At 38.9% G+C, this 136,672-nt stretch overlaps 2 protein-coding genes and 2 long non-coding RNA genes across 6 annotated transcripts; 2 read left to right on the top strand and 2 right to left on the bottom strand.

Annotated features, from left to right (window-relative positions):
* Window positions 1–9: 9 nt before the first annotated feature.
* LOC129349851 (uncharacterized) lies at window positions 10–22,603 on the bottom strand. 2 transcript variants are annotated; one of them, XR_008603008.1, is made up of 4 exons: window positions 16,205–22,602; window positions 15,596–15,757; window positions 4,299–4,462; window positions 10–2,552 (listed from the first exon to the last, which is right to left on the bottom strand). It is a non-coding gene; the product is annotated as an uncharacterized LOC129349851 (long non-coding RNA). The 2 variants fall into 2 exon arrangements; XR_008603007.1 differs by having other exon boundaries at window positions 15,596–22,603.
* A 5,939-nt stretch (window positions 22,604–28,542) lies between these two features.
* On the bottom strand, window positions 28,543–38,963 carry LOC111563889 (uncharacterized). Of its 2 annotated transcripts, XR_008603003.1 has the most exons (4): window positions 38,742–38,963; window positions 38,481–38,658; window positions 38,014–38,169; window positions 28,543–28,610 (listed from the first exon to the last, which is right to left on the bottom strand). It is a non-coding gene; the product is annotated as an uncharacterized LOC111563889 (long non-coding RNA). The 2 variants fall into 2 exon arrangements; XR_004846767.2 differs by lacking the exon at window positions 28,543–28,610 and having other exon boundaries at window positions 37,905–38,169.
* A 19,004-nt stretch (window positions 38,964–57,967) lies between these two features.
* lactb2 (lactamase, beta 2) lies at window positions 57,968–65,094 on the top strand. The gene is made up of 7 exons (XM_023263172.3): window positions 57,968–58,165; window positions 60,060–60,220; window positions 60,450–60,570; window positions 62,061–62,239; window positions 62,794–62,942; window positions 63,343–63,430; window positions 63,592–65,094. Exons 1-7 carry the CDS (start codon window positions 58,044–58,046, stop codon window positions 63,633–63,635), a joined length of 864 nt encoding a protein of 287 aa, XP_023118940.1. The 5' UTR covers window positions 57,968–58,043; the 3' UTR covers window positions 63,636–65,094.
* Window positions 65,095–66,868: 1,774 nt separating this feature from the next.
* On the top strand, window positions 66,869–135,545 carry LOC111563871 (nuclear receptor coactivator 2-like). The gene is given in 22 exon segments (XM_055014485.1): window positions 66,869–67,028; window positions 78,258–78,323; window positions 91,930–92,040; window positions 93,278–93,450; window positions 104,543–104,646; window positions 105,995–106,256; window positions 106,676–106,864; window positions 108,159–108,260; window positions 108,531–108,671; window positions 108,972–109,119; window positions 111,952–113,203; window positions 120,027–120,267; window positions 120,438–120,668; window positions 121,524–121,866; window positions 121,951–122,116; window positions 122,959–123,279; window positions 126,103–126,180; window positions 126,282–126,711; window positions 127,802–128,030; window positions 128,117–128,273; window positions 128,380–128,454; window positions 130,460–135,545. Coding segments are annotated over 20 exon segments (4,746 nt in total). The 5' UTR covers window positions 66,869–67,028; window positions 78,258–78,323; window positions 91,930–91,948; the 3' UTR covers window positions 130,472–135,545.
* Window positions 135,546–136,672: the final 1,127 nt, after the last annotated feature.

The raw sequence follows: 136,672 nt of genomic DNA, 5'->3' as shown, positions 1-136,672 counted from the left end.
AGTTGGTTTGGAAGAATATACCATCCTAAACATCCTTAAATGTAGACTAAGAGACGGTTTGGAAGAAAATTCCACCTAAAATCCTCCAATGTGGACTTAAAGGTGAGTTTAATGGTATATTCCACCTAAAATTCACTACTGTAGACCTTGGAGGTTGGTCTGATGGTATATTCCACCCAACATCCTTGAACATAAACTTAAAAAGTTCGTTCAAAGGAATATTCCACCTAAAATCCTTCAATGTAGACCAAAAAATCTTGGTGTAAAGGAGTATTCCATCTTAAATGTAGACCTAAAGGATGGTTTGGAGTAATATTCTACTCTAAAATCTTCCAATGTAGACCTAAAAGGTTGATCTGATGGTATATTCTACCCAACATCCTGGAACATTTACCTGAAAGGTTGGTTTAATGGTATATTCCCAGAAGAACCCTTGAACATTGAGCTTAATGGTATATTCCACCCAAAATACCAAGAAGTCAGTGTAAAGGAAATGTAGACCTAAAAGTATTGTTTAAAGGAATATTTAAACGATTACTTTCATTATTTAATAATCTGTTATCAGTCAGAACCCTGGCAAACTTATTTTCATCAGTTTTTTTTAGTGGAAGTCACAAATAAAGGAGCTCTTGGTTTTTCCCGGTGTTACTGAGTCCAAAGCTGCTGTTTCAACACAGAACGTTCACATGCATCCACAAACCTCTCAGCACTCAAACATCCACAGACAGGAGGCCGGCTGGACCGAGGCTCGGCGGCATCCTCAGACCCACGAGTAGGGGAGTCGCTGAACTTGTTGGTCCGGTTTGAAGGCCTCCATGTGGTCCAGTAGAAGTCCATGTAGTCGGTGTTGGCTTTGAACCACAGCGACTGGCCGCCATCAAGTGGACCGGCTCGTCCTCGTAGGACTCCTCCTGTAGCCTTGAGGGGACCACAGGAACATTCAGTAGCTGTTGGAGTTCTTCCTGTCAGGCTCGTGGTAGAACGGCTCTGAAGAATCTTGTACTTGTCTTATCTGGAACAATCTAACAGCCTAAACTGTTAACAGCGGTGTAAAGAAGCAAACACACAAGCATTGATTGGGACACAAACTAGATTTATTTTAGAAAACAAATCAGCTTAGAGGCATTTGTTCACACATGTGGCTGAATAGGAGGCCGTCCAATCAGATTGGAGGTCTTCACTCTGTAGTAGTGATGGTGAGATGAAGCCTCATGAGGCATTGAACCACTTGAGCCAATTGGTTCGAGAAACGGTTCATTTCTTGAAGCTTAATGAGCACACAAAGCCACCTGCTGGCCAGGTGTATAATCACAGGCAGCTGTATCTGAACCACATAATGTCTGATGCACTGAATTTTTATCGGTTATGGCTGTTGGGAATGACTATGAAATACAAGAAAATGTATGACCAAATAATTTCTGTAGATAAATTCTCACGTGTAGAATAAAATCTATTTTCATGTATTGTGTGTGTGCGTAAATTTTCCCCAAAATGGTAGTATCATATAATGTGGCAGGTTGTGTAATGTTTTTCTGTCACTTTAAGAAAATGCCATGGCCTTAAGCAGGCAGAGGACAGTGAAAGTGTGGAACTAGGTAGATCGTACTGAATATGCTGTGTAACTTGGACAACGATGCACAGGAAGGGGGACATTTTATTCCTTTCATTCAAAAATAAGTTTCTCAACAGTATTTGGTTTTAAACGATTCCTTTTTTGACACACACAATAAACACCTCACCTTTGAATAAAATAACAGTGAAAAATACAGTTCTTGATAACCAAAGCTAATGCATCTGTAATGTTAGATTCAGCTTACCTGATTAGGAATTATCAAATCAAAATGTTCCCACATAGGGGAAATCCTCCTCTTCCTAGCTGACCCCTTCCTAAAACCCATCCTTCTCTCCTCATTCTCCTAAATCTACAAACTATCTTTCTACTCTCTAAAACTACTCTCTACTCTCCAAACTCTAGTATTCAAGCTATTCAAACTCTCAACTGACCGCAACTCTATCAAAAACCCACATTCTGAACGGAGCCTGAGGGGTTTATGTTGCTGTCAAACCTCACGGCAAAATCTGAACCACTTTCCGAAGCAGTCACGTGGTTCAGGCAGGCAGCGAGGCTTCGGACGTCATCATTTTGGCTCCTCCTCTAAATGAAGCAAGCCTGGATACGCGCTTCATGGAAACGCCACCTCCATTACTCGGCACATGCTTCGAAGCATCGGCACGTCTCCTAACATCAATACTCTGGAGGTTGGTTGTTGGGTGAGACTCTTGGACCTCCATCAGCTGACGTGGATGTTTGATGGTCTTCCTCTCTAGTGCCAGATGATTCATCCATGAATTCAGCAGCTACAGACTGAAATGAAGCTCATGCTGCCGTTATTGAATTCCTGTTCCAGATCAAATGTTCAGAGCTCACCTTGAATGCAGCCGTCTGCTGTCTGATAGTTTTTCTCATTGTAGTCTTCAATAAAGTCTTTTTCCTCATGTCAGGATGTGGTGAGACTCTTTCTCAGTCTCTGCAGACGTCCCTCATTGTGCATCTCCAGAGAAGAAACAGAAAAACTGGTCACTGCTTCAGCATCACAAACGTTCTCCAGCATTGAGAGTGTTTTAGGAATTAATTCATTGTGTTGTGAACTTTGAAGGAGCAGAAACTTTACAGCTGCCAAAGATATGAGCTCCAATTCTGGATGTTTTAGGAAATTAAGTTCATCAAATGAACACTTGATTTTTGCTGACAACTCATTAAATTACTGAAGAAATCTAACATAAAAACCTGTAGACTCTCAGGCAGCTTTTTTTAAAGTTTATCTATAATTCTATCATCATGTTCTGGAACCAGGACTCTGCAGAAGTTCCTTCAATCAGATACTTGTATGTTACTATTTCATATATACTCTCAAACGTTCAACCTCACAGCCTCAAAATATCTGTTTAGGAAGTGTTGTGTTTCTAAATTGTGTTGAAAGCATTGACAGACATTCTCTTACAAGGTTGTGTAAAAAGCAGCCTGTCCTCTGAGCTACTGAGAAATCCTCCTGAACAAAGTTTCTACGTGTAAATCAGCTCAACAAAAACTAAAGCCTCAGTCAGAGATAACAGGTATCGCAAATTATAAACAACTTTCTTTGTTAACTCAGACTTTCTGCTTCAACCTCACATAAAAAGGGGAGTTTAACTCATCAGGTGACTGAAAATGAACAGCTTGTGCAGTTCTAGATCCAAAAGTAGGATGTTTCCTCTCATGTTTTACTACAAATACATGCAATAATAAATAAATACAATGGCTGGTTGTTAGTTTATTCACTATTAATGTCATTTTATATACTGGATTGAACTTGAGCAGTGGAAGAGAGAAGGAATTTAATGAAATTATGGAGATTCAGAGAGGTAATGTTGCACAATGTTAAGCGTGGTTTAATTCAAACCAGCTGAATGTTAAACTTCAGTGCAGCTGAACGGGTTTCAGTTAACCTTAAAGTAAAATAACTTTTTTAAAAGCTAAAATACACAGCAGAGAAATACAGGTTGAGAAGGTCATTCTAATAATGAGGACAGCTGCAGCAGCAACTAACACAGGTGTTCAGCGGTAAGTTAGCCACCTGTGTTAATTAGCCTGCTAGCTAACTTAGCCGCTTAGCTAGCTAACGCGTCCAGACCAACTGCTCAAACACGACAAAACACAACTCTTCACAAGTCGTTGACTTAACGTACAACAAAACAACGCTGCTGGTTAGAAGTATTTATCTTCTTACCGTGTTTTACTCCAAAAACAAGGTCAACAGCAGCCAGAGATGCTACCAGAGGTTCCGACCATAGATATACATAGACTAGATACGCTAGCGCTGTCTTCTATATTATCTATGGTCTGACCAATCACTGCTCTCTGGCTCCGCCCTCTGAGAATCTTGTCGTTTGGCTCCACACTTGCTGATGGCCACTTCCGGTCTCAGAAAATGAAAAAAAAACGGACCTTTTTTCGTTTCTGTCTCTTACTGATTTTATTTTTTTGTTATTCTAAATATAAAATGAAAATCAAAGCATTTTTAAAATTCCGTATATCCTTTTTTGATGATGAAAAGGAAAAACGCCTTGTATTTCAATTTTAATTTTTGCATTTTAAAACGAAAATCAAATAACCACTCGTTTTTTGTTTTTCAATACCCGTTTCAGAACGGAAAATCCAATTACCAGATAAATACACGGACCATTAACATTGACATTTGATATTTAATTCAGCCACCCGTCTTTAACAGAACTCATAATAGAAAAAGTATTGTACGTACCAACAACACAGAGCTAATTAGGATTTCTGTAGTCCATCTGCAGTGCCGTTGACCATCCAGAGGTGAAACCACATTTGTGAATTTAAGACGACATCCAAATCCTTGACCGAAAGCCTAGGCAGGTAGATGATGGGATGGTGGGCCTGGGAACCCAACTCAAGTTCCTAAAAACATCGTAGAAAGTAGTTAAGCCAGAAGGTCAGGTGTAACAGGTCAGGTTAACCCCCTCAGCCAAAGAATACCTGGGTAGTTTAAACCCCAGGGGGCTGGAATAGCCAATAGCCCAGAATATACCTCTCCAGGCCAAAACATACCACATGGAAAAACAAGATTACATCACATATTTGGGCAAAAATACAAAGACATAACATACTGACATAAGGACTGATTAAAAGACCACAGATCAAGTCAATCTTAATTTAAGCACAAATCAAAGACAATACGAAGAGATATTCTACTGAAATCTGTTATACAGAAACGACTGAAAGTAACACCAGCCAACATGGATATTCTTTGATAATCCAAAGTTTCGAAGGTTCCTTGTAATCAAGGAACCTTCTTAAAGTCCAGTTGGATTGATTTAAACAACTTTGGATAACCATGACCTGGATGAATGAGAAACTACACAGACATTCTTTGATAATGTTTTACTTACAGCATACATTTTTCTTGGTTTTCAATTCAGTTTTTCCTTTGATATGAACTTTTTCAGTTGTAATTAGCTCAAGGACATTCTAGTTATGTTCTTTCATAGTGATTTGTTTGCTGAACATACGTCTTTGTTAAAAAAAAAAACAACAAAAAAAAAAAAGAAGAAAAAAAAAAAACAAAAAAAAAACAACATCATTTAATAATTAAGAGTTTAACATGAGGGCTGCACAGTGGCGTAGTGGTTAGCACTTTCGCCTTGCAGCAAGAAGGTCCCTGGTTCACGTCCCGGCTTTGCCGGGATCTTTCTGCATGGAGTTTGCATGTTCTCCCTGTGCATGCGTGGGTTTTCTCCAGGTACTCCGGCTTCCTCCCACAGTCCAAAAATATGCTGAGGTTAATTGATTATTCTAAATTGCCCGTAGGTGTGAATGTGTGAGTGATTGTTTGTCTATATATGTAGCCCTGCGACAGACTGGCGACCTGTCTAGGGTGTCCCCTGCCTTCGCCCGAGTCAGCTGGGATAGACTCCAGCACCCCCCGCGACCCTAGTGAGGATTAAGCGGTGTATAGCTAATGGATGGATGGATGGAGTTTAACATGCTTAACCCTTTGATGCATAGACCACACCAGGAGACACCCATTTTCCATTGGATTTGGGTCACTTTTGACCCAGGTTATGCATCAAAGGGTTAATCTTTATGTGTCAACAGGTATAAAGTGGCCTAGGCCAAAGTACAGTCCGGGTGATTACATCTATGATTACTTGTAAATAATGACATTACTGTAATTCTATATTGTATTTTTACATTTTATAATCAAAATTATGTGACATTTTGATTTTGAGACCAGTGGAAGACAGACAGACTTCAACTTTTCTTAAGGATTTGGAGAGATCTCTAGCAGAAGTAAAGAATGGGAAGCCCATACGTCAGGAGGCAGATGAAGATCAACAGAATGACTTCAAAGAGATTCATGGACAAAAAAAAACAACAATAAGTAACCAGAACAGGGCTCAAGAAAAAAGGATCTGCCCAGCAAGTCTTGGATGAACAAACGGAAGCAGATATTGCGTTATATGTGGGATAAAATTTTCAATTTTACTTCAACATTTGATGGCACAATTTACCTCGACATATTTTCTCCAAAGGCTCAGTTTATCCCTTGCTGGTGGAAAGTTGAGACAAGAAAACACTTCTTTTTTTTTTTTTGAAAAGCCGTATTTTAAAAACAGTTTATTTTAAATCCAAACCAATTACCCCCAGGGATGCCCCACATCCTGAAGTATACGTACGTGTTTTATTTCTAGACATTACTGTATCGACACCTCAAGTAAAAACTGCCTCATCTTACCCCACTCTCATATAAATAGACTTTGGGATTTGACTTTTTTCACATCACCTTTTTTTCATAATTTGAACATCAATGGAGACACAACAAGCTTAACTTTTCTTTGTCACCCATCTACACCTGCTTTTATTACGCTACTCAACCCTTCAACACACAACCTGACAGTCGTTTCCGTGGCATTTTTGATTTCCATCACATTGCTACTCGAATCCAAGCATTTTCTTCTCACCAAATCTGGACCAAACCTTCAAACAAACTCACCAAAAACTCAGGTAAGTTTGAAAACTAGTCATGCTTTGAGTCTACTTCCTGTTTAATTGAGCTATTCTCAAAAATGATGGCTTCATTTTTTGTGGCGTACACAGAAACCCTGAGCAGTCTGAGGTAATTTTATTAAAATGAAAGCTTTAAAAAAACACATCCACAGAAGAGTTTCACACCGTAACTGTAATTAATTAATGCTTTTTTTCAAGTCCAAACATCTGCTGAATTTTGGTCCTTGATGCACAAAAAGTTCCTCCAAAGAATACAAGGTTTAAAGTGCTCATTATTTCTTATTACCGTCTTGTCATTTGCCAGTGCTGCAAAAAGTAAATAAATAAATTCAGTTTTCAGGAACGAGGAAATGAGTGTTTATTTTCCTTTGGACACGTAGGCACATTTAAAACTGTACAATAGGGATTTTAACAGGTTTTTAAGGGCTTGAGAGGTCATGGAACTCATTCGGCAAATAAATTACTGTGGGAACTTTCAAATGAGAGAAACAGGAGAAGAAAAAATATATAATTGCTTCGACTTTTCTTTCCCACTCCGATGGCAGCATTATTCTCAGAGTAGTCGACTTTATTTTACATCTAAACAAGACACCCCAGCAGGCTGGTGGAAAATCACATCTGCCCTGCTGCACGTCAAACATCGTCATTTCTTCCACCGGTGGTAAATAAAGTTCCCTGAAAGGCAGCCGTCATGTTTGTTTTGAAATCATTCGTGAAAGCAGAGAGCAGCTGTAGGAGTTTTGTTCGTGTGCAGCTTCATGGGATTCGAATATCGTGTCTGCTGTGTGGAGGAGTCGCTCAGTCACGATGTTGCGATCGCACCAATTCCCGCAAATTCAACCAATCTCCATGAATTCTGTGCAACCTTGCAATTTTGTCAAATCGCCACAATTTTTCCGCAATTTTGGCCCGCCTCCCATGAGTTCCACCAATCATAGCAGTCCCCAGCCCAAACATAATGCACGTACATCACCGAATTCACTTCCTTGTTTATGGTTTGAACATCCAGACATGTTGTCATGGTTACAGTGATGCTGTGTCGCTATCTGGCAATGATATAGAAATCTTTAACAAATCCGTGGATCCAGACTAAAGCTGCATCACTGCCAAAAACTAATCAGGTGGTCCTTGTGTCATTTCTGACCTTCCCTGAAAATTTCATCGAAATCCATCCTTTTTTGAGTAATGTTGCACACAGAAAGCCAAAGTACGCTGATTGTCACATAACTCCACCGCATTCCTTGGTTGAGTAATAATTACAAAAAACATCAGAAATGAAATAAATTCAATGGATGGATTAATCAGGTAAAAACGCTCCTGAAACTAGTTCATCTCGCAACATTTTACATAAATTATTTTAAACATTTTATTCTAAATGCTATAATATATGTATTTTAATATAGGGAATACTTAATATTTAAACAACTCATCATGAAAGCACAAGATTTTTCCAGTGTTTATGTGCTCTAATGTTAGCGGCTAACATTAGCATGTACTGCTAACTAGCTCACTGCCAAATGTACTCCAGATTTCCAGCATCACTTAGTGGATTGGACCCTCGAACAAACCATCACAGTTCAAAAACTGTGAGTCATAGTTTAAAAATTCTGTCACTGTGAGAAGCAGAATCTAGTTGTGAACATTCTGATGTAATTTTGTGTCTGTTCTGTGTTTTCTACAGATTTGGTGGCAGGTTAGAGACACCGTTTCTGGTTTTAGAGCTCACATATAATGGGAGTCAGTGAGAGTTTTGGTCAACACACTCTGAGCTCTGAGGAGATTTATGAAAAAACCATAAATCCTACAGCAGTGAGACTCACACTGGGTGGAAGAGGACAGAAGTACCTCCATTTCTATGTTTTAATTGTTCATGTAGAGCAGAAACTGTGAGAAAGACACAAGGTTAGCTGCACTTTATTTAAAAAAAAAATGAAATAGTTCTAGTCAGCCACCCACTCTAGTTGGAGGAAAATTCCAAATTCTCATCCTCTCTGAGGATGAAGCTCGCAGAGTCCCGGAACAAACTGATGGAGGACAACAACCGTCTCAGAGTTCAGCAGAAAATACATCAAGACCTGAAACTCCAAGTGAACCAGTACCGGACCAAGCAGCAGTCCATGACCCGCCAGATCAACATCTGGATGTCTGAGGTGGACCACCTGGAAGACATGCTGCAGAAGGAACAAGAACCAGGAGCTGACAGCCAAACTGCAGGAGGAACAAGAAAAGAACCAGGAGCTGACGGCCAAACTGCAGGAGGAACAAGAAAAGAACCAGGAGCTGACGGCCAAACTGCAGGAGGAACAAGAAAAGAACCAGGAGCTGACGGCCAAACTGCAGGAGGAACAAGAAAAGAACCAGGAGCTGATGGCCAAACTGCAGGAGGCCCAGAAACAGCTGCAGCAAGCTTCCAGGGAGGCTTCAGCCCAAAGCTTAGAAGGTCCAGACATTGTGGAGTCTTCATATGATTCAGACGAAACTGATGATTCTGAAAAAGAGTTTGAGGACAATAAAGTGGACGTCTCCCAGACCGGCCAGGTAACGGAGACGGAAACCAGATGTTCCTCAACTGGAGAAACCACAGCAGACGAGGCTCCTGCTGAAAACAAAGAAGAAGAAAAAGAAGAGGAGCTTCCAGAGCTGAAAAGACAGACAGGGAGAAGGAAAAGAAGAAGTCCGAGTGGAAGAGGTTTGTGAGGATCTTTCTATGCTGTGCAAGAGTAGAATATGATGATACTGATGATGATGATAATGATCTTCAGCAGCCAGAGCAGATCTGTGGTCTCCCTCTGATCTCCAGATACATGATGGTCATATCTCTCAGAGTTTATACAGCCATCATCTGGGCTCAGAAATACTTCATCAGAGCTGCTGTTATTAAAAAAAAAAAAAAAAAAACCTAACAAAAAAAGCACTAAAGCACCGATGAAGGGCTGATTTATTTATATTTTTATAAATACAAAGTAAAAATAAAAAACCTAACAAACATCAAACTTGTTGATTCTGAACTCTGTTTAACAAGCTGCCTTCTTTTAAATCACTTCTGAACCACTTCCATAGAATTGTTTTGTTTTCATGTGGAGTTTACTTCAGCTTGAATTAGTTGCCGTCTTCTATTCCGCATTCTCTATTCTATTCAATTTCAGTTTTTAATAAACATATTTAATTTAGCACAAATTCATATTATGTGATTGAAATTAAAATTTTAAAACAGAATTCTTTAAGTGGAGCAATACAACTTCAATTCATGATTTAAATTATTTTAAAAATACATGATTATTCAAGTTAAACTGCAAAACAAATGATTCAGATTCCATTTTTTATTGAATTAATAATAATTATTATTGAAGTTTAACCATATGAATTCAAATTAGATTTTTTAAAATAAATTATTTAAGTTAATGCAAACTCAAATTTTGCATGTCAAATTTTACTTCAGAAAATGTAATTATCTAAATTAGGCAATGCAAAATTAAATTGTGATTTAAATTCTATTTTATTGCATTAATTATTCAAGTTAAACTGTGCTGATTTAAATTATGATTCCAGATCTATTTTTAATAAAAGTAGTCAAAGTTAAACAGTGCAAAATAGGAATTATTTGATGAGGAAACTAAAAGAGAAAATGTGTAAAATAGCAGTTGATCATTTTCAGTTCTGTCCAATTTTTTTAGGGTTAATATGTGAACTGATGTGTTTTTTAAATGTGATTTTTCTTGATATTTTCTGGATTTTAGTAAAACAGGGAAAATCTGTCAAATAAGAGTAATTTGTACAAAAAATTACACCTAAAAACTTAAAAAACGTAAAATGAATGTTTTTATTTCAAACATTCAGTACAATCGAAAAAAATATGCTTTGGCTCAACAAGAAACAGTTTTTAGTTTACAACAACGTCTGGTGAAATTATCTTCAACCAAATAATTTCCACATTATTTAGAAAGGAGTTTTATGCGTTATGTAAAAAATTACCACAATTATGAACAGAAGTCTTCAGGTTTTGGCAACGAAACATTGGACACATAATGTAGAAAATCTACTTTAATGATTTCAATAAACTTTTTAAGGTTACAAACATCTCACCAACAAAAATTACTGCTAAAGACAGTGCAAAACAATTCCCTGATGTTCCTCACAAAAGCGGAGGTAAACTGTTTTACACCTGTGCAACATTGTGGTGGAATTCAAAAAAATGTTTTTAAATCATTGATTGATAAACACTTCTCTGCCATGAAATATATTAGGAGAATGGTTGAAACGAGCGGACCACAGACCAGACAAATGACCGTGATGGAAACTGTTGCATCCAGATCTGTTGGAGCTCTGAAAGAATGAAGGCGAGTTAGATCAATCAGTTACGTGACGATCGGCGTACGTGAATCCTTCCTCTGTTAGCTTCATTACTCAAAAACAGACAAATGGATTTGGATGAAATTTTCAGGGAAGATCAGAAATGACACAAGGACCAAGTGATTAGATTTTGGCAGTGATGCAGCTTTAAGTCTGGATCCACGGATTTGATAAAGATTTCCCATTAAGATAGCAGCACAGCGTCTGATAGTGGCACGGTAACCATGACAACAAATAAACACTACCGCAGCTGCCTGCTGATGATCACATCATTACGATCCTACTGCAAATCCACCGCTGTGGACTTATTGGAAATGATACAAGGAAGAATTGTGGGGTGTTTCTGAGTCCCATCAATTCCCGCCGCCCGCTACATATTTAGGTCACGTGATTTGGTATCTGTACATAACGTACACATGAATAACACACACCTGTGCTCAGCAAGGTCAGGAAATGAATAGTCTTGGTGGAGAACTGCCCTCTATGAGTGCTTCTCGTTAACTGACGTGACAAGCTGTGAGCGTATGTGTGTGAATACATGTGTACCAGGATGTGAAATTAACTTTTTAAGCCACTGACAGATATGTCCAAATGTGATTCAGTCAATAGTAAATGATCATTTAGTGCCTTAAATCTACCAACCCCTTCATGTTAAACCAGTATCTGGCTGCTGCAAATTTCTGTTGTATTGGAACTTTTGTGTAAATGGGTTGGAGTGTGTTAAAGAATTAGTTTAGCAATAAATATTGTAAATTAAAATGTTGAAACATGCTCTAAAAGCTGAATAAAATGCAACTTTTGAGCAGTCGTCACTGTCTCTCGCATTTTCATCGCACCAAACACGCTTGAAACATCGCAACTTAGATCGCAATTTTTTAGGAAAGCTGCTGCGAATTCAGGCATTTCAGGCCACAACAATCTGGAAAAACGCCCACAAAATCCTGGAGGAATTGACATATATATAAAGGTTGAAAAGTAGCCAATAAATGTTTAAACTCTTATTTTTCAGATTTTTGTTCCCTGTTTTCAGATAATATCTTGAAAAATCACTTTTAAAAAGCATTAATTTACATTTTGATTTTCAAAACAGTGGTAAAAACTGTAAATAATGTTTGTGTCAAAATCTGCAGATTTACAAATAGTATTTTGTTCTTTCACTGTGCATTACTGTAAAATTAGACACATTTAAAAAGGTGAAAATAACCACTAATACCTGTAAAATAATTATTCTTTTTTTTCCTGTTGATTTAAATACAGTTGAAAAGTCTCATTTTGTGGTCACACATTGTAACACAAGGAATTTGTTATCTGTGAAAATACAAACTGGTGATGTAACTTTGTTTTGTTCTCTGACTGTACAAGTCAACATAAAAATTTCTACTCTTTTCTGCATTTTTTTATATCTTTTATCTGTAACAAGGACAATCTGTAAAACAAAAGTTAAAAATCATTTAGCATTTTTTAAATTCCTAATATACATAATATTTCATGCAAACAATTTAAAATATCTGGAAAATAATTTAGATCTTTTGAATATAATTTACCATTTTGTAAAAATACGTTATACAGATTTTTCAACTGGACCTTTTAAAAAAATATTTAAATGCATTTTTTACAGTTAATATGTAAATTAATGCTGTTTTCTGTGGTTGTACTAGCTTTTTTCTGCAAGTTAGAAGCTGTCGATGGTGGGCTGGTGTGCTCAAGCCAAGGACACAACAGTGTAGATTCTATCTAAACCATTAGTGCATGACGAGATCATTTTAATGGAAAGAAAAACTTCTAAATGTGTAACTTTAATACACAGAGATGAGTTTTTAGGAGTTAAATCAACAACCGGAGAGGGGTTTAATGTAACAGGTGTGAATCATAAATGAACTTCTGATCAAAGAATTCAACATTTAATAGTTTTGCTTCACTAAAACCAGAATATTTTCAGAACAACTCGTCTCCAGTCGTCCTAATTCCTGCTGCATCACAGTTTCCAAAGCTACAGATCCAACAGCTTTCCTCTCCGTCATTCAGCCTCCAGCAGAAAGAATCACTTCAGTCTCCATGAATCCAACAGTTTTCACTCGTCTGCAGTCTGAGTGTGTTTACTTTGTTTGTGCTGCTGAGGAAAAGCTGCAACCAAAGGATTTGAACGGCATATTTTAGCGCACAATCCACACATAAACTCTGTGTGACTCCTTGGATTAAAACTGCACAAAGAAGTTGGAGTGGAAGCAACAGACTTAGTCTAGTCTTCTTTCTTTTTTTGCACTGATTTTGTTCCTAGTTTGTCGCCGGAATTCGAGTGCGGATGCCAAACAGGAAGTGGTTCTCCTGGTGTGTAATGTTGAGAATGAAGGTGAATGAGGGCGGGTCAAAGGGTCAAACGAGCCCAGTTTCAGTGACATTTACAAGCCAGTAAGGATCAGGTATATTTACTGCACAGGATTTTACTGATTACCGCGTCACCTGATGGGGAAAAAAAAAAAAAGAAACTTCTGTAATTCGAATCCCTCCTCTGATCTCTTTCATTACGGCCTCCTCCAATTGGATTACTAATGGCCACGGCTGTTCTCCCTGTTCCATCTCCTCTGCCCAGTTCAGCCGTCGCGAGGACACTTCTGGCATTTAGTTGATCATTTTCATCGGTGTCGCACGTTCGGTGACCCCAATATCGGCCGCCGTCACTCATCGTTAGCACGTTTATGAGCGCGCCTCCAACGGCGGCCCTCGCAGGGAATTTAACCATTTGCATAGAAAAATTGCTTTCCTCCGCGCGACGAGAATGGACTGTTTTGCATAATTAAAAATGATGTGCGGCTGCAGGACCAAAACTGACGTGCACGTGGGAGAATTAGGAGGAGAATGGGACTGTGATGGATCTGATGGCTGCTGGTGGACGTGAAGGATTTGCACAAAGTCTTCTGTTCGTTTCGAGGTGGAGACTCCTGCAGTGCTTTAGTTCATGCAGGTGCATTTTAAAAAGTGTTTTGCACAGATGAGGATTGTTCAATCCTTGTTTGTTGTTGCAAATGTAGAGAGTGTTATTCTTTGATTTGATTTAACTCCATACAGTGTAGCAGTGGTAAGTCAGACATAAATCAATCACACAGAGTGGCTATAATCTATATTTTGATTGGAATTTAAACCAAGAATTTGAAAACTGACTTGCACCAGTCTCATGAAATAGATGTGCAAAAAGTTCCCCATTTTATTCAGTTTTTTTAATTTTTTCCTGAGATGATATCGATTCGTTAAGCCTACTTTTTACTCAAGATGTGCTTTAATTACTGATATTATATAATTTTATGCAACTATTTTTACAGTAGTGAGTATTTCTGCTTGCTTATGATCAGAAAAACATCCAAGTAAAAGCTGTTTAAAGGCTCACGTGAGAAACCAGTTGCCTTTTCACAGTTGTAAAGGTTTACATACATTTGTAAAGACCATGTGCATCATATCAGTCTTGAGTTTCCAGTGACTCCTAAAAAAAAAACACCCAAAAACAATCATGCATGTTGGTTCTTTCATAGATTTTTTTTGCCTCCACAGAATAAAAATGGCTTTGTTGAAAGAAGAAGAGTTGAACTGGTACTTCTCAGTAGACATGAAGGATGGATATGTTGAATAATAGGGTTAGGGTTAGTAGGGTCAGGGTTAGGGAAGTGATTTTTTGGGGCTAGCATGAATTTTAGCCATCACCAGTTCTTTAGTTTATGCTCATACATTTGGTCATCCAGAACGGGGTTTGTCCATGACACTGCCCATTTCTGTAAACTTTTTCACCTCCTTCGCCACTGTGGAAAAGCAAAAGTGGAATCCTCCTTGGATGACGTGCATTAAATCCATCTGCTATCTTTCCATATGTCCATCCTGCGCTCCCGGTGTTGTGCACTGTCATTTACAGGCCACCTAATTACAGCAAATACTTCATTAGTGACTTTTCGCATTTTCTAGCTGAATTTGTACCAGTGTATGACCACATTCTCATTACTGGGGACTTTAATATCCATGTGTGTTGTCCTGAAAAGCCACTGGCGAACGACTTTTTAAATTTGATGGAATGTTTTAATCTTGCACAGTGCTGTTGGCCCCACACATGAACATGGCCACATTCTCGATCTTGTTCTTACTCATGGTCTTACCGTTTCTAACCTTGAGATTTGTGATCGCTGATCATCTGCCTGTGTAGCACTTCCTTTGTACGCTGTAGGAAGCGCCACGATCACTTAACCTAGGTACTTTTCAAGGAGGGGTAGAGGAAAATATTTGAACGCTTGTTTGAACATATAGCCGGCCTTTATTTAACAATAACACTTAACCTTATGCAGTTTCATACCTTTTGTGAAATTTTATGATAACTACACTTCAAGTGAATTGAAAACCTTCCTTAGTCCAGTAGGATTCAGTTCGTTAGGATTCAGAGTTAAATTGTCCTTTCCCTTATATTGTTCTTTAAGTTGGGAAACTCAGCTGTTCCCTTTATATCGTCCTGTAAGTTGGGAAACTCGGATTTTCCCTGACCTCTCAATATGTTCAGTTTGTAGAGAAAATTAAACAAGAAACAAAATAAAATCAGAGCTCTGACAAAATAACAAACTAAATAAATTGAAACCAAAGTCCATCTACCCAGGTAGTGTGTTTTTTCCTTTGGCTGTGGTGTGATGATTGTTCAGTGCTTACCTGTACGATGAATTGAAGAACATGAAGTCATCCTCCTAATCGGCGACGCGACCCTCAGCACACCTGCGATGTACTCTCTGTTTGTCTGTGGCACGTCCTTTGTCCGTCTGTATGTCCATCGGCGGGTTGCACAATAAACTCAGCTTCTTTCTCCCTTTCTCCCTGTCAGTTTCTCAGGGTAAATAAAAAAAAAAAAAAAACAACCTGTATAAGTAGGGTAACATTAATTATAATCTCATAATCTCATACATCACTAGATCTGGAATTTATACTGTTCAATGTTCTAAAATAATACATTTATGGTAGGTACAAAGTTGCAATACATTCCATTTAACTTGCTGTAAACATGTAGATCATGCAGAGCAACAAGACTAGCATTTTTTCTTCATCCCATTGATTCGTACTTTAGTTTGCAAAACACAAGTCATTCTCCGATTGGTTTTTAATAAGTCCTCTCAGCAACTTTCAAACTATATTCATCAACAACAGAAAATAGCAAGCAAATACCATTTATCCATGCCAATCCCATATTACTCCTTGTAATACAGTAGCTACGTCAGCTAAGCTACATTAGCTAGCACGGCATGTAATGTTCTTAACAATACTCACCGGAGAATAGGAAAACAAAACCTCTAAATCCTTGACAGAACTTCGACCAGTTACTCCTTGTAACTCTTTGTAAAATACCGTTTGTTCAGAAGAGTCCTTAAGTTCACTCGTTTCTCTCGCTAATACACTCCGTGTGGTCTGGTTTGCTCCGTTTCTTTCTCTGCTTCTCCTACAGCTGTCGTTGACTCTTTCTCTAGCTGCGGCGCTACCCTCTGCCATCTGCTGGCTCAAAGTGGCTATTACATCTAAAAACTGAAAACAAGTTCATCCAGATTTAGGCTATTTTGAGTGGGTTACACCTGTTTTATTTGAAATTCCCCTGTCCTGTGCCATATCCAAACTGTGCGCGCTTGTGCGTCGTGGCTGTATGGTTAACCCTTCCACCGCTGCGCACTTTTGTTGTGTTCTGAACATAAATGACTCTCTCTGTTTAAACAGATCCATTGATGATCTTTGCGCTGGTTTCAATTCCGCTTGCAGAGCTGCATTAGACATTGTTGCTCCTGTGAAATTCAGGCTGTCTAAATCAAAGTCTGAACCCTGGTTGAATGACGTTACGCACGCTGCCAGACGTGAATGCAGAAAGGCAGACAGAAAATGGAAGAAGGATAAGCTACATGTGTCTTTTCAGAATCTGAGAGATATTTGGCATTCCTATCAAAAAAACGTTAAAGATGCAAAAACCAGACACTTTTCTGACATCATTGTTTCCAACGGTAACAACCCACGTGTTCTTTTTGACACTATTGAAACAGTTCTCAGTGCTCCAGAACCCCACTGTCCCGAGGACCCATCGAAAGTGTGTGAGGATTTTTTGCAGTTCTTCATTCACAAAGTGGAGAGCGCTAGAGCCCTTATAAGTTGTCTTGCATATGACCCCGCCACATCAGTAACTTATTCTGCTGTTTTAATCAGTTTGAACCTGTTAGCCTGCATCTTTTAGAACAAGTTTTCAGTGAAATGAGAATTACAGGCTCCCCCATTGATGTGATTCCTCCTCGTCTTTTTAAAGAGGTCTTTCCGACATTGGCACCTTTTGTCCTGGATATTGTTAATGGCAGCTTGGCCAATGGTGTTGTCCCTTTGTGTTTCAAACATGCAGTCGTCCAGCCTCTGTTAAAGAAATCAAACCTTGATCGACAGGAACTCTCCAATTATCGGCCGATTTCCAAACTTCCTTTGGTGTCCAAAACTTTGGAAAAAATTGTGCACATTCAGCTGAGCTCATTTTTAAATGAAAATGGAATTTCTGAGGTCTTCCAATCAGGATTTAAAACTGGACACAGTACTGAGACGGCTTTGTTGAGGGTTTTTGATGATGTTCTTCGGGCTTCTGATTCAGGTCATACTGTTGCTCTTCTCCTGCTGGACTTAACAGCAGCCTTTGACACGGTGGACCACCAGATTTTATTGTCACGGTTGGAGAAGTGGGTGGGAATAACAGGTCTAGCTTTAGCCTGGTTGAAATCGTATTTGTCCAACAGAAGCTTTTCCATCCAAGTTGGGGATTCTGATTCCACTGTGGCCCCTCTGACGTGTGGCGTACCACAGGGGTCAGTTCTTGGGCCCTTACTTTTTTCATTGTACTTTTTGCCTCTTGGGTCAGTTCCGCATAAACATGATGTGTTGTTTCATTTTTACGCAGATGACTGCCAAATTTATTTGCCTTTAAAACAGTCCAAGTCCCTTCTTGAATGCTTTGAAAAAGTAAAATTGTAAATGGCTTACAATTTTTTGCATTTCAATGAGCAAAAAACTGAGGTTTTTCTGTTTGTTCCCATTGACTCTACTCGGGTGGTCAAAGCTGAGCTCGGCTCTTTAACCCAAGCTGTAAGCCCTGTTGAATCTGGGTGTAAAGATGGACTCAGTTCTTAAATTAGATGCCCAGATCAGTGCTGTTGTGAAGTCAAGCTTTTATCATTTGAGGCAACTTGCCAAAGTGAAGCCTTTTTTATCTCATCACAACTTTGAAATTTTGATCCACGCTTTTATCACCACTCGCTTACATTATTGCAATTATCATTACTCAGAACTCAGCAAAACCTCACTGTCAAGACTACAGCTGGTTCAGAACGCTGCCGCTCGCCTTTTAACAGGATCGCAAAAATGTGATCATGTAACTCCCATCCTCCAATCCCTCCACTGGCTCCCCGTGCACCTCCATATTGATTTTAAACTTCTTTTGTTTTTAAATGCCTTCATGGTTTGAACTGCTTGTTACCTACAACCCTTCTCGCTCACTGAGGTTGGCAGATCAAGCTCTACTGGTGGTGCCTAAGGCCAAGAAGAAACTGAGAGGCGATCGTGCTTTTTCTGTGGCTGCTTCTAAACTTTGGAACAAGCTCCCACTAAATATCAGACTGGCTGATTCACTCCCTACTTTTAAATCGCTTCTAAAAACATATTTTTTCAACTTGGCGTATGGCTCAGCTTAGAGCTGACTTTTACTGTATAACCTGTGTCTTATTTTTGTACTCGCACTATTTGTATTCTTTCACTGTGTACAGCACTTTGGTCAACAGTGTTGTTTTTAAAGTGCTTTATAAATAAAGTTGGATTGGATTGGATTGGATTGGATTGGATTGGATTGGATTGGATTGGATCCTCCAAGTACCAGTTTAACTCTTCTTCTTTCAGCAAAGCCATATTTAATCTGCGGTGGCAAAAAGATTATAATAAATGAGATTTTGTCCAGACTTTAGGGACACCCTGTTTACTAACTACTGTGTCCACTACAGTGAAATCTAACCACAAGTTGTAATATGCTGCTTCAACAAATGTGGTGGTTTATTGCGGGATGGTAGATCTGTTTTTTTCTTTGGTCACGCGGCTATAATTAATGTAGACGTGCTATCATCTATTAGCCTTGTTAGCTTGAGTGACCTCCTCAATTCACGGACCAGCTCTAATCTACCGTCGTATTCTGTGTTTGCTGAAGGTCTGAGCGTCAGAGTTTCACCACCCGGAGCAGAACTTTTCCGTCGATGCCATTTTTCGACCAACTTCCTCCTCAATCTGTCTCGCTCCAGCGGCGTCGGCGGTGGAGAGGAAGAGCTTGGAAGTGATAACGGAGGCAGAGATAAAACGGACGGAAAGGGAAAAAAAACACACATACACAACACGCTACGAGCAGCAGCGTGTTCAGACGGACGTGTTGGAGAGCTATTAGAGTTCGTCACACTCGGCTCATCGCAGATCTCACACAATACTAATTCTCACAACTGTACAAGTCGACACACTCGTCTCTGTAGCCGCTTCTCAAACACACTCAGACCTGCCTTCTCTGGGTATGAAAGGCGGCAGCGGCAGGTATTTTCAACCTGCAGACTCCAGCAGTTTTCAAAGATAAGAGCTGTGACTGAGTGACTCCGCTGCCATCTGGGTAGTCGGTCTGTTCACGGGAAGACAGAGAGACCAAACGCATCCATCGCTGCAAATGTCATCCAGCGTCGGTGAGGAGGGAGGACACCTGTGGCCAGGTGTGCTTGGTGAAGTATGCTGCACAGCTTCACACCAGGAAGCCTTTATCTCCGCTGCAGGTGTGTGCTGAGTTTGAAGGAGTGTAATTTGGTGACGCAAAAAGATATAAGAAGAAACTGTCATTACTGCAAACCTCTGCTGCTTAATTAGAATAATATATCTGAGACTAATTAAGATAACAATTTGCCTCCTGTGCATTTTCAGCTCTCCACCCTTGTCCTTTAAGAAATATTGCTAATGTCATTTCTTGAGGTAATATCAAGTCATTTGGCAGCTAAATGTTTTTAAAAGCTGTTGGCGTATTTCCACGTGTACTTCAAGTCACGAAGCTGATTCATCACTCCGAGTATCACGACCAGATGATATTCAGATACCAGAATCCAATTTACTGCTCTTTTGTTTACACATAAATACACAAAAACCTCATTTCTGTGTCACAACACCTGCAGTTTAGCACAGGAGACGTGACTATTTAATGGTGCTGTTGATCTTGAACAGAGTGAAGACGACGTGTGATGAGAATATTCAGCTGGAATATTTGGTTTCTCATGTTAATTTAACAAAAACAACACAAATTAAACAAGTTTAACAGCAGTATCTGACACATTTGATATAAGTGCACTGAAATGAAAGTGTTTTGGTGTAACGACGTCCAAATGCTGCCCCGTGGTTGATAAATCTAAAGGTTTTAACACTGATTCTCTGCAGCTGCAGCTGAACGGTTTGGTATCATTCCAATAAATAGCCGCTATCAGCGCACATCATTTCCATCCAAGTAGATGGATTGGGACAGGATATTTATAGGTGATGGAGCCGTGATTTACAGAAATTAAAAGCCTAAATTGGGAGTTTTGTGATAGTGGAGCCAAAACTCAGGAAACTTTCAACCAGGAGACTTGAGTTTGAGTTCTGAAGTTTATATCTGTGGCCAAAAACTATACTATATAGTGTGTTTGTAATTTTATAATGCTCTTACTCTCTATATCGTGGACTCAAAGTATCCCACAATGCACCTTGAATGGTCACCATCATCCAGAATGCATTGCATTGAAGAAAAATGTCAAACGGCTGAGTGAGCCATTTCAGAATTAGTGGCACTTGCACATATTTCTGGTGCTATTTTATAGTGTTAAGATGTATTTTCTACACATTATATCTTTTTTTATGTGTAGCTTGTCAAAATGACAACCGACACGAGACAAATCCATGAGTTACGGGGCAAAAATAGTCATATTAAATGTTTTAATGGAAGCAGAGGGACGTATCACAACAGAAACAAAAAAATAACAATTTTTATTTAATAATTTTGTAAAATATGCTTAGAAGATAAGGATTTATCACAGAAATGACACCTGATATGTTTTAATGGTGCGACAGCAGTGATGCATTTAAAGGTCCTAAGTGGACCAAGCTACCATTTTTAAAGAACAGGATATGATTAAAATCCAATGTTGAGTTGTCCAGCATAAACAGGAAACTAAAGACAAATTTAGGGATTTTAAGCTTCCACATCAAAATCACAAACAATTCATTTCATCTCCTAAATGGCAAAATTTTGTTTGAAGAGGAATCTAGTTGAAACTGATTGATTTACTGATCTATGGTGCCAAGACTTGAGTAGTTTCTGGAATGTTATTTTTGCCAAGAAGCTCCCTATTGACTAGACAGTAGTTTCTAAAAGTCTGATTTTGACTTTTGATTTTATGTTTGGTTATGTTTTAATCACCGAAACCACTTGGTCAGGTTTAGAAAAGTTTACCACATGCTGCCAAACTCCAATATGTCCAATCAATCAGTTCATACGACTGTAAGAAGTCGCTGATGGATGAAACTGCGGCAACTGAAACTACTAGAAGCTGGAGAAAGTCACCGATGGTCCACATGAATGGGAACGATGTGCTCTGATAAGATCTTTTTCAAACTCAAGTACAAGACTGTGTTCCAGAAATTTGGTTCTTTTAACAAGAAATAACTTCTAGCTGTCCGTTTACTGTCCTCAGCTGTGGCTCGGTGTTTGTTGAGTTCCAGAAACTACATCTGACATAAATCTGCTTTATTCCAGAATCTGAGCATCTATTAAAGCCTGAGAGTGGAGGAGGTGTGGGAGCAGACAGACTTTGATGCACTCAGTGATGAGTCTTTAGAGAAGCGAGGGGAGATTGTCTGCTGCACCTCTGTGCACCGACAGCTCCGAGGTAATGAAGCTCATTTTCTTCTCCACATCCGAAGCTGCAGTGATGGAAGTAAGATCCTGAAAAGCGTTCGTCACAAAGGTCACAGTTTTCTGTTTGACAGACACGAAGATGATATTTAACTTTCCTGACGGACACAGTTTGAGGAGAAATTCAAGCTCAGTTTATTCATCTAAACCAGATTTTTATGAAATAAGAACATCAAGTTTATCAGACTTGATTTGGTTTCGCTTGTGTTCGGCTGCTACTTTTTCTTTTTACGATTAGCATTGGAATAAGTTTTTCTGTTGTTTTATTTTTTCTTTCTTTTCATTTTTCTTTCTAATATTGTGAAATATCTGTGAAATAATAATATTTTTGTTAATTTACCATGTAGTTTTACAGCCATATGTTGTAAAAGAGTGAATTTCAATTTGCAAAAATAAAGACTTCTGTTCTGGATATTATTTACAGTTTTACTTTGTTAAAAAAATTTTTGAAAAGTTTTTTTTCTTTTATTATATGAGATTCAAAAAACTCTTTGCTAATTTAGGTCCTTAATATACCTAATTTTTCTTTCAAAATTGTGAACTATCTGTGAAATAATTCTATTTTTGCTTAGATAAATGCAGCAAAAATCATGTAATTTTACAGCCAATGCTATAAAAGAGATAATTACAGTTTGCAAAAATATAGATTTTTTTCTGAACATTATTTAAAGCTTTGTTTTATTTTGTTTTCCTTTTTACAGTCAACATGTAAATTAATGCTTTTCCTGTTATTATACAGATATATTATTTACAAATTTCTATCCTTAATATATATTTTTTTTCTTTGAAATACTGTGAAATGTCTGTGAAATTATTACATTTTTGCTCATTTAAATGTTGCAAAAATATAATAATTATTATTTTTTATTATATATTTTATTTTATTATTTTTTACAATCTGCATGTAAATTAATGCTTTTAATGCTCTTATTAGATGAAAACATATTTCCTATTTTTCTATCCTTTAATATACATATTTTTTTTCTTTTAGAAAATGGCAAACATCAATAAAAAACAATATTTTTACTTTTTTAATGCAGTAAAGCTGTGTAATTTTAATGGCAAATGTTGTAAGTACAGATTACAATTTCTGTAAAGTACAAGTGTTATTTGTTCACTTTTTTTACAATCAGTGTGAAAATGAATTATTTTTTCTGTAATTTTAACAGATAAAAATGTCTTTACTATTTCCAATCCTTAAATTACAGAATTTAGCTTTTAAATAACACAATGAAATAATGTAATATAATTTCACAATCAAATTTTGTAAAAGAATGAATTAGTATTTGGAAAAATACAGATTTCTGATTTAGATTTTTCAGATTTCTGATCTGAAGGATGTTATTTACAGCTTCACTGCTTGTTTTTTTTTTTTTTTTTTTTACAATCACCGTGTAAATTAATATAGAATTTTTATATTTATTGTGTTTTTTGCAACGAAAACAAACCTTTTCTATTTTTCTATTCTTTAATATGCAAATTTTTTCTTGTAAAAGAATTACTATTTGTAAAAATACAGATTTTTGATATGAATGCTTGGTTTGGTTTTTTTATATAGTTATAGTTAACATCTGAATTAATATTATTTTCTGTGGTTTTCGCTATATAAAAATATTCTCTATTTTTCTGTAATAAAATAAATATGCAGACTTTGCTTTCAAAACATGGCAAACATCTGTAAAACAACAATATTTTTACTGATTAAAAACAACACATCAATACAACGGTGTGATTTTCAGTAAAATATTGTAAAAGAGTGAATTACCATTTGCAAAAATACAGAGTTTTTGCAGTTTTGGCTTAATTTTCATAGTTAACATGAACAATAATGCTTGTTTCCCAAGACTGATTTCTCTCTTTAATATTTGTAACTGTCTAAAACAAGGAACATCTGTATAATAACAGGAAGTTGTCCTAAAATTTGGGTAAAAACTGCTATTTTTTTGTCAGTGCAGGATGCTTCTCTGGGCTGACTTTAGCGACTGATGGGGAATTTTCCTTCAACCCAGAGAAATAAATTTTTTCCTTACTAGTTGAGTCAAAAGTACAGCTTCAGTTACAGACTTTCTCACACATTTGTTGGTCAAATCAAGAAGTCATCTGACCAAAACAACAGGATGTGTTGTTTGTGGCTGTGGGGCAGAGCTGTGGTTGTAAAGTGGCTCTGAGTTCAGTTAGTTTCCTTCTCTGTGAGCAGCAGCAGGGTCAAAAACGTCAGTCAGTCTGAATGTCAGACTGGCAGAAACATCCAGGAGTCTGAAGCAGAAACATCAGAACCAGGAGGAGGAATCTCAGTGGTGTTTCCATGACCAGAGAGTTTAGAAACACCAGGACTGTCTCTCTAATGAGCTGATGGATCCTCCACATCAGGAGTCCACAGGAAGCTGCTTCACTGTTCGATATCTGTGAATATAGAGCCAGCTCCTGCTATCTGACAGCGTTTAAAATGCCATCTGACGCTGCAGACATTCTCAGCTCCATGCGAACGTTGGAGAGTTTCATTCTCAGCGTTGGAGCAGATTTGAATTTGTGGCAAAATGACAGAAGAGAGAAAACGATGGGAGGCAGTGATGGAGGCTGAGGAAACCAGCCATCCATAATGCATCACGTGTCGCCTAGCAACAGCTGGGAGCCTAGCAACTGGATCTTAGCAACAGCAACAAACTGCTGCCTCCCCCGTCTGCCGGCCAATCGGGGAGCGGCGCTCCTGAAGGGCGGCGGCCAATCGGAGGCAGGAGGCCAGCGAGAGAGGGGAAGTGGGCGTGTTCGGTAGCACCGCTGATTGGGCACACACACACACACACACACACACACACTCTTACCTACTGACTGTACTAGTTCAGGATGCACATTCACATTTGTTGGTCTTCTACTAACATTTCTGACATTTTTCCGCCCAGTTTTCACTTCATTTTCCTTCTATGTAAGAAATGTGTTGATTAAATGCAAAAGAATGAAAACCAGAAGTCAGGGTGAGCTTGGAGATGAGCAAATTGCAAACTTCTGGGTAGTTCCCTCTCAAATCATTAACTTTTTTTGAACAAATTCCACTCAACCATCTCTGATTTGCCCCATATTTTTATACTATAAAATCTAGTTATTTTTAAAGATATTTGTGAAATTTTAGCCTGATTCATTAAATATTTTCTGAGATTAAACCTTTTGAAAACTACTTTCAGCGGGTCTTTTATTTTCCAAAATGAAGTCTGAGGCAGTTTTTGAAAGACATCTCAGGAACTATTGAAGATAAAAACCTTGAATTTTACTGTTATTTCTCATCATGACATTGATTCAGAATCTACAGCATTGGATAAGTCGATCAAATACTGCCTGGTTGTGTGTGAGCTGATATCTTTAATGGAAAGTTGCATCTTTGAGCACAAATGAACAAGAAATTACACAATGGAGACGTCAACTATAATAATAATTATTTATTTATAAAGCGCTTTCAAAGTGCTGTACACAGAGATAGAAACAATGAAAACTGGAAAAAAAACTATAAAAACGAAACAACAAAAAAAGACATCAGTAAAATAAATAATTTAACCCTCATGTTGTCCTGCAGGTCAAAAGTGACCTGTTTTAAAGTTTGAAAATGTGGAAAAAATATATATATTTACATAGTGAAACTTCTGATGTCCAGATTTGCAACATTTTTGGGAAATTTTTAAACATTTTTTGGTGGAAAAAAGAAATGTTAAAAATGTTTCTTAAGAACATTCACAAAAAACCAACCAAAATCCAGCGAATTTCACTTGATTTTGGTTGTTTTTTGTGAATGTTCTTAAGGAAAATATTAGAAGTTTTACTGATATATATGTAATCACTTTAGATATTTTTAGGATTTTTTGGAAGATTTGTACTGGGTTTTTTTGAAAATATTTACAAGAATTTTCTTGCCCAATTTGGGGGATTTTTTATTTATTTTTTTGATAAAATTTTAAGGGAAACTTTTAAGGAATCATTTGAAATTTCTTTCTAAAGGTTTTGCAAATTTTCAGAATTTTTAGGAATTTGTTTTCTGAATTTTTGGATTTTTTTCAGACAAGGAAACAATATTTTTTGGTGCCCATAAATGAAGACAACAGGAGGGTTAAATACATCGTTGGAAGATGTCTGCCTGATTTCAGCAGGTAGACTGTTCCACAATGTTGGTGCACGGAAAGAAAAAGCCCGTTACACTGCTGTCTTTTTACGGACCTTTGGGACCCTCAGAAGCCCAGGCCCCTGGGAACGCAGAACAAGAGTGGGGACATACGGGTTCACCTGATTGGACAGGTATGATGGGGCAATTCCTTTTACAATTGTGTATGTTAGCAGCAGCACCTTAAAGTCCGCTCCAGCCAGAACAGGTAGCCAGTGCAGAGAGGCCAGCCGTGGAGTGATATGTTCGTATCTACTGGTTCTGGTCAGAACATGAGCTGCTGCCTTCTGGACCATCTGCAGACCATGAAGGCTCTTCTTTGGCAGACTTGATAAAAGGACATCAACTTTGTGATTTTTTTGTGAATGTTCTTAAGAAACATTTTTAACATTTCCTTTTGTCCACAAAAAATGTTCAAAGACTTCCCAAAAATGTTGAAAATGTGGACATCAGAAGTTTCACTGTGATTTTTTTTCTCCACATTTTCAAACTTTAAAACGGGTCAACCGCAGGACAACACGGGGATTAAATAAGAAATACTTGGTCACATAAAAGCAATCTGAGTTAGTTCTTGACAGATTTAGCACATTTGACAAAAATTCTGGAGTTTCAAAGTGCTTCTAAAAGATGGTTTTTAATATGGGATTTTCTTTTCAGAACCCATTTTATTGGAATAAATGTTGGTTTGGAGGAGACTTGTCAAGTAGTTTTGTGTAATTAGGTGGTTGACATAATGTACAAAACTATGAACAAATTTTCATGCCTTGACATTTATTTAATGGTGATCTGATGTATTTATGTGAATTTATTCTCATTATCATGTGGAAACTGTTAAATGGGATCAAAATTGAGAATCTTGCTTTGTAAATAAACTTGGTCTTCAAAGCCAAAGACACAAACTGGACTGTAGAAAGTTAATGTGCACGTACATTTAAATTTCTATTAACTTCTTAAGAGGTAAACTTCAAGAATACATTCACAAATTCAACAATAAGTCACAGTTGGGGTCTGAAAATGAGAAATACACTCATATCACTAAAAACAAAGATTTTATTAGTTATATTTTGAGAATATTTTTGAATCTGCTTTACTTGAATTAGAATTTTTCCCCAGTAATTTACTTTATCTGGTACAACTTGTCAAATCTGCTCAATCAGTCGTAGAATTTCTGATGGAACTTTGATGTTTGTGACCAAATATTTCATATTAAAAAAATTCTTGATGTTTTATTTTGTATTAATGTGACCTGCAGCTACATGTAGTTCAGAAAATATCACTAGTTGACTTCTGCATTATTCATTTTTTTTGTTAATTTGTGCTTAAAGATGGGACTTTTTGTGCTAATTTTTTTTCATATTTCAACTCATCCATGATCAGAGACTAATCGATCCAGTATTCATTTATTTGTCTAATGTAGATACTAAATCAATGCCATTCTGAGAAATAATTGTGAAAATTTCAGGCTTTAATAGTTCCTGAGATATTGTCAGTTAAACAGCCTCAAATTTTAATGTAAAAGCTGCTAAAAGTGTCTCAAAAATACTTGCAAAATATTTAATATATGAATCTAAAATTTCACAGCTAACATTCTAAATATCCATCAATTAGAATCTGAATATAATTGCTTTTTTTAATCTTTATTTTAGAATAGAATAGCCACTTTATTGTCAACCAGAACATATACTAGTTGGTGCACATTATGACTGAAATTTCGATGCAAAAAGCTCGCCATCAGAATGATGAAAAAAAGATTATTCTGAATAAAAACAATTTCACTATATACATGTGAAAAACAATATAAATATGTATATATATATATAAATATGTATATATAAATACATATACACACACCTAAATATATATATATATATATATATATATATATATATATATATATATATATATATATATATATATATATATATATAAATGGCTGAAGCCATTCGTCTCAACCTTGTAGTGGAGAGAGAGAAGACAGACGTGTCAGAGAAATGCATGTGGATGATGGAGGTGAAATAGATGCTCCTCTGTAATCTGAGTGAGCGAACGCTTCAGCGGTCCTGGTTGACTCGTGGAGATGGATGACATCAAGCTGCATCATTCTGCACAGATTATCCATCCATCCATTATCTATACACCACTTATTCCTCACTAGGGTCATGGGGGGGCTGGAGTCTATCCCAGCTGACTCAGGTGAAGGCAGGGGACACCCTAGACAGGTCACCAGTCTGTCACAGGGCTACATACAGAGACAAACAATCACTCTCACATTCACACCTACGGGCAATTTAGAATGATCAATTAACCTCAGCATATTTTTGGACTGTGGGAGGAAGCCGGAGTACCCGGAGAAAACCCACGCATGCACAGGGAGAACATGCAAACTCCATGCAGAAAGATCCCGGGAAAGCCGGGACGCGAACCAGGGATCTTCTAGCTGCAAGGCAAAAGTGCTAACCACTACACCACTGTGCAGCCCCTGCACAGATTATTCATCATTTATTGTTGGTTTGGCAGATTTTATAACGGCAACGACGAGATTCTGTCACGTCCTGCTCGTCCTGTAAGACAAGCAGAAGACATTGCAGTGACATTCAGATGGTCAGAATTTGGCGTAAACAACATGAAAGCATGGATCCATCCTGCCTTGTATCAACTTTTCAGACTGCTGGTGGTATAATGGCATGAGGGATATTTTCTTGGCACACTTTGGGCCTCTTAGTACCAACTGAGCATCGTTTAAACTCCATAGACTACCTGAGTATTGTTGCTAAACATGTCCATCCCTTTATTACCACAGTGGACCATCTTCTGATGCTACTTCCAGCAGGATAATGTTCCACATCACAAAGCTGAGATCATCTGAAACTGGTTTCTTGAACATGATAATGAGTTCACTGGACTCCACAGTCACCAGATCTCAATCCAATAGAACCTTTGGGATGTGGTGGAACGGGAGATTGGCATCACGGATGTCACTGTGTGATGCTATCATGTAAATCTCTGAGGACTGTTTCCAACACCTTGAAAGTATGACATCAAGAATTAAGGCAGTTCTGAAAGCAAAAGGGTCCAAATTTTACTAGGAAAGTGTACCTAATAAAGTGGCCATTGAGTGTATAACTTGGTTTGAACTGACAGGAAGCCAACATGTTCAGATGCCATCAAATTGCTAGAAAGAAGTTCATGAATGGAAGAGGCTTTGGAGAAATATTTCAATGATAATATAATACTGAGACAGTTTTTGCAGTATTTTACGTTGTGCAGGTGATACTTTTCAGGCTACAAACATGCTTTAAAAGGTTTCCCTCGCATCTGGTGGCTAAAGCTAATATGCCTCCACTCTGAGGAGAGTCCAAACACCTCCAGGTTAAAAAAAAAAAAAAAAAAGAAGATTTAACTTTAAATGAGCTGCGATGGCGTCCGTAGCTCTGTTCCCATTCCAGCGTGGCCTCGCATCCCGAAGACACACGAGGACTTTTCAATTCCCAGGGCCAAAGGTGTGAGTGTTATCTGGAGATTCATTCGCTGGCGCTAAATGGAAGAATGAAAAGCAAGGCTTAACTCACCTGCTTTTTTTTTCCTTTTCATGAGCTTGACACAGCTCATTCTTCATTCAATACCAGGCAATCTTCAGACCAGGAGGAGGAGGAGGAGGAAGGACGCTTTTAGATCAAGATGGCTTCCCCATTTGATGGAATAAGGCTGTTTGTGGTTTACCAACTGGATGTTTTTCAGGAATGAAAATGAAAGAAATCGTTCCTGGATTGTTACACCGACTTAGAATTCACCTCAGCAATGATTTCTGTGAGATTTTAAAAGAATCCTTCACTGAAAATCAATCTTTCTGGCATCAAATATCCCCTGCAAGATGGCTTCTGTCTGGAGGACAGTAGCTAAAATCTGCTTAGAAGTCAAAGAAATTGTTATAAAGTGTCGCTTTTCAACAGTTTATTAATGAACCAGCTGTCATTTGGTCTCTAAAAGCTTAAATACGTTAATTACAGTGGAGATTTGTAGCTATGAGGGGGCAGTAGTGAGTATTTAGATTCACCATGGAGAGACAAAAAGTTCATATCGAACAGATGTAAGAGAGTAAACAGAAGAAATTGTTTGAAACGTTTCTGTCACACGTTGATTCTTGTTGTTGGATTAACAGAGTTTTTTTGGAATCCGAACAGACTCCACAAAGCAGCAAGATACCAACTTTTAAGAGACTCATTTGAAGCCTTCAGAGGGAATCTTGTGTTCCAAAGAGAGATCTTTAGCAGCGTATTCATGGAGCACAAGTAAAAACACAGCTCTATGGATGAGCAGCTTCCCCAACTACAATATTTCTATTCTATTCTATGAAAACCAGTTTGTTTGTTTTTTGAACAGTGACTAGACAATATAGTTTATTGCGACTACTAATAACAGCTATAGGACCTGGAGGCTGCAAACATTTAGAACAAAACTCTTTTTCTAAACCTCCAAACTAATACAACAGAGCGGAATTTAACATGTAGCATGGATGCATTACAGGCAGTGAAGTGACTTTCTACACTGAGTCGAGCTTTTAGTCACATTTTTGCACAAAGATGTGTCCAGAAGAGAACAAACACTTCCTTTTTTTAGTGCCTCTGCAGCCTCACAAATCAACTTTCATATGTTTTTGCTTCTTTTACTTCTCCCTGCTGTCACACTACCGCTATTATAGCAAGCGCTGCATGTCATTAGTGCTCAGTTTTTGTCTAAAAAGAGGGGTTCAGGTCAGTTTTGAGCTGTAAAAGCTAGTGGTGGGACGCAATAAAAAAATTTAATCTGATTAATTACAGGCTTTGTAATTAATTTGTCACAATTAATTGCAGTTTTGTCAAATAGCAATATTTGACACAATAAATGAAGTTTTTCAATTCAAATAAAATTTTGGTTGACAGTTGAATCAATGAATAGACATATATGTGTTTAGAATTTAAAATTTATTTTTTAAAAAAAGGAAAATGGGACATATAGAAAAAGTGATTTTGATGACTTAAAGCCTGAATTTAGTTGTTTTTTCCACTGTATGGCAAATAAAATCAGCATAAGTAGTTCAAGGAGCTTCAGAAAGTTGAAAATCCAGAGATTCATTCTGTTTTCATATTTTCTGGGTCTGATAAATGGTCTAATTTTGATGGTTCTTTTTATAGGAATATCAGTTTTTATTTATGTAATTTTTTTTATAAACGAAAAGTTTATAATTAAGTTATTAAAAGAGATATTTTTGTTGTTTAGGTTATTCCTCCTCCAAGGAGGCAGAGCCTCGACGGAGTAAAAACTTAAACCACAAAAATGTTTCATTTCTATTCATCTGCATTTTTCATCTGTCTGCTACATTCACAGATTACTGCAAATCCAAGTGCAATTATAGCGATTTTATTCAACATTTTAAGACTTTCTGTAAACTCAAGCACTGTCTAGAAAAGTGGTCTGTTATGGGATGGCTACACCGTTAGCCGTTAGCATGACTCGTAGCTAACGTTAGCTCTGGTGCTAACAGCAACATGTTTTACATTGAGGTGATACCGTCGGCCTGAAGTGACGCAGTGATCAGAAAACTCTTTGTTGTACGATTTGCACACAACCAGGCGTTTATCCAAGCTGCCATCAGGAAGATTTTTAAAAGGAAAATTTCTGTCCAACAAGCTCAATCTCGTCTTCCTTCACTGTTCACCAGTGCCTGACTTCACTCAGTGCTTCCTGTGCTTCTTCTTTATGGCTACAAACAGACTTTAGGTTCATTACCGCCACCTACTGGGCTGGAGTGTTCATCAGAGTTACTGGTGTGCCAGAAATGAGGGAGCTGAGGAGGGTGCAATTAATTGCGTTATCCTTTTTAACGCATTATTTTTGCTGTAATTAATTAATCGAAATTAACGCGTTAAAGTCCCAGCCCTAGTAAAAACACATTTTGACTGAAGTTTACAGGCATAAAGCAGCAAGTAAATTTAGAGCCAATATGAAGTTGCTGCAAACACACACTGTAAAAGAAGCAAAAATACAAGAGTTGATTTGTGAGGCTGCAGAGGCACTAAAGACAAAAAACCTGAAGCTTTTGAACTCTTCTAGGCCAGTCTTTGTGCAAAAATATGACTAAAAGCTCCACTCAGTGTAGAAAGTAACTTCACTGCCTGTAATACCTCCATGCTACATGTTAAACTCCACTCTGCTGCATTAGTTTGGAGGTTCAGAAAAAGAGCTTTGTTCTAAATTTTTGCAGCCTCCAGGTCCTATAGCTCTTGTTAGTAGTAGCAATAGACTATATTGTCTATTCACTGTTAAAAAATGTTTTTCTGAGGATGAACCAAGCATCAAATCCTCAGCATGCTCGTACATATGTGTATAAAATAGAACTGAATTGAAATTCTGTTTTTACAGTAAAAAGAGTACAGTTCCTACTGCCATTAATGCTGCTAAATAAGCAAAAATATGCAGAAAGGGAAAGTAAACAATAAGAAAAATATGCACAGTTTGCAGTTACCACGTGTTCACATCTGTGTGTGTTGGCAGACTAATAAATATGTGACAGGTAGAAAAAGCTCTCATATAGCTCAAGATCAGAAAGAAGCGTGAGAGAGTCGCCCACGGTTTCCTAAATAAGTAATTAAAAGGAATTCGCCGCTGACACGACAAACAGTAAGCCAGGACCGCGTTTGGACTTTTGTATATTTAATATTTAAACCTTTCCTCTCACCAAGGTGATCGGAATCTGAATTGCAAATCTGCCGCCGAGCTGCTTCAGAGGGATCCTGTGTCGTCTGGATGTGATTTTCGGAGGGCGGAGAGGTGAAACAAATGACAGCGTAATGAAAGCCTGTCTGGGCCAGATGATGACCGCTGAAGGAAGAACACATTCCTGGAAGAGCAGAGATGGAGAATTTCTCCCTGCTGTTTCAATGTTTTATATGGGAAAAGGTTGTTTGTTTCTGCAGCGGCCAAATAGGAGTGGAAGTCACGATCTGCAGATGCTTTAAAGCACCAGGTCCATTTTGTTTTCATATTTAAATTAGGGCTGGGACTTTAACGCGTTAATTTTGAGTAATTAATTACAGAAAAAATAACGCATTTCTTCACACCCTTCTCAGTTCCCTGGTTTCTGGCACACCAGTAACGCTGATGAACACTCCAGCCCAGTAGGTGGCGGTAATGAACCTAAAGTCTGTTTGCAACCATAAAGAAGAAGCACAGGAGTGACGTCAGCGCACAAGAAAGTTTGGTGAACAGTGAAGAAAGATGAGACCGCATTGAGCTTGTTGGCAGAAAAGTTTTCTTTTAAAAATCTTCCCGACGTCAGCTTGGATAAAAGTTGTGTGTAATTGTGTAACAAAGAGTTTTCTGATCACTGCAGCACTTCAAGCCGATGGCATCACTAAAATGTAAAACATGTTGCTGTTAGCACCAGAGCTAACGTTAGCTACGACAGTCCTGGTACCAGCAAACAGTGTAGCCATCCCATAATAGACCACTTTAGAAAAAAGTGAAAGTGCTCAACTTTAGAAAAAGTCTTAAATGTTGAATATAATCACTACAATTGCACTTTGAGTTTGCAGTAATCTGAGAATGTAATAAAAAGATGACAAATGCAGATAAATATAAATGAAACAAACATTTTTGTGGTTTAAGTTATTACTCCGCCAAGGAGAAATAACTTCAACAAAAAAATTCTGTCTTTTTATAACTTAATGATAAACGTTTGGTGTATGAAAAAAATATTTTTGTTTAAAAATAAAAAATTATATTCCTAAAAAAAGAACCATCAAAATTACACCATTCATCAGACCCAGAACCTATGAAAAGAGAATGAATCTCTGGATTTTCACTTTTTGAAGGTCCTTGGGAAAGCCTAACTAAATCAAGGCTTTAAATCATCAAAATCGCTTTTTTCTATATGTCCCATTTTAAAATTGTATTAAATTTAAACATTTTAAATTATAAACACATATATATCTATTCATTGATTCAACTGTCACCCAAAATGTATGTGAATTGAAAAATTTGAATTATGTCAAATATTGCTATTTGACAAGATATGATTAATCGCGATTAATTAATTACAACGCCTGTAATTGATAAGATTAATTTTTAAAATCACGTCTCACCACTAATTTAAACAATAATTTTTAAAAAGTCTGGCTGAAGTATTTAAATCTGCCCTTCAAGAAAAAGGAAAATAGAAAAGAAAAACTTTTGCAGACTTTTTGCATTTTAGTCAGCTGAGGTTAAAGTTAAAAGACACAAAACTAAACTCAGTTTTACTGTGAATAATTTACATGTAGATCCATAAGTGGTTCACATATGTCCCGGTGAGGTCGTTTTCTTGCAATCTTTGTAATAAAAAGATTTTATCACTTCATATTCCAGCTATTCCTCAAAAAACATGTTTTTCACATTCCATTGACATTTTAAAGTTACTTTTAATACTTTTATAGAAATTGTAATGTGTGTATTACTACCCCAAGCTCTTTATCACTGATAATATCATACAAGAGTTGATGCACAAACTTGGAGGGACGGAGAGCAGCAACAGAGGAAAGAGTGGAAAAATGTCAACAAAATGGAGGTTGACATTCTTCTGTTAGGGTTAGGCTTGTCTGTGTAATATTCTTCTTTTTCAATCATCAAAATGTTCAAAATGTGTTTTGAAGTGAAAAATAAACATATTTCAAACATGAAATCATTCTTGTGGGCTTCAGAAGGTTAATATCATAAACATATACAGAGACAGACCAGTTAAATTAACTTTAAGGCTTTTATTCTGAACAGAAACTCTGCAGTGACTTCCTTCCTTCGAGGCCGGAGGTCTCACCGGACGTAAACACATCTACTTCAGTCCACTGACGGGTCAGATAATGGCGGCCGCATTCTAAACAGTGGTAACTGAAGAGAGAGAAACTATTACCGAGCTGCTTTATGTTAAACACCACAGAGCGAACTGAGGAGGAGAGTTGATTAAGTTCAACCTGCAGAAAGTCAAACAGAGACGATGAGCACCGCCTGTCTGCAGATACCTTCAGAGATGAGGTGAAGGGTCTGGACAGAAAGCTATCGAGGTGAGGAATTGATTCAATCATTTGATGTAGACGCCCTGAGGAGGAGAGCTGGATGAAGAGGTCGTGTTTATACGTACTACCTGCCCCGAGGACGCCAAAGAACCACCCTGAAGCTGGTGGACGTCACACAAGCGACCTCATTGTGACCTTAATAACTGTCGGTAATGGAATGGATGGATGACACTCAATTTGCAACCGAACCTGATTTTCTAAACGGCCTGTCACTCGTTCTGTTTTCCACCCAAATCCGGTCAGTGTGGGCGTCAGGAGTGCAAATCAATTTCTTCTTTTTTAAAGGATGTGTGTTGACAAAGTAAGTGTTGCTTGACGACTGGATGTTTGCCGAAGTAAAGAGTCGACCTGTTGGATGCCAAGCTTCCTCTCACACCTTCTTCTTCTTCCACTGTCCTCGTTCCATCCCAACACTCCGTTTCTTTATTTTTTTCCTTCTCTCCAATCTGTTAAATTCCTGCCTCCACTCCTCTTCTCTCAGCTCAGTTTTTATCCAGTTTGCTTCATGGGCAGGAACGCTGGATGAGCAGCTCCATCGAATCGGCTGCGTAAATGTCTACAACATGACAATAAAAGCCGCCGCCTGCCTCTCTTTCCGTTGTGTCACACCTCGTCATGTTTTGCCGGCGTTGTCTCTCCAACTCATTCTGCCTCTTGGCTCTCTCAGGAGTTTTTTCTCCATCGCTGCTCAGATTAATCAGCAGCTTCCTGCCAGCGTCTGACAGCTTTCCCCCAGTTGGCCCGACTCCAAATCAGACAGTGTTAGACAACCAGCTCACTGTCTGTCTGTCTGGCTGGCTGTCTGTCGGCTATTTCCCAACCGGACAAATCACACCACTGCAGTAATCCTTAGAGTCTCTGCTATCCAATATGACCAACATATACTTTAAATCTTTTCAATATGTTGCCACAGTGACAAGACTTTTTCTTTTGGCTGTTAAAAGCGGTTTGGGTTCCGTTATCGTTTGTGACTAGTTTGAGCTTTTGCAGGAAATTTCGTCCAAGAAAAACATTTTGTTGTTGGATTCTTCATTCTCAACTCTTCACATGCTGCAGCTTTGTGAAGGTGCCTTATGGTTCGTGTTGACAGTGATGTTTTTCCTCACATGGAAGCCCCATCAGAATATCTCCCGCTTGGTGGGCGTGTCATTTTTGGTCCACTAGGTGGTCACATGACAGACCTTCAAACCTTCAGTCCAGTAGAGGCATCAAACCAACATGGCGGCTCGGTCGCAAACTTTCTCTTTTATTGCGAAAACAGTTAAGCGGAAAGTATTTGTGAAAACATCTGAGGTGAGAAATAAGCTGCTGAATCTGTTCTCATTTCAGTTCAACAATGGCTAGTTTAGAATGTAAACAAAAGTTCAGTGAAGCGTCCGACGTGTGCTCCCTGCACAAAATTTGCATAAAGTATAAATCAAACTAATTCATGCAAAAGAGCTCCGGGGCAACGTGCTGCAGCTCAACCAGCGTGCAACGTGGTGCATTTCACATGGACAAATAATGGGATGTGAGAAAGTGATGGGTCCTGTGGACACGTAACTTCAGTCTGGTAGAAGCGTCAAACCAGCATGACGGCTTGGTCGCAAACTTTCTCTTTTATTCTGAAAACAATTCCGCAAAAAGTATTTCTGAAAACATTTGAGGTGAGAAATAAGCTGCTGAATCTGTCCTCATTTTAGTTCAAGGTTGGCTGGTTTAAAAGGTTTATGAAAGTTCTGTGTAACGTCAGCCCTCCACTCCCTGCACTGAATTTGCACAAAGTAGAAGTCGTGTTTACTTTGACAGGTGTCCACAGGATCTGTCTATTTCTCGTATGAAAACAGCTACATTCAGAAGCAGTATAGTGAATGATCATGACTTTGAACTAGTCACCAGGTACGGCTGCACCAAGCTTTAACGTTTTCTGCAACACGTTAGTTGAAAAGCTAAAAGCATTTTTACCACCTGCAGTGTGGGACTTCTAGTGTTAGCCAACTGCTTGAGGGACTTGAACAGTTATTTTGAGATGAATGGAACAAGGAAGTGATGTATAGTGACTGTCTCACCTGACTGCTAGAGGTGGCCAGCCAACTTTTTCATACAATAAGCAGTGATGAGTGGAACAGTTGTCACAGGTAACGAATCTGAGGGCTGAGTGATAAACTGAATCGAAAGCTTTCAGAGTGAAGGTAGAGGCGTTTCTTTAGATTATATCTGCATAATCTTGGACAGATAAGACGGCTTCAGTTATTTGCTGTCTGCAAAGTATAGCAAAAAGTGGCTGTGTCTGTAAAAATATCCAATGTTCTGCTGTAGCTTGCAGATTAATGTTTCAATGTGACAGATAGATGCCCAGATGTTTATATTCTGAGACTCTCTCGATGTTCTGCCCAGTCATAGTTGTTGTTGATGTTTAAACTGCCTTCACAGAACTCTCTTGCTCTTGAGAAAAGCATGCATTGAATTTTTATTTTTTTTTGCTTATTGACCAAGTTTTAATTGGGTCAGTACATTCTGCAATGGCTCAAAAGCTTGTTGTAGAGATTGAACATAGAATTTTATTGAAATTTATTTACTGAGTCGTATTTGTGATTGTGGCGAGTGTAGTAGCAGCAAGCTAGAAGGGCTGCAGAATATAGGGAGAGCTTAGAGCCAGGGCCAAGTTGCCCAGTAGCTCTTAAGCTACACTCGACAACACCACCTCCGGGGAGACGCCCCCAAGGACAGTTCTGCCTCTTAATAATTCGTCTGAGGCACACAAGTCTGTATACCACCAGGCAAGAGACGTGGTTGCTCAAATAAGTAATCCAATTTTATTTAACAATCAAGTTAAAATCAATTAAAACAACTAGCTAAAACAAGGGGAGGGAGGTGCAAAGGGGCAGAGGCTGTTGCTTACCATGTGGCAGGATGTGTCACCGGAGGGGAGGAACAGGGTCCAGGGAGAGGTCACCAGGTGAATAAAATCATATACCCAGCGTTCACACATCACACGGGGAGGGGTACCACCAACAACAACACCACCACCACGTTCCCTACCACAGGTGCTCAGCCTCTGAAACAGAACAAAAAGGGGATTAGTAGGAACACAATATGAAAAATAAACTAAACAAGGAATTAAACTATAACCAAGAACAAAAATCCTATAAACTCAACATCACAAAAGAAACATTTAAACCCAGAATACAAAATACCAAAAAATACCAAGAACCAAGGATATTAAAGTTGAAAACTACATGACGAAAAGAAACTAAACCCAAATAATAATCCATCCATAAAGCTGTGTCCCCATGTGGACACAAATAAAAGCACAAAGAGTACGAATGTTTAAAAACAAGAAGATAAATAATCTAAAAGAAACCCAACTTCCAAGCTGCCTGGTCTAACCCGGCTGACGCCGAGGGGAAGCAGACCAGGCTGATGAGGCAGAGAAATAGTGGAGGCTAGCTGCAGTTAGCCGTATAGCTAGCCCGTCACAGGTACATGGCCAAAGTGAAGCAAAGCAGCAGCAAGGTAAAACAGCAGCGGGTCCTTGGCGCTGCCACTAAACAGCATGGGGACACAACAGAAAGGCTGTTAGAAGAATGTAGCAATTCATTATGTTCAACATCAAGAAAACGAGCATACCTCTGAGCAGCTGCGTGGCACACACACACACATACACACAAGGGAGGGAGCCGCTCCAGCCGCTGTAGCTTCCTACAATTGCAGTGAACATTTTACCAAACAGGCAGGCTGCTGGCTGGAATAAACCAGACGAGAAAGGTAACACAACTACCCGACACCAATCATGACAACACGCCGAACGTTTGAAACACCGGTAAGAGACGAGGGCGAGCAACCGGAAGGGGCGTGGCTTCAGCCTCAGCGCGAGTGGTGGGCGTGTCCCGATTGGCTTCCAGCCCCGTGCAGTCTAGAAGAACACAGACAGACCTTGGGCAGGACTATCCTGCTACATTATGATGTTTATTCATATCTAGACATGTACTGTACTACTGTTCAAAAGTTTGGTGTCACCCAAACAATTTCATGTTTTCTAAGAAAACTCACACTTTTATCCCTGTGCTAACATAACTGCACAAGGGTTTTTTAATCATCAATTAGCCTTTCAACACCATTAGCTAACACAATGTAGCATTAGAACACAGCAGTGATGGTTGCTGGAAATGTTCCTCTGTACCTCTATGGAGATATTCAATTAAAAATCAGCTGTTTCCAGCTAGAATAGTCATTTACCACATTAACAATGTATAGACTGGATTTATGATTCATTTAAATATTATCTTCACTGGAAAAAAAATGCTTTTCTTCCAAAAATAGGGGCATTTCTGAGTGACCCCAAACTTTTGAACGGTAGTGTATGTATATGTTTGTAATAATTGTATACATATGTGCGCATGTGTGTAGTCATGTAGACTTCCATGTTGTAATGTGTCACGTAAAAGTAACTGCAACCAGAGCATCAGTTTGATTTTCAAGGCCTTTTTAATTATTTAACATATAAACAGAAGAACTTTGAACTAACAGCTGATCGCACAAACATGACTCAAACTAGAGAAAAGAATGTTTCCTCGTTGCATCCTATTGGAATGAACTACAACAAAACTAAGCTTGACAGCATAATCTCTGGTCTTAATTCACTTCCCGACTCTCATAAACTGCCACTCTGGTCTCTTACTGCTTTCTTCTTTTACCCTCATGTCTTCTAAATTGATATTTCCCTGCTTCTCTATCTCCCTCATCTCCCTCTCCCTCCCCCTCTACTTATTTAATTTGGTATCACATTAAGGCTCCAGAGGAGAAAGTTAATTACGCAGCATTTTGAATTATGAATTGTGATACAGTTTAGTAACATATTGCCTCATTTCTCACTGCAGACCGAAGCCACGGTGAGATTTTTCAGTTACTTTGCAGGTATCAAAGGTGCCATGTTCAGTGGGATCTTTTATATTAGGTGAATTTTATATAAACTTGATATCATCTTTTGTTAAAGCCCACATGACAGATGAAGGGCTCTGTTCCAAAATGATATATTATATGAATTAAATATGGAAGGGGAAAACTGCTATGTGAAATTCAACTTAACAGTAATAATAAGGCTGTCAGAAATGGGAGTCGTACACTCTAAGAAATTTCCCTGTAAATTTATAGTAAAGAGCTAGCAGCTAAAGTTGCCAGCAGCGCACTGTTATTTTACAGTAATCGTACCGTATTCTACAACAGTTTATTACTGTAAAAAATATTACGGTATTATGCTGTTTAGAGAGCTATTTCCTAGGGCTTTCAAAATGAAAGCCCCAGGAAATAGTATAGCATAGAAATGGCTCAGACAAGAGATGACTTTTCAACATTAAGCTTTTATTAAAGCCAACTCTGTATCAAACATAGTTCAAAAACTGACTTATTTAACCCATTCAATTTTAGTAACATACAATCATTTGCTCATGCTGAACAGGTTCTCATTGTGCATGTTCTAGTTCAGGTACACTGAGTTTGATTGAACACATTCAGCAGCTAACAAATGTCAACTAATTCAAGTCTTGTAAAATAAAATCTATAAAAACAATTAATGATATTTAACAGGTTGTCAACAATCTGTTTAAAAATTGCATATCATATTTCAGGAACCCTGCCTTTAGAATCAGTCTTTCGTAACTCTTGATCATGTTCAATAAACACCTAGTCATGGAACAAACCTGGAACTGAAGTATTTTATACTGAACCCAACACAATACTGAGACTTGTTACCTTAGAATGACAACATGAACATCTGGTTGCAGACTGGGCTTTTGCTTTGTGAAAGTGAGGTCCTGTGTGTAGTGATGGCTGATCGAGGCTTTGTTGAAGCTTCGACACTTCATTCAAAACATGGTTCATTACTCGAGGCCTCAATGACACACTGTGCTCGAGTAGGACATCTAGTGGTCAATAATATGAAGTGCAATCAAGACGTGGTCGTTGGTTCATGGATTGTTTTGGATTTGATTCGCCATGCACACATTCCTGTTTGACTACACTAGATGATTGTATTGGTTGTAGTGGACACAAAAATAATATTACGAGTAATAATAATGACAATAACTATTGAAGAGCACGTTTCTTATTTCCCATGTTTGTCTGTATCCCTATATACTCTTTGCTTAAATTCTGTGTTATGAAACATTTAAACGGTGCTGCTACATTCATGAGATGCTCTACAAATACAGACTGATGTCATTTTCACATGGGGCTGGTGCAAATAAAGATTTTATGGATTATTATGGATTATGGCAAAGTATGTCTTGGGGTTTATTGGTAAAGAGGTCAGTAAAGAGGGTGTGCTTTTGTAACTGGTTATGAGGTTTTATTGAGAAATAATTTATCAACAGTTTTGGGATCACTGTTCCCTCTAAGCTGCGCGCAGATACTTTTTTTTTTTTTTTTGCGCATTTATCATCTTTTTTTTTCTTTTGCCATTTTTGAGTTTTTTTAACTTGAGTCTCGACTCGACCGTTTTTCTCAGGAGGTTGGACTTTAGCCTTTGTGCTGGAGGGTTGAACCCTCAGTTCCAAGACTTTCAAAGCCTCCAGACCTCCCGAGTCCTCAGGACCTGAGCTTTCACACAGTCTGAGGGCTGAAATTTTCTAAGTCCCACAGTAGTTCTCTGTTAGATTGAACTTCCAGACAGTCCAAGGACTGATATCTTCTAAGTTCCTGAGTAGTTCTCTGTTAGTTTGAACCTTCACACAGTCTGAGGACTGAAATCTTAAAAGTTCTTGAGTAGTTCTCTGTTAGTTTGAACCTTCAGACAGTCTGTTAATGTTTCAATTAAATCTTTAAGGTTTTTCTTTTTAAATGTTTTACCACCTTTTAATGTTTAATTTTCTTTTTAAATCCTTCATTGTATTTTCAGTGTAATTCCTATTTGAACTTCTATTGTCTTTAAGATATAATTTTCTAATTAAACATTTAATTTTTTAATTAAATGTTTTGTCTTTTTTGGCCTTTTATTGGATAGGTGTAGTGAGAGACAGAGAGGAAACAGGGGAGAAGAGCCGGGGAAAGACTTGCAGCAAAGTGCCACTAGCGGGACTCGAACCCAGGACGCTGCGTCGAGGACCAGCCCCTGTACATGAGTCACCCGCTTAACCCGTTGAGCTATACAGGCACCCATGTTCTGTCTTTTTAAGGGTTTAATGATCTGATTAAATGTTTTGCATTTTTAAAAATGTTTAACATTCTGCTTGTTTAATTGTATTTTTTAAATGTTTAATGATGGAAAATACTTGATCTGTAATTTCTAATATTTGTATTTTAATAATTTTGTTTAATTTCATAATGACATGTAGTGTATCATGTTGAATGATCTCATTCCATATTTTGTCTGTTTAATAGAGTTAAACATTAAATTACATTACATTCTATTAAACAGACAAAATATGGAATGAGATCATTCAACATGATACACTACATGTCATTATGAAATTAAACAAAATTATTAAAATACAAATATTAGAAATTACAGATCAAGTATTTTCCATCATTAAACATTTAAAAAATACAATTAAACAAGCAGAATGTTAAACATTTTTAAAAATGCAAAACATTTAATCAGATCATTAAACCCTTAAAAAGAGAAAACATTTAATTAAAAAAGTAAATGTTTAATTAGAAAATTACATCATAAAGACAATAAAACTTCAAATAGGAATTAAACAGAAAATACAATGAAGCATTTAAAAAGAAAACTAAACATTAAAAGGTGGTATATGTACATATAATTTAATTAAATAATTAAATAATAATTATAAATAATTTAATTAAGACAAAACATTTAATTAAAAAAGTAAATGTTTAATTAGAAAATTACATCATAAAGACAATAAAACTTCAAATAGGAATTAAACAGAAAATACAATGAAGCATTTAAAAAGAAAACTAAACATTAAAAGGTGGTATATGTACATATAATTTAATTAAATAATTAAATAATAATTATAAATAATAATTTAATTAAGACAAAACATTTAATTAAAACATTAAATGTTTAATTAGAAAATTACATCTTAAACTTCTTAAATCTTTTTAACAATAAAACTTTTTAAAAGTTTTATTGTATTAATTTTTTTTGTTTGATTTAATTGCTTTTTGTTATGTAGTTTATTTCTTTAATCTTCTTTTTCTGTCAAGATTTTAACCCCAACCTTAAAAATGAAATAAACCCTTAAATCACAATGAAAATACTTCTGTTGTCACAATCATGAGTTAGTCAATTGTTCAGTTTATCAATTCAACTTTATTTGTTTAGCACCTTTTACACAGATGACAAAACTAAACAAGCAAAGAGAAAAAAAAACTATGATTAAAACTCAAAAACATAAAAAAAAAAAAAAAAAAAAGATTTAACATGGTAATAAAATGTGTTGTGTTCAGGGGATGGAGGGAGTTTATTGAAGTCTTCTTGGGCTCACATGGGAAATCATTTAAAATATAAACTTGATATCCAGTCTAAGGAAACTGGAAACTGCAGAGCGACAGAAGAACCAACAATATCTCCTGTTTTCTCCTTTAATGAGTCGACTCTTCTTGTGCTTTCAGACCAAAGAACTACAGACTCTTCACAACCTGCTCAAACTCTTGGTACAGGACCTCACCACACGGGTCAAGAAGGTTTCTGTCTCATTTCTACTCTGAAGCTCACCTTCTCCTGCTCAAACTGCTGACAAATGTTTCTGCTGCTCTAAAGTCTGGTCTCCAGAACTTCCTAAAAACTCTCAAAGTCTCTTCTGCTGCAGGTTGCTTTGTAGAACTGTTCCAGAAAACCTCACTAAACCACATGGAGGGGCCTCAAGATAGTCGTCCAAATGAAACCATACAAAAACCAAACTAGCACAACCCAAACGCTAAAGTCTCCTGCAGCCTACCAGAGAACCTCTGAGAACAGAGAATCAGGACAGGAACTCTTACCTTCTGGACAACCAACGCTGGTTCTCAAACAAGAATACAGAATGTGTCTGACCAAAAACCTCTAAAGACTCACTACAGCCAAGATAAAGACACAACTCAGCTGCACCAAATCCACTAATCACTGCACACATTAGCACCATGTGCTAACTGTGGCTAAAGAACCACATTTACCAAGACAACTATCCAGTACAAAGCCCTAAAACACACCAAGAAACACATTAAAGCCTATTTTACTGCTGGAAGCTGCAAGTCAACGCCTAAAGAACAAACTAAAGCAATGGAGCCAAACCAGGTTCACTGGTGAAGAGAAGCAGAGGAAATGTTTGTCTGCAGCTAAATAAAGCAGGAAGACACTGAGCTGCTCAGGTGTTCCTGATAACACCAAGCTGCTCAGGTGTTCCTGATAACACCAAGCTGCCACCTGGACAGCCAATAGGAACACAGCTTCCTGGAAGTCCAGAGGGCTGGGTTAGTGAAGGAAATTTAGTTTAAAGTTGAAGCAGAAAGTCAACAAAGAAAGTTGAAAACCACCTTCTGATACCTGAAATCTCTGAGTTTTCACACAAAGAACACCTGAACATGTCAAACTGGTTCCATAGTAGAACCCTCATTGTAAAAATGTCATAGTATGGTGTGTTGCTCAAAAAACATTAGGACCCGGCTGTCAGGGGACAAACATGTAAGAAACATGAGAACAGAGAGAACCCAACCAGTAGGTCACAGTTTATCATCCCCCAGTCATCTCCTGAAGTCCATATGGTGAGAGACATCAGTATCTGGTTGTTAATTTACCAGAGGATGCTTATAATCATGCTGATGTGGTCTGTACTCTACAGTATTTTAGTGACTCAATAAATGCCTAAGTTGTTTTTTTTTTAATGCTTTTTAGTTTTTAATAAACATCTAATAGCCTATATGTAATCAATAAATGGCCTTTGCCTATCTTAAGAAAAACTCACTCAGAACTCTGATATGTTAACAGTATTAAATAAATCAATAAATACATGCATACACACAAAAATAAGTTAATACATTAACTGTGTTAAGATAAGATTTAGATTTTTTTTTAAAAAGTTGTTTATGTTTTTGCAGAATCCAGTATTGCTCACTGGTTGGTCATTACATTTTATTAGTTTGATTTCACTGTTTAAAATGACGCCACCTCTTTTCAGACAGAACCTGTGATAATAAAACAATACAAAATTTTTAGTTCTGTGTTAATAAAGCACTTAAAGCTTTAAGTATGGCTAAATGCTTTTTTCAAAATTAAATATATCACTCCTTAGGTGGTAGTGGCCCCAAGTTCAGTAAAGTTGGAAAGATATTCACAGATTGGGACTTCCAGCATCAATAACTCATTAGATATAGGTTGTCAAAACATAAACGGTGCCTCTTTCCCATTGTTGCAAGGCAGACAATGTGCTACAAGCCCAGTTTTATCAAAAGTAGCTGTCTTTCAAGCTACAGGAATAACATTGGTGTCTATGGAGTGAACAGGGTCCGTCTGCAATTTGCAAAACCGCTGCAACAGTAAAGAGAGACAAATATTCAATAACTTCACTCTTATACATTGTAGTGTCACTAAAATCACTGCAGCCTTCAACTGGCTCCTGTTGACAAAGTGTTTTAACAGAAATGTAAATGCTGTAATTTGATTCTTTTAATGAACCATGTAACTTGAATGGATGTGATGCTGGTGTGACCACAGTGCACACGTCTGATGTTGCTCACAGTGGTCCAAGGAACTACTCAGGGAGTTTGTGTGTTTGCTCAGACTCATGAAAAATTACAGGGAACATTGTTTGGGACTCAAGCAGTTCCTTCTTTTACTCACTATCTCCCCAGCCTTAGAAAAAAAAAACCTGTTCACACGGCACAGATGAGGCTGAGGTACACAGGAAATGTTTGGCTCCATTGTACAAGTTTGGCTAAACAGTTTTGTGGGTGGCCCAGTAAGCCAGTGGGTCTGCCTTCTTTCTACAATTGCATTCGCTGTGGCGCTTTGCATTTGCCAGGCTCTACTTGCGTCTTCGTCTAATAGGCTCCACAGTTGAACTGAAAAATATTGAAGATCATCATCATCATCACCAGAAATGTCAGTCATTCCCTATTCAGAAGAGAAAAAGAATAACTGTGGAAGATGCTGCTGGTGGTGGAGGACGAGGCTGTGGTGGTGCTTGTGACGTAGATGACTGCTGCTTGGTATCCTTTGTGTTAATTGTTGTGCATTCTGTTATTAAACGTTCTTTCACACTGGCTGCCACTCTGATTGGTGAATCCAAAAGTTTTGAACTGCAGAGCCACAAGTGTAGCAACAGTCAGTGAACTGTTCTTTTCTTTGGTTTGTAGTCTGTCAGCTAAGCACCTGACAAGGTTCTGTGCCAGGTGTTGTGGCATGGGGGTGGTGAGTTGGGAATATATATATATATATATATATATATATATATATATATATATATATATATATATATATATATATATATATATATATATACATACATATATATATATATATATATATATATATATATATATATATATATATATATATATATATATAAATAAATAATCTATCTATCTATCTATCTATCTATCTACCTATCTATCTACCTATCTATATAAATAAATAATCTATCTATCTATCTATCTATCTATCTACCTATCTATCTACCTATCTATCTATCTATCTACCTATCTATCTACCTATCTATCTATCTATCTATCTATCTATCTATCTATCTATCTATCTATCTATCTATCTATCTATCTATCTATCTATCTATCTATCTATCTATCTATTCTCTACAAAATACGAAATCTGACATACTACTAACTCTCAAAGCAAAAACAACAGCAAAAAAAACAATCTATTCTGCGAAAAACAATTCAAATGAACAACACTAAATAGGGATCTCCTGTCCCGGAACACTCGATCCCGCTGAGTGATTCACATAACAAACCGAACCAATCAGGTGATTCGAAGCAGTTGAGTGCTTCAAACGTCACTGAAGTGATTCAAACGTCACGAGTCACGTGACCAAACCACGCCTCGGCACAGTGGCTCGATACGTTTGCTTCATGAGCTACAGCGCATGTGTCGAAGCCTCGGGTATCAGAGGACCATCACTACCTGTGTGGACAGGAGCTGTGGGTTTACATGAAGTCCCACTCAGAGTCCATCAGTGTTTTTTTTATAAAGGAGGCTACATGTGGATTTAAAGTAGATGTCTTTTTCTGGAGCAGCTTCCTGACCTCTTGGACATCATCTTCTCCTGGCTGGCCTTTGTTCCCCTCTCAGGGTTGATACCAAGAAAGAGCCTACAACGGAATGACAAAGAAAGAATATATTAGGTGTGTAGGCAAAGATCCCTTAAACTTAATGTGGAACTCTGTCACATTAATCAAAAAAACAAACAAACAAACAAACAGGAAACTCAAATTATTAAGCAAAACAGAGGCTTCCACTTAAAACAGCTAGTTCAATACACATTTAAATCTAATTTTTGCAGCCGTTTGCATAACAAGCAAATTTATCTTTCCTAAGTGGAGAGAAAAGCAACATGACACATCCTACAATCCTTTTTAAAACTTGAAATTACCTAAATGCTCAAAAGCAAACAAGTACATGTGGAGATGTGATACAGGGATGAGAATGACAAATGGAAAAAAACTCGGGGGGTCAATGTTAACAGTAGTTTGTTGTTGTTTTTTTAAAGAAGAAAGTGTTGCTGATTACAGTGACAACACGACAAAACTAAAGACTATCACTGGAAAGTTTAGCAACAGTATTAAACCTCATATTCCACTGTGGAGTACGGTAATCAATTATACGGTAATTATCTGTGTAAATAAAACAGAATAGTAACACTGTAAATACATTGCAAAGCATTGGTGACCTCAATTTTCAGTCATTTTACTGTAAAAATACTGCACCTTTTTAATCTAAAAGATGAGTAAAAACTACGAAATCTGGTTTATTTTTTTTAGCCAAAACAAAAATAAAAAGTTGATTAAAAGCACAAACATACCAGTTTTAGAATACCAGACCAATGACTATGTCTTGTGCATTGTTTTCACTGTAGGAGTGCAGTAAGCAGATTTTTTCCAACCTTTTAGTCTTTTTTTAAGTAAAAAATGGGATGTATGCTCAACAACATGGTTTTGTCCACATCTGATGCAACAGACACACTTCTATTTGAATCAGTCCAGCTGTTTACGACTCACTTATACAACCAGAAATATGTTTTAATTGAAATACGTTTTAATTATTTCCCTCTGTTTCATGAGCATAACTATAGTTTTTTTTTCTTTTTTTGTTTGTTTTTTTTAGCACTGACACTGTTTGCACTACAAGTAGGTCGCTCATGAAGGAAACTTTAACAAGACCTAAAATGCAAATTTCCGGCTCTATATTTTTAATCTGGGACACCATGAGGGGAAGTTTGTATTGTAAATCAATTCCAAAAAAATCCCAATTTATCTTAAGTAGCACCTCAGTTCACCATCTGTTTAACACAGTTTTTTTAGCAGCTGTCTCTTCAACCCATTTAATCCCAAGTTTTTCCCTGCAAAATAAGAACATGTATTTTACTCCTTAGACCTCTCTAACACATAATATGTATACATTTTTTCATTTCATGTTGGTTTTGTTTGTGAAAATGTAGGTTTTATATTCGGCGACAATTGTTGCTGGTGGGAAACCGCATAGTCTAAATTTACACAAATTCTTCAGTTTCACCTATTTACACATTTTTTAAAAAAGTAAGAATAACAATAATAAGTGTAATATATTATAACTAGGCATGATGATAAGTGTGTTCACAACTTTATAAGATACATAAAGACACCATGGCAGTGCATACTGAAGAGAACTACAACATTGCAATCACTGCATTTCACAGTCTCATAAAACAGTTAAATAACCATCGAGCTAAGAGTGTTTGATCTTACAAAGTAAGAATTGACCATAGTTTACTAAAATAAAATAAATCCACATTGTGGCAGTAGCTTAGATTGACTATTTACTGACCACTAACATCATGACAGAAGATGAGTGTACATAATGCTTTCATGCAGCTGATAGCTGTTTTGTGTATGACATCATCTTGTGAGCAGAGTTAGAGGATACATCAGCAGGAACAAATCCACAGCGTCTGCTTTAGTTTGTTTCATGCAGTCTGCTGTAGTTCCTCCATAGGTCACAAAATCTGGATTATTGGATGGACTATGTATTGACTATGTATGTATGTATTGGGCTTATGTTTACTATTCTTATGATCAAAAGATGCATGCAGGCATGAAATTCTCATTATATATCAGTAGTAGACCCTTTTAAAAATGTATGTACAAAATATCTCAGTTATATCTGTTAATTAAAGTATTTAAATAAATTCTTCTTGTACAAGTTTGAGGCAGACATCTCCTTCCATCAGTACAAACAGGAAGTAAAGAGGCCTAGTCATGTGACCAATTTAGAGGAGACAACCTATTCTTTGATTTTAAAACTTGCATTAGCTGTCCAAAGCCAAAACAACACTTTTAGAGAGTAGAAATTCAAAGAAAAATGAGCAGCAACAATTGTTGCCAGTGGGATTAAATGGGTTAAGTCAACCTAGACTCTATAAAATCATGTTACTATACAATTTCCTACTAAAAAAAGAATCATTTAATGATGAATAAGTGCAGATTTATGTTGAAATCAGACTCCCACATTCATACTTGTTGACAATATTTAAAACTTTGGCTTTCATGATATTCCTTATATGACAGAATACTTTTTTTATTTTATTCACAGAGCATAATATTGACAGCTTTAAACCTTTTTTTCCTCAATCAAACTTACTTTAATAGAGACTTTCTTTCCCATTTACTTCCACTGTATTTGGTATTCAGCAGAGGTGGAAATCTCAGAGACAAAATCTCAAAAAAGAATCCTGTCCAGTTTTGCTCCAAATGATTATGTAATGCAGCAGTTTTAGGACCCAGCAACAGGCTGCCGTCCTCACAGTCCACATGTGGTTTGTGCATATTATTATAAATACTCGTAAATATAAGTGCGTATTTGTGGTGAGATCAGACTCCCACATTTACACTCTATACTGATCCTGACCCCCTCTCCCACCCTCTCTCTCTCCCCCCAGTCATTTACATTTATATTGAATTAGAAGCCATGGTGGAGAGCGAGTGGAGGCAGCCGAGACTGATTATAATGGGAGATTACGGGCCAACTGCACCACCATTATGTCGTGTAATTACAAAGAGAGAGGGAGGCTGAGGATGGGGCCCTCGGATTCCCAGACGCCAGGATCTATTTCATTCGGGGGAAATAACGTCTCTCTGCTTCAGCCCCTACCTGTAAATATCCCACACAGAGCTGCATCCTCCAGTGTTTCACACCTGTTTCTTTACTGGTTACGATTAAACATCAAACACGGCATTATCGGGATTTATCGGTGCATCTCGATTCACTTTCATGGCTTCGTTTGACTGCATCGATCTGCTGTTGTAATGCATGCAGGATTACCGGCCGGGCACTCAGGAAAACATCTAATGGGTTCAACGTAATGTAAAGCCTGTTGGAAAAGATCATGCTCTGTGTTTGCCTTATGAGATACAGTATCTGACAGCTCTTGGCAGTAATTCCTGTATTACAGGATCAGTAATATCCAGGGGTGGACTGGTGAGTCAAGAGGAAATTACAGGGAACACAAATCAAATATATATAAACGTGTATGTTTCAGTTTAAAACCCAAACAGTTCAACTTAATGCAAATCCCCACAATGCAGAGTCGATGCTGAAACTAGCTGGTTTGTTTGTGTTGTCAGTGCGCCCATGAGGATGTTTTTGTCCCTTTAAATTGTCTCCATATTGGTCTGTAATCTCAAGCTGACCCCTCTCCAACCACAATATATATACGAAGATCAGACACAATCCTCAGAAGTGATGCTGGTATTGCTTGCATGTACTGCTGCTCTGTCGGTGTTACTTTGGGATTTTTAGATCTTTTTGGCTGTGGTTATGTTTGTGTGGCTTAGATTTTGGTAAAGGTGTGCGTTTTAGAGGAGGAATTTTGAAATTCTTACCACAGCCTCCATCAATAATACACTGTGTACGCAAAACTCTCACACTCAGGATCTTAAAGACAAAAATACTCCCATTGAAACCCATTAAAACTACCATTTTGGATGCATCTATGCTGTTTTGAGACTTTCAATCTTAAGCTTTGTCTTCAGAATTGTAATTTTTTTACTGTTTTCCATTACATTATGCCATTTTTTTCATATTTGGTCCATGGAGCAAATAGAGATTGCATCTCTTTTGTCGCTTACTGCCAAACTCTATATAAGAAATGCAGTCAATGGGGGAAAAAGTTTATAACTAAAATGTACACACACAAACAAACACAGACACACTTTTTTTCAATACACACCGTAGTGCTTTCATTCATAACTGTCATTTGTACTGTTTTGGGTTTTTTTTTTTTCATATTTGGTCCATTGAGCAAATAATATGTGTGTGTGTGTGTTTTATATTTTGTTTTATTTTGCTTCCTTTTATATTATAAGAACTGCAGAAAAATGGGAAAAAAATGTTGGGCTGTTGGTAGGGGTTTCACAGTATGGTGTGTATTGAAAACTCTGTGTGTATACATTTTAGTTGTAAACTTTTTTTCCTGTTGGCTGCAGTTCTTGTAACATAGCAGGAAGCGACAAAAAAAGACACAATCTAGAGGAAATACGTTTTTTTTTTTTTTTTAAATCAAAGAGTGAAGCCAAATCACACAGAATGGATGATTTCATGACGTAATGGCAGAAGGATCAAAAATGGGTTTTAGTGGGGATATTTTTCTCTTAAAGGTCCTGAGTGTAACTTCTTTTTTTAAATGTTACACTGCATAAAAAAAAATAATAATGCATCAGAATGAGTGTCAGTGTTGATCATTGACAAATCCCAGCCTGTAATAATCAAGAAAAGAGTTTTCCCTTTTGCATTTATTTTATAGAAAATAAATCATTTTTTATTTATTTTTTTCATAAAAAAACAACAATGGCATAAAGTTTGGTAAAAGTGTGCATTTTATGGGAGGAATCCTGAAATTTTAACCTCAACCTCCATAAAACATCAATAATACACTTTTTACGCCAAAGTGGTCAAAACTGTTACATGGCAGGAGGATCAAAAATGGGTTTTAATGGTTACATTTTTGTCTTAAAGGTCCTGAGTGTAACTTTTTATTTTAATTTTAATTTTAATGGTGCACTACATAAAAAATAATAATGCATCAGAATCAGTGTCAGTGTTGATCATTGACACATCCCAGCCTGTAATAAACAAGATCAATTTTCCTTTATTTTATAGAAAACAATTCATTAAAAGATAATTACGTTTAAAAAAATGACATAATGTAAACAATGTGGCATTGAAAGGCTTAAAAACCTTAAAACTGATGAATATTTGGTAATTATGATCAGGGCTGATGTAGATCAAAGGAGATAAGTCATTGAAAGTGAAAAATGTTATAAATATACGTTGTTTTTCTGGCTTCGTTTTTGATGTGGACGTTTTTTTCCTTAAAAAACTTTTTCAAATTGACACCTGAGGGTTAACCTCAAGGATTTTTCTCATTCTTTGCATATAATTTCACCAAAAAAAAGACAAAAATAAAGCATCCACTGCCCTTTCGACCCAACAGCCAACAGGGATGCATCATTTTAGGGGTAAAACTGGGACAAATGTGGCTAAAAGTGGTGTCATCTTTAAGTCGTGTGTCTGAACGGAGCTGCAATTTACATTTATTTACATCAAAAACACAAACATCTCAGCTATAATTGGTTACCATGGTGACCGTCTAGGCCTTTACAGGTTCCAGTTAACTGTTCGGAAAGTTCCACCCACGTGTTTGTCTCACAACTTTGTGATCCCGTCTCAGTCCATGTAAAAGAGCTCATTATGTGAAAGGAAGGGAGGCTGTTAGCACGATATAATCTGACTTTAAGGACGCGGAAAGCATTTTAAATCAGTTTTAGCTAAGAATTTAAAGTGACAAAAATGCAATCCATTTGTTCATCTTTAAGAAAAGGCAGTTTGGTGTTTTGCTCAAACTCCTCAAATAAACTGGCTGTTCAAAAAAAAAACAAACAAACAAAAAAAACAGTCGGCACTTGGATTTAACTAAGCAAATAGGTAAGAGCCTTCCTTTGGATAATTACTGCAGTGATGAAGATGTTTCAGCTGCAAAAACTTATTTAACTCGAGCTGATGCAGTGAGGAGCTTCTCATTTCTTAAACAACCATGTTGGAAGACATATCCTGTGGTCATGGAAAGATATTAATCTGTTTCAGAAGGATCAACTTATTGGCCTGCATCAAGCAAAGAAAACAACTAAGGAGATTTGTGAAACTACTAAAGAACTGTCAGGTTAAGAACTGTCCAACACATTATTAAAACCTGAAGGATCGTGGTGAATCATCATCTTGGAGGAACAAATGTGGTCAGAACAAACTCTTAGATTATTGAAGGAAATCAACAGTAGAAGTCACGGCTATGATTAATAGTGAAAGTAAAAGCATTTCTACATGCACAATGCAAAAGGAACTCAAAGGATTGGGACTAAACAGCTGTGTAGCTCTAAGAAAACCACTGATCAGTGAGGATGATCAGGAAAGAAAAGGCTTCAGTTTGCTTGGTAGCATAAAGATTGGACTCTGGAGCAATGGAAGAAGGTCATGTGGTCTGATGAGTCCAGATTTACCCTGTTCCAGAGTGATGGGGGCATCAGGGTAAGAAGAGAGGCAGATGAAGTGATGCACTCATCATGGCTAGTTCCTACCAGTCTGTGGGGGTTAGAGTTATGATCTGGGGTTGGTCAGGTTCAGCAACGTTATGTTCCCAAAGAATGAGGTCAGCTGACTACCTGAAGATACTGAATGACCAGGTCTTTCCATCAATGGAGCTTTTCTTCCCTGATGTTCATGAACACGTTCCAAGATGACAATGGATTCATGGGGCTCACATTGTGAATGAGTTAATCAGGGAGCATAAGACGTCATTTTCACACATGGATTGTCCTCCACAGAGTCCACACCTCAGCCCCACTGAGAATCTTTTGGACGTTCTGGAGAAGATTTTATGCAGCGGTCCGAGTCTCCCATTATTAATATAAGATCTTGGTCGAAAATGAATCCAACTCTGGACAGAAATAAATGCTGTGACTTTGCAGAAGCTTATTGCAACGATGCCACAGCGAGCAAGTGTCGTTCTCAGAGCTTAAGCTGGTCCAACGAAATATTACAAGGTGCAACTTTTTTTTTGACGGGCAGTGTATGTTGTTAAGAACCAGCAGAAGACACATCTTCATTCCTCTTAATCCTTCAGTCTCATCTTTTCCATCATGAACAACAATTTTTCAAACTTGGCAAAACATTACATTAATGGACGCTGCTTAGAAAGGACGCACTGCCTAATTTAGGTAAGCACTGGTTAAACGCACACTTTCAGCCCAGCACTGACCAAAACTTCAATGTGGATTCCTCAAAAAAACACCATAATCAGTGATTAAATAAGTCTCCTGACGCCACATATCACTGTTTTCTTAAAGTCACATGTGAACTTTTTTTCCTTTTTGACCCACACAGGGCCTTAAATAAAGTGGATGTGCAGTTAAGTAGCTTCCTGGACTTCTACTTTGATTGGCCGTCAGTGTTTACAAATCAAATATACTGAGGGACAGTTGATGTTTAATGAGAAAATGAAATGAAAAGTAGAGCAATATCTCATTTAATTACATTTTGTGCACATTTTGGCATTGATTGCTGCAGAGTGGGAATAGCAGCTAACTTGATTTAAGGCCCAAAGGCTGACAAAGGATGATTGGTTTCATTTACACATTTCCTCCTGCATAACTTCTGATAGCAGCTGCAATCAAAGTTTCTTTTTTGAACTTTTTGAAGACTTAAAAGTGGGAAACACAGGGGACTAAGATGACAGGAGCAAAGTAAGGACTTCAGCTAAAATGTCACCTTTCCTGAAGGGTATAAAATCCAAAGAGGTTCATCAATAATAGTTTGGTTTTGATTGATGGTCATTAATACATCAGAGGACTATTCACTGCTTGTTGTACTCTTATAAATAACTAAACACGCTGATACGAGGTGTATATGCACTAATGCAAATAACCTGCTGCCCCATAAAATGTCTATTTGACATAAAATTAACAGAAGAATGGATATTCAATAAAGGGGAAAACAAGACAACACAGAATATTTGGGTATAAAATTAAATTAAAATCTAGTGAAATAAGTATATGAAATATAATATAGAAAAAATCTACAAAATATACAGTATTTTTATTTAATTTTATTTTCAAATGAACGCTTTAGTTGAAAATGATTTACAATTCTTCTCATCTATCTTCGCTCTTTGCTGACAGAAGTTTAGTGGATTCTATCAACTTCAAATTTCACTTCAATCCTTTAAATCCTGATTTTGGAGAAAGTGCAAAAAAGTTTATTTTTATTATTATTGTTGTTATGTACATGTTAGGAATGCAGAGTAATGAAAAGGATGGAAGTCTAGTGACAAAACAGTGTTTTACACTTGGGTAAAGCAAATACTTAAGTTGGAAAACAGGAAATTTTAATCTGACTTTCATTATAATTCAGCTGCAAAATGTTAATTTGGGAGCAATTCATTGATTTAAGTAGATCTGAACCAAACCAGTGGCATTAACATGACATGAATATAGTGTACACAGGAGTGGAAAAACTCCCTTAAAAGAACCATAAAACCATCCTTACAGTGTTTCCTAAATGGATGTATCCCTACCGTTGTGTGAAACTTCACTGAGCGCCCTACAGGGAGGTCAGAGGTCACCATCAGATACAGAGCAACAACCCTTCACTCGCTGGGTTTATGTGGTTAAACGGATTTTTAATGATTTTGGTTTCCTCATTTCGAGATGTAATAAAAACACCCATTCGGACGTTGGGGATTAATGAGGGCAATAACAACAGTCATTAAGGCCAGACAGCTCTGATATTTGAGGTTAAACTGTGAGGAGTTGGCAAGCATCATTATCATTACCTCGTAATAAAACGCTCGTTCTGGGAAACACCGACAATCCAGGACCTTTTTCTTTTTTCTTTATTTTTTAAACCAGGTGCCAGAATGCTGCTGATGAGGTGAGAGGTGACTGTGACTGGACGATGGCGCCACCTAGTGTTTGGTTTGTAATACTGTAAAGTCTGTGAACAGTGCGGTGGGAGCTGTTTGCTTTAGTGAGGGTAACCCTTACAAGATTGTTTGTAAAATTATGTTCTATCTATCTATCTATCTGTCTGTCTGTCTGTCTGTCTGTCTGTCTGTCTGTCTGTCTGTCTGTCTGTCTGTCTGTCTGTCTGTCTATCTATCTATCTATCTATCTATCTATCTATCTATCTATCTATCTATCTATCTATCTATCTATCTATCTATCTATCTATCTATCTGTCTATCTCATGAATTGCTGATTCACGAAGTCTCCTCTGAACAGTCGATGTTGAGATTTATCTGCTACTTGAAATCTGTGAAGAATTTTATGTGGCCTCTAAACTGCAGTGTTTTTAATTTTTGGTTTCTTTGGCTGGTAACTCTAATGAACTTTAACTCTTGGTCTTCCTTTCCTGGGGCAGTTCTCATGTGAACCAGTTTCATCATAGTGTTTGGTGGTTTTTGAGACTGCAGTTGAGGATACATTCGGAGATCTTGAAATTGACCTTCAGTTCTTAAAGTAATGATGGACTGTTTGTTTCTCTTTACTTAGCTGATAGGTTCTTGCCATGCTATGGAATCCAACAGCAGTTAAATAGGGCTGTATACCAACATGACTTCTGCACAACACAACTGATGGTCTCAAACACATTAAGAAGGCAACTAACTCTACAAATTCACTCTTGACAAAGCACACCTGTTAATTGAAAACCGTTCCAGGAGAATGCCATGACCATGGAAAGCTGTTATCAAAGCAAAAGGAGGCTATTTTAAAAAATCTAAAATATAAAACACATTCAGGTTTAACATTTTTTGTTTACTGTATTTCATATAATTTCATATGTGTTCATTCATAGTTTTGATGTCTCCAGTATTCATCTGCAATGTAGAAAATAATTAAAATAAATAAAAACCATTGAATGAGAAGGTGTGTCCAAACTTTTGACTGGTAATATATATATTCAAAAGTTTGGGGTCACTTAGAAATGTCCTTATTTTTGAAAGAAAAGCATTTTTTTCAATGAAGGTAACATTAAATAAAAAATATTGAATGAGAAGATTTGTGTCCAAACTTTTGTAATCACATTGAAATTGTGTGTTTCAGGTATCCTGTTGGCGAAAGAGGTACTGTTAAATAAAATCCTAAAAAAATGGCTACTCCTCAAAAGAAGGCATGATGTGTATCATGGTTTATTGAGACAAAATCGGATGTACAGTCTCAGCAAAACTACAGAATTAAGTATGGAAGAGATCCACCATCACGTCCTTCAATTCATGCATGGCACAAGAAATTTATGGAGGGAGGGACAGTGTTGGATAAAGGGAGGAGTGGGCGACCAAGAACATCTGAGGAAAACATTGAGTTTCACTTAACAGTACCTCTTTCATCAACAGGATACCTGAAACACACAATTTCAATAAAAATTTAATAAACATTGATTACAATAAAACAGATCTGGTTAAGCTATCTTATCAAAATTGTAAAGAGATTTTATGGGCCCAATTCAATATTTTTTATTATCTTAATTATTTTCTATGTATGCCTATTTTAAAGATGCTACTCAATGACGTGTAAAGACTTTTATTTTGAAAATCCGACACTTTTACTTTGAAGGCCGCTTTGGTATTGACATGCGGGTTCTGTTGTAGTTCCGGTCTGGCGAGGTTCTCTTTAACTTTGACCCCCGTCTCTTCGGTTTGTTGTTCTCCTGCTAACTTCACTTCTCCTCCGGCAATGAGCGCGATTCTTCCCCGGATCGAGCAGCTGTCGGCCCGGGTGATTCGGGTTCTGGGCTGCAACCCGGGACCGATGACCCTGCAGGGAACCAACACGTACCTGGTCGGCACCGGGGAAAGGTGACGGTAACCGAGCTAACGTTAGCTTCAGTTAGATTCACTACAGGAATGTTCGCTGGCTGTTAGCTAACGTCGCACCGAACTCCATTTAAAATGTCACGAGTTTAACTTTTCCTCGCTTGTATTTAATAAATCACATCGATTACAAAAAATCTGTAAGTGTACAATTAATTGCCATTAATCGCTCTTTATATCGGCATGTACTTAATATCAGCAATACTATTAATATTATATGATTTTAGCAGGATTATAAAGGGAGGAAGCCCTTTTCCAGTGAGCTCTGGGCTCATAGATCAAACTGCAGACAGAAAATCGTAGTTAAAATATTTCTTAAGTAGGAAGTAGTTCAACATAAAACTGTGCACATTGTGTTCTTCAGCTAAATTTTGTAAATTTAGTTATTTTATAATGTTGTACCACATAACCAAATGTCATTCACCTTCATTGTGTTGGCAGATGTCACAAAATCAATTCAACTACCTGAATCACCTTAGAAACCAGAGGATTTAGTTTTTTTTTGTTTGTTTTTTGTAATCTGGAATAAACAACAGGTTAAATATAATTATATACAGCACCCCTGATATACAGAGCTTTACGTTGTAGCAGGCCGTGTTTTAATTATTATCTTATATTTAACTGCTGGTTCAGGAAACACTCACATTCCTGCCGTACAAATAAATAAATAAATACGACATGCGTATCTTTGCATGGACTAAACTACACAATCTACACCAACTTGGAGACTGAGTGTAATAAATTGTCTTACAATAAAGATTATTTCTGATGATTACACTTGATACAGAGGATGTTCACAAGAGTAACACAAAAAACAACGATCGATCTGTGGAAACATTCAGCAAAACTTAATAAAACATGATTGTAACTCCGGTCTGATATAATGAAGGCAACGCATCATGCAGATGTATCTGACATTTATTTTTCTCCTCAGTCAACAGTTTTTTCATAACATATGCACAACCTAGTTGCAAAATATATTCAGTACTGGGGATCAGCTGATTGATTTAGTAATTAATTTACCTTTTTTAAAATTTTGAATACATTTTATATAGATTTTTTTAAAAATATTTTATGTATTTATGTTTTATTTATATATTTTTAAAAATTATACATATTTTGTATTTATTTATATTTTAATTTGTTATAATTTATGTTAGTTTATGTTGTTAAAGACCGATGCAGACACCAATAATTGATCAATATTTGAACCTAGCAGACATTAAATGTAATGTTTTAACAGCATGTTAAAGCAGGAGCCTGTCATTAGTAACTGGACTCAACTGGATTCATTGATAAGGTTGACTATAACTGAATATGTTAAATAGAAATAGGAGTCATTAAATTATATCCTCTGATCAGTTTGTCTCCTGCTGTTCTTCTGTTTTCCTTATTTGTCACTGTTTGATCACTTTTATTGCCCACTAAGGTTCATAGCTTAAAGATTTTTTTTAATGTTTGATATCCAGATTCTGTTTCAGGTTCATCTGCCTTCTAACTTAGCTGTTAGCCATTAGCATAGCCTTAACCACTGTGAGAGAAGCTAATTTTCTGGTTTGTGGCGTTTCTTGTTCAGTTTCTGCTGTTTCAGAGACCACAGAGGGACGACAGACAGAGAGAGGAGGCTACGTCACACCTGAAGTATTTAATTTATCAATAATTGGTCAATAAAACAACCAATAATTGGAAAAAATGGCAAATATCGGCCCCAATAATTAGTATAATACCCCTATTCAGTACACACTGAAGACACTGATTACACTAGTACAGTGGTTTATGCACATGCAGAGCCACAAATAAAACAAAGCAAGCAACAAACACATCCAAACAGATATAAAAGCAGTTGACTGTGAATCTGTCATATGTGACTGTGTTGCAGACGGGTGCTGATAGACACCGGGGAACCTGCTGTACCTGAATACATCAGCAGCCTGAAGCAGGCGCTGAAGCAGTTCAACACCAGCATCCAGGAGATCATCGTCACACACTGGCATCTGGACCACACAGGCGGAGTGGAGGATGTCTGCAGGGACGTGGCTGGTGAGGCCTGTTTCTGTGGGTTTAATCACCTCTAATGATGCGTCCAGCTCATCACTGCTCTTACATAGAATACTACTGAGACTGAAAACCAGTCCAGAAAATACAGTTATGGAAACTTTAAAAGGTCTGTTTGCTTCCAGATCAGTGTGATCTAGTTTTTACTTTCTATGTAGATGCAAGAAAAGGAATGAGAAATCGTGATATTTCTTACTTGTTTTCCCTCCTGCAGGTTCGGAGGTCCGAGTCTGCAAACTTCCTCGCTCCAGTCGAGTCCACGAAACAGCCGGAAACAGAAGCTACACGTACCTGAAAGATGGAGATGTTGTCCAGACAGAAGGAGCCACGCTCAGGTCAGTTTAGTTTACATGCAGTTTCACTACACACAGAGAAAGTTTTTAAACGGGAAATAAGATGAAACTTTATTAATCCTGAAGGACATTCTTCTGCCAGATATTGCTCAGAAAAGGCTAAATGACATAAAATTACTTTTTATGTCATTGCTAATCTGCTTTTCTACTGTTTAAGCACTAAATTGTGCTTATACAGTAGAAAAGCAGAAAAGTACAATACATTATTGAAGCAAAAAAACAAGTTGAAATAAGAATAGAACAGTATAAGTAATGCAGGCAATGATACTGAGGTAATAAGTAATATCACACATAATGATGAAATATAGAACCTGAAAAATTGGACACAAATTAAATTGGATGAAAATGAAATGTTATGCAATACGTTAACAATGTTGTAATTGCACTTATAATAAAAATATTGCACATGAAAATGAAATATTGCACATTCAAATTAAATATTGCACCTGAAATGTTCGAAAAAAATTGCACATTACACTGACAATGTGATGTATTAAAGTAAAATATTGCTCATAAAATCAAAATGTTGTACACAAAAATGAAATGTAACACATTTAAATGAAATATTGCACCGGAAAAGTTGGATAAAAATGAAATGTTGTACATCACACTGACAGTGTGGTGTATTAAAGTAAAAATATTGCACATAAAGTCAAAGTGTTGCACATGAAAATTAAATACTACAGCTGAAAAATGATATAAAATGAAATATTGTACATTACACTGACCTTGTGTTGTACTACAATAAATTAAAATGAAATATTACACCTTACCTACACATTGTTGTACATGAAAGTGAAATATTGCACATGTAATCAAAAATCTTGGTCATGAAAATGACATATTGCACATTTAAATTCAATATTAATCTGAAAAGACAGCTAAAAATGAAATATTGCACTTCACCCTGATAATATTACACCTGAATATGAAATATTGCACATTTAAAATAAATATTGCACCTGAAACATTAGGAAAAGAAAATTACACATTACACTGACAATGTGGTGTATTAAAGTAAAAAATATTGCATGTAAAATCAAAATGTTGCACATTTAAATTAAATATTGCACCTGAAAAATGAGATGGAAATGAAATGTCGCACATGTAATCAACATGTCGCTCACGAAAAATGAAGTGTTACACATGAAACTGAACCTGATGTTGCACAAACTGTAGAGAAAACTGGTATTGCAGATGATACTGATACTATTATATAGCTGTCATTTCTACAGAAAGTGGAGAACTTCTACACTTTAATGATCACTGCTAGAACAGACATCCTGTGGCATAAAAACCGAAAGCATCCTGTAAATAATATGCACCAAAAAAAGAAAACTCAACACCCTTTGATGCAAAATAGTACAGTGATACTTTAAAAATATGCCACATTAGCAGTAAATACTGAGTGTGTTCAGAGGTTGACGAGTGTCGTCCTGCACGCTGTCATGGCCGACGTCTTCTTTTCCCAGAGTGCTTTTCACCCCGGGCCACACCGACGACCACATGGCTCTGCTGCTGGAGGAGGAGCAGGCGCTTTTCTCCGGAGACTGCATCCTGGGCGAGGGAACAGCCGTGTTCGAGGATCTCTACGACTACATGAAGTCTCTGAACGTCCTGCTGGACTCTCAGGCCGACCTCATCTACCCCGGTGAGACCGGCGTTTATAAGAGGTCTCCCACCCAGATTTGTCCTGTGGATGCAGGGTAGAACCACAAATGTTCAGTTTAGCATGTAAATATTAGCAGGTAGCCAACAGGAACTTCATCTGTAGAAATTATAGAAGCAAATAGAAAGTCAGTGTGAGGGTTTGTTGCACACATCTGCAGGAAACTTTTGTCCTAATAGTTCATCACTCCAGCTTTTTGGAGTTTGTTACTAATCAAGCGGTCCAATTTAATGTTAATTTTCACAGTTTTTTCTCTTCATGCCTTCAACATGAAGATTCGATCACTTAATGCTGCAATTAGGATAATTTTTGTAACATTAATCAGCCTTTTTCAAATTCATTAAGTGTTGAAAATAGAGAAATATATCCGAAACACTCTTCCAGATCCAAAAAGGAAATTTTTACAAACTTGTAAATCCTTAGTTTGGAGAGATGGAACCAGTAAAGATTCACATTTTTTTTGCATTTAAATTTTCTGTTGATGGTGGGTTTTGCTCGTTTAAAAACTGTCCCTGCTGCTGGTGGTCTATGTTCAGGTCACGGCCCAGTGGTTCAGGACGCTGCCTCTAAGATCAGACACTACATCAGCCACCGGGACCAACGAGAACAACAGATCCTGGCAGCCGTTCAGGACGGAGCAGGAAAACCTTTCTCCTCCATGGAGCTCGTCAAGATCGTCTATAAGGTCAGGAGGAAAAAAACTGGGGCTGCAGCTATCGATTATTTAAGTGATTTATTGCAGTAGTTAAGACATATGTCAATACATATTATTAAAACTTGGGATATAAGGATTATATTGATGTAAAGCAAATAAAAATACTCCAAAAAATTGCACTACAGTATGTAAAAATGTAAGAAATGTCCTGGTGGACTTGCACAATGGTGGGTTTTAAAGGGTTAAAGCAGCCTGTAGGACAGACTAGCTGTAAAATATAGTCAGTCAGTCCAGTCAGCTTGTCGAATGGGAACCACCTAACTTTGTCTTCTAGTTCCTCAAAATAGGTAAATATACTCACTAATTAATTATGCTCACTGTAGTCTGTGAAAGTGATGTGGAAATACACGTTTTCCTGCGTTTCTTCCAGGACACTCCTGAATACCTGCACCAAGCCGCTAACGTGAACCTGGTTCATCACTTAAAGAAGCTGGAGAAAGAAGGCAAGATCACTATGGGTACGTAGTGTCTTAATACGACCAGAATAATCAATACTTCCGCCAAAATACACGAATCTGGCTGTGCAGGTTCTTACTTTACATGAAGGTCTATTATCAATGTGTTGTTGGTGATTTAGAAAATTAGTTTTTTGTGCTCTGGCTTTTGTTTTTCATCCCAGTGAAGGAATCGTTGCAGAGCAGCAAATGGAAGAGCAACCTGTGATCGACGCGGAGACGAAATGGACTCAAACTGATCTTTAATCGCCAATGATCGCCTTTCAGAATGATGTTTTTGATTGATGAGAGTGTGCTGCTGGAAAATCGAGACCTGTTGCCTCATAAAAGCTCAAATTTAGTCTCAAGGCTGAATACAGAAGTAGCACCACAAGTTACCACTTCAGCTGACTTCTAAAAGTCACCGTGGAGCATTTTGATGACTTAAAAAGACCGTTTTATTAGCAGAGTTTGCTACACAAGGGTATTTTTTCCTATTTTCTGTCTGTCTTTGAGCAGATTTCGTATTTGCCACTATTGCAAGACATTGTCAACTAATATAAAAGCTCCTTTAACTTCATAAAAACCTCACTTTTAGCGGTAGTAACTGCTCACATGGAGTCTATCAAGCTTAGCACTTTAGCTGACTTCTAAAACTCACCATGGAACATTTTGATGACTTAAAATGACCATTTTATTAGCGGACTTTGCCACACAAGGTTGATTTTTCCTTGTGTTCTCCTTTTTTTTGAAGTAATTTTTTTGCTATTACTGGATAGGTGCAGTGGAGACAGACAGTAAAGGAGGGAGAAGAGTGGGGGGAAGACATGCAACAAAGGGCTGTGAGCAGGAATCAAACCCAGGCTGCTGCATCGGGGACCAGCCCTGTACATCAGTCACCCGCTTAACCCATTCAGCTATCTGGACACTTTGTGTTCTGTCTCTTTTGACCAGATTTCATATTTACAACTATTCCAAGACATTGTCAGCTCATATAAAAGCTCCTTTAACTTCATAAAACCTCATTTTTAGAGGTGGTTTCTGCCCACATGGAGTCTACAAAGCTTAGCACTTTAGCTAACTTCAAATGCGCCTCCAAAACTCACCGTGGAGCATTTTGATGACTTAAAATGACCGTTTTATTAGTGGAATCTGGTACACAAGGCTGATTTTTTTCTTGCTTTCTGTCTCTTTTTGACCAGATTTCATATTTACAGCTATCGCAAGACATTGTCAGCTCATATAAAAGCTCCTTTTACTTCATAAAATCCTATTTTGTAGAGGTGGTTTCTGCTCACATGGAGTCTATCAAGTTTAATTTACAGACAGGAATTAATACCCAGGATATCTAGTGATGCTTATTAGTTTATACAACGTATTCTGTCCTGCAAATCACTGTTATTTATGAAGCCATAAAGGTCCAAAAACACCGATTGACCTGATCTGATCTTTTTTTTGTGTTGATAATTAAACACTCTGCTGCACCCGGTTAGTCACTAGGTGGCAGCATCTGCTAATTCATTTAATTGCAAGCCAACTTGAATTGTCAGTTATATTTTGCATTTATTATACTGCAAAAAAAATGTGAGAAATGTTCTATTTTTTTCTAAAACTTGTGACAAATAATGAATGTAAATGTGTGTCTGAAAAGATTCTTTCTAATATTAAATGAGAAGATGCTACTGTGAGTTTCAGTTGTTGCTTTTTTGCTAGTCATAAATAAGAATTATTGTGTATTTGTGTTGGTTTTAACAGCTGAATTTAACCAGGACTGAATCATTAACCAACACCCTGTGAGCGATAATGGGATATTGCATGAACTCTTGAACTGTGGCCCCCAGTGAGGCTCATCTGTTTTTGTATTGACTCACGGCTCTGATGCTGTCAGACTGTGGGGACTGTCATTGTTTGTGTCTTTTTTTAAGATCATTTTGAGACCGATTGGGGACTTTACTGACAGTAAAGTCGACTTCCAGTAAAGAGCTTGACTCATGCAGGACACTGGAAGTCAGTAATTTAAGTGCAACACTACAAGAGTGAGTTTAATTAGTGGAACACACTGTAAATGTTACAGCTATGTGCTAATATCATAGCAGCGGCAGGAACCAAACAATACAGTGAACTTACTGTTTATTTACTTTCTTGTGTGGCTTTTAATATAGATGTAAAATGTGGTAACTGGCAAAAAAAAATTTAACTATAAAACATCCAATAGACATACTAGGTATATTTTGAGAGAAAAGGGTACATATATAGACAATAACGATGCCTGATACAGTTTTGATATCAATATAGGGATATTGCAACGACATAGCAATATCTTGATGTAAACACACCAAAAAAGTCCCTTTAAAATCACTGATTAGGTCTTAGAGCTCACATTGAGATCCCTGTAGATTACACAGAAAATGAGATGCATTCTATTAGTCACTATATAAATGTTATGTGGAAGGCTGTACGAGTTAAAACACAATAAACCACATTTAAGCTGTAATTTTACTTTTTTAAAGTCAATAAAGTTTATCTTGTCGCAATCAAAGTCCAAATTATACAATAATGTGACCTAAAAATGATTCAGTTTGCCTTAATCAAAGACACTGGGTTTTATTTACTTTTACCACTTTACATTGTTTATTAATGCTTTTTAATCTGGGGGTCATTTTTATCCAAAGGGCAATTCAGATGTTTTACTTCCTAATGTTCTTGTTTAAATTCATTTATATGTCTTATATGTTGGTAAGTGATGGTTCCTGGAAATGTTCCTCTGTACCCCTATGTAGATATTCCGTTAAAAATCAACCGTTTCCAGCTGGAATAGTGATTTATCACATTAGCAATGTCTAGACTGTGTTTCTGACTAAGTTAATGTTATGTTCACAGAAACACACACACACACACACACACACACACACTAAAACACACACACACACACACACACATATATATATATATATTCACATAATTATATATTAGAGGATTTGTAGTTGTTCATTTGAACAGAATTCATTCAAAATGAGAATTAAAGTCCATGTATAGAGTTTAGTATATATATATATATATATATATAATATAGATGTATATTCCTCATGTCCTACTTGTACATGTTAAAGGTGCAGTTTTTAGAATATCTGTATTTTCAGCCTTATTGTATGTATTTCTTGTCTTTATTTGTATCTAGCTGCTGTAATATGTGAATTTCCCCAGTCAATAAAGTTCATCTCATCTCATCAAACCTGATTGTGACTCTAAATAAAGGCTGAATTAATAACTTAAAGGATTTTTATTTGATTCCAGACTTGTTTGCTCCAAGCTGTTATGAATAAATAAAGACACATGAATTAAGTTTTTATTCAGGTGTGTGTGCGCGGAGACCAGCGGCTCTGCGGTACCCGGAGAGGAGAGCAGAGCGGAGGCGGAGGTGGAGGTGCAGCGGGAGGAGGAGGGGGCTTCACGGGGAAACATAAACAGCCGAGGAGCCTCTGAGCCACACGAACATGGCGGCTCCGGCCCTGGATGCCGCTGCCGCCGCCGCTGCCGCCGCCGCTGCTGCCGCCGCTCCGTCCCGCTGACCGCCACCTCCTCACCGACCACATCCCGCACAGCATGGCCGCTCAACTCCCAGGTAAGTTTAGTGTTTCTCCTCACCGACAGCCCTCCTCTAATCCCACCTCCATGTTTAAAAAAAAACAAAAACCTTCCACCGCAAACTTTATACCGAGCTAGTTTATTTTCTCTTCATGGCGCCGCGACGTTACCGTTATGACATTAGCGATTGAAAAAAAAAAAAGAAACACCGCGGCGGTTTAATTAGTAACGAAATAACGCTGGTATTTACCGTGCAGGTGATTTACGAGGTGTTTTCAGCTAATTTTACCGACTGTTACCGAGTGTACACACGGATTTTCTGCCGGTTGAAGCGGCTGACTGACAGCTATCACTACCGGACCGGAGGCGGGGGGGTTTAACGCCAAACTGTAGCTAGCTAAACGGTTAAAAAAATGCTACTTTCCGTCGCTTAAACGCCCAAAACCCGACATCGGTGCTCGGTAAACGGTGGGAAAAGTGGTTGTGTTTCTTTAACGCGTTTAAACACCTTGTGACAGTTGCAGAAAACGGGACCTTTTCGGTTCAACTTTAGCCGTTAAAGGGCTTCCTGATCGGGAGAAGCGACGGTTGTCAGCGGACCGTGAGCCTCCGCTACAACCGGCTGTTGCTCGCTCGTTATCGGACAGTTGGGTTTAACCGCCACCGTATTTAAACGCCTGTGGCTGTTCATAATTTGATTTTAACAGGGGTTTGTGTGAACATGTCGTTGTTTCTCGGTTATTCCCACACCGGCTCGGACTTCCTCAACCAACTCAAGCGTCAAGGTAAACAAGCGAAGACGCTCAAATCCGGTGTTGTGCCATAGAGTGACTGTAGGAGTCGGTGACCCTCCTGTTTGAGATGTTCACCTCCTCTGTGCCTTACATTATTACTAATAAAGTTGTTTTTACCTTTAAATTCCATTAAAGGACCATCTCAGCTCATAGAATGCAGTTTTGTACCTGCCAAAAAGAGACTTAAGCCTCTTTTAAGTTGTGACTGAAATGTTATTAATCCCTCAAAATGACTTATGTCATTCAAAACGGTTATATTTGCAGTCTATATAGACTTCTAAAACATACAGAAACAATATTATAATATTACCTATGTGCAGCTAGTTGCGCTTAGTGGTTAATATAGTTTTAAAGTACCACTTTAACTCATAATGTAGTTTTCTATTTGCCAAAAAGTGACTGAAATGTTATTGAGGCTTTAAAATGACTGATTTCATTCTTGACAGTTGTATTTGCAGTCTATACAGACATGTAATACATACAGAAACAATACTATAAAATTGCCTATATACCTCTGTTTTTTCTGGTTCAAATAGCATTAAAAGACCACTTCAACTCATATAATGCAGTTTTCTACTTGTCAAAAAGTGACTTAAGCCCTTTTAAGTCATGACTGAAACATTATTAAGGCCTCAAAATGTCTAATTTCATTAATGGGTATTAAATTCATGGTTTATATATAAATACAATAGATATGGGAACAATACTATCATTTGCATGTGTACATCTAGTGTAGTTATCAGTTAAAATAGCATTAAATGACCACTTTAACTCCTATAATGCAGTTTTCTACCTGCCAAAAAGTGACTTAAGCCCCTTTATGTCACAACTGAAAGCTTATTAATCCCTCAAAATTACATATTTCATTCATGACCGTTATATATGCAGTCTATACAGGCATATAAAACATACAGAACAATACTGTAATATTTTCTACATGCATGTAGTTGTTTTTACCATAAAAGTACTATTTATTAGACAAAATCAATTCATATAATGTAGTGTTCTACCTGCCAGAAAGGGAATTCAGCCCCTTTAAGTTGTTTCCAAAATGATATTAAAGCCTTAAAATGGCTGAGGGTTATATTTATAGTCTATACAGACTTATAAAACATACAGAAACAACACTGTAATTTTACCTGTATGAATTTAGTTGTTTTTACTGGCTAAAATAGCATTAACGGACCACTTCAACTCATATAATGCAGTTTTCCACTTGCTAGAAAGTGACTGCAGTCCCGTTAAGTTGTGACTGAAATGTTATCGAGGCCTCAAAATGACTTATTTCATTAATGAGGGTTATACTTTAAAGATTATAGCCCATAGTAGACATGGAAAAGAGATGATTTCATTATTTTATATCTGTAAGTCATGGCAATTAGTCTGTTTTTCCAAAGGTTTCTTAAAAGTTACTGCAAGGCTTTGCATGTTTGTGGCGTTTCTGTAGCGTCGATTGTATTTGCTGCTTTTATTTTGAAGAGTAAATAGACAGTATTCTGTGTAGTTCCTAAATTTTGCTAACTTGACACAGCCAAGTTTTTCAGTCAGCTCTGGGCAGTAATGTGAAGAGATTCTTGTCTCTCCACAAGGTTAAAATGTCTCAGGAAGTTGCAAACAAGTGGTAATAAAAACGATCTAGTAAAAAATGGCATTTGTGTAAAATAAAGTGTTATTTTTGGAGCGAAATCCCACTCGATGAACTGCAAGTGATCCCAGTGGGAATTAAAGCAGTGTAGTGGAGAAGAAATCACTTACAGACAGGTGGTCGAACAACAACTCAAATAAAATTTGTTTTTGTTCAATAAATTCAATTAAATCTTTCTTTAAAGGTGCCTATAATCTCTTAAAGGAGTCAGGCGTCTTGTGCATAGAGCGCTGCTGGTTTGTGTTGCTAAGGCCAGATATTGTGAAAAACCAGAATTTACATCAAAAATTCTGACTTTTTTTTATAATATACAAGCCTAATTATCGCTTGCATTCTATGTGGCAGTCAGTTAAAAGCTTAATTTGCGTCCTCTTAGCAACCAAAACGTGGATCATTAGTGCTGCTAAGTGTCCATTGTGCTCTACATTTCTCCAATTTAAAGTATCACATTCTTGCATTTAGTGAATCCATTAGAATGTCACTTTCTGGGTCATTCTGGCCATTGATGCTTTGCGTGCATGTGTGTTGTCAACATGGCACGGGATGAGCTGCAGGGTTGCGACTTAACATGCTGTACAGGTTTACGCTGAATAGAAACATAGTGCAGCTCCAGCCTCATTGTCTAACAGTCAGGCGAGCCATTGTCAGTGCAGCTATAAGAATTTGTCTTTATTTGCTGTTGTGCTGGTTTGTCTGTTTGCTGTTGTGCTGGTATGTTACTGTAGGAAACCTGTCAGTTTGCCTACGTGACAGGTGCCATCTGACTCTTTGGATATGTTATCTTTGAGGGCTGGACTCATGAATTTTTTGGCTCTTATTGGCTTATTTGCACTTCCCAACTCCCCAAAGCGACCTTTGAGAAGGATTGCAACATGTGCACCAAGTTTCCAGGTTCTATGTTGAACCTTCCAATCTGGGAGCCTGATTCTTCTGCTGCTTTGTTCTCTTCAAAAGACTACTTTTTCTGTGCATCTTGACAGTTCACATCAAATCATCTTTATTTTATGTAGCACATTTAAAACAACAGAAGTCGAACCAAAGTGCTATGAATTATAGTCAGTTAAATTTTATCACAACATAATTCATCTTAGGTTCAGTAACATCAAACATTTACCATGCTTGTTTTCTTACATTCCAGGATCAGCCTGGATTTCTTTTTAATTCAGTTTTAAACGGCTTTATTGTCACTAAATTCTCCTATAATGCTCCAGTGTAGTGATTCATCAGATTAAATATCGGTGTGCTTCAATCCTATTCTTTTCGATGCCAAAACTACCATGTTGTGCTGCAGCAAGAGTGCAGGAATGTACTTGAGACCAAGATCTTAACATGAGATTGGCAGCTAGCCCAGTGAGGGATCCTTAGTGGCTTGAATTCACTAAACCACGTGAGGGCTCAAATAATGTCCTGACCAATGACAGCAGCAGCAGCAACAGCAGGAGGAGGAGAAGGAGGAGGAGGAAGGGCAGAGGCTCCACTGTGCACTTCTTCATAGTAGGTTTTCTACAAGGTCTTATCATTAGCAAGCAAATCCATGCAAAAACAACACTTGCTCATTTTTAAAGCATCAGCCTGTCACCTATATGTTTCCTGTGCTGGATTTAAAACTTTGGACTGAATTTCAAGGCTTTTTTATGAGTGATTTTAATCGAATTCATGATAAGGAGATACATCTGACAAAATATAGAATCTGCATGAAAGCATGTCCAAAATTTAACACTAGAAGTTCTGTTGATCTGTTGTTGAATGTAGTTTCCCTTGGGCTGCTGGTATGCAGTCAAACAAGTACAAGCCAGCCAGGTAAAATTGTCATTGTCAACAATTCAGGTGTGACCAAACAAAATTAATGAGCGTTACTCATTAAGAACAAACCAGAGCTAGAACTGGCACCCAGGGCTTGGGGAAATAAGTATTTGACACAAACCAGATGATAATTCTTTTAATTTAATTATGTTTCCCAGGTGCACAGTGTTAGTGTTTACCTGTACACTTAACAACGGTGTAGGTGTGTGCCTGCTCGTCTGCTAATCTGCGTTTGTTGATACCTGACTCCTCTGGCTGCCACCAACTTACCAGACACACACTGCCTCTGGCTTTCTGTCACGCAGCAGAGACAGTCGTCTTCCAGGTCTGATCCTCCTGAGACCAAGTGCTCTAATTAACCACCACACACACACACACACACACACACACACACACACACACACACACACACACACACCCACACACACACACACACACACACACACACACACACACACACACACTCAGCCATGTCATGACTCCTCTGTGAAGCCTCCTGTGGTGCCTGAACACCATAATCACTGTAATAGTCGCTCAGCAGAGTTTATCTCCAGGATGTTCTTACAGCATATACGATGGGAAAAAAAATATCTGAAGTCACAGATTTTTATAATATTTTTCTACTTCATGGGACAATATGTGGAGTGATGTTTTTCTAGAGTTTGTGGATAGGAGCATGCTATCTGAATCATTTGAGGCCAATACCAGGAGAGGTAGCAGTATTGCTTTTGACTAGAGTAAAAAGAAGCATGCCGCAACAATAAAGCAACAACTTAATATTGTGTAGGTGACCCCTGTGCTGCGCTAAACTGCTCGGACTTGTTTTTGGCATCGACACAGAACATCTGGGGGTGTCCTGTGGTGTCTGGTGCTGCCAGTTTTTCCAGTGTGCTGCATTGTCCTGCTGGGGAAGAAGTGCCGTTGCCATGTGGTGGTGTGCTGTTTTATGGAACAGTGTTTAGATGGGTGGTACGTGCCAAAGTAACATCCGCATCAGTGCCAAGACCCAAGGTTTCCCAGCAGAACATTGCACTGGAAGGAGATGAGAAATATTATTTACTTCACCTGTCAGTTATGATAGTAACTGAAAGCTGTTTGGTTCATCAGGTTTAGATCTAATTCTGTGAAAAAGACACTGGATGATACACAATAATAACAGAGGAAACAAAAAGAGAAAGCGCCCAGATAGCTCAACTGGTTGAGCAAGCGACCCATGAATGCAGCAGCCTGGGTTCAGTTCCAGCTCACAGCCCTTTACTGCATGTCTTCCCTACTTTACTGTCTACCTATCAAATAAAGACAAAAGAATACTATAATAAAGAATGATTTTTTTCAGATTGGCTTCAGATAAACTTTGGAATCCCTTCTGTTGAGAGCACAGTATGAGAGAAGCTTTGAGCTGCCAGGACGAAGAGGAGGACTGATTACAAAAAAGAAAAGAAAAAGTATGACTTAAGTACTTGACTGTTGTTTTAGGACCCTTTCCTTTAGGGCTCAGTTACACTTGCTGTAATTGATCTCCATTCTAAGTGAGGGTCAGTGACTCCTATTTCCAACTAAAGGCAGCACTGTTTCTGTTGGCTGATCATCTGGAATTAACAGTCATTTTTCAACAGATATGAACATTATGTGGCACCTGTAGCTGTCATAGTAGAACTTCCAACCTCACTTGGTCTCAGTTTCCAGGATTCCTTGTTGTAGAAAGTTTGAACTGACTACATTTGTAACACATTTCTGTTGGATACCAGACCTAAACTTTGAAATATTTAAATAAAAACCTAAACAAATATATGTGCCTACATCTGTACAGGCCCTTCCTATGTGCAGAGCATAATGAAGGCTGTGCAGGGTTGAAGCACCAGACCTGGGAGCCAAGTGCAGCAGGTTGCATAACAAGTGCTAATTTGGTTAGCTGGAGCTGACAACGACTGTAATTCTCCAGCACTATGACACCAGAGCTGAGTTAGTGAGAGAGACTCCATAGGCCTGCACTGGGATAATACAAGCTAATAGCATAACAAGCTTTTGCAGAACAAACATGGGCCGTGGCCAGAGCTTATTGAAGTGTTCATCACTACCTTCTGCTGGCAGATCGTTGTAGCTAAGGTGACAGAGAAGAGGTTGTGCAGCGTTGTTGTAACAATTCATTTCAATACTTAATCACATCCATGTGTCACACTCACTTACCAGTTATTTTGATCCACTAAAGCTTTATAGACAAACTGTGATCATATCAGGTTATTAGGAAATGCTCGTAAACGTCAGTCAGCAGACAGCGTTTCTTTTCCCAAGATGCAATCAAAGACCCTTTGAGGCCAACACAGCTTGGCTTGTGTTCTGATTCAGCATCACACATCTGTGGGGTCCACGCTGTGAGGCATCTGAGGATAAAGGATGGTTGTCCAAATAGAAGCTGTTCTTTGGCAGGAGACAGATGAATCTTTGAAAAACTCTTCCACACATGCACGTCTTTCTGTTAACCTGAAGGCAACTGAAATGATCATGTCTACATGAACAAGCTGCTCACTTTTCTGCAAAAGTTGCAAGGACAGTCTTACTACGTGGAACCTCCTAACATTTCTGGATCTGATCTGCATACAGTCACATTAACGCATGGGCTCGCACACTTAACAGTACTATGAAATGTAATTACAATAAGACTATTCTGATATTACAGCACCAATATTAGTCCAGTAACATCACAGAAAGAGAAAAAAAAGAAAAAAAGGCAAAATAGTTTGTGTGCCAAAATCACAACACACCTGTCACACTTGGATACAAAGACATTTTCTTAATAATAAAAGTTGATGCTAGCAGGAGTGGAGACTCAGTTGTTTGCTTCCTGCTGTTTAATAGTATTTCCTCAACGTTATTAAACACTTACAGCATCAGACAGCAGCAGGATCCATGTGAGCGTCTCCTAAGCAAGAGAGTTGCATTTGTGCATGTGGAAAAACAGCGCCAGTAATTTAATTAAGCGCCTATAATTATAAATCATCAACCGTTTGGAGACAGGATCCGTCTGGGTCAGGATCTAATGGTAAATGACATGACAGTGTGTACTTTTCTTCACTGCAGAGTAAAGTTCAATCACAGTCGAGTGTTGAGGTAGTTTTTTTTATTTTGCCGTTGGTAAAGTAGTAGTTATATTATCTAGATCAGATGTGTCAAATGTACGGCCCATGGTCCAAAACTGGCCCGCCAAAGGGTCCAATCCGGCCTGTGGGATGACTTTGCAAAGAATTTTGTCTACCGCACTGCCACAACTTTTATGTGTTTTTTAATGTATACATTTTTTTAAGTTTACAAGGAAGGGGGATAACTTCCTTCTTCCTTAATAGTTCTTATATATTTTGTATGGTGTGTCAGCTCAGGTGGTCAGGATTACTACATAGATGTGGAAATGAATGTAAATTTAAAATCATTTCTTGGTCTTGACAAGTTGTTTTGATCATAAATTAAAACACTATAGCCTTCAGTTCCAGATACCTGTGACTAAATGTTTCGTGCCTTTGTAGACATTCTGTGATCTCTAAGTTGTAATGTGTAGATGATAAACTGAGGCATAATATTGTTGAAATCACACTTACTTTTCTTAAGAAATTTCAGTTTGTTCATAATGTTTTACAAAAAGATATTTCATTAAATGTGAACATTATCAGAATGCCATTTTTTTCACTTAAACGAAGGGAAACATTTGGAGTTGTAATTATTATTATTATTGTCATTATTATTATTATTATTTTCTTATGATTATGCTTTGATTTTGCTGGTCCGGCCCACTTGAGATCGAACTGGGCAACATGTGGCCCCTAAAATGAGTTTGACACCCCGATCTAGATTGTCAAAAATTATAATAAACTAGGCTTTTAGTTTTTTGCCCATTTGATTAGTTTGCTGTTGGTTTAATTTTGCTTATAACTGCAGTTACGTATCACTTGATGGACTGTCCAAAGCTGCATGAATGACAGATATTGTGTGGCTCTCTCCTTCAGTGTGGTGGGTTAATGAATGAAGGAAAAGTGACCTATGTCTGGATGACAGAATGCTTTCTCTTTATCGGACTGATGAAGCAGAAATGTTCCCCATCCCATATCTGAAAAGGGCTTTATTGTCACCATTAAGGAGTCAGAATCCTGTCTGAAGGAAAGGGCGTGTTGCAGATCAGATCTGAAGACGACTTTAGTATGAACTTGAGGCGGACAGTTGATTGCAGCAGAAAGCGTCAGTAATTTCTTGACATGATGGATGCCTTCTTTTATATTCATTTATATTTGACTGATGCCACATTTTCATTAAAAATGACATCAATCATTATCAACTTTTCATGTGTACAGCTAAATACCTTGTGATTCTGCCCCAGCATTATGAATGTGGTCAACTTGTGTTATGTGGTTCGTACTGTAAACCGGCTCCGATCTCGGCGTAGCTGTGGATGTCTGTGTTACCATAGAGCTGCTTAGTAACAGAAATTAATCACAGTCAGGAAGTAGGCCGTCTCTCTGTGTGGCTCTCATTGACTTTCTGTGGCCTGCTCTCACTCTTCCCTCTGTGTGTGTGTGTGTGTGTGTGTGTGTGTGTGTGTGTGTGTGTGTGTGTGTGTGTGTGTGTGTGTGTGTGTGTGTGTGTGTGTGTGTGTGTGTGTGTGATTGCTTACCGCAATGTCTAGTATGCAAATAATTAACAGTGAAGCTCTTCTTTTGCTAACTACAAAATTAGTTCTCAGCCACGGTTGCTGTGGTCAGTGTGTTCAAAGTTGTTCCTTTGTGTTTTTTCAAGCCACACTATACCTACGGGCTCATTATTTATTATTTCCAAACAGCCTCCAGCAGTTTATTTGCATGTCCTATGCTTTATTTACTTTGTGAAAACGCTGTTCCCAAAAGACTTGTCTTATGATGCGAACAAATTAATAGTCCAGTTAGTGCAATCTGCATGCAGTGCCAACAGTGCTGCATCCAGTCAGTAGAATCATTTAGTGTCCTAGTATGCTGAAGAATGTTTCGACTCCTGACAAAATAGAGATCCAAAGAAAAAAAGACCGTCTGATGACCCTCTTCCATGTTTGTGCCCCACATAAGTTTCAAGTTGGATCACTGCCACGGAGTCTTACTGTCATCGTGAACAACATTTGCGCTTGCATGTGTGCTTGTGCAATTCACAAAGCAGTTGGGTAGAGATCAGCTGTCCGTCCCTCCCACACACACACACACGCACACACACACACAATGACACACGGTGACACACACTGACACACTCTGATGCACAGGCAAACTGACAAACGCACACATATGCAGCCATCTCAGCAGTGGCAGGTGCATGTTCAAGTGTTGTGTGGTTTGAGTGTGCCGTGTCCAACTGACTGAGAAGGCGGCTGCCGCACACATGCACGTAATCGCACACCAACACACACACACACACACACACACACACACACACACACACACACACACACACACACACACACACAGTAACTGCACACACCAAGGAGAAGAGGCAGCAGATGTTTTGGATTTGACTGCTGACCAAAAAAAGTAACTTCTTCTTTTTACTACTTTTCATTTGGTGTTTTTGATTACAGTAACCCTTCCTACCCAAACACACACATACACACACACTGTCCTATTACATTAGCTTTTCAACTGTTATGATTTGGCAACATTTTTTTTTTTTGCAGTAATTGATAAAGAATCAATACTTGAACCTAAATTGTTATTAAACTAAGCATTTCCCACCTGTTTTTTATTCTGTGCAGTGTTTTAGTGATTTCACTGTGGTGATTTCCTGCACGACACTGACTCTGGTTAAACGTAATTGACAGTAACAGTCTAAAAATAACCTTGGCACCCTTTTCTGGTTCATTACACTGCATGGTGGTCCTGATTAACCAGATTTTAATTAACTTAAAAATGTCATTTACAATCAGTCTTGTGTATTTTATCACTCATTTTTGTATGATGAGAAGAAAAAAGAGGTGGGAGAGAGGATGTGATTCACTGGAAAGAACAAGTGACGTGTAACATTTCCTGAAATCTTTTTTTTTTGACCAGATTACAAAAGATAAGGTGGGACTGGACAGAGTTACCGACATCAGTAAGCAGGTAGACTCCTCCAGTGTCTTTGGTCCGGGGCGCAGCAGCAGGACACGTGATCCGATGTTTGGATGTTTCAGTGGCAGCAGCTCTCTAAAATGCATCCGTTAGAGAGAGAGAGAGATTTAAGTAGGTTTCAGCTGTTCAAATACAAAAAATAGGATGTTTGTAAATGTGAACCGGAGCCAGTGGGAACTCGCTGAACCTGGATAAGCACCATACTGGTCCAGGTCAGGCTCACGGCGCGAAAAAGGCCTCGGAGCGCTCCGGACCGTCCTCCCAGGAAGGGTCATTGTCTGGGAAAAGCTGCAGGTTTTCTTGTTATTGTGGGCAAGAGTGAGATTTCAAGCCTGACTGGCGTTTGTGTGTGGGTGGAGGGGTGTTTAAGGCAAAATTCAGCTAAATAATTTTACGCTGTGAAAACAAAGTGCACACACTTTCATACATTTGATCCTGGGTGTGGCCCCCCCGGTCGGACCTGATGACGGAGCGACTCCTGTGGTGCAGCGAGGTGATGCGTTTCACTCGTGTGCAGCCCAGGACTTTAATCATTCACTTAATTTAGCACTTGAATATGATCTCTAAATGCTGAAATGCATCCAGCGTTAATGGGAAAGTCCGGGAATTCTTCACATCAAAGTTCTCTCATGAGTTTTGGGAAGTCACCTGAATTATCTCAGCTCGGGTGTTTGAGTTTTTAGCAAAGAATGGATTTTGCATTACCTGACAGACTTCTATTAAATTGCATCGCAGTGACTTAAGATCCAGTATTTTTTGAGCTCGACACATTGGAATGAAAAGTTTGGACATCTTGTCATCTCCTGTGTTGTTTGACCTTTTTTTTTTTTTTTTACAAGTTCCCCAGTGTTTCAAAGGTGTAAAACCAAATCACTCTTTATCATTTTATTCATTATTTGTTTTATGTCTTACAGAGCGGACTGAATGATGTTGCAAGATAACTCTTTGTGGATGTTTATCGAGGAAGTTTCGCATATGAGGTGAGTAAATCTTTAAATTATGAGTTAATGTGTTTTCGGCAATTTTGATGTATTGTTTTTTTACATTTGTGTGTCTCTAAAAACACAGTCTCTCTAAACTTTCATTTTTTTTTTTGTACCGTAAAATAAGTAAATGAATTAATGTTTGATACAGATTCAGATACATTTGAATCATTTTGGAGACGTTTCAGTTCATTTCAGCCAGGTTCTGAACAGTTTTGGACAAAATTTTAAGCAATTTCTTTAATTTTATTTTGGACTAATTTTGTCATTTGGGGAACATTTTGAGAAATTTTAGAAACATTTTTTAGTCATTTTTGGTAATTTATGAGTAATTGTGAAAAAAAGTCATTTTGCAGAAATTCCAAATAGTTCTTAATAAATTTTTGTCATTTTGAGTTATCTTATACAATAATTGAGTCATTCTGGACAAGTTTCAATTAACTTTGTCCAGGTTCTGAATAGTTTTGGACAAAATTTTGACATTTTAAGCAATTTCTTGAACAATTTTGGACTAATTTTGTCATTCTGGGTACATTTTGAGTAAATTTATACAGAATTTTTGTCGTTTTGGGCAATTTCTGAGTAATTTTGAAAAAATGTTAAGTCACTTTGCAGAAGTTCCAAATAGTTCTTAACAAATTTTTGTAAATATTTGTCATTTTGAGTTATCTTGTACAATAATTGAGTTATTTTGGAAAGATTTCAATTAGCTTTGTCCAGGTTCTGAATAGTTTTGGACAAAATTTTGACAATTTAAGCAATTTTTGTGAATAATTTTGAACTACTGTTGTCATTCTGTAAACATTTTGAATAATTTTAGACAAAAAAAGTTGTTCACAGGCCCCCTCTAAAGTCACTGTGAAAGATTTATTCTGCATTTGTGATGGAAAAATCATGTCAACAGGTTTGAAATGTGTCATTCATGTCTGTAGAATCTGTTTAGAGTTCATATGTCTGTTTTTGAACAATAATATGACATTAAACATTCAGATTTACACGACAACTTCCATAGTGGCATGAAATACGAAGGCTTTTACTTCACACCACCACAGGACTCATCAGCCTGTTAGGGCTTGGAGTTAGAGTTATATTAGAGTCCAAAAGAAAAGATAATAATCAGGAAAACAAAGAAGACATGGGGTTATGAGAACTTTAGAACCAAAAAGGCAACACTGTTGGATCAAAGGTTGAGAAACGCTGCCTCAGTTTATACAACAGAGCACTGAAACTGGTTCCCTGAAACTGCAACAAGCTGATAAAGCAAACAGGGACATTGTGTTAGCTAATGGTGTTGAAAGGCTCATTGATGATTAGAAAACCCTTGTGCAGTTATGTTAGCACATGGATAAAAGTGTGAGTTTTCATGGAAAACATGAAATTGTCTAGGTGACCCCAAACTTTTGAACAGTAGCGTAAGTACAATACGTTACTGAAAATACAATAAGTTACTAAAATAAGACTAGAATAGAAAAATAAAACGTGATGCTGGCGATATTAGGGTAGCACAGTCACATTGTACATTATGATGAAATATTGCACATGAGATTGAAATGTTGCACCTGGAAATTGAAATATTACACATTCCAATAACAGGTTGTGCATATAATTAAAATATTGCACATGAAAACGTCATTTTAAACAGGACATTATCAAAATTTTACCACTGTGTGTGATTTTCACAACTTGCACGAATGAAGCTGGAATTAAATCTGTGCATTTCCATGAGATTTTTAGTTCTTTTATCTCCAATATTTAGTTTATAGATAAATATCTGTATAAAAAATGACATGAAACGATCCTCATTGAGCACCTAGAGAGGCTGAGTGGGTTTTTTTCTACACATGGGCTAATAGGAGGGAGGAGTGTGTGTGTGTGTGTGTGTGTGTTGTGGGAGGAGACAGGGAGGAGTGTGTGTCTACGTGATGGGGGGAGGGGAAAGAGAGGGAGGATTTGTGGCATGTAGTTTGTCAGCTGTCATTAAACACAGAGGACACACACACACACACACACACACACAGGAGTAATCTCACAGAGAGGAGAGGGGAAATACAAAACCAGTGTTTGTGTTGAGTGTGTGTGTGTGTGTATGTGTGTGTGTGTGTGTGTGCGTGTTGGCAGCGCGTGTGGTGTGAAAACCAGCGCGTCCGCCCGGCCGGCCGGCATGGGATGTTTGGCCGGCTCTGGACTGGTTATGGACTGGTTTAACCAAAGCAAAGGTAAGTGACTGACTGCTCTGTTCCACCCTGACAGCAGATTTAAAGGCACCGCTGCTTTTAAATTAACTGTAAAATGAGTTTGTAGCACAATAATCCTTTATTTTTTTAACTTACATTTAAACTGCCAGAATTATGAAATACAGAAGTGATGTAAACAAACCTTTAACTGCCATACTGGACATTAATAACTAATAGTTTCTGTGTTGAAGTACTTGTCAGTCATTCTGGGAGTCATAAAGAGTGTTTTTACTGGAGATAGTCGAGCTACTGTTTTGTTTAATTATTAATTTCTATGAAAAATATGTTCACTTTATTTGGCTCTTATCAGTTTTGTAGATTGTTTGATAGTACTACAACCACAAGATGTCTAATAATTCTAATAATCTGCTGAATAATGTGTGTTGATTACCAAACAGTGATGAGTTTGATGCTCATACTAGGTGCAACTGTCTTAGTCAGACTTTGAGCTGTCATGTATTGTTGTTGTGGTTTTGACAGTGTGTGTGTGCGTGCGTGTGTGTGTGTGTGTTGCGATGGGAGTGGTTATGTATGACTGGTCACATACACTCGGAGTGCACCGTCAGCAGGCCCGAAGCTGCTCTGTCACCTGAGGTCTAACCAGCCAACTGTTTACTCAGTTCGCTGTGCTTCAATAACAACTGTTGTTAAAAGTCATCCAGAGAGCAGCAGGTTCGCTGTTGGTACGGCGAGCAAGTCGACGGAAATATTCACAGGTTTATGAAGTCAGCCGGTGAAAGCAGAGTTTCATAATGACGAATTTTGAAAAAGGTGGAGAACTTCTGATAGTCAGTGAGTTAGCTGTTAATAGCTGTTTGCTTAGACTTTTAGCAAAACACAAAAGTTTTGTTCCACATGTAAAAGACCAAATTATAACTTATTTACAGACTAAATCCTCTCTGTGTTCCAGATAATAAGCAACATATGTTTATCTAAACTTAGCATAAGGAGAGTCTTTAATATCCACACTGGAAGTCAATATTTTATGAAGGTACTGAGTTGCGACTGTATGTTAATTTTCACAAATCTACTGCAGATAAGTCAATCAGTGATCAGAAGGTGGACTCTGGCCTCCAGGCCAGTAGAACAATAGAACACTTCTGAAGTGTTTCCAAGTATTTTTGGTTTCGTTTTGTGCTGCCTTCATGGACTCACCGGTTAATTCCTCTCCTCATATCAGATATTATTACTTGGAGGTTATTCAACTTATCTGTTTATTACAGAACATGATTTAATTCATCATTGCAAAAGGAATTTCACTTTACAACATCAGTGCACAGAGCGTTTGCTTGCGAATTTGGTTTTCTGGGTATACGCTACTGTTCAAAAGTTTGGGGTCAACCAGACAATTTAATGTTTTCCATGAAAACTCACACTTTTATTCATGTGTTACCATAATTGCTTAAGGGTTTTCTAATCATCAATTATCCTTTCAACACCATTAGCTAACACAATGTAGCATTAGAACACAGGAGTGATGGTTGCTGGAAATGTTCCTCTGTACCTCTATGGAGATATTCCATTAAAAATCAGCTGTTTCCAGCTACAATAGTCATTTACCACATTAACAATGTCTACACTGGATTTATGATTCATTTAATGTCATCTTCATTGGAAAAAAAACTTCTTTCAAAAACAAGGACATTTCTAAGGGACCCCAAACTTTTGAACAGTAGTGTAGGTCATATATCACAGTATCAAAAAGAACATTGAACCATCTTTGTTTATTTTCACTTGTATTGGAACACACACACACATTTACAGAAATACAGTGAGTAATAAAAGTTTGGCCCTGTGGTGTGAAATAACTGTGAAACTTGAGCTGAGAGGACCTAGAAATGGTGCTCATGATTTTCAGATTTGGCCGCTGTTGCTTGTTTGTGTGTGGAGCGCAGCGCTTCGGTTGCTTCACCATGACGAGAGAGCAAGTGTCACTGACAATAAACAAAGCCTCCCTCGCCCTCTTTCCATCTCTACAGGCTTCACTCTGAGATCCTGTGTATGTGTTTTCTTGCATGCATGATGGATAATTCTGCACAGTCAAAGGTCTGATTTGATACACTAATGTTGTACTCTGCTGCACCGTCGTGTAAATGGTGGTTCAGCTGATTTAGGCATTTGTTATTCTGATGAATCTGACTTTTATCTTGTGACAGTGATCAGTAGGCCTCCATGTGCAAATTTTGCATACAAAATAGCATCTAGTGTGTGTGTGTGTGTGTGTTTATTTTTAAATTTGCCATTGTGTGTCTATACAGAAGAGTATTGGCTTTGTGTGTGTCTCAGTGTGCCTGCGCATTAGTGCGTGTGTGCACTCACAATTGAGTTAGCATCCGGGCAGGCATGTTCAATGGTATTGATTCCGGTCTATAATCGATCAGGCTCTCACATTACATGAAGCTGCACATGCAGAGTAATGAGCGGCTGCTGGTTGAGTTATTGCGAGTCAATCTTTTGATTGGGCCTCCATGTTTTTGATGCTGTGGTCCTTCACTCACAGACATGGGCTGAAGTGGGTATAGAAGATGGATGGATGATGGACGGATCCTCCCTCCTCTAGTGTTTCTGCACTGCTCTTGCCTCAGATCACATTTCAATCAAACAGCAGATTTTCTTGGATTTTTTCTTGGTACATTTGAATATTTTGGATGTGCTGCTCTCCCTTTGTTGTCTTCGCAAGCTCCATCGGAATTATATAGACAGTGGTTGACAGATGATTTAGGCCTTGTCCACATTAATACAGATATTTTGCAAAACAAACATTTACCTCGACGTTTCTAATAGGATCTACCAGGATTTTTTTTTTGCAAACGCCTTTGAAAGTGAAGCTCCATAATCATGGATATATGTCTGTTCCTCTACATTTGGTTTGCACTAGTTTACAGCTTAACTAAGCATCACAGCAGCAGCATGCAAAAGCCTCTACATCTGCTGTGTCCAGTATTACAAAGTTTGCAGCATTCACAGGTTAAAACCCACAAAACCAATGCAATGAAATGATAGTCTTCTTTTATATTTGATGTAGTGTTGATGTGGTATTGTTGTGTGTTAGAGCAGTTTGTGTTGTTTTTGTAAAACGCTGGTCGTGTGGACAGAATTCTTATACTTTTTTAAACCGAAAGGAAAGACATCCATCTAGATATCTGTATTAACATGGACAAGGCCTTATTATTGGACTTTATAAAGCAAAATTCTAATTTGAACTGTCATTTCTAATGATTAGTGACCGTAATATGCGTCTCGTTTTTTATGATGATGATGTTGCCACTGAAAATGAAAAGGTAAGAGAAAGTAGACATTTCTATTTGAATACTAAGGTGACACTAAATCAGTCAATTAGCCTGATCTGTTCAGACATACAAGGTTGTGGTGGGGGTTGCTGCAACCACAGCAATCGTTGAAGTGGGTCAATTTGTACAGCTTGCATTTTATGGGGGTTCACTTCTCAGCACACAGAAAGGCGTTTGCTTTCCATTCCAGCACACCAGTGTCAGGTGTCTTTGGAAACTTTGACAATTCAATAAAAAAAGAAGGTTTGGGCTGCCAGGTGGCGAGGCAGGGCGACTGTTTTGTTCTCCAAATGAACAAATTTTAGATGAGCAAAAGTGGTTGACTGCCTCAGAAAATTCACTGACCTTTAATAAGGACTGTCAGGATGGGCTTGTACTGTGGTCACGTTTGCATACTCTGTGAGAGCGACGGTTTTGCATGAAATTTGGAAAGACCAAACTGTAAAAGCTGGAATGGGAATCAGAATCGAGATGTGCAGCGACAACACTTTTGAGCAAAAGAAGCTAAACGGGTTCAGGAAGTTTCAGTGTGATTTATTACTCTAGGAAGTTTCGTGGGCGTTCTAGGACTCAGGCTGAACAAGATGAGAATTTGCAACAATAAAACAGGAAAGTTTCAGAAGGATTCAGTACTTGGAACTCTCGTTTATAAGAGGAAATTTAGTTTCACGGATCTAACCAGTGTTCATATTCACTGAGTTGATTTGAACACAACTTGGAATTGTGAATACCTGAATGGTCACTGTTTGAAGTCCTATACTGAAAACTGTTGCCTGAAGTACTTTAGCCTTCAAACTGGGAGTTCATTGGTGTATGTGATGGTATTGTGACTTAAGTAGTTTGAGTAACTCTTTGGCTATATCCATGCTTGTTTTAATGTTAGTCATACTGGAAGATCCAATTAAACTCTACCTAAAGACTTGATATAAGCATGTAATGAAGTAGCTAATTGGAAATAATCTTTTTTTGAAGGCTGAGTAAAATATGTCTGTAAAGACCAGAAATGTGCACTACATAATTCATGATGAGCTGGAATAAAGGGAATAAAGTGGGGTAGTGGAAGGAAATTTGAGATTACAGCAGTGACACTTTCTGTTCATTTTGTGACCAAACTAGTGCAAAGGTATAATTTCCTGGCTTCTGAAAAGCTGACGTTTTGGATTTTGTGTTTTTTTGTTTTTGTCCCATCGTTGTATACAGAAATTTTGCACTTATTTCTCATAGCATGCTTTATTACATTTTGAAGGCATTTATGTGTGTTACGCTTTTGCTGGGAAAACCTCAAAATTCCCACCTGGCTTGACATTAGTTAGTTCACAGTGAAGAGTTTTACACTCGCTAAGCTGTTTGCATTCATATTCTTCAGCACGACTAGTATAACCTGAGGTCTGTACTAGGAAGTGAGATTAGCATGTTAGCAGCCTAAAGTCAGAGTTTTCAGTGTCAGACAGGTGGCTCTCTTTAACCTGTTAGAACACTTCAGTAACTGAGGCTGCACAGCTAACATGCTTGAAAAGAAATTCTGTTCAGAGTTTAGGATTTAAATCAGATATGATATTCTCTATAAGCGATATAGAATCTCAGCTGAGGGGAAACGTTAGATCTGCAAACCTGTTAAGCTGTGTGTTAGTGATTATGCTGAATGGAGTCATGCAGCTACATTAGCACAAACTGAATGCATCGCTTTGACATAGAAACCGACATTCTTTTAGTAGGAGATGTAAAAAACCCATAAATATGACTTGCCATTTTGCACTGCAGCTAATCGAACAAAGATGAGAAAATCAATCAGTCTGTTGGCGAGAGAATATTCAGTCAATAACATTAATTTTACTTTGATTTGGCCAAAAACGAAAGTGATTTTCGTGCATCCTCAACGCACTTCTTCGATATCATGTGTAAATGAAGTTTACATTTTAAGAGCTCTGTCATGTTAGAAATAAGCAGCTGCATTGCGAGTGGTAAAATAAACACATTAACTCGCATCATTAATACATTTCCACCAGCATTCCTCTCCTGCATCAGTAGCCATTAGCTTTTTACCGTAACATTTTATATTCTTAATGGCTCTCCATTGGCACAAGCTATTCCTATTTACTTCCTGAGGACAGGAAGAAGACTGCCATGACGTGTTAAACTCTCCTTTTATGAGAAAGAAAAACAACTGATTAACAAATAGTGGTACTACTTACTTCCGATTGGAGTTTTGTTGAGCCTGGCTTACGCAAAGAAAGCCTGGCTATGTCAAACTTGCTTCGTAGTACAGCCCTCTGATCCACACGTAAGCCTTATTCAACAAAAATTACAATCCCAACTGAGACACGGTCTTTATTCCAAACCTGCTGAATGTCTTTGCTAGGTTTTATTAATGCACTAACCTGTGAAGCCAAGTTAGAGAATTGTTCCCTGTACTTGTTAGCATAACAGATAATTTGTGTTTGTGTTCCAGATGCTGTAGTGGTTCAGTTAAACATTTCCTCGGCAGCCTAACATGCTTTGTGAATATCTGCTAAGTCAGCTGTGATGAGCCTCCGGGTGTCAAAAGAGGCAGCAGCACCACTTCCCCTCCTGCTGTCTTTCACTGTATTTGTTCTGTGACTTTTCTCTTTGTTGAATTATTAGCTACACGGAGCTTTTTGTTGTTGTCATTGTTACCGCGGCGTAGAATAGATGTTGTTGTCTCACAGTGTGACCAAGAGATGTAAACAAAATGCTTGTTGTCCCCGGCAACAGGCAGTAAGCCACCAACCATAAAGCCGGCAGCTCAGAGCAGCATCGCCGTGGCACCAAGCGGCCGGGATGTACATAAAGAGATTGGACGTATTGATGTGGACGCGGCGACGCATGGAGATTCACTTAAACACACACCCGCTGTGCATGTGTTGCACTGTGGGAGAAGCCAGTGTTCTTAATCCAGCCACAGCAGGGTATTAAATCTACTTTATGTTTGTGTGCGATGGGAGGGTTTGCTGGCTTTTAGACTGCAGTCTAAACGGAAGCTCAGACACCAAAGGGAGGAGGGACCTTCAGTTGTTTTAGCTGGAAACTTCTTAGATGCTTCAGAATAATTCCCAATAATGCACAGGAAAAGATTAGATGATCAACTTAGCTTTTTGCCCCTTGAGCGGTATCTGATGAAACTGTATGTTAAATATAATAACCAGTTATGGATGAAATGTGCAGCTGGATCCTAATGACTGACTGCACTGTCTGTAATAATGAAGGACTAACTTATCATCACTGCTAATTTAAAAAAAAAAAAAAAAAAAACAACTCATCAAAACATAGTCTGTCTCAAACTACAGACTTAAAGTAGGAGCTTCAATGACACTGTTACCAAAGACTAGCTGGGTTGTTCATAACAGCAGCTGATGGGCTACATTCATTTCTGGGGATAAAAACTCTGACATTTACACAGTGAAGGTGTTATCCTATTAAGTATCGAGGTTTTCCCAATATCCCAGTAAAAACGCATTAGCTTTAATTTTGTGCTGTCAGTCATTATATAAGACTGCGTGGTCGGTGTAATGTTTTTTTGTTACATGCTCAAAACCTCAATTAGTCTGCAAGCTAAGGCCTGAGGATGAGTCATTACTTTAATAACAGCCCCTAGCGCGTTTTACTTCTACGACAACTATCATTTTGTCAGGGTAGGTCTCATGCATATGGTGATTGTCGCATGCTTCTGACCGTTTGTTCAGCTTTCCAGTCGTTCCCTGTTGCAATGGGCTATTTTGTTGTTTTATTCTTTAATTACTGCTAAACTCTTTCTTCCAATCTCACCTCCATCTGGATGTAATCTGACACCCTGTATCTCACCACGTTACCAGCATATTCCTGGTGAGCTGAACCAGACCACAAAGACAGTTTAAAGACAATATTAAGTCTTTAAGATGGTTGTGTCATTAGTGGTGCTGTTTCGACACACGTGTTTCCAAGGCAATCCTTTTTGTCTTCCCCAAAAAAATAATTATCCACTGTGTCAAAATAAAGCAGCTTAAACAAGTAAACAATGAAAAGTGTCTGTGGAAAGCCTCACCCAATCCAGCACTGCTTTTTTATTTCCAGAAACCCAAAACAAAGACACCGAGGAGCCGCGGTTTCTACTGGAGACAACTAAAGCAGGCGGTGATCAATCCTCGGCTTTAATTCCTTAATGGCTGCTTTGACCCTCTGGCCCTGTCTCTTCTCTGCAGCTCAGATTGTTTTTAAATGGCTTCACTTTGTGAAGCTCTTGGCTCCTCTGATTGCATTAGTATTGGGCTGTACAGGGTAAAGGCTTTTGTCGCAGGCTACATTAGTGTTAATTCATTGTGTGCGTGTGTGTTTGCCATGTGTCTCTCTTTGCTTATTTCTTTGGCCACATGTGTATGTACTTGATTGACTGAAATATTTAAGTGATAGTGGTTTCGACTGTTTGCATTTCAGAGATTGATTGAACCTTTGAGCGTCAACTTCGGAGGTCACCCAGCTTTGTTTTGACGATGATGATGATGATGCTAACTCCAGTCAACTCGATGACCTGTCTACCTTTATAATAGCCACTAAAAGGGACGACAACTTTCTACTGTATATTTTCAAACTTTCTTTAAGTCAGTCTCTGGGAGAGTTTTTTTTTTTTGTTTGTTTTTTTGTTGCTTGGTGAAAATTCATGCATGCCTTCTGCAGCTGGAAGGTTTATTGAATGCTGTCATTAGCCTTGGTTACTTTTTTCCATTTGCCCCACTTAAAAGAATCTGTTTAGATATTGATTGACAGGTCAGGTAATTAATTTAATCTCCATATTTATTCCCATTTATTAGGCTGCTAATTTCACTGTTAATCAAGAAGTGCAAGCTTGTTGTGTTGCCGTTCACATACCGAGGGAGAAACAGTGGATCAGAGTGACTTGAAAAATTGTGAAAGCACGAGTTAGCAAACATATTTTCCAAGCTAACAGAAATATAGTGGCAGTGATATCAGAGACAGTTAAAGCAGACTAACCTCTTCAACTAATATGGACGTTTTTGAGTGCAATTTGAGCACCTGAATAATCTAAATTGGCACAAATGAATCCAGGTAAACCTTTAACTGCTACATTTTTGTTTTTCAAAACAAGGTTATTCACTTAAATACTTACACTTGTACTATTTTATTTTTTGCATGAAAAACCCCTCCAGACTTGAAATGCAACATAAAAAGTTTGTATCATATGTATTTATTGGTTAGAAAAACTCACAAACAGACCTTCATTTTATGAAGTAGTCTTTGAAGGCCCTCTCTAGTTGTTGATTTAACCTCAAAAGTTCATGTCTGCGCATCAAAGTTAAATATTTAGAAGTTTTTTGCAATGAAAATCATCCTGTCCTCTCTTAGAATGGCTCAGATGTCACTCTGCAGCTCACAAGCTCACCTATGACTCTGAAACCCTGTAAAACTACCTGATGCTCACACAGTGGAAGTTGTAATATTGGAGTAATTCAGCTATACATGTTCAAACCTGAAACTGATTCTGAAGAATAACAGTACAGAAAGCACCGCTCTGGAAGTCTGAATCTGTGTTTTTTTGACTCTCATGTGTAAACTGCAGCTCCAAGGTAGAACCACTCAGCCGTGGTGCTGACTGCTTATTTCCAGCGTATAAGCGCAACATATGGACACGTTAACGAGGTCAAAAATTAGATTTTCACCAGAGGGGGTTTTTAAGATTGATTTTTATCAAGTGGCTCCCAAGCACTTGACAGTTTAATGCCTGAACAAAGGAGGGAGCATATGGATGGGACGGACAATGGAAGAGTAGATTATGATGTACGAGTGGACCAAGTTGTTTCTATGGACACCGGGATGCTTTTTTTCCCCTCCATGACACTTATCAGTGTTGAAATCTGCTGTAACCAACTGAATTCAAGCTGTGCAGAGTGGCTGTCCTCCACATGTGAAGCCGTGATTTCAGTCGAATCACATACTGTGGCAAATTGCATCAGTGATTTTGATAAATGCAGTTCACGTGGAGAAAACTAATTTTATTCATGCACCTGATGGCTGAAGTCAGCGTCCACAGCCATGCTGGCAGCTGTGTGTGGCTCTGCTTAGTCATGCTAACATGCTCAAGGTGACGACGCTAGCATGTCAGTGTTTAACGGCCGAGTGTTTCCCGAGAGGAAAAGTCAGGGGATCCCCAAACTCATTACAGTGCATCATCTGGGGATTTAATCTGCAGGAAATGCTGTGCTTTCTCAATACTAACATTTGTCAGTCCGTTAAGTGGATGTTTCCCCAACTTTCACTGCTGTTGGTACTGAAAGAAAAATTTTTAACTTCAGAGATTTTGAATGTTAGTGTCAAATTTCATGACACTCAATTCAGTCAAGATATTTGTCTGCGAGCCAAAGTAGCAGGCTAACTACAAGGCTGACATTTCTATCCTTCCTGCCCTGCTGCCAGCGCAGATAAAAACTGGGTGATAGCAATACATGTTGATAACTAGCTGACTCGTGACGATAACAGCTGATTAACAGGGGCTCTTGTTGCATTGTGGGAACTATCACTGCAGCCAGAGCCAAAGACACCACTTGGCAGGAACACTACTTTTGGTACTCGTCTCCTTGTCTTGTTATTGGCCATTTTCTCCTCTGTCTCCTCTGTTCTCCTCTTATAGTGTAATTAGGCCATATTTTCCTCTTGCCCCGGGCCTGATTATTCAGAGCAACAAATGCCCCTCCTCCCATTTTCTTCCTCCTGTCGCCCCATCCAGCTCCACATGGATTATTTTACAGCATTTGCTTTTGCCAACTTGACGTCTGTGTGAGAAAAGGTTTCCGCTGTCCCTTCTTCTATCTTTCTTCTCTTTCTTTCCTCCTCGTTTGTTCTCTCCTCCTCCTTCTCTGTTGTTTTCTGTCTCCTTTATCCCTCCTTCCTGCCTTCATCTGCACAATATCAGCCCCACTGACCGGCTGTTATGTAACAGTCAGGTGATGTGTTGGCCCGTTGAAGGGCCTCAAAGGCCTACTGTCCTGACAGACAACTTCTGTCCTGCTTGTGACTCTTAGATTCTGCTTCAGTGTCACATTCATTCAGTTTCAGTTTTCCAATCACTTTTCTCTTTTTGTCCCTAAACCTAGAAAATTATATTTAAGTCATATTAGCAAAAACAAGAAGTCTACATTATTGCCAGGCCTAAACCTACAATAATTTTTTCTGCATGTTTAAAAACCAGACCAGTTTACCACTGCCACCATTATCTGAGGTCAGAATAATTTGTGGATCTAGTAAAAGTCTTCATCCCACAGAGCACATAGTAGATGGTGTTGGGCCAACAAGATGAGTGTTATCAAGGTCTAGTAGCATCAGGTGACCCTGTGGTGTAAATGTCCCTGCCTTTCCTTCTTTTTGTTCTTGCACAATACATGAAGGATGACAAAATATTATCAAAACAGTTTATCTGTGAACATCACAACTCCTTTTGAAGACCGTCAACTCAGACGCCAGTAGCGTTCATGTAGGAACAGTGTGAATGCCTCCATGAATTAGCTATTTCTAACTGAAGTAATTATTGACACCTACTTTATTCCCACTGGGCCTCCCACATATTGCCTGCAAGCACATTACAATGGTACATTGTTTTCATGAGTCACGAGCACCCTCCCTGTTTGATTATGCACCATGCAGGTTGTGTACATCTTCATCACATTAATTCTTGTCTGTTAATAATGTTGTGTTTAATAATGCAGAGGAGCTCAATGAGGGGACAGAAGGGCACTTTTCACTCAGATTTTGGTGCTTTTAATTTCCATAATTATCAGATGGACTCGTGCTGCATGGAGCCATCCATCGAAGTCCAAAGCATCCCCATAATGACGCAGGCTTTACTGTTTTTCATGATTAGTTCAACAATAAACACTCTAGGTGTCTTTTGAAATCATAAACATAACACGTAAACTGTGCTGACATCTTTTAGTAACCGATCTGCATTTGCGTTGTTGAAGCGGGTCCACCGTTAACGCTGCTGTGCTTTGATGGTTGCTGGTTCAATATTGCAAAGTGCAACGATGTGTGTTATGGTTTATTTCGTGTTTTTTAAACAGTAGTTTCTCTCTCTAGGTGCTGATATTTGCTGAAGATGAGTAGTGGGGGGTCGGACACCCCGGAGCCTCCCAGAGGGGGAGAGTCTCTGAAGAGGAAGGACTGTCAGTCAGACCTCCTGGGACCCAGGTGAACACCGTCCTCCACCCTCAGCCTCGATACATGCAGAATACCTGGAGTAATCACTACTAATAGCTGAAGCTTTGATACTCAGTACATTACCTAATACACATTGTCCGGACCTTCATCATATTTAGATGTATTTGCTGTCATTTAGATTTTTGCCTTATTTAAGTATTAAAGATAATTAAATTTATTATCAAAACTGCTTTAACCTCCAGCAGATAATTAGTAATTTTATCACAAATAGTGAGTTTTTTTCTGGCTCTTCAGGGAGAAGGGAAGGCGACTGTTTCGGGACAATGAAGAAAAATGCTGCCACTGCAATTTTACAAACCTTGTATAACAACAGACAAGTTGTTGTAGCGACAGTTTGAGCACCGCGGTTGTAATGAGGACACGCTGAGCTGAGGTTGTAGTGAATTTACCTTACTGTGACAGAGGGCGTCTCTCTGTCTCACCAAAGAGAAACAGCCACTTCACAAAGACACGCAAGTCTCTCGAATTTAATGCAGTATTTTCAACAACTTAATGTAACGGTACAGTACAGAGATATCCCCAGGTGAAGTTATAATGTCGTCATAGAAGTAAAGGTGGAATCGGAGATTTTAATCCAATGCTTTTTTGTTCAATTTGGTGAATATTTCCTCACAATCATGAGCTATTTGTTTAAAAATATCCAATGTTCACATTCATCTCTGAGAGTCGACAGTAAAGAGTGAATTCTTCTTTGACAGTTGGCAACAGACATGTACACGTATCTATTCATACTACAATTGTATTGCCCCTTAAGTCCAACGCAGAAGAACATTCAAGGGTTGCAGCAGCTAGTTACAGATTGAGCACTAGCTCTGTGATTGTTCATGTACATTGGGAGGAAATAGCTCAGGATTCCTGGAGAATTTAGAAGCTCCCATTGTGTTCTGACACCGTCGATGAAAAGCAAGTACAAATCAAAGCAACTCCAAAGTCCCTCAAAGTGTCTGCTAAAATGAAGCATTTGTTTTAAGCTCCATTGCTCGTCTTGGCTCAGTCAAATTTTAAAGTCATGGATGCTGTCGTAGACCCTTGCAGACACACTGACGCACAAAACATGAATTCATCTTTAATCTGGCAAATCCCAACCTTGTCTCTCCAGCATGGCAGATTTCACCTTTAACAAATGCTACAACAACAGCTGTTCAGTCATCTTTCCTTCATGTTTCATACAAATTTTAATGTCTTTGCAACCCTCTCTGTCCTGCAGCCCGAAGAGGAACACTGAAAGGAGAAACCGGGAGCAGGAGAACAAATACATCGAAGAGCTGGCAGAGCTGATCTTTGCCAACATCAACGACATGGACGACCTCAACGTCAAGCCGGACAAATGTGCCATCCTCAAAGAGACGGTGAAGCAGATCAGGCAGATCAAGGAGCAGGGTGAGCATCTATCGAATAAAAGCAGTGACCAAATGTTTCCACCAGCCCTCGTGCTTGGCGAGCCAGAGCCACACAACTGTTGTTTTTAGCCAGTTAGCATAAGTGTTTTCTCTGACTTGCCGGTGTCATATTTATGCATGAAAACATAAGTAACGATACTACAGCACAAACAATCTATTTAACAGAGTGGAGATGAGTTCAAAAACTTCTAAAGTAGCTGAGGAAGTATGATCAGTCCTCCATTTCATATCTGAAGAGAGTTTACTCGTGTTCTTACAACCACAAACAGGGAGAAACTGTTGGAGGAGTGTGAGATTGATGTAGGAAGTGAAGCCTCATAAATAATCTGTATCCAGCTAAGCCCTGCAGTCACAGAAACTGAGAAACAAATGAGACGATATTGAAATTAGTTTCTGGAGCTGCTCACATGTTCCACTTGTTACACGTTAAAAAAGTGTTGACGTAAACACTTGGTCTGTATACCAACAGTCCTACTCCACCTGAGGCCTAAAGTCGACCCACAAAGTGAGATCTAAAAATGTGTGTGTAGACAGACTCAGTAATGACAATGTGTATGATGATGGTGAGACAGACCGAGGCTGAGCTGTTATGTAACACTGACCAACATGATGTAAGTCCTCAGAGGAAAACAGGCAGATCTGCCCTCAGCTCTGTCCTCCATCCCTCTAATTCCTGCTCTTATTCACTTTTCCTTCCTTCCTTTCACCTTTACTTCTGTCACTCTGCCACCCTGCCAATAACATGTTTTTAGTTTAATTTCTTGTAATGTCTCCTCTCGCTCCGTTTACCTCGTTCTCTTTTCGTAATCACCCTTTACTCTTTCTTTTTCCTTTTCCATTTACCTTTCATTTGCTTGCATTCTTCTTGTTTTTTTCTTCTTTACTCTTTCCTTGTCTTTTCAATTGCCTTGTCATCTGTCATCCTCCCTCAACCATGTCTTTCCTTTCCTTTCCTTTCCTTTCATTTCCTTTCCTTTCCTTTCCATCTCCTTTCCTTTCCTTTCTATCCCTTTCCTTTCCTTTCTTTTCCTTTCTATCCTTTTCCTTTCCTTTCCTTTCCTTTCCTTTCTATCTCTTTCCTTTCCTTTCCTTTCCTTTCCTTTCTGTCTCTTTCCTTTTCTTTCCTTTCCTTTCTATCCTTTCCTTTCCTTTCTATCCTTTCCTTTCCTTTCCTTTCTATCCTTTTCCTTTCCTTTCTATCTCTTTCCTTTCCTTTCCTTTCCTTTCTATCTCTTTACTTTCCTTTCCTTTCTATCTCTTTCCTTTCCTTTCTATCCTTTTCCTTTCCTTTCTATCTCTTTCCTTTCCTTTCCTTTCCTTTCTATCTCTTTACTTTCCTTTCCTTTCTATCTCTTTCCTTTCCTTTCTATCCTTTTCCTTTCCTTTCTATCTCTTTCCTTTCCTTTCTATCTCTTTCCTTTCCTTTCCTTTCCTTTCCTTTCTATCTCCGTCCTTTCCTTTTCTTTCCTTTCCTTTCTATCCTTTTCCTTTCCTTTCCTTTCTATCATTTTCCTTTCCTTTCTTTCCTTTCCTTTCTATCATTTTCCTTTCCTTTCTTTCCTGTCCTTTCATTTCCTTTCCTTTCTTTTCCTTTCTATCATTTTCCTTTCCTTTCTCTTTCCTTTCCTTTTCTATCCTTTCCTTTCTATCTCTTTCCTTTCTATCTCTTTCCTTTCCTTTCATTACTTTCCTTTCCCTCTCCCTCTCCCTCTCCCCTCCACTTCTCTTCTCTCCTCTTTCCTCCCCCTCTCCTCTGTTATCCTACCCAGCTTTCATCCTTCCTCAACCATCTTTGTCCTTGCCTTTCCTCTCCACTCTTCTCTCTTCTTTCCTCTTTCTGTTATCGTATCATATTTTTCATTTCTCCTTCACAGCCTCAGTCATCTCTTCTCTCCCTCCCTCTCTCTTTCACTTGTTTCTTCCGTCTTCCTCACCACTGATTTAATTTTTTTCTTCTCTTTTTGCTCATGTGGTCAGCCAGTTGGTGTCCATGTGTCGCTGCACTGTTTGTGTCTGAAAACAACAGCTGAATAAGCAGACACACATACAGATAATAGTCGCACAGCTGCCCACTGGACTTCAGACACTCTCCATTGTCTGCGAGTGTTTATCTGATGATTTCACACAAAATATATGAGTTCAAATGTAGAGTCAAAAGGTCACCTGGTGGAAGGAGGGCACACCCACACGTAAAAGGTTAATGGTATTTAAGTTATGTATGTGCCTTGGTCTTAAAACTTCAGGTGCTACTGTGGAATTTCATGTGTTTTGTTCCATAGCTTGCATTTCCAGCAACTGCAGAGTGAAGTTATAGAATAGAAGATGAGTGTAGGTTGTTGTGTATTTTCTGTCAGCTCAATGGAAATGTAGCATCCAGTCAAAAGATGTTGTCAGAAATGGAAAAACAAAAGACAAGGTCCTAGAACTGTGACTACAACTGTAGTTGAAATTTAAATGCTGTATTGTTGATGGAATGTGTTTTGCCATCCTGCATGACAACCTGTCCAAAGTGATGAGTATAAATATCCATTTTGTTAGTTTGTCATGTAATTGACATCTTTAAAATTCTAGTTTAGTTCATTTTTTAAATGAAATCTGAGAAAAACCTCTGTTGTGTATGTTTCAAAAGCTAGAATATTACAATATTTGACTATTTCTGCTTCATCGGTGACATGCTGTATAGTAACTGGACTAGATGTTATCCATCCCAACTCCAACTACTATGAGGAGGAGATGACAAACAAAAGCTTATTATGAATGAAAGGATAGTACAAACTTGACATAAAGACCAACAGAGACATGTAAAAGGCTTTTGAGAATTTCCTCCACTCACTCTCATGGGTGTGAAAGTTTTCTCAATAATCTAATTCTAACTCTGAGCACCATCCACTCTAGAAAGCACTGTTTGAAATGTTTGAAAAATAAATAAATATAACACAACTATTTGCATCAACCTTTTCGAGTTTAATTTAATTTAATTTAATTTAATGAACTTTTGTTCAGCCAACAAACTGCATGAAGTGAATTGTGAATTTTTGAACAACAGCTAGAATTGTGATTAAGTCATGTTTGTTCAGTGAAGCAGAAACATGCAGAAAGATAACTTGTTGCTTTCTTTTCAATTGATTCTTACTTTCAAACAACTACAATTAGAGTTATTTTTTTTTCTTTTTTATTGGCTTTTTTAATGTTTTTGAGAGAGACAGAGGGTGAAACGAAAGTGAGAGATGGGGTAATAGAGATGGAAGAAGGGTGGAATAAAGAAAGAAAGGTAGAGAAGGAGTGATGGAGAGGAGACAGGGTGAGGGTGGAGAAAGAAGTAGGTGGAGGGATCCAGGAGAAGAGGAGGGATGAGGGTGGAGGAGATGGAAATGGTTGTGGATAGTCATGGAAGAGGTGGGAGATAGAGAGGTGGAGGATGAGAGGTGGAGGATAGAGAGGTGGAGGATAGAGAGGTGGAGGATAGAGAGGTGGGGAATAGAGAAAGGGTGAGAAGAGGGGAGGAGGATGAAAGAGCAGCCTCCTCAACTTGCTGTCATAGTCGAACTTCAGTGTAACCAACTCCAACGGCCATGTTTCTCTTTTTTTTCGCTCCTTTTCTCTTCCTCTGTCTTTCCTGCCATCAGTCTTCTGAAGAAACCAAAGAATCCCTTGTTTTTCTTGGTTTTGACAGGGACCTCTTGGTTGTCCACCTCCGGGATTTCCTGTTCCTCCTCAATTTCTTTCATCTCCTCCTCTGAGTCTTTGTCCTCATCTGGCCGTTTGTCGTCTTTTTGCAGTTTTTCCTCTTCCTGCAGATTTTCATCTTCCAGCAGGTGTTTTTCTTCCTGCAGTTTGTCATCATCCTGCAGTTTGTCATCTTCCTGCAGTTTCTCCTCTTCCTGCAGTTTTTTTTCTTCCTGCAGTTTCTCCTCTTCCTGCAGGTTTTTTACTTCCTGCAGTTTCTCCTCTTCCTGCAGGTTTTTTTCTTCCTGCAGTTTCTCCTCTTCCTGCAGGTTTTTTTCTTCCTGCAGTTTCTCCTCTTCCTGCAGGTTTTTTTCTTCCTGCAGTTTCTCCTCTTCCTGCAGGTTTTTTACTTCCTGCAGTTTGTCATCTTCCTGCACTTTTCCCTCTTCCTGCAGGTTTTCATCTTCCAGCAGGTTTTTTTCTTCCTGCAGTTTCTCCTCTTCCTGCACTTGTTCCTCTTCCTGCAGGTTTTCATCTTCCAGCAGGTTTTTTTCTTCCTGCAGTTTCTCCTCTTCCTGCACTTTTCCCTCTTCCTGCAGGTTTTCATCTTCCAGCAGGTTTTTTTCTTCCTGCAGTTTCTCCTCTTCCTGCACTTGTTCCTCTTCCTGCAGGTTTTCATCTTCCAGCAGGTGTTTTACTTCCTGCACTCTTTCTTCCTCAATCATTTCATTTTGCAGTACAGTATTGTCCTCCAGGTCTTTTGACTCTTGCACTGCCTCCTTCACTTCCTCTTGGTTCTGCTGTCTCACCATCTCTTCTTCCTTCTGTCTGAGCTGTTCCTTCAGCTGATTCAGCTCTTGATCCTTGGTCTTGCTGGACTTGGTGAATCTTTGCCTCTCAGCCTTCAGCAGCTCTTTCAGCTCTTTAATCAAAACCTCCCTGTTTGTCACAAGAGCATCCTTAATGCTGAACAGGGTGTTGTTCTGGTTCAGTTTCTCACTCATCTTCTTATTATCATCCACAAGCATGTTGATGCGCTCCTCCAGGTGGTGATTGTGCTCCATCAGATGCTGGTTTTCAGCCTGGCATGCCTCCAAGGCTTTTCGCAGCTCAGCCAGTTCCTGAGCTTGGTTTTGGTGAGCACCGTGGCGAGGATTTTTAGCGTATCCTTGTTGCCGTTTTTGGTTGAATCTTTGAGCCATGATGCACAAGCAAAGATTCTCTGAAGATCTGTGAAAATGTCGGGTCTGTAGAAGACTAGTCTGTCTCGAGGTTCGTTGTCCTTCAACTCTGTGGCTTAGTTTGTGTCTCGTGGAGATATTTCCAACCAACCGAATGCCTGATTTGATCTGAATCTGCCCTGTTTATGCTGTTGCCTGATGATGTCGGAATGTGACATCACAATTGTACCTGTTTGTGACATCAGGAGGATTTTAGAATGTCACGTGCCTTTTTGCCCAGCAGCAGAAAAGGTGTTATTTTTGAAATACACTGTTGCTGCCATGTCTTTCACACAGCACACTCTAGCTTTTCCAACTATCAACTGTATTGAAGAGTCTGTTATGAAAAGTGGCAGGTGTACTGCTTGTCAGATATTACAATCAGAAAAATAAATGGAAAATACTGTGAAACAGTATCTAAAATCACTTAGGGCTGTTGTGAGTGTGATTCTTAAATCCTCAAAACCTCCTCTAAACATAGAGGCAAACAATATTTTTTCTACTGAATGAAAAAAACTATTTAAAACTGTTTCAGGAATCAAAATAAACATTGTTGTTTGAAAGTTAACACAACAGAAAAGTCACGATGAGTCAAACAGGTTAAAACTCTGGCTTTTCAAACACTATTGTTGCTTTAAAATTAACACAAATTGATAAATAGCATTAAAACATGAATATATTCTGATACATGAGCTGCACCGTCTTGATGTTTGTAAAAACTGGTAACAAGTCAACCGCTGGAAGTATTTCTGGGAGAATTTTTTTGCGAAAATTTCTCTCTATGTCTTATGCTGTACAAACTGATTTTACTATAATGAAGAAAACATTAATTTTATTAATAAGGCCACAGATAAGTGCATCAGCTGTGAAATGAAATCAAAAACTTTGCTCCGTTCTTCTTGGGACTGTTTGAACCTTCAAAAGCTATGACTGCACTGCGAACAATGTTTAACTGCTGTGCATATTTCTTTCTCTTTCACCTTTATATTCTGCAAGAAGGCGTTGAAACTAGAGGAGGTAGGTAGAGATAATGTTTTTCTTTTTTACAATGAAAAAGGTTTTTGAGCGATTACACCTGCCCAAGATTCGAGGGCCACAATAGGACACTTGGTTGCCTTTTTTTAAAATGTTGCTTATATGTAGATATTCAATCATTCTAAGATAAACATCACATTATTTTTTTCTTTTAGGTAGAAAGGCATATATTTTTTTATTTTTTAGAAAATTTGTTTTTATTTTTTATTCTAATTTTTTTTGCTAATATATTAAGTTTAGCTTAGTTTATGCTTTATGTGCTAACACTTGGGGAACTCACCTCTGACTGTGTTGCACTGTGTTCTGTATAAAGACCTGTTGGAACACCTAAATGAAATTGAATTGAAAAACTTCATTTATTGTGTCAAATATTGCTATTTGACAAAACTGCAATTATTGCGATTAATTAATTACAAAGCCTGTAATTAATCAGATTAATTTTTTTTATCGCGTCCCACCACTAATATATATATATATATATATATATATATATATATATATATATATATATATATATATATATATATATATATATATATATATATGTTATGGCGTTAAAGTTAAAGCTTAACTATTAATTTTGTATAGGATTAACAGTATATTAACAGGTACACTACCAGTCAGAAATTTGGACATACCTTCAGTGCTTATGAGTCAATCCCACATGACCTTATCCAAGAAGGACTTGACCACTATTACATTCCAGCAGCGATTCGAGACATGATCACCAGCTATCTTGCTGGATTCAAACTCAGATTTACATTAGCTCTTTTCACCACCAGTTGGCTGGACCTCCCAAAGGGGATTCCAACAAGGTGTACCATCTCCCCCATCTTGTTCATTATGGGAATGAACCTACTGATATCCACAGCAGAGCACATAACCCGGGGCCCTAAATCTGAGTGGGAGGTTGTCCAGCCAGGGTTGCGAGCATTCATGGACGATATCACAACAACAACAGTGACTCATGTCCAAGCAAAATGGGTATTGGAAACTTTGGGCAACTTGTTCTACTCTAGTTTAGTACTAGAGTAGACTAGGTAGACGTGTGTTTGCAATACACTGCCCCCTGCAGTTTGGGAGCAGACGCCGCATGGAGTATAAGGTCACACACGTTCTCTCGAGCGGATTTCCAAGCGTCTCATTTCCGCACGGCTCATTCGTGCGGAAAGCATAACCCAACCTTAAGCAAAAGGAGGAAGGCTGAAGGCCAGGAGCAGGTGGGCAGTGAGCTGGCCACTCACTGCTGGCCCACCAACTGGAGAGTGTTGTGGTTGAGGGTTGAAACACTCGGTGAAGGCTGTGCACCACCTGACGACATCTGCTCCTGGCCAGAGGATACAGCTACCTGCAAAGGTAGCTGAGGATGGCACCCACAAGTGTATGCAACATGTCATTTAATGTTTTTCCTTTATTTTCATGACTTTTTACATTGTAGAGTCTCACAGAAGGCCTCAAAACTATGAATGAACACATATGGACTACCTCATGAGGCTCATCCAGAGAATGCCAAGAGTGTGCAAAGCAGTAATCAAAGCAAAGAATCTAGAATATAAACTGTTTTGACTCATTTCACACTTTTTTGTTTACTATATAATTCCATATGTGTTCATTCATAGTTTTGATGCCTTCAGTGAGAATCTACAATGTAAATAGTCATGAAAATAAAGAAAAACTACTAAATGAGAAGGTGTGTCCAAACATTTGACTGGTACTGCACATCAATTGCAAGCAATGAGTGTGATGCTTGTTTGTGCTTCACAGATAAAAAAAACCCCACTTCCTTCAGTTTCACATATAAGGAGACGCAAAGGAGAATGCCATCCACCAATTAAGAGTCCTCAGACACCAGAAATCATTATGATGTTCAAGCAAAGTGCAACATGTAAATATGAACAAGTTGTAGAGGACTGATGTAATAAAATTCCACTTTTGTAAGTTAAAAAAAAAGTGGTAATAACATCATTTTCTTACAGTTTTTTATTGTGTGAAAGTGCATTCTAGCATGGATTGCAATTACAGTTTTGACTTGTTAAATTAATCTGCATTTTATTGTGCCATATTCAACAAGTTCATATCAATAAAATCCATTTTTAGACAAGATAATATTTTAATATTATTGAATCATCAATGCCTAGTCATCTGTGGACTTCGATAAAAATAAAGGGGTAATATTTGTTTACACCAAGACCCGCTGTTGCAATTTTTCACAAAATCCTGAAAAATCCAAAAAATGAAAAAGTCTAATTATTTTCTTGAAATATGTGTGTTTTTGTTTGGATGTGAATAATTTTACTCAAAATTGTTGAATTAATGTTATCGTTTATTATTTGTCGTTGTAATAAAGCCTTATTGTTTGCACAGTCACCATTTTGAATATTTAATTATAACTCACAAACAACATAAAAATTCATCCGGCATATTCCTAAAATGGATTCTGGATACCCAAATCCTTCAGGAACAGTCATTGGAACATTGCTGAAGAGAAATGCCTTACACTTTTAAAGTAAGTTTTTTTTTCTGGGAAATGGAACCAGTCTATTTGTTTATAACCAAAAATGAATATAGATTTATTAAGGATTTTTAGAAAATTGATTGTTGCATGTTTGACTTTGGAGGGCTGCACAGTGGTGTAGTGGTTAGCACTTTTGCCTTGCAGCTAGTAGATCCCTGGTTCGCGTCCCGGCTTTCCCGGGATCTTTCTGCATGGAGTTTGCATGTTCTCCCTGTGCATGCGTGGGTTCTCTCCGGGTACTCCGGCTTCCTCCCACAGTCCAAAAATATGCTGAGGTTAATTGATCATTCTAAATTGCCCGTAGGTGTGAATGTGAGAGTGATTGTTTGTCTCTGTATGTAGCCCTGTGACAGACTGGTGACCTGTCTAGGGTGTCCCCTGCCTTCACCTGAGTCAGCTGGGATAGACTCCAGCTCCCCCATGACCCTAGTGAGGATTAAGCAGTGTATAGATAATGGATGGATGTTTTACTTTGGTCATAGTCACTCATCTGGTCAGTATTTAACCAGTAAATACTCACCTCTCTTTATCAATATTACATATTTAGAGGCTTTTCCATAATTTTAATGACTTTGTGAATTAAATGGCTTAGAGTTAACCCCTCAACTTTGCAGATCTATGAGGTCCCCAGCACTATTTCCACCAACTGCAGCTCGAGCACACCAGCTCACCTTCAACTCTACTCAAACACTGTAACGCTACACTTTGGTACCCAATGACTAGCTGTAATATTGGAGTATTTCAGCCATATTTCAGCCAAGAAGTATATTGATATGGAAAGCTGCGCCCAGGAAACTCACAGAATTGGTTCCTTAGCTTTGTTACATATGAATCCTTGACTGTCTGAATCCCACTTTTCGAGACTTTCATGGTGGAAAAGCTCAGCCGTAGCACTGACTGCTTAGTTAACTCATAATGTGTCTTCCAGCATATAAAAAAGCATATGTACATGTTAACAAGGCAAAAAAAAAACCCAACCTTTTCACCAGAGGGGCTCAAGTTTTATCATTATTGAAACTACTGGTCGAGTTATTGGCATTTTTGTTGTTAACTGCAAGCAGTTGATGAAGTTATTTAGATCTAATGAGCTGTGCATTTGTCAGTACTGCAGACTGCATGATATACAGTACCGCGCTGCTAATAAGCCATTCACATGCAAATTAGAGTGCCGGCTGAGAGGGTTTCTGCTTTGATGTTTACTTGATAGATGGTCATTGTGATTATGTAAGATTGACTCACAGAATATGGTACACAAAATCACTCAGTAACCTGTATGAAAAAAACTGGGGATTTAAGCTCTGAAACTCAACACAGAAATGGATTGTGTGAAATACAGTGCACCATATTTATTGATTTAAAGAAACCACCTTAATACTCGCCGTAGAGCCACTCCAGGCGCTGCAGTGACAGGGTTTAAGGGCTGATGACTCTGTACAGCCCTGGTCCCACAACAGGAATGTCAGCTATGTGGCCTAATGGGGCCATGGGAGGCTTAACAGGCCAGTGGTACAGGCAGGGAGGAGAGAGGAGACTGGCCTCTAATGTGACTATAAAAGTGTAAAATGTACAGAAATGTGTAGTCCTACCTGCTGTCCCCGTCCATGAAACCCCTGACACTCAAAACCTCCACATCATGGCGCTGGTGCTTGGTATGGCGTTTATATATAAGCATAAGGTTAACGTTGCAGCAAGCCGACGACAAGCCGAAGAATGTAATCTGTGAGAGGTCCTCGTGTACATAAAAACACAAAGTCTGTGGGTGGGTGTATGTTTGCCTGAAGGCTTCATCATCACAAAAACAACACTGTCAGTGTTTTCTGGGAAAAGAAAATACTCTGTAAGAGGGAGTGCTTTAGCGAAAGCTTCATTCTGACAACATGCTTTTCTGAGAAAACAAACACATTCTATGGTTTACAGAAAGCAGGTTACTGAATCTGGTAGCAGCCTTGATGTTTGACCGTAACTTTTTAGATGACATTTTAAAACGTCATCAGTGAGTCAAGCATTCGCTGAATTCCTCAGAGCACATTGTGAAGTTTTGGTAATTTTTTAGATTTTCTTGTAATTAAGATGTTAATGAAACTGATGATAAACAAAGGAATTTTTGTCCTAGTTAAGACATTGTAAATATTAATCCATTTCTTTCGTGTTTCTCTGAACTGTCACCAGGACCAGATTACACTGGTCCTCAAATCACTACACTAGCTTCCTGTTAGTCAAAGGATAGAGTTTAAAATCTTACTTACTCCTGGTCTACAAAGCACTGAATGGTCTTGGACTAAAATACATCCTGGACTTATTAGCTCCATATGAAGCATCTAGAGCCCTCAGGTCATCAGGGACAGGTTTACTGTGTGTTCCCAGAACCAAAACTAGTGAAGTAGCATTCAGATGCTCCTCACCTGTGAAGCAAAATTCCTGAACACCTGAGGTCTGCTCAAACTGTCGGCTCTTCTAAAAATCAGATTTACTGCAGCTTTCTCTTTGATGCTCAATCTATTTTCTTGCCTTTTAATGCACTTCTATGATCTTAATGTCTACTTGTATGTTTTATTTCTATGATTTGAATGTATCATCTTGTGTGTGAAATGTGCTTTACAAATAAACCTGCCTTGCCTTCTCGTTGTGTGTTACAGAAAAGGCTCCGGTGGCTGATGCTGAGGAGGTGCAGAAGGCTGACGTCTCGTCCACGGGGCCTGGGGTCATCGATAAAGACGCTCTGGGGCCCATGATGCTGGAGGTACGTTCAGCCTAACGTTATCCTGCCTGCGTTATCACCGTCACAGCAGTGTGACTCAAAACAGAACCTACTTGGAGGTGCAATGGTGACACCAAGAATGATTATTTCTATTGATACCTGTGACCTGAAACATTTTGCAGAATCTTGCGCCTTCAAATGGAGTGTAGCACTATTATTTTCTGCAGTGTGAGAATGATTTCGTGCACCTTGTCATCTCATCAGTGCAATTCGGCAAAAGTGCAAATGTTAGTGGGGTAATTTGTCCTCAACAAGACTGCAAATTTCTTGCATGTCGCTGTGAGAAACACATTTGGAGCAGGTGTAGCATCTGTCTGACTGTAAATGGCAGCGCAGTGACGCAGAGAGATAAGCGTTCCCCTGACTAAGGGCAATGCCGTCATCAAGCCTGCTCGAGTGTGAGTCCGTGTGCACGGGTGTCTGATGACGTATAGCATGGGACCCAATGAGGTATAAATACCTCTGTGAAAAGCCAGATTAGAAAAGGAGGGGTGGAGCCTCACCACATATACACTCAGGCTATATATAGAGCTCACCAGCAGCAGCACTGGCTGAGGTGTCTGCTGGGAGTCTGGAAGATACACACCGTTCCAGCCAAGACCCTTTCCATTATATTCCGTTCCGTTCTATTCCATACCAGTGTTGGAAGGCCTGTGCAGACACGGCCAGGCTAAAGGACAAATCACAGGCTGTAGGTTTAGGTGGAAATTGCTGAGTTGACAGGAATGAAAGAATGGAAAACTACACACACACAATCTCACACACACCATGGCCACGGTAGATGTGCTGCAATACCTTAAGGAGTAGCACACTGCCAGGTAGGGCTGGGGGTTTTATTCAGGACATAACTGGCATAGTTTTTTTTTTGTTTCTTTCTACTAATTTTCACATTTAAACACCCAGATTTACTTTCAAATGAGCTTCCATTCTAAAAATAATTAATTTAACGTCTACTCAGTTCCAGAATCTTAGCATATGCTCCTATAATATGATTCATCATCCGCGGGTAGCAAACATATGTCAGAATGCACTTCTGCTAATATACAGTGAAGACAAGAAATAAAAGATGCAACAAATTCACTCCTGCACACTGACAATAAATGTGACCTTAGCAGGTAACTAAACCCAACAGCTGCAGCTCAAGTTTCATTTTTACTCTCCTGCCCTTTTCCATTTTCTCTCCAAACTCCTCTCTTTCTTTTCCCTGTTTTTCAATTCATCATTTTTCATCCGTGTTTTTGTATGACTGTTCTTCTCTGCTACGTTCTAACCAACTTTTCTGCCCCCTCTTTTCTCCTTTTCACATTTTCCTTTTGCCTCTCGCTCTCAGGCCCTGGACGGCTTCTTCTTTGTCGTCAACATGGAGGGCAACATCGTGTTCGTGTCAGAGAACGTCAGCCAGTATTTGCGCTACCAGCAGGAGGAGCTGATGAACACCAGCGTCTACAGCGTGCTGCACGTCGGCGATCACGCCGAGTTCATCAAGAACCTGCTGCCCAAGAGCCTGGGTGAGAAGCACAGAAAGTTGACTGGAAAGCTGGAGAGTGGGCTGAAGGAGGAGCCAGTGCAAACGGATGACTGCCAGATTGGAGGTCATTAACGTTTTGGCAGCAGTGAAAGAAAATCTTTGCTTTATTTCTAAACTTAGACTTCTGCTTTATTGACAGAAAGAAGAATAGAGTAGATTGTAGCTTGTTGTTTATTGTCAATAACTTTGCCTGCTTTGCTAAATTAGCTTTAATTGTAGTTTGTTAGCCACAGCACCGTGCACGCTTTTCAAATGATGATTCAGAGTATGTACATTACTGTTAAACTGTCTAGGCTTTAGCTGCAGTCTCTTCTCCAAATGTTGTCTTAAGATATGTCACCTCAGTTAACCTGTACACAGTGTTAACTAAATGTAAAATCAGTAACATTATGCTAATTTCACACTCGCAGACCACTGAAGCACCACATCACTTTACATCTTCTCACATCTCCTCTGTTTTGGTGTCTCTTCTTTGTCTTCCAGTCAATCATCGCAGCAGCGATTCGTCCAACAGGAACAGCCACACGTTCAACTGTCGTATGTTGGTCAACCCTCATGTCGACGGTGAAGCCCGGCTGGCCTCTGACCAGCAGGATACGGCACAACAGAAGTACGAGACCATGCAGTGCTTTGCTGTCTCTGAACCCAAGTCTATCAAGGAGGAGGGGGAAGGTATAGTCTCTAACTTATTACCAGACCCACTTTTTTGTCTGTCACTCTTTCCTTTCTTGTCCATCTCGTTTTTGTTTTTGTTTTGTTTTGGTACCTCTCTTTTTCTTTCTTTCACCTCTTGGTATTTATGTACATGTCTTTACATTTTTTCTGATTCACTTTCTCCTTTTCCATTTTTCCTCTCTAGCTTCCTATTTGCAATCCTTGATCTTATTACTTTATCTGACTATCTTCATTTGGAACCTTTTATTTTGCTTCTCTCTAGTTGTTCGTCTTTTCCTTAGTTTGCCCCTTCCAACTCCTCTGTGTGTTTTTTCACCGTTATTTTCTCCTTCCAGTCTTGACTTTCTGTCACTTTCCCATCAGTCTTTCCAGCCCCGCTCTCCCAATCTCCTGTGTCCTGTCCTCCTTCCATCACCACTTCTCTCTGCTTTCCCTCCCATCCACCGGGAGACACTAATTAGTGTGTGGCACTTTGTCATCTTCCCATCTAATCTAATCACACACACATGCACACGAGGGAAAAGAATCTGTCTGGCACTCTAATTTTAGACGTCTGACAACCAGATATTGTGCCAATCTCTCCCCCAGCAGGAGGAGGATATCTGGTGGGCAGGCTGAGGGCTGGAGGTTGAGACTGAGGTTTAGGTTGATGTTTGGATTGACTCAGACTCAGAGTGGTCTTGACATGGGTGTCGAGGCCGGGGTCACGGTTGTCCCGTTTGATTTCGGTGCCAAGGTGATGCTATGGCTGACAGTAAGATTGTGGAATAGGAAATTGAGTCAGGGAAGTTAAAGCTGTGTTGTAGCTGGATTGTGAAATTGATGTGGGTTGGAGGCATGAGGCCCTAGCTGAGGTTAAAGACACACTTGGTAGCTGCTTTATCAGACACATCTGTACGGTTTAATACGCTACAATACAACTGTTCTACAATACAGTCTAGTTTCAGTTTTTTTTACAGTCAAACAAGCTTTAATTAAATGATATACATTAACACAGAGGGCATAGTTAGAGATGCCAGAGGTGTCTAACTTGCGTTTTTAATGGGAAAAGCACTGAAGCTCTAAAGAAACAAAACAAGACCACCCAAGAGAGTGAGAATGACCTCACACTTACCTATAAACACGCACAGAAGGGCTGGAAAAATATTGATCACAGTTAAAAACACATTGCTGCTTGATGTTACAGCTTTTCCTCCACATTCTTGGATAAATATTAATCCCCATCGCATGTAGGTCCAGCATGTGTTTGTAAAAGATTATTCTAACCTGTATTTTTCCTTCAAACATGCAGATTTTCAGTCCTGTCTCATCTGTGTGGCGAGAAGAGTCCCTGTCAAAGAGAGGCCCGTGATGCCTTCATTTGAGAGCTTCACCACACGGCAAGATCTTCAAGGTACGTCTTGATGGGGAGGTTCTGCTCTTAATATGTTGCTTGAATCCAGTAGTTTGCCAACATACTTTGACATGTTGTTGTTGTCATCCTACACAGAAAGTATAATGTAAATTGCTTCAGACATAAACATTTTAATCTCAGTGCTTTACTAAAGCTCAGAAAAGGCTAGCAAAGGGCTGATTACTATTTAGTTGTAATTATTCTTCTGCTCCATAACTTGCTAAAATATGACTCGACTGTAAACATTAATGCTGTTTTCTCCCTGTCCAGGTAAGATCACATCACTGGATACTAGTCAGCTGCGGGCATCTATGAAGCCAGGCTGGGAGGACCTGGTTCGGCGCTGCATCCAGAAGTTTCACCTGCAGAGCGACGGGGAGATGTCGTTCGCCAAGAAACACCAGCAGGATGGTAAAACGACTTTTCCTCACAGTGTCGAAATGTTTCAATAAACCTAATGGAGCCCTTTTCAACCAGTGCACACCATTATTAATGCTTAGCATTTGTCAGGTTCAATGATTTTAGTAGGACAAAGTACATCAAATATACATTACATGCTAGGAGTTTTCAGTGTATAATTGACACGTGTGGTTTTGGAGAGGGAAGGACAACATTCTGTCTTGTGCAGTGGTTCTCAGCTATCTTTCTAGATGATGATGGTGGTCAGATTTTTTTCGAAAATAATTTCCATTTCTGTTTGTGTCGTTCTAGTACTGAGGAACGGCCACGCGCTCAGCCCTCTTTACCGATTCTCCCTGGCAGACGGCACCATCGTCTCAGCTCACACTAAGAGCAAACTGGTCCGATCACCAGCCACCAACGAACCGCAGCTCTACATGTCCATGCACATTCTGCAGAGGTAACAGACACTTTTTTGTTTTTTTTTTTAACCTTCTCGTGTATTTTGTGACTTATCGAAGGAAAGATTGAAAAAAGATACTTTGTGCTTTTCACTTTGATGACTTGTTCGGTCTAATATTTGTCCCATCATGCCCAGAAATTCAAACATTAGTAACAGCTTCACGGTAAAGAAGATGTACAGTTTAATCTTCTAGAGCTGCAGTCAACCAAAGAAGACTGTGGTTGACTACAAACATATCTAATCTTCAACCAATTGATTGGTTGTGAGGAAAAACAAATCTGAACCTTATCAGTAGATAAACCAAATCTGCCACAGTGCACTAGAGGCACTGTACCTGCTAGCCTTATTAGCCTTAATGACATATAAATAAACATCAAAATCTATTGTTGAAAGAATATTAAGTAATTTGAACCTGTTTTTTTTTTAGACTGAAATGTAAGAACAGACTCAGAGTTGACCAGCAAACACATGCTCAAGAAATATTAAAGAATGTACTGCAGACAAGTTAGCCTGCCGTTTTTGAATGATGTCTTGCTTTAGTTGTTGAGCTGTAATATTCAAACTGCTTAACTTTTTGGCCATCTGTTTGAACAAACTGCAGCCACACCAACAACCTCTTTGACATGATGTCAGTTAGTTTGAGGTCGATTTTACATAAAGATTCAGTAAACACTAAATAAGTTAGCATCCATTAGCCATTAGCCTCCATTAGGTTGGGCGAGGTATAAGTTGTGAAAAGTATTCGCAAGTACTTTGTTCCTCTTCACACCAAAAATAAAGGATTAAGGAACCTTTTCTCCTTATTAAAATAACACCAATAAAATTTTGTATTTACTCTATTAAATTGCAGATAGTTATGGTAAGGTTTAGCACCAAGGTTTATGCTCTATTAATTCCAAGGAAAGAGTTTATGGGCAAGTTATTGTAAATTCTTGTTGTCAACAAGAACTTGGAAGTGATTGAAGGAGGCTCTAAACCTGCATCAATGCATCCTGAATGACCTTCATACATCTCCTCAATTTTGTATCCTCACCATTTGAGGATTGAAGATATGTAATTCCTTGTTAATGGATCTTCTGATTGGACTTGTAGCTGCCACTAAAGACCAACCAAGTTTCTTTCTACCACTTTATAATGAAATTTCCCCCAAAACTGACTTCATTCATTGTGAAAGAAGACCTAAAGTTAATTGCTTAATAAGATCCTCTTCTTTGCCTTGTCAGTCTGTTTGTTTATCACATACTCTCTGTCAGCGTTGATAGTTTCCCTCTTGATTTGGACAAAGGGGGGACAGTGTGATGCCCGCAGGGAACAAAGAGCCTGTTATTCAGCACTGCCACCATATGTATAGACCAACACTCACACAAGCACTACCAGCCGGCCCAGTCTACAGTACCTCCATCCCTCCCTCCCACCACTCAGCCAGCACCCAACTGTTGATATGACTGTTGGGTCAGGATTTGGACAGCGGTCAGAAAACAATGCCAGGACTGTTACCCAGAGCGTTCGGGGATCAATGGCGAGAACTTGGCCTTTTTGCTTCCACAAGTTCCACATTCGAAATTATCGCTGTAGCATTCAGCAACAATGGGAGCTTTGTGTGTTTGGTGCTGTAGGCGATCCATGTTTGAAAGTCTCTCTGTTACAGCTTAAGGCCATGTTACAACTCAGTTTTTTCACTTGTGTATACTTTTGCCGAGCTGCTCTCTGTTTGTTTTACTTTGTGGCATACGTAAACCTTACACGGGTTATTGTTTAGTGAATTCAGACCGCTATTTACTACTGTAAACAGACATTTGCATTTTTATTTTTCTGAATTTGCAAAAGTTCCCAGTAGTTTCCATTTCTGCTTGTGCCGTGTCCACTGAGAAATCTCAAATCTAGTCAGTGTCTTTTTTTACTTTCTTGGGATAAACACCTTCAATATAAGCACATAGTTAAGAATGGTCACAATTCTACTGATTTCTGATACTGACTTTCTCCTTCACTAAGCAACGGCACCCAGTTTTACCATGAATCAGCAACAGGCAGCATTTCTACCCTACAAGGTCTTCATCAAGCAAGTGTTTAACATGACAAAGGACAAGGTGTATAAAAGCACCATCATTCTGATTCATTGTCAGAATGATAGCAGTAAATGCTTAACAGGAATGACTTGTGGTGTACTACCTTCTGAATTTAATATCATATGATTGTAATGGTTTGTCCTTCACTTCAGATCTTTCTTTTGATCTGTGTCAAAAACATTATGATGGTACAGCTTGGAGGTTTAGATTTATTTTGTTTTGTTAAGCTATAGCCGCTCAGGGAATGCTGGCTAACCACTAAGACTGAAATCCTAGTCAAAACTCATAAATTCACACATAATACCTGTCTGCATTGTTATGAAAGCTCAAAATGGCCACAACAAAAGGAAAGACACACCAAGTAACACAGTTAAAGATTGTTTTTATTAACTTAAATAAACTCAAATTAAAGCCATAACGGTATGAGGATGTGAGAATCAGTAAAATCAGTGGTGTGTGTGTGTGTGTGTGTGCAGCATGTGTGAATAATGTCTGTGTCGGGGTTGTAAGGTACAAACCAAATCCCAAAAGAAGAACTAAAGCCATAGACCTGGGTTTGTGGTACTGATGGAGGGAAGCGGAGAGTGATTAGAATGCAACCAGCTCTTAAATAACCCAGGAACACACTGGGGCCCCCAAGTGCTCCTAATTACACTAATCAACCACCAAGAGACACCTAGAGGCACCCTAAGATGACCTCAGGGGTCCTCACAGTATGTAGCCAGAAATCCACTGATATTGATCTGTTTTCTTTTTCTTCCAGGGAAAACTTAGGGGGCATGACTGCAGACATACCTGGCAGCCAGGGCATGGCCAAACCAATGACCCCAACAAGCGTGAGTGGACCCTCCCCTTCCCCTGACGCCAGTGTCACCAGCAACACCCTCCACTCCACAACGGCCTCCAGCACCCCTGGACGTGGTTTTGGGGCTGCATCTGGACGGGCGCCCACGCCTCAGGGAAGCTGCCATGCACTCAAGCTGGGCAGCCCTTCAGCCCAGGGAAGCCCCAGCGTCACCTCAGGGGCCCAGGGTGCCATGTTGTCTCCTTGCCACCGTCAGAGCCCCAGCATGGCAGCTAGCAGCAGCGGCTGCAGTAGCCCCCACCTCCCCCAGCATCCCCCTGGGCCTTTCTCTCCAGCAGCCAGCCTCCACTCACCAGCATCTGTATGCAGCAGCACAGGAAACGGCCTCGGGTTCAACTCCCTCAGTGCTCTGCAGGCTCTCAGCCAGGGCCACAGGATTTCCCAGGGACTCACCGAGGGACAGCATCCAGAGTCACCTGACAGAAAACCAGTAGCTCTTCAGAGCCCCCTTCAGAACACCAACACTGGTAGTCAACTTGCCAAGAACAATCCCAGCTTAGATGCTGATTTATTTGGAGCTTTTGAGGAGCAGCAAGACTTGTTGTCATCCCAGAACCAGGAGGATGAGCAGGGGGAGGGGAAAGATGGTGACCATGACAGCTTTGGAGGTAATGGAAGTCTGGGTGACCTTGGCGACGCCCCAAACCGCCTTCTGAACACCAAAGGTCACACCAAGCTGCTCCAGCTACTCACCACCAAGTTAGAACCCTCCGATCCCTGCTCACCACCGGGACCCCTGGGGGACGACCAGAACTGTAAGGACCAGCTGTGTGGGGTCGGTGGTGTTGGTGGAGCAGGACATAACAACCACTCCACCTCACTAAAGGAGAAACACAAAATTCTCCACAGGTTGCTGCAGAACAGCACCTCGCCTGTGGAGTTGGCCAAGTTAACGGCTGAGGCTACCGGAAAAGACCCCATCGGTCCAGAGTCGGCCTCAGGGGACAGCATGGCCGCTCTGGGTGAACTCTGCTCTAAACAGGAGCCAGGGAGCCCGAAAAAGAAGGACAATGCTTTACTTCGCTATCTTCTGGACCGGGATGATAATGGCATCCTGGATAAAGCCATCAAGATGGAACCTAGTGATGGACTGAAGTTGTCGAATGTGAAGACAGAGAAACAGGAAGGTGACTTTAATATGGCAGATCAGGTAAGTAATTAGGCAATTTTTTTTGCTATCTCCAGCTTTTTAAATGTCAGATTTGTACAGTTTATATAAATGGGATTGGAATATCTTTGGGAATAGGACTGGTGGGAAATCAAAATAACAAATGTAAAGATGTATCCTCAGGTCTGTGATGGGCACTTATATCTTCTGATATTTGTTGAAAATGGCATAGTAACTAATATAATTATACAGAAAAATGACAATTTGAAACTCTGTTCCAAACAGATAGTACTTGACTTCCCATCATCTTCGCCTTTTTCAATATGTTAAAACTGAACTTGGGGTTTAAAAGCCCCAACTGTGAGTTGGGAAGGACATTTTTGGAGCAAAGTCAGACACGCTGTCCCTATAGATCCCATACTGTGGCTCTATACAAAAAAATATGAAAATTTCACATCCCTAGAATGCATCTTTCACTTTATAATCCATGAACCATCCTCACGGTGTTTGGAACTCTATAGTCATACCATGACCAGACCATTCCATGATTTGACATGGAAATTATGCTGAATTCCTTCACAGCCATTGTTTTAAACTCGTGTGGTTGATTTAGTCTACAGTTATAATATCAGTAGTTTAGCACCATGCAAGGACTTAAAGGTGACTGTTGGTTAACATGTAGCCTTAATGGACTGCATTTCAGTCACTGTTTCATACTTATTCTGCTGTCTGACAATAAAAACAGAAAAATTTGTATTGAATTTTGTACTTATGAGAAGCAAACCAATTTAGAAAACAGCTGAAGTTGAAGCACAACAGGCAGCATGAAAAGACAGTGGCCCACTTAGTCCTTGTTTACTGGTTTTCAAATCAGTCTTAAAGTTTCCACCATGCCTGAACGCCCCTCAGCTTTACAGTTTCCGCAGACCTGTTGGCACACGATCAAAGCTAATGGTAGCGTTAGCCACATTGCTGCACTTTAAGGATTGTTGTATTGTTGTGGAGACATTGGCTTTAAAAATAAAAAAGATCCAGGGGATCAGATACTGGGTGTGCACGAAGATTGTTGTGTTCACTCTTGCAGCCAACATTGGAATATTTAGTGTGCTTTGCTCCTAACTGAGACATTTAGAGCTAGCAAAAGCAGCTCTAGAAACTAAACCTGGTGGACTGTGAGGCGTCTGCTCAGTCTGAATACTGGAAGCAGTTACGGGGCGGGAATATGCAAAGTTTGAGCTTGACAATCTTTGGTTTACCATCTTTGGTAAAATTCTCTCTGACTTTTAGATCTGTGAGGCTGTCTAGTTGTTGGGGGGCTTGTGGAATTGCAGAAGTAAATATCTCCATATCTTATTTTACTTTTGATCTCCAAGTTTCTAACAACGACAAACTTTTTTCAAATTTTCACCATATGAGACCTGAAATATAGCAAACTGTATCTAAGTATTTCATAGCATGTTAAAATTTAGATCCTTAGTATGTAAATAGTTAAGACACAAACGGCCTATATTGACATTTTTCTTCAAGTACAGCGAATGGTAATCGAAATTCAGCCACAGCACTCACATGGCTCAAAATATGTAATATCCAAGAGGCATTCAAATCAGTATGTAACTGAGATGTCAGGTTTAAGGGGCAGACGGATCAAGCAACACGTGAGGGCAGCGGTCTTCTTAGTAAACGAAAATACTGAAGGAATTTGTCCACTTAACAAATTGGCATATGGGTGCTTTTAACAGCTCCTATAAACACCTTCAAGTGAGAAGCGGAGTAGCTGATGCTCGGTGTTCTGTGCTTCTGTCAGATGTGTGTTGAGTTCCTCTTTAGGCAGCCGATGGCAACTTGTCCCCCACACTCCCAGAAACACAAGGTGCCCTGGCAAAGTACTGTTTAAAGGCTTAAGCATGTGTGAGTCAGTGTATGTGCCTCGCAGGTCGTATGTGTGCGTTTGAGAGCTCCAGTGAGAAAGTTTGTGCGCTGCATTTGAAGCGTATCTTGCAGGAGCAGCAGAGGAGTTGTGTTGTTGTGCCTCACCATATATGTGGGTGTGTTTGTGTGCATTTGTTTAGGTGCGTGTGGCTGCATATACAGTGTGTCTGTGTGTTTAAAAATATATATGTGTGTGCAAACATCCCAGAAGAGCAAGAGATGATGTTTGGCTTCGGTCAATAGGCAGCTGCTTCTCAGCCAGTTTTCCTACAGCCACTTCTCTGGGCCTCCATCACCTGATGCATGTGGAGCTGCGACGATTAACAACAGCTAAATTAATCACCAGCTATTCTGATAATCACTTTCTCTGAATCCGGCTTTTCAAATTGGAATATTTTATTGTTTGTTCACCCGTCGATGACTGAATATCTTCTTGTTGCTACTAAAACAAGATATCTGCAGGCTACATAGAGATTTTCTGACATTGCATGAAACAAACAACAATAAAATAATTGACAGACGATGAAAATAATTGTTAGTAGCAGCCCTAGACATGAGAAAGAGAGAAGACAGAGTATAGTAAGGAAATTTGAAAACTAGCAAGGATGTTTGAAATCTAAGAAAGAGGCATGAAGAGAAAAGGGAGATACAGTGATACAGCAGCGAGTGGAAATTGAGGAGGAGAAAGTGGAGAAGGACCTCTCTACCATTTAGAGAAAATAGACTGAGGATTGGAGGATCGCTGTAAAGGACAAAGGGAGTAATGAGGAGGCTAACGGAGCAGCAGAGAGGAGAAGATGAGGGATAAATGAACTTTAATGGTCCTCAGTGGGCTAATCGAAGAGCTGTGCTGCAAAATTATACTGTGAAAGACTCAAACGTATAAGACACATACCTTTCAATGCAGATTTAAATCTGCATTGAAATGAAAACTGCAACTGTTGATGATTTTTCATGATTGAGTTAACTTCTGATTACCTTTGATTAATTAATTATTCATTTGGTCATTAAATAAATCCTGAATCTCAGCTTGACACTAACAAATGACTTGAGCTCAAAATCCAAAGACCCTCAATTTGTTAGAACATACATCTGCAAATTCTTAAATTTGAAAGCATAAATCCATCAAATCTCAGGCATTTTTGGTTAAACATACAGCTAACCTGTGAGTTATTTTATCATAGTACTTGCTGATTAATATTCTCTCAGTTCTCCCTCGGGAAAAACAGTTGCAGCTCTAGTTTCAGCTAATGGAAGCTGCCAGAGATGAATCTGTGAGAGCGTTTCTATATCCCCTGTTTAAAATGGCGTCGTGTGCACACATTTATATTAAGTGGCTTTCAGTGGTAAGCAAGTAACAAACCCAAACGCAATAATGGTTTCAGTGCTGAGACTCTCTCCATCGTAGGGTCAATGGTGTTAAAAGTGGAGCTGGTTCAGAGAGCAGTCATGCTTATTGAAAGTGCAGGTGGTTCAACATAGTTAGTCAGTTCCAGGAAGGGGCCTCATGATGATGGCTGAGCTTCAGTCTCTGGGACAAAGGCGACCTTCCTACCAGCAGTTGTGCCTCCGGGGCAGTGGAGGCTGCTGCCGGAGAGGAGGAGGGTATTCAGAGGCTCCCATCCAGGAAGGGTCTAGTGAAGGTGCCAGGAAGGTGCTTGTTCGACGGATGTTTAGCCTGTTGTAATTCTAATGATGTTCTGGCTTACCAGTGTATCTACACTGTGAGGCAAATGTTCATTATGAATAGCTACATGGAAGCAGTGAGCAGTTTAAAGGCAGGATTATGCTAATTATGAGCTACATGACTGTTGGTGCTTCAGAAGGTACGTAGCAGCTCAGTTAAACTGACTTGTGTAGCGAAGAGGCTTGAGGAATGTCAGAAGTAACCATTTTTATATCTTTACAACTTTCATTTTACACCCCTAAGGTTACACCAACCACAAAACACAACAAAAATAGGGATATATATATAAGGAATAGATCGATTATCTGCCTGACCGATTATTGAGGTCGATACTACTTTAGCTCTGATGCAGCCTCCTTTCTCTGTCTATAGTCACTCTGTGGTCTCAGCAATGTACCACCCACACTTCTAGGTGATTGGTTGCACCTCACAAATAATAGCCAATCAACACTGAAAGCTGCTGTGTTCAGACAGGGAAAAACGGTGCGTTTTCAGAGCAGAACAGCTCCAATGAATTAGCAGTGCTATATTTGGAAGGTGAGGTAGCAGATGTTGCTGAATTTGTGGTAAACACTGCAATCTTCCACAAGTATTCACAGTTACATTGCAATGTCCAAATAGTTTATTTGTTGGTGTCACTGCAGCTAGAACTCATTTTGCTGACGACAGTAGGCTAAGGCTATCGCTGTGAGGCCAACTGTCCGGCCTGTGGCTAACACTATCTGGTGCACCGCAACATGTTTCCAAAGTCAGATTACCTTTAATGATCTTTTCTAACTGACACGTCTCTCTAGCAGAGACACAGGAAAAGACCTGAAAAAACTGAGTAAAAAAAACACAAACCATCACCACAAATCAGGAAATTAGCTGCTTTCATAGGAGCTAAGGCTATGCTAATGGATGGCAGTTTAGTTAGGAGGCAGCCTCGGATTACCTTGAAACTGTGGCAGAAAAACAATAATTTCTAATGCTTTAAGCTATACACCTTACAGGGCTATGGAAGTGATAGAACATAAAGAAAAATGAAACAGAGAAGAAGAGTTTAAAAAACTTAAGGAGAAAAGGAGACAGGTAATTTTCCATCCTCCTGTAAACAGTATAGAGTATCTTAATATCCTGTGATGCTCTGACGTCTTCACTTTTATTGCTATTTTGCATATTCGGTAATAGTAATCCTTATTAATGAAGAAGCGTAATTATGAATGATAGGGTCCCTCCTATTACATCAATTATTGGTCTTTCTTGATTCCCAATAATTGGCACCAGCCCTGAACAGCCCATATCGGTCGATCCTTCCTAAAATTGGATTTTCACTGTATGGAACCTTTAAAACCAGATGAAGTCAATAACATTGATCTTTTTGTTACAGTGTAGTGTTTCTGCTGGGAAACCTTAGGTTCCGCCAACTCCCTAAACATTATTGCAGACGGCAGCAGCCTCCTCCAGCTGGACAGTGTGCTCCGCCACACTGCAAAAACTGCTCAGAAATGGCTTGAGGAACCTGACCAAGAGCCCAAGATAAAATAGCAGATCCAAAAGCATAGTTTAATCTATGTATAAGATAAGAACAATTAATCTTTATATTTCCAAATAACTACAATGCAGAGTATTTGAAATTGCACCAAAATCATTGAGTAGCACCTTTGGCAAACTATAACAGTGTCAGCAAACTTGTGTGCAGTCCTTACCGTTATAATAAAGCAAATTCTAGATTTCTTAACAGTGATCTAACATCGTACCAGACATAAAAAATGAGGCTACATATCAAAATTATGTTTGGTTTGTATTCACTGCTACTGTGTTTATGAGTACAAGATCACAAGAATCTGCTGCAGGGGTGTCACACTGCTTTGCTAGCATTAAATACTAAAGTTAGTGTGCTATAGGTCAAAGATTTAGTGTATTTACATGTTTGTAAAATAGTGATAGAGGTGGCCAGCTGGTCCTTAATCCAGTGAATAAACAAAACTGTAGGTTGTTCACCTGTGCAGAGGAGGGGAAGGATTTCCTGGGAGGACATTTGCATTTGAAATGTTGCCTTTCATACGCGTCCACATTGTATGTGTGTGTTAAACAGAGCTGCGACTGTGTGTCGTACTGTACATCACACATGACCTCGTTAGTGCTGGCAGTTTATTTTTAGCTCCTCCTCTATTCATCAGCCAAACGGCCGGAGGAAACCATCCCTGTCAGCGCTGTGTATCTGTGTGTGTGTGCTGGTGGCTTAAGTTACGCTGTATTAGTGAGGGGGGTTTCCATTTCTCTCAAAGTTGTCATCAGAAGGCAACAGCAGCCTTTACATTTGCTTTATTACTTATTTCCACCTTTTGTGCTGTGTGCTTTGGTTATTAAACAGGATGAACAATTCCTTATTCTGCTATTTTCTGCATGTTTTAGATCATGTAAACATCAGGACAGATGCAACTCTTCCTTTGAAGTGAATCTGTGGGAATATCTAAAACTTTCCACTTCATACACTTGGATATTTCAGATGTTTGCACCGGAGCTGAAAGCTTTTCTCTTTCTTTTTTTTCATCACCCAAGAGAGCTTGGTCCCTACTTCAGAAACATCTTCAAAAGCTAAAACATAATTTAAACACATGAGGTTGTCCTTTAAGTTTTCTCTGATCATGACAGTGTGTGCTTTTAATTAAGGACCACATTAAAGGTGAGAAGTCTTGGTGGTGGTTTGGGTTTAATCCCTTAACGCCTATTGTGACAAATTCACCACATACCAGTTTCATTCAGACTGCAGCCGAGACAGCGTATCCATTCCACCAATGCCAGTTTGCCCATATTCGATATGTACCTCGAAACCTTTTGCAAGCACTGGTTTCTGGTAGGACCGGTCGGAGTGGGACCTAATTATTATGTATCTGTTATTATTGTTATATATCTATGTATCTGTGTTCTATGTGTAATAGATAAATTAACAATCTCCACTTATTTTAGCATCAGTTGGAAAGCAAAAACACACAAAAAAAATTATCATTTGACAGACTTTTGACACATTTTTAAACAGGATTTGTCCTCATGAAACAGTCAGGAGAACAAAATGTGTTACCCTTCTTAAACTTCAGCAATTAATGTCATTGAAACGTCATTATCAAAGTGTTTGTCGCCACCCAGTTTAAATGTAATATTGGTGCTAATATCAGATGATGTTAACATGTTCTTTCAGTGCCATTTTATGCTATAAAATATCCATCTTCTAATCCTGTTGTGTTATTCTCATGTGGCTGATCCCAGACCAGTGAGCTGGAGGACCTGCTGGAGGACCTGCAAAGTGGCGCTCAGCAGCAGCAGCAGCAGCAGCTGTTCCCCAGTCAGCCACCAGCCAGAGGTGTGGCCTCCTCTTCATCCTCCTCTTCCTCTGTGGCCCCTGGCTCCTCTGTGGACAAACAGACCATCATCAGTGACATCCTGCAGATGACAGACAGCAGCAGCTCCCCCAACCAGCACAGAACCTTCCCTCCCATCAGCCCTGCAGGTACGTCTGCAACAGGGTGTTCAACTTAATGAGTTCTGGGTCAAAGAAATGTTCAAACTGGAGCCAATCCTCATAATCTCTGAAACAATCAAGGTATTAGATCATTGGATTTTCTAGAATTTGTATAGTACTGTAGGAGTAAGAAAACCTTGTTCCTGTTCCCCTCCCAGCAGGCTTTAATGGTTCCCGGCCAGGCCAGCCGACTCAAGGTGCTCCTCCAATCAGGAGCCTGTCTCTGGACAACAGTATGGGTCCCAACCCCAACACCGCCAGGCCTTTCCCCCCTCAGCACAGGAACAACAGCCCCTACTCCTTACTGCAGCAGCAGCAGCAGCAGCAGCAGCAAAGCATGATGGGAACCCATGCCGGCATGGCCAACCAGGCTGCAATGGCCAACACAGGTGAGGCAGAACGAGAAACACAACATCCTGCCAAATACTGTGCTGTATCTTCAAGTGTCGCATCTTTTTCTTGCTGCTCCACAAATGGGGTCACTTCATGTAACTGAAAGTTATATTGGCATGGAGTTTTATTTATGGGAGATCCTGATAGTTAACCTTCTGAACCCCAACCAGTTTCTGACGGTTCTTAGTGTCGTTGGGCTCTTTTTTCACTACAAGATAAAGTCCTGCACATTTATGAAAACGGCACAAATATGATTAGAGGTAGAGAGAGCTTAAACATGTCTTTTTGGTTAAAGTGCCATAAATCTTTCAAAAAATGAAAACCAAAAGTTTACTTTCATTATCTATTATGCAAAAAACAAAGTAAACATCTTTAATCAACATATACAACACGTTTTTAAGACGTGTTACAAATACTGCAAAAAAAAAATCTTAATAATATTTGTAACACGACTGTTGGTCACAGCTGAGTCACTATTTGGTTCTGAGTTGCACTGAGGGGTGCTGAATTTTTAGTTTATTAAAGCATCTGGTTAATGCATACGTGTTATTTTGGGTAATTTTAAAATGAGACATGAAGATGGTCACAATTTTTGCACTTCAATTTGGATCAATTTGCGCACATCACAGATAAGTACAACGGCTGTCAAAAAGTTGAAAATCTGATAATTTTATATAGTATGTGACTGATAAATGGTGTAATTTTGACTATTAAAAAAAAATCTTTGTTACTGGTGGGTTTTGGGTTTCAGAGAGTTAAATAGAACAGATAATAATATGCGGATAATAATATGTTGTTGGCTCAAAATGGAAAGAAATGAAAAAACTGATTCTTTTTCTCCCCCAAACCAGGCATGCGGTCCTCCATGCAGCAAGGTTGGTGTCCCCAGGGGCCCATGGGGGGCACCGCGGGGCCGATGATGGCCCAGGGAGTCGGACCTGGTCGCATGGTCCCTAACATGAACGCTGCGCTGCCTACAAGAGGTCCGTCTGGATCCAGAGCCATGGTCAACATGCAGATGATGGGCAATGGTAAGAAGAAACAAAATAACAGAAACTCTCAAACACTGACATCAGCTTCCATCAAATCTTTCACTGATACTAAGTTTATTTCCTCCCGGTAACAAGCTCCGACCAATCAGACTGCTCCGTGGCCAGACCGAATGATGATGGATCATTATGGAAACCAAAGCAGGTATGGCTTTCATTCCACCATAAGCCATAAAGGAAGTGTCAGCAGTAGACTCGAGTTTGACAATAACACCAAGTTTCCTTCCAGGCCACCGTACGGCGTCCCCCAGGAGGATGGGATGGGCTGTTGTACAGGGCCGGAGGGCCAACCAGATGAAGGGGCTCTGTTGAACCAGTTGTGCTCAGTGTTGAAGGACTATGAAGGTCTGGAGGAAATTGACAAGATGTTGGGAATCCCTACGCTGGCAGGACAGGTGAGCATCTTCAAACCAACCAATGGATTCACCATGGCTGGGAACGAAAGGAAACCTTTATGAAAAAGTGTTCGTACAGACATTTAACTCTTTAATCCTCTGAACCCCCAAGCCCACCTTTAAAAGGCACTTTTTCTTAAAAAAAAAAAACACAAAAAAACACCAAAACTACACCATTTGTCAGAGCCAGAACCTGTGAACACTGACACATGTATCTCAGTTTTGTTGGAGAAATTTAACAAATCTAAACTTAAAATTTAGCTATTTCATCATAATACTTTTTGTCTACATGTCTTATTTAGAAAATGTATTAAAAATAAAATAAAAAACATTCACGTGACTGAAATTTCAGAGTCTGTTTGACTGAACTGCAGGCTGTGTAAGAAAGTAGAAAATATCAATAGTATGTACAGCCGCCATCTTTTCTGTCAGTTTTGCTGACACCTTGGAAAAATGTTGCTCATGTTGATTGAATTTTTTTTAAATTTTTGGTAAAAGAAATAATCTAAGAAGTTCAACTTTTGCTTTTTTAATGGCATTATTAGTTTGTTATACTGCACAGACATTTTTGAGTTCTCTCTACCTCTAGCCACGGCTGTGCAGGTTCAATAGAGGTGAAGACCTTTAGATTGCAGTGAAAAATGAGTTCAGGAACTGCTTGGGGTTCAGAGAGTTAATCTAGTTCCTTTTCCTACTTTCTATTTTATAAAATCATAGATAACGTGTTTTGGATTTGATGACTATAAAGAAAGTCATTGGCACTGATCCACTATGCCTCCATCCTGCCTGAAGAACTCCACGATCCTTTAAACTAATGTTTTCTCTCTGTCACCTCCCTGCAGGGTCCTCTGTCGGACCAGGACCAGTTCTTGGGCTCCTCGGACCCGGCGGCCGGCATGAAGCCTCCCCTCTACAGTCAACACTACGGCGGCCCGCCGGGTTACGGCGGCATGCCTCCTGATGGCGGCTACCACGGCCCCTCCATGGGCGGCCACATGGGGCCTCAGAGAATGGCTCCTGCCGGCTACCCCCCAATGATGAGGATGGCTGGTGGCGCCGGGCCCAGACCAGCTGGCATGAGGCCGGGGGGGCCCGGTCCGATTGTCCCCTCGCAGCCCAACAACCTGAGGCTGCAGCTGCAGCACAGACTCCAGAACCAGCTGGTAGGTGGCACCAGAAGTTTGTTTTGTAATGTGTGAGTCATGTACGAGTTGTGCTGTTGCTAACGTTACTGGTGGATAATCTGTTAACGATGGAAAAATTTCTCAGCAGGAAGCTTATATTTAACTAAAATGACAGAATTCCACATTTTTTTGGCTCAGGACTGTAAGGGATGTTTGCTGCTGGTCATTAGAGCAAATTTACATCTAAACTTTCCAAGTCAAACTATGTTCAAACTCAGTGTGAGCAGTTATGAATGCTCAAAACTGTCTCCAAATTGGAAAGTAAATCAGTTGCTTCTTTATCTAAGCATTAATCACTTCCACTTTGTTGTTTGGATTATTTATAAAAGAGACAATGTTGTGCTTTGGTGACGTCTGTAGCAAAAGAAGTTCACATTTTAAAAAGTTTTATCGAACGTAGAACAAAAGATTCAAGAACTTCAGTGACGTCTGATGTTTGGTATTCAGTTTTGGTAAACAGAATAACTTCACAGATACTAAGTTAGTGGGGATGAATGCTGTTCCAGTAAGTTTTCATCCAGCGTTGTCACACTTAAGCCAGAGTGACAAGCTGTATTCTAACTTTCTCAAAATGAATCCTGGTGGAAACCTTGCAGTGAAATGGTGAAAATCCAAAAACACACACAAGAACGGCTTAGAAAAGAACATTTTACTTTTTGGGATACATGTTCTCTTGTATCACAGCTGATTATAGATGATTACAGACATTTATGGGGAGGCTGTTTCCTTATTTATGCCTGAATGTGATCATAAATGCAATTCTTATCACTTCCTTCCTGTAAATAAAAACAGTTACAGAAAATTCAGTCACATCTTGACACGCCAGGCTTCCTTGTTTTCAACCATTCAACCATTAGACCTTTTGAGACACTCAAATTTTAAGTCTGTTTTTGCCGAGTTTTAGCCCCATGTGAAATATGTATTTTACATTTACAGATTTATTTTTTAATTGCGACTGATGCAGCAGAGTAGACAGGCAGGCCAACAGGGTTCAGTGGGTTTAAACAGCAGCAGAGAGAAAGGAACAAACGTGTTTCAGATTTCTGGCTTCATCAGCGATTCCCTGCTGCCGAGACACTTAACAATGAACACACACACACACACACAGATTCATGCAGTTGCTCAAAGATGATTGCATACATGCTCTGTACCTTTGGTGACTGGCCGTTAACACAGTGGAGCGTCTCTGAAGAGCTCATGATGTTCCTGCTGTCTTTACACAAGAGGATTATATCTTTATTGATATATGCTTTTTGTTTCTGAGAATGTTTTTACTTTCTCTGCATGTATTTTATTGTAGTGTGTTCATGTCTACATATTTGTTCTTTAAGCAGCTCGTCCCGATATGTAGAAATAAAAAAAAAAATGAGTGAAAATTAGTGTTCAGGTCCAGGCTGCCACCTGGTGGAGAGTTGAGGGGAAACAGCTTGTAAATATCTGCCAAAATAGCAGTGTGTTCACATGTGAGACATGGCTTTTGCACTTCCATGTTTTCAGTTCAGTCTTTAAGAAAACTCCAAGTAAATATAAAATTTGTCAATTTAAAGGCTCTGAAATACTCACAACAAAATGTTGAGCTACTTAGAGAATGTGTCCATCGTTTCAAACTTATCTGAGGCAAAAATGCAGCTGTAACACATATTTAAACACCAAAAACATGTCGATGTTAGCAATGTAGAATTTGATTTAACTCAAGTTGGCTTCAGAGCTACTACCAAAAACGTCATTTCTTGTCTGTTGTGTCCAGTAGATAGATAGATAGATAGATAGATAGATAGATAGATAGATAGATAGATAGATAGATAGATAGATAGATAGATAGATAGATAGATAGATACTTTATTAATACCCAGGGAAATTCAAAGTGTTCAGCAGCTTACATACAACAACAGGCAGGTTCGTAATATTAATATTGAAGGTTAATATATACTCTTAAAAAACTTGCCGTACAATACCATGAACAAAACACTTCTAGTTTTAAAATCTATAGAAAACTAGTTGTATTAAAAGTCAATAAACAGTATTTACACCTTTCAAGGCATCGTGATTTAAGTGGTTATAAGTGAGTTTGACAGGTAATACGAAAACATTTGTCGTAAACTAAATAAGGTGCATAGACGTTCTACAATCACATTGGATCAGTCCCACTGTGATCATGACTGCGACCCCCTCAGCCACTCAGTGGAGCGTTGTACAGTCTGAAGGCCAGAGGGACAGAAGAGTTCCTGAGCCTGTTGGTGGAGCAGGTCAGAGACAGCAGCTTAGAGCTGAACACACTCCTCTGACTCATCACAGTCATGTGCAGAGGATGCTGGGTCTTGTCCAGGATGGAGAGAAACTTCTCCAGGGTTGTTCTCTCTGCTACTGAAACCAGAGAGTCCAGCTCTGTGTCCACCACTGAGCCAGCTCTCCTCACCAGTCTGTCCAGTCGTGCAGCGTCCCTCTTTTTAATGCTTCCTCCCCAACAAACTACAGCATAAAAAAAGAGCACTGGACACATATATGCATCCATAATAGTAATAATAAAGTCCCTTCGCTAAAATAATTTCTTACTAATCTGACTACAATACTTTGATACCAAGCGGAGCAACATCTGATGATTTTGCAACAGAAAATTAGAAATTAAAGGCACAAAAATAAACAGAAAATGCTCAAATGCAAATCGACACTGTGTTTAATACACAGATTATACCTGAGATTAAACCTAGCACATTATATTTTTAATAGCTAAATGTACGTTGGCCTCCATAAATTCTAAACTCCATAATAAATCTGGTTGTCGTTTTGCTGTTTCTTGTGTAGAACCGTCAGCCAGTGGTGAACCAGATGGGCGGAGTGTCCAATATGAATCTACCTCTAAGGTCTAATGTACCAAACCAGGTCAGTCTGCCGTCTCTGTGATGTCATCATGAAATATTCTCAGCATCAGTCGAGCTCCTTTCCTCGGGTAGATTCACCTGATTGTGTGTTTCGTCCTGCAGGGAACCTTCAACGCCCAGATGCTGGCGCAGCGTCAGCGCGAGTACCTCAGCAACCACCTCCGTCAGCGCCAGCAGCAGCAACATGTGCATCAGCAGCGCGCCATGATGATGCGGACTCAGGGCATCAACATGCCGCCCAACATGCCCAGTGGGGGCGCCGCTCCCACGCCGATGCCCATGGGCGGCACCAACCCACGGCTCCCGCAGGGCAACCCGCAGCAGTTCCCCTACCCGGCCTCCAGCTACGGTACAGGCCTGCCCTCTCCTCCACCTCCTCCTCCTCATCCCAGCTCCTCCAGCCCCTTCTCCTCCCCTCTCTCCCCCAGCCATCATCTGGCTAGCCAGGGCATGATGGGAAGTGTAGGCGGGCAGTATGGCAGCGTAATGAGTCCGCCATCACAGCACAGTACCTTCCAGTTCAGCAGTTCAGGTATTTTGTTTAAGCGCAGCAGCGACGCCTCAATGGTCTGTGTGTGCTTCGTGGAGGATGTAGTTGCTTTCTGTTTTTGTGGTGGCGGTGGTCGAGTGCCGTCTTTGTCTGAAGGCTTCTGTAAGTTGTCTGGTTGTGGTTCAAGGTTGCATGACTAAATCATTTGTTGCTTTGTTTTCATGTGCAAATCAACAAGGTTTCTGCTTTTATCCTCTAATTAATCAACTAGACTCTTTCTTTGACTATGATTGTAACACTGTCATCAGCCAGTCAGTAGGAAACAGCAGTGGGGGGACTGAACATTGCTCCTTTTTTGTTGTCTTTGTGAACATCATGTGTCTTCTGTCAGTTTTGTTGTAAATGTGCACCTAATTTCATTTAAGATAAAAGATTCTTTTTGACTTTTCAGATGATTGTTCAAGTTGTGAAAGAAGAGACAGAATTATATTTTGGTTGTATTGACAAAGAAACAAGCTTGCTGATGTGGAGAGTTGAATTATTTTTTCTCTGTTACTGGTTTGTCTTTTAGTTGTAGGGCCGCTATAATCAGGAACTGAATGTCTAAACAAAAATTTTACAGATTTTCTAGATGTCGGCAGTAGCTTTTTCGCAATATTTCTTCTCACTTAGAGGTAGAGCTGAATGATTAATCGATTTAAAATCAAAATTATGATTTCAAACAATTTGCAATTAGAAAATTCCAAAGACTGCAATGTAGTGTAGATGTAATGCAGCGTGTTTGACCCAAGCTTTAAACTATTCTGCCACTGGTTTTACAAATTCATGCCGTCGTCCTCGTGTGATACTCCATGGCATTTTAAATCAAACTTTAAAAAATAAATAAAATAAACAAATATCTGTCAAAAAAATGCAGTTAGATGCAAGATTAGGCAAGATCATTCCCATTTGTCCTAAACTCAGAGTTCATTTTGCTCAAATCTCCACCTAATAGGGACCTGAGAGTAGTGTTTGGTAGAAGCTGTGTAGTTTAACAGCTATAAGTGGAAACTTACTTGGTTTTCAGTGTTGGTGTGTGCGTGTTTGTGTTGTCGTATTATCTTAGGACCCTCTTATCTGCTCACACCTCCAGGAATGAGCCAGCAGCAGCAACACCAGGATCCGGTTTCATGCTTCCCGTGTGGGGCCGCCACCCCGCAGAGCCCCCTGCTGTCCCCCAGGATGGGGCAGGGTCAGAGCCCTATGCTGCAGCAGAACCAGGCCCAACCCCAGGGTCCGAACCAGGGAGGACCCCCCGGCTACCAGCCCGCTGCCGACCTCAACGGATGGCCTCAATCAGCCAACATTTCCACCAGCAACAGGTAATGGCAGAGTGACAGCTCACTTGCGTTATGTCTTTATCTGAAAAAGCTTTACGCTCTCTTTGACTGAGCTGGTCTTCTTTCAGTGTGTACCCCCAGCAGTCCCAGTCTCAGTACTCCACACAGCCCAGCGGAGGAATGTACGGCGGCAGCAACAGCATGAACCTGGGAGTCGCCATGGCCGGCAACGGAGGCAACATGAACCCTATGTCAGGACAGATGAGCTCCATGAATACAGAGCAGGTGAAAAAAGACACGATTCCAGATGAGCTGAAACGGTTAATCTGGTTTCTGCTTGACTGTATCCTCATAACACTTATTCAGGATCACTCATTTTATTTCTCTGTAGGTGACTGACAGCAGCCTGATCCTGGAGCAGCTCGCAGGAATTGACATGTTGACACAAGATGGAGAAGCAGGTTCTGTGAGTGAAACCTTGTTGTTCTTTCCTAGATTAACTGCTTTATTGGTCAAATGAATGGACACAAAGTACAAGAGGAAACAGAAGTAAATTGACTGTTTAACTACTAGGTATGTGTAAAAGAGCAAGTTGAAAGTGAACCTGACCTCTAGTGCAAAATAAAAGTGAACAAAGTGTAGGGCAAATACAGTTATTTAAAATAAATACAGAGTTATGGACACCTTTTGTACTTGAGGTAGGAGAACAGAGAGCAGCATCTCTGGGATGTATTATAAACAGCATTTACAAATGTACAGTGGGAAAAAGTTATATAGAAACATGAAAATTAGCTGTGAAATGACTGTCACGTGTTCCACTGGGATGTAGGAACGCTGTTCTAGTTTATCCCAGCTTAGTGTAATGTTTAGCCTTAAATACATGGCTTGACTCTAGAGAAAAATACTACAGAGAAAAATTGAAGCTTACACACCATAAACTAGTCTGTTATGTGCCTAGTCATTGTATATAATATACAGGAAAGTCACCTTCATTAACATTGGTGTACCTCAGGGCTCTGTTTTAGGTCCTGTTTAGTTTTCAGACTACATGCTACAACTTGGCCACTTCATACTTGGTATTTCCATCCTGTCAGTTGGTGAAGACAAATTATTTCAGCTTTCAGCCCTATTTAAATTTAAGTGCTTCACTGAAAAATGCCTTTCTTGACTGGAAAGGAAAAAATCTATTTAGTATCTTGGTTCTGACTCGCTATACATAATCTCAGTTATTTTAAAAACCTGAGTAAATTTACAAAAACCTGGTGATTTCTTGTGACAAACTAAAGGTGTCATTCATTAATTCATTAGGTGCTGCCTATAGCTATACAAGAAAAAGACAAATTGTTATTGCCCTTCACGAAAAGCTTCCTTTTTATAATCTACATGGAGTCACACAAGACTATGGGAAGTTATATGGGCAAAATAATAAACAGATAAGCAAAATGACTACATGTTTTCACCCCTTAAGTATTTATTTTTTTCAACTTCAGCCCGAAAAACATTTCAAATCAGTCAGTAATAGCTACTAACTTCAGGGTTTACAGATCAGAAACACTTAGGAGAATTTTGTAATACAGTAAGTGTCATCCTCATCATCAAGCTCGAGTAAGATTTGAAAAACTGATATTAAACTGTAAGAAAAGATAAACTTTACTGATCCTTCAATGAGGAAATTCGTGTTACAGCAGCTGGATACACATAAAGCAAAAAGAAAACCCAACAGGGCTTAAAGAATACACGTGTGTGTGTGTGTGTGTGTGTGTGTGTGTGTGTGTGTGTGTGTGTGTGTGTGTGTGTATATATATATATATATAAAAATAAATACAGGTATGGCATGGAGGGTAATGTACCCACAATTCTGTTTTTGCAGTGAAAAAAAACGGTATTGCCAGAAAAGACCAGCGGTAAACATGATGTTTTTAGACATGAAGGTCTGTAAGAGAACAGTGTTGTATCTTGTTGATTGATCTGAAAGAGCTGTAAATGGAGAACGTGGTTTTAGATTTTTTTCCTTGGGTTGTACAGGAGCAAACTTTGATTGTTTGCAAGGAGCAGTAGGAAAAAAAACAACGATGTGACACCAGAAGAGCTATAAGGAAAAGAACGTTCCAGAGTAAATACCAGCATCATGACGAGTCGGTGACGCAGATGTTACTGAACCAGTTCTAGAAATTCTCCACTGTAGCTCCGCCCAGTCTGATCCAACGTCAGTGCGACACATGTTTACTTGATGGTCTTTTCATTTAATATTCCACACGGTTTGTGTTTTAATAATAGATACAGCCTGATCTCTACCCAGGGACCTGCAGAGTGGAAACAGTAAAACACATACGTTATGTCAACACCTCAGCCTAGAGTCTTCTCATTGCAAAGTGTGAACAATTATTACACCTTTTCTTCCACCACATGCACATTTCTCTTCCAATGAGTTCCGTTGATGCTTACTGTGCTTCTGGTTTTCTCTTTTGCAGAACTTCTGCTGACCGCTGCTGCGGCTGAGACAAGGTAACGCAGAAACTCGTTCAAAAACACTGACACCTGAAGTATGAAGGAGTTGACGAAAACACTGCCCCTCTATCACACCAGCCAACTCAGAGGCACTACAGACAGCCGGAGGACATCGGAGACACGTCAAAGCTTCAGAGCTGCGTTCAGAGCCGCTTCACATTTTATGCAAACAGTCAGAAATTACAGGGAAACTGCCATCTGAACCATCCTGACAGCAAACGCACAACGGGAGGATAATCACACACACAAAAGAGAAATACTGTGCCACTGCTGATTCAGGGACACATTTTAGTTTTTCACTGTAGCTCATGCTTTTTCTTCATACTAATTACTCAATATGTGTTCTATTTATCTGTTTATCCTACATGGAATTCAAACAACAATCAAGTTAAGGCTGCTCCAAAAAAAAAAAACGAATAGATTCATATTCAGCGAGTAAAAGAGTGTTAAAAGGTGTTCTGTGTAGCATTTGAAACATAGAAATCACATTAACCTATTAAAGCCTGGTTTCCCCTGAAAGTAAAATCACTTTCAGTATGTATTTTAAGATAAATTCAGCCTAATTTATCTGAAAATGTTGGGATCTCCCCAAAAAAATTTAATTAAATTTTGTGTTTAAACAGTTGTTCCTTTCAAAATATTAATTTGTAATCATCAGTAGTGCTAACAAGGTTTATACATTAGTATAATTAACCATTGAGTAGAAGTAAAAAAAATTACATCTTTGTATCTCTATGTGGAGCTTTTGTCTCCCCCTTCTGGCTGTGAGAGTAATTACAGCATCTTTTCCGCTGCAGTTTTTCAGCTGTGTTAAGCCAATCATGGCTGATGTAAAACTGCAGTAATGTCACCTCAGAAAGCAGATTTAAAACTACTGACTACTAAAATACAGACAATTTTACCTTTATTATCACTGTATGATCCCATTTAGCAACAAGATGAACATAACAGATGTTTATTTACATGTAAATATTAGAATAATTTCAAGAAAACACGCTTTTTTAAAGATACGTTGCTGGCACGTATTCGTAAAGTCAAAGACTGTAAAAGAAGAAACATAAATCGGGAAGCACGTCTTTTTTCAAAATGCTACATACAGCACCTTTTAGAAAACAAGTAGTTTTCTGTCCCTGGAAACTCGCTGCAGTAAAACCTGAAACGTCTCTATCAGCCCCAGGTTGTTTTCCATGAACTCACACACTGTTTGCTGTTCGAATGTCTCTGGTCACATGAATGTATCCTAAAGTTTTACACCTCCAGCTGTGATCCTCTGAACCCTCTGAGGCGGCGTATGTACGATAGAGAAACTTTTTATTTTGTGAAACTGAACTAAACAGTTTGGCAGGAGAACGGTTGACAAGCATAAATGAAACCTCTGGAGTTTATCTTTTACGGTTCCGTTCTGGAGCCCAACTGAAGATGACAATGATGAAGTTTATGGAGGAAAATATTTACAGTTTATTTATAGTTTTGAAGAAGTTTTAGAGATTATTTGAATGACACATTTAAAAAAAATCAATGATATATATCTTTAAGGAAATCTCTGAAAATGGTACATGTTGATGTCGATTTTAAAATTAATATATTTCAACTGCTGTAGTTACGGGGCCTGCACCCCTCTTTAATGACTTTTGAATGAAGGTGAATGTGTATAGATAGTGTACATAGATTTTTAATGTCCTTTCCCTCTAAGTGGTATTGTAAAGCAGCAGCTTGGAGTTTAGTTCCATAAACATTTGTCAGGGAGCAGAAATATATCATTGGTTAAACTTAGCAGCGGCTGGTCTGCTAATTATACAGGTAATTGGCTCAAATGAAAAGCTTAAAATGTAAACTAAAAATTTAACTATCCTAAACTGATTTGTGCAACGTCCTTGCTAGTCAGGAAGCTAGCTAACTGACTTTATTAGCGGGAAATCAAGAAGTTGTTGCCATTTTGCTGCAAATATTTTAAATCAAAAGTTCAGCTGAGGTAACTAACTAGCCTAGCTAACTTAGCATCAGTTTTCTGGTTACGCAGAAATAATGATTAGGCTGTTTTCCACTCCAGGAACCACCTCAAGAACCTCTTCCAGGGCTGTTTTCAGCGATAGAATAACCTTAAATACCTAATTCAGTTTAGGTACTTTTGACCAACCCTGTCAGACTCGATAATGACTCATTAAAGACCGCAGTTGAGTAGCAGTTTCCTCTCTAATGTCACCATCAACTATGTAGAATTCACACTAACACAAATCCATTGTTCTATTTCTAATGTGCTTAAAGAACTGGAGTTACATCCAGTAAACAATATTAGTTTTGAAAAGCCTGAGCCGACCTGAAAACAGAACTTCACACCTTCCTGAATGTCCTGCAGTGGAAATGCTGCCTGTTATATTCCTTTTATTAGCCTTTAGCACTTTTTAGCCTTCTTGGTTTCCTCCTTTATCCAGGAATAAAATATCTATAGCCATGAAATTTGGTACAGACAAAATGACTTTTAGATTTGGATGAGCTGTTTGGTGCTTATTAGCGAAGGTTAGCATGTTAACATGCTAAGCTAGGTGAGGCATTTTAATTTAATTTCAACAAGTCAACTCAGAGTGCTATACATGAAATATTAAAAGCATCAAGAGAAACATTTCAACACAATTAAAAGAGATGAACAGAATTAAAAAGTAGAAGTTGCAGTGCAGTTTAAGAAATTCAGAGGCTAACAGGTTCGGTTTAAAGAAAGACCGAAGCAAACTGAAAAGTCTTCAGCCTTTTCTTAAAAGTTGCAGCAAACATCAGCATTGTTCACACATCTGTTTAGCTCATTAGCAAATGTTAGCATGACAGGGTTAAATATCAGCATGTTAGCATTAGCGTGAGCAGCGTCTTCGGTTTTGTTTGACTAACTTTCAGGCCAAACTTGCCAGGAACTTTTTTGCTTGCTGAAATTTAACCAATGAGATTATTTTTGCCTCCAAAGCAGCTTCGCCTCCGAAAACAAAAACTTGTGCTGAACTAATGAAACTCCAATGCTACTGCCGCTTCCTGGTTGCGATGTGCCGACCTGCAGGACTTTGTGGTATTGGTCTTTGATGGTGAATGAGTGGAAATGGCTCCAATAAACACACTAGTTGCTAATGAAAGAGGAGGCGATTCTTTACGATCCAGACTTATACAGATTTTCACACACTGGAGCATTCAGGAATAGTTTCACCTGAATCAGTCTGAAAGGTGCTGTTCAGTAGGTGCTTTCTCGTAGCTTGTAATTGTGAACAAAACTGAGTCGATTCCTTGATTCTCCTTTCATGTTAAATCTGTTAAACACACTGTAAAGACGAAGAAGAAAACAAAAAATTTCCTTCGTATCTTGCAACTTTGACTGCAGTAAATCATCCTCCGGTTCACTAGCTTGTTGTAAAATCCCAAAGATGTTAAACTCTAAGATGAAGCCGCAGATACTTTCTGAAAGGCAGACATTACGGCTTGTCGAATGATTTCTCTTGATTTTGACACACACTGAAGATTTTTCTCTTGATTCGTAGATGTATATTTTATCAACTGCAAAAATACTGCAATTCCTGTAAGTACCTTAAGACGCTGAAGACGTTAGCATAATGCCTTAGCTCTGTGATTCTCTGTCTGGTATGTTAACTGTGAGGTTTACAGGTGTTTTTATTTCTGTCACACACTGCTGACACTCTAAGAATTAGACGCTTTTTAGGTTTTTCTCCCGAGAAGCAGCGAACTGCGTGTCAACTCCTGGAAATTACACTTTTACTGTTTAAAATAGGCGATTATTTACTTTGTAGTTACACTGTTTTGCTGTTTTTTAAGAATATCTCTGATTAGAAGAGTGTTTTTGGTTTTCAAAAGGGGCATTAAATGTTTTTTTTAATTACTTTTTTAGCACATCCTTTAGAGCATGAATGCAGGACCATGTTGCTACTGAAGAGAGGCATCGTAACCCTCATGAAATTCAATACTAAACCACGTTTGAAAATGCAATTTTCCACTGGGAAAATCACCACAATAGGGAGTCGGACATTGTTTACATTATTTTGATGCTCGTATTCAGTCACTTCCTGCATCAACACCACATATTTTCCTTGCTGGCTTATTTTTAGAATCGTAAAGAAGGATTTTTAACCTTTCCTTACCAAAGTTCTCAAATGCTAGATATTGTTTAGACACAGATGTGAGATGAATTGGTATAAAATCTGCAAAATTCTGATACAATTCGGGAAATATCAGGTTAAATATCTCACAGAGCTGCGGAAATATTTATGGAAATATTTAAAAAATATAACTTTACAGTAAGACCCACATCCAAAATGCCATCTTTCTTTTTTTTGTTCACTAAATGAAGAAAAAAAAGGGCAATGCTGCTCTTATTTTACATCAGATCATCTCATTTTTCTGATTTAAAGCCAGTTTGGTCAGATTTTATTCGATCACCACAAACAAATCAGCAAAACAACGATGCCAGCTTTTAGGGTTAAGTGTCCCTTGGTGGGGATAAATGTTCAGATTCTAAAATCAGAAATGTTTAAATCCTACTTGATCTGCATGAAACAGTGACACTAGGAGAAGAAAACTTTATCCAGAAGTCGTCAACTTCTAGATTTTTATTCTTTCCTGCAGTTTTCTATAACATATATACACCTTTTGCCCCTTTTAGAATCATTTCACTGGAGAGAGGCCGCTGTAAATAAAAATCTGGAGGCTCTTTTCCACTTCTGAAATGCGTCTGACCTCCTGAAACGGCGAGCGTTTGACGGCACACTAGTAAACCAGCGCAATACTGGAACGTCGGCGTTCACAGACTTGCAGCTTATTAAGAGATTTTTGTTCTTTTCTTTTATTTGAAGTATCCTCTCTGCTGTGATGTTCATATTAAACATCTCAGCAGCGACAAAATCCAGCACGTTCAGTTTCTTCAGAGTGTGAGTGTTTCATTATGCAGAAGTCCGGACGTTCACACCCTTTATGCAAGCTGTCAACTCTAACGTTGCTTTTGCCAATGCTGCTTGTTAATTTATGATTCATGCCACTGTAAATAAATTATTTTTATTGAGACGGAATGTGTCTGTTTTTTTTTTTTTATTCCAATCATCTCACTCACTTGTGCAGTTCTCTTTATTCACCAGCAGGGGTCGACTTTTTCCTTTTGTTGAATTAAATATTGTCAGAGCTTCAAAAACTCTAATAAATCTACTTATTACTTTTTAGATACCAGAATAAACATAATAATAACATGACAAATGTCATTTAAAGATGTAGAAGATTGTTTTTTTGTAGGTTTTTGTCCATATATGACCTCTTTCTGCCACAGTTTTCGAATGCAACATACAATTCACTCCTAATCCCAAAACTTTGACCCATAATTTTAACACTTGTTTTTGCTATTCTGGGTAAATTTCCATCCTTTAGCCTCCTCAGCTGAAGTGATCCAAGCCGGATGCTATTCAGACACACAAAACTTTCTCTTAGCTTCAACCTGGATTTCAAAAGTTTCTAAATTTACCTATAAAACCAATCAGTGCACTGAGGATACCGTCCCATTCCTGCTCCACAATGCCATGACACGCCTGGAGAACCCTAACACCTATGTGAGGATACTGTTCATTGACCTGATCTCAGCCTTTAACTCTGTCAACAAGCTGCTGTCACTGGGCCTGGACGGCCACCTCTGTAGCTGGATTAAGGACTTCCTCACTAAAGGCGCTTTTCCACTAGCACCTACTTGGCTCGATTCGACTCGACTCGACTCGGTTTAGGTCATTTTCCATTACAACTGAGTACCACCTCATCGTGAAGGCATCATAGTTAGCATAGATGCTAACTAGCTAGCTTATTGTCTGCATACAGGAGACAACGACGTTACTTTCAAAATATATTTGTTTAAAGTGAGCTTTTCACCAACGGAATAAGTAATGTAAAAGTTTGTTGAAGTCACAAAACACTCACTGGTTTTCATGAAGGAGTCGCTCTCGCGTGTCGTCACTCCCTGTCCAATCAGTGGCCAGCATTTTGTAGACGTCACATTATCAACTCGACTCAGGTCGCTTGGAACCCCATCCGAGTAGGTGCAAATGTAGTACCTGGTACCAGGTACTACGTCCTAATGGAAAACCTCACAAATAGAGTAGTCGAGCCGAGTAGGTGCTAGTAGAAAAGGGTCATAACAGACCAGAGCACATGAG

The sequence above is a fragment of the Amphiprion ocellaris genome, chromosome 10, assembly GCF_022539595.1.
Source record: "Amphiprion ocellaris isolate individual 3 ecotype Okinawa chromosome 10, ASM2253959v1, whole genome shotgun sequence".
In the NCBI taxonomy this organism is placed as follows: Eukaryota; Metazoa; Chordata; class Actinopteri; family Pomacentridae; genus Amphiprion; species Amphiprion ocellaris.
The sequence above is the reverse complement of the archived record's forward strand: the minus strand, read 5'-3'. Positions and strand labels throughout refer to the sequence as shown.

What these genes read in the sequence shown, in the direction of transcription:
- lactb2 (XM_023263172.3), top strand. Translation starts at nt 58,044, where the DNA reads ATGAGCGCGATTCTTCCCCGGATCGAGCAGCTGTCGGCCCGGGTGATT. An exon ending in TCGTCAAGATCGTCTATAAG is followed by an intron (nt 62,943 to 63,342) that starts GTCAGGAGGAAA and finishes CGTTTCTTCCAG; the next exon opens with GACACTCCTGAATACCTGCA. An exon ending in AGAAGGCAAGATCACTATGG is followed by an intron (nt 63,431 to 63,591) that starts GTACGTAGTGTC and finishes TTTTCATCCCAG; the next exon opens with TGAAGGAATCGTTGCAGAGC.